We start from the raw sequence: 144,179 nt of genomic DNA, 5'->3' as shown, positions 1-144,179 counted from the left end.
ACTTAAAACTCGTGACTCTCTCTACTGCAGTTAGTCGGGCTTGATAAGGCGATTGCATAAAGTCAACACGGGCTTTACATTAAAGTCCAGTTAGCTCTCTAACATCTGCGATCCAATCTGTTCATACAGTCATAATAAACTTTAATAATACATTTGAATAATGCTCCATGTAGCTTTATACAATGGGTGGATCTAATCTTGGATGCAGATTGGTTAAAACCACGATCCAGCCAGTGTCTATTTAAGCAATAAATCATGTTGTTGAGTTTGCGTCCCTATTATCTTCCCTTCTCTGTGCACTTTTCTACTTTTTTTCGCATGGATTTAGTCACGCAAACTCCCTCCTTCTAATGCTTACACCAATCCTATGCTTTTAAATTCATAAGGAGTTTGCAAGCGCTCACTTAAGGCTCAGACACATCAATAGCGTTTGCTGGCCGAGAGTACTTAGCACCTCTGAACGTAATGTGCGAACCGAGTGCGCACCGATTTCACATGTCGAATCATGTCAGACATCTACAGCGGGTAGTCCCTTAAACCACAGTGCGCTGACAAACGCTAGGGCCACGTTTTGTGCGGTGTACGAGAAGGGTGGAGAATTGGGCATAGCCCTCATGTGCTCTCGCAGCCACCTCTACGCCCTGTACTGCAGGCTACAGCGATATTTCAACATAAGGGTTACACTACTGCATTGATTAAAATGGAATTATATTCCTATTGTAGTCCCATCCTACCCCACTGAGCTTTTGTTTACATACCAGTGAATATTGTAAATTGTCCAACAGTGGGGACAATAACCGATACTATGAATGGGGCTGATATATGGTTTGGACTGGAATGTGTGATTCAGTCTCATTTTCCTGTTGTGATATTTGAAGGCTACACAATACTTTTTTAGAAGAGAAGCCTTTCTATATAAGTTAATTTTCTCAAGACCACACAGTGTGCCTTTCAACTAATCTATTTTGTGGTTGTGTGAGTGCTTACTTTGACTTAAAGGTGCTGCATGGTCAGTCCGACGGCTGCATTGGCAGTGCAGCATTTAGTCAGGCCAAGCAGCGCAGATCTGTTGTGAAGGAAGTTGTCAAGGAAGTGAGTTTGTGTTTATACAAGGACCTCCCGTCCCCACCTACTGTCAACCAATTATGGCAATGAGGAGCTATATGGAGCCCTCTGCACTGCTACAAAATTTGAGAGGCACAAGGTTATGCGTTCAATTTGGCCTCTGCTTGCCCCCGGAGTCCCCGTAATTGCGTAACACCATCAATACAGCGCCTCCAAACACATTTTCAGATCAAGCATAAATTGTCTCTTAAGGCTAAAGGGTAAATTTGTGTCCTGATTGTCAACCCTTCTTCCAAAGTGTGCACTGTCATGGATTTTTACAACAATGGAAACTTTATAGTCAATGACTATACCAATCCAGTGTTTGTAAATCTATGGTGGGGAATAATCTGTATATTCGGCTAATAAAACTTGAAACTCATTCACCCTTCATTTGCCCGGAATAGCTGTGGCAATATTATTTAGTCTAGTTCAGTGTTATTCTTGGTCCTAATGGGCAACAGTGTATTAATTGTCATCCCTACCTGCACTATAACTACTCAAAACCATACTTGGGTAAATTTAGTGAATTAATGGTTGGAGCGTACAGTTATCTTGAACAATAAAAACGTAGGGCATTTGAATTGTGACTATTGCAATTGCCATGAATTGTACATTGAGGATCTGTTTTAAGTTTCCACACATGCTAACCGTTGCATAATTTGTACTCCTTTTTCACAGGTGGTTCCGGCTGATGACCCGTCTCCAAAGCTGAGAGAAAATGAGGAATATGACTTTGTTTACAATACTACCACTAATGTTTCGAACTGTACTGATGAGGAAGATGAGTCCGGACTTATCAATTGTTGCTATACTGTGTTCAGTCAAATTTACAGTGCCACTTTGTTACCAGAAACTAATCACATGTTCAAAAAGGTATTGTGCAAATAAACTCAGGAAATGAAAAGAAACGTCCCCTCGCTGTCAACTGCGTTTATTTTCAGCAGACTTAACACGTGTAAATATTTGTGTGAACATAACAAGATTCAACAACTGAGACATAAACGGAACAAGTTCCACAGACATGTGACTAACATAAATTGAATAATGTGTCCCTGAACAAAGGGGGGGCAAAATCAAAACTAACAGTCAGTATCTGGTGTGGCCACCAGCTGCATTAAGTACTGCAGTGCATGTCCTCCACGTGGACTGCACCAGATATACCAGTTCTTGCTGTGAGATGTTACCCCACTCTTCCACCAAGGCACCTGCAAGTTCCCGGACATTTCTGGGGGGAATGGCCTAGCCCTCACCCTCCGATCCAACAGGTCCGGGCTCTTCCCTGGCCATGGCAGAACACTGACATTACTGTCTTGCAGGAAATCACGCACAGAACGAGCAGTATGGCTGGTGGCATTGTCATGCTGGAGGGTCATGTCAGGATGAGCCTGCAGGAAGGGTACCACGAGGGAGGAGAATGTATTCCCTGTAACGCACAGCATTGAGATTTCCTGCAATGACAACAAGCTCAGTCCGATGATGCTGTGACACACCGCCCCAGACCATGACGGACCCTCCAACTCCAAATCGATCCCGCTCCATAGTACAGGCCTCGGTGTAATGCTTATTCCTTCAACGATAAACGCAAATCCAACCATGACCCCTGGTGAGACAAAACCATGACTCGTCAGTGAAGAGCACCTTTTGCCAGTCCTGTCTGGTCCAGCAACGGTGGGTTTGCGCCCATAGGCAACGTTGTTGCCGGTGATGTCTGATGAGGACCTGCCTTACAACAGGCCTACAAGCCCTCAATCCAGACTCTCTCAGCCTATTGCGAACAGTCTGAGCACTGATGGAGGGATTGTGCGTTTCTGGTGTAACTTGGGCAGTTGTTGTTGCCATCCTGTACCTGTCCCGTAGGTGTGATGTTCAGATGTACCAATCCTGTGCAGGTGTTGTTACATGTGGTCTGCCACTGCGAGGACGATCAGCTGTCCGTCCTGTCTCTCTGTAGCGCTCTTAGGTGTCTCGCAGTACGGACATTGCAATTTATTGCCCAGGCCACATCTGCAGTCCTCATGCCTCCTTGCAGCATGCCTAAGGCACGTTCACACAGATGAGCAGGGACCCTGGGCATCTTTCTTTTGGTGTTTTTCAGAGTCAGTAGAAAGGCCTCTTTAGTGTCCTAAGTTTTCATAACTGTGACCTTAATTGCCTGCCGTCTGTAAGCTGTTAGTGTCTTAACGACCGTTCCACAGGTGCATGTTCATTAATTGTTTATGGTTCATTGAACAAGCATGGGAAACAGTGTTTAGACCCTTTACAATGAAGATCTGTGAAGTTATTTGGATTTTTACGAATTATCTTTGAAAGACAGGGTCCTGAAAAGGGGACGTTTCTTTTTTTTGCTGAGTTTAGAATTACAAAACAGAAATGTGAATGCTCTTCAGTGAAGTTTTGCCCATCATATGTTAGATACCATTATCAAGGAAACCTAGTTAAACACTTTGTGTAAAGTGTAACATGTTTCTTGAACTCTAAGGACAAGAATAACTGTGACATGTAGGACAATGTCTCTATCACAGGTCACTAATAAAATAATCCTGCGACATGCGGCTGTGCATTATCATGCTGAAACATGAGGTGAGGGCAGGGGATAAATGGCACGACAATGAGTCTCAGGATCTTGTCACAGTATCTCTGTGCATTCAAATTCCATCGATAAAATGCAATTGTGTTCGTTGTCCGTATGCTTCCCCATACTACAACCCCACCGCCACCATGAGGCTCTCTGTTCACAACGTGGACAGCAAATCACTTGCCCACACAACGACATACACAGCGTCTGACATCTACCAGGTAGAGTTGAAACCAGGATTCATCTGTGAAGAGCACACTTCTCTAGCGTGCCAGTGGCCATCGAAGGTGAGCATTTGCCAACTGAAGTTGGTTATGATGCCGAACCGCAGTCAGGTCAAGACCCTGGTGAGGACGACAAGCACGCAGATGAGCTTCCCTGAGACGGTTTCTGACAGTTTGTGCAGAAATTCTTCAGTTGTGCAAACCCACAGTTTCATCAGCTGTCCAGGTAGCTTGTCTCAGACGATCCCGCAGGTTTAGAAGCCGGATGTGGAGGTCCTGGGCTGGCGCGGTTACACGTGGTCTGCATTTGTGAGTCCATTTGGATGTAATGCCAAATTCTCTAAAACGAAGTTGGAGGCGGCTTATGGTTGAGATATTAACATTAAATTATCTGGCAACAGCTCTGTGGACAGTCCTGCAGTCAGCATGACAGTTGTACGCTCCCTAAAAACTTGAGACATCTGTGTCATTGTGTTGTGTGACAAAACTTCACATTTTAGAGTGGCCTTTTACTGTCCCCAGCACCTGTGTAATGATCATGTTTGATATGCCACACCTGTCAGGTGGATGGATTATCTTGGCAAACGAGAAATGCTCACTAACAGGGTTGTAAACAAATTTGTTCAAAAGTTGAGAGAAATAAGCTTTTTGTGCATATGGAACATTTCTTGGATATTTTATTTCTGCTCATGAAACATTGGACCAACACTTTACATGTTGTGCTTATATTTGTGATCAGTGTATATGAATAAGGTGAAATATATTTCAGTCATGGTGTCAGAATTGACTGCTGTATTAAAGCAATTCAGAATTAATTGAATGTCTGATGTATTGTTGTCTCTACCTTCTTACCCTTTGTGTTGTTGTCTGTGCATAATAATGTTTTGTTCTGCTACCATGTTGTGGTGCTGCCATGTTGTGTTGCTGCCATGTTGTTGTCATGATGTGTTGCTACAATGCTGTATTGTCATGTGTTGCTGCCATGCTATGTTGTTGTCTTTAGGTCTCTCTTTAGCTTGTGTTGTGTTGTCTCTCTTGTCGTGATGTGAGTTTTGTCCTATATTTTTTGTAGGCCGTCATTGTAAATAAGAATTTGTTCTTAACTGACTTGCCTAGTTAAATAAAGGTTAAATAAAAAATTAAAAAATAAATAACCAGGCCAGCGCTGTGCAGCTCGTTAAAATAAACATGTTCTGTTGCAGATTCAAAGCCAGATTAACTCATTGCTGAATGTATCCATAATCATGAATGAGTAAGCATATTTATTTGACAAGAATCCACCTGGTCACCCATCAAACACCTTAACTCCAACAATTACATTGTTTTAAAGAAATCAAAATAGTAAACAAATTATACTTATGCCTTTTATACATAACATATAAATATCTGAATTTGAGTCAACATTAAACGATTTATTCACCAATGCCACAAACCTGGGACATCGAAGAGCCCCCTTATGAATGATTATTACTATCCAAGAGTGCACAGATTCTTCTGCTTTTCCATTTTAGGTATTAGACCAGCACTAATAACACAAACTGTAAAACAGCATATTGAGATTTTGGTGGGTGAGTTACAAATGGAAGAACTGAATGCGTAAGGTAGGTTTTATATAAAATACTAGGTCAACTCCAGCAGAATGAGAAACACTTAACAGACTCACAACAAGGATGCCCAGACTAAGTGCAGCTATATCAACAGCCGTCTTGTCAATGTAGGTCCATATTGCTGATGTCAATTGTGAGCACTGCATTTTCAGTCTGTACCGCAAAATATGACCGCATTATACAGGTGAAAAAAAGTTTTAAAAAAACAGTACACCACAACACATTTAAATGTGTTACTGGGTCTAGATGTCATCAAATCAGGAGAAGAACAAGTGAAAGGAAACAGCGGAGGGGAAATGGGTGAAGGTAGGGTGGGTTTATAGAGATAAGATGGAGAGTTCCAAAATGTCTGAAGTTGAGGGACCATGGGCCAAAAAAGGCATAGTGTGGAATAAGTGGTAGCTAGAGAGATGGTTTGCCATGGAACAAACATAAAATGGGGTGCTGGTGTTCTTCTGCACCCCTTTTAGGTCATTATCACAAATATCCAAACCCTGGCCAGTCATAGTCGAGGTCTCAGTTGCAGCATTCAACTCGGGGTCATAGTGTGTATGTGAATCCCAATATTAAAGTTGCACTGTGCAGAAAACACTCCGCCATTTTCTGGTTGCTAAAATTCTAATAGTTTGCCTAATTTCAGTTTATGTGACAAAACAAGCAGGTAGAATGTAGAAAATCATTGTACCATCTAAACCGCTTTGAAATATACTTTCCATAATCAAAAATATTGTATTTTCAGCTGTTTGAAGCTGGTGTACAAAACCAAAATGAAATGAGCAGAAATTAAACTCAAGAACAGGGAGCATAGGTATAACACGCATAAAACAGATCTACCCGCTTCTTAGACTTGCTTTCAATGATAATGAAATATCTATAACTAACATTTCTATGTGAATTTGGTTGGGTCGCCCAAAAAGTTACAGATTACAGCTTTAAAGAGGATGAGTGATCACAGCATTTCCACAAATTGAGCCATAGACAAGATGACGTCAGCATTGAGGACAGAACATTGTTGACAACCTGGTGTTTTAGACTATGTCTACTGTGTGTGAATGATGGAAGAATCTTAACCCAGCTGTAGGTCCATTTGAGTGTGTATGGTCACTTAGGCCTGCACATCAACCAGTACTAGGACCATTGGAGATTTGGGATGCTTGCTCAAAGCACTGCTTGAATGTCTTCGGGTCTGCCTCTATAAAAGGTCAAGTACAAAATGGAGGAAGTTCATCTGTGTCTTAGATTGAATTCAAAGTTGACAAATGATAAACTAAGCAATACGATGCAGAAAACTACTACACTTATGAAAGACTGTACCACACAAGCCAGTACAATAGCCTACACATAGAGAGAAACCTAAAAGGCACATTCAGTATCAACCAATACTACTCACTCCACAGACAGGGCAGGTGTGGACCAGTCCTGTCCCGTCTGCAGATTTCTGGTTCGCAGCTGCTTCTGTCTTCTTAGCATCTGCCTCCATGGCAACAGTCAACAAGTTCAACTTCAACTTGAGAGTGGAGAATGCATTATATCAATACTCCCCCCAGTTGTATCCAAAGTACAGAATAATGACTTATATGGGAGGCAGCTCCAGATCTGAATGACAGGAGTGTGTGTAAGCTTCTGTTCCAGGCCATACCAAATTTCAAATCATAGCCTATCTCCGTGATTTGGTATGTTGATTATTTAAGTCTGGTGTGAGAGCTGCGCTGGGACAAAACGCTTCACACACTCCTGCTCTTCAGGACTTCCTGCAATGACTGAAAAAGACCAAAGCAGGAGAATAGTGTTCCAGGTTGAAACAGCTGACCTAGTTGAGAGATGATAAGACTCAGGCACACCCATTGGTTCTGGAATAGAGAAGGTGCAAATAAGGTTTTCATTTTGGCATCAATAACATGACAGTAATTCTACCTTAAAAACAAATGTATGAATACCAATTAAATTCATGGTTAAACTTTTTTTCTGCCCATTTCTAAAAGCATTTGGAGATTGGCGTTTAGGTTTAACCTACGCACTAATGCCAGATAGCCTAAAATAATGAGATTTTTTTTTTAAACTCAGTGTAAGCTATAGATATAAATTGCACAAGAATGACACATGTATGGAGGTATTTTAAGGTATTGTTTTCTCTTTATTCAACCCGCCCCGTCATCCACCAGCCTTCCATTCACACAGTATTTCATGACCCTAAACCCGCCCACCCCGCAAATATAACCACGGGGACTGCTGGTTAAAAGTCAAACCGTGTATCACTAGGCGTCTGCCTCTCAGACCTTTGCAACATTTGTTTCAATTTTCAAATGCGATCTCCACTGGCCCACTACAGTATAATCTCGCGGAGGGATGAAATAGTAGCATATGAATACATTTTTCAAAAGAACGTTTTCATTCAATTGGTAACTCTGTTGTAGAGAAGCAATTGTGCCACGCCCTCTCATATCAAATTGCTTTAATGTATGCTTCATAATACACAGTTAACGTGAAATCGTTACCTGATATAGAATTCCAATAATAATATCAACATGAAAAGTATGTTTGGTTTTGTATCTACCAGACATCGTCATTCATAAAAACATTCGTTGTTGTTAAGGCTGAACATCCAAAGTGATGTTTAACGAAATACTCGAAATAACATGATGCTCAGTCATCTCACAGACATCCGGTGTATCAAAAGGTGCTCCAAGGTCTAAACTTGTCCAATACAAGACCCTTGTTTTCAGTTTCAGTTGCAATTTTGTGACGTGTGCACCAATGAATATGACCCATTCTCTAATCCACTGCAGTGTGTCCATCTCACCTGCTGGATGGGCCTCCTTCTCAGGACCTGTGCATTTATAGCAGGTGGCATTTCCAATACCTGCTCAGTTACTCACCTGAAAACAGAGAGGGAGAATATACTTACACAACCCTGACACCTACATACCACATCTGTGGTATGACAAATACCCTTTTTATACTACTGAGCTCAACAGTGTCATGGCCTGGTTATTTATTTATTTTTATTTAACCTTTATTTAACTTGGCAAGTCAGTTAAGAACAAATTCTTACTTACAATGACGGCTTACTAAAATGCAAAAGGCTTCCTGCGGGGACAAGGGCTGGGATAAAAATATAATAGATATAAATATAGGACAAAACACACATCACGACAAGAGAGACAACACTACATAATGAGAGACCTAAGACAATAACATAGCAAGGCAGCAACACATGACAACACAGCATGGTAGCAACACAACATGGTAGCAGCACAAAACATGGTACAAACATAATTGGGCACAGACAACAGCACAAAGGGCAAGAAGGTAGAGACAGCAATACATCACACAAAGCAGCCACAACTGTCAGTAAGAGTGTCCATGATGGAGCATTTCAATGAAGAGATTGAGATAAACTGTCCAGTTTGAGTGTTTGTTGCAGCGCGTTCCAGTCGCTAGCTGCAGCGAACTGAAAAGAGGAGCGACCCAGGAATGTGTGCTTCCTGGGTCGAAAATAGCCTTTTCTGGGTGTTTGGAGTCATACCTTGTGGGATTGGTGATAATCTGAGAAAGATTTAGGGAGTCCCATTGCTTTAGGATTTGGTCAGGTGGTTTAAGCATGTCCCAGTTTAGGTCACCTAGCTGGACAAATTCAGACTTAGTGTAAGGGGCCAGGAGAGCACTTAGGGCAGGTAGGGTACAGGCCTAGGGCAGGCTGATGGAGGATGATAGCACCCAGCAACAGTCAACTAAGACCTATTTGAAAGGTTAATGTTTAAAACTAGCAAATCAAATTGTTTGGGGACAGACTTGGTGGAGACAACTGAGCACTGAAGGTGATCCTTGATAAAGTTTACCACTCCCCAACCTTTGGAAGATCGGTCTTGCCGAAAAAGGTTATAACCAGAAAGGTTAACATCCGTATTCAAAACACTCTTCCTTAACCACGTCTCAGTAATGACCAACACATCTGGATTGGAGCTCTGAACCCACACTTTCAATTGATCCATTTTAGGTAATAAGCGTCTAGTGTTAATATGCAGAAAACCCAGGATTTTACGAGAGCAGAAATCAGTGAGACATAATTTGAAATCAGGTAAATATATATTGTTTGTCTTAAAGGGGCAGTGCTATATTTTGAGACTGGCTTGAATAAGCTAAGTACCCAATAGACAAAGAGTAGCATAATTTGTCTGATTCTCTGTAATAATGTTATGGGAATAATGATGCATTTTATTTTGTAAATCAAATCAAATTTATTTATATAGCCCTTCGTACATCAGCTGATATCTCAAAGTGCTGTACAGAAACCCAGCCTAAAACCCCAAACAGCAAGCAATGCAGGTGTAGAAGCACGGTGGCTAGGAAAAACTCCCTAGAAAGGCCAAAACCTAGGAAGAAACCTAGAGAGGAACCAGGCTATGTGGGGTGGCCAGTCCTCTTCTGGCTGTGCCGGGTGGAGATTATAACAGAACATGGCCAAGATGTTCAAATGTTCATAAATGACCAGCATGGTCAAATAATAATACATTTCAGGCAGAACAGTTGAAACTGGAGCAGCAGCACAGCCAGGTGGACTGGGGACAGCAAGGAGTCATCATGTCAGGTAGTCCTGAGGCATGGTCCTAGGGCTCAGGTCCTCCGAGAGAGAGAAAGAAAGAGAGAAAGAGAGAATTAGAGAGAGCATACTTAAATTCACACAGGACACCGGATAGGACAGGAGAGGTACTCCAGATATAACAAACTGACCCTAGCCCCCCGACACAAACTACTGCAGCATAAATACTGGAGGCTGAGACAGGAGGGGTCAGGAGACACTGTGGCCCCATCCGATGACACCCCCGGACAAGGCCAAACAGGAAGGACATAACCCCACCCACTTTGCCAAGCACAGCCCCCACACCACTAGAGGGATATCTTAAACCACCAACTTACCATCCTGAGACAAGGCCGAGTATAGCCCACAAAGATCTCCGCCATGGCACAACCCAAGGGGGAGGCACCAACCCAGACAGGAAGATCACATCAGTGACTCAACCCACTCAAGTGATGCACCCCTCCTAGGGACGGTATGAAAGAGCCCTAGTAAGCCAGTGACTCAGCCCCTGTAATAGGGTTAGAGGCAGAGAATCCCAGTGGAAAGAGGGGAACCGGCCAGGCAGAGACAGCAAGGGCGGTTCGTTGCTCCAGAGCCTTTCCGTTCACCTTCACACTCCTGGGCCAGACTACACTCAATCATATGACCCACTGAAGAGATGAGTCTTCATTCAGTAAAGACTTAAAGGTTGAGACCGAGTCTGCGTCTCTCACATGGGTAGGCAGACCATTCCATAAAAATGGAGCTCTATAGGAGAAAGCCCTGCCTCCAGCTGTTTGCTTAGAAATTCTAGGGACAATTAGGAAGCCTGCGTCTTGTGACCGTAGCGTACGTGTAGGTCTGTACGGCAGGACCAAATCAGAGAGATAGGTAGGAGCAAGCCCATGTAATGCTTTGTAGGTTAGCAGTAAAACCTTGAAATCAGCCCTTGCCTTGACAGGAAGCCAGTGTAGGGAGGCTAGCACTGGAGTAATATGATCAAATGTTTTGGTTCTAGTCAGGATTCTAAATTGGTTTCTTGCATCAAACAACACATTTTCCGTCACCTCCTTGTCTGGGACAAGTGGATAAACAGGTTAATGTCAAGCCCTGTGTGTTCTTTTTCCCAAAGACTCATGGAATGTAAGGCCTACACTGAACACCTGTTACACCCTGATCTGTTTCACCTGTCCTTGTGCTTGTCTCCACCCCTCTCCAGGTGTCACCCATCTTCCCTGTCATCCCCTGTATATTTATACCTTTGTTCTCTGTCCGTTTGTTGCCAGTTCGTCTTGTTCGTTCAAGCACCCAACGTTATTCCTGTCCCCTCCTATCATTTTCCCCAGCCTCTCTTTTGCTCCACCTCTGGATAACTGAACTCTGCCCATCCCTGACCCGGAGTCCGCCTGCCGTCCTGTGCCTTTGCCTTACCCTGGATCTTCGACCCCTGCCTGCCGTGACCTGTCTTGCCTGCCCCTGTTGCTACAATAAACATTGATATCTTGACAGTCTGCATCTGGGCCTTACCTTGATTCCTGATAACACCACACAATGGCTGCTATTGTAGCCTGAATGATAGAACAACTATTTCCATGTTAAAATATTATGGGATGCATTTTTTCCATTGTTTTTGATGGTAGGCCTATGTTATGATGAAATAGCCACAATAGCCTACTTGACCACTGTTAAAACTAACTTAAAGCAGGTACAGCCTCAGTGTTCACAGTAAACATACACCAGAAGTTGCACAGGATTTTCACAATGTTAGAGGGAACATTGGCTGTGACGTTGGCTGTGACACCCCCACTCCAACCCCCACCCTCTGTCAGTCATGTCCTACCACACGTGGGGGGGGCGGGTCATAGCCCTCCGAGGGTAGCAGTGCGAGGTCGCTGACTGTGTGCTCTGGCTTTCTGAGAAAAGCTGAATTGTTTTCAGGGGCAAAACATAAGCATCTCTTTGTGCTGTAAATACAGTGGGCAGAAGCTCCCGTTCAGATGAGCCTGGGCTACTGCCATACAAATAACCCCTCTCCCCAACACACACACACACGGGAGGGGTGGAACAAAACTCTGGGAGAGAAACTAAACTCGACAAACGCAAACGACTCAGAATATACCCGCTCAAAGAAAGAAAGAAAGAAAGTGTCACTTTGGAGAACCGGCGTTGTTGGGAGTGATGCAGTTGGCTGACCTTCAGAGGTCAATCTCTAACAGCAGAAAAAGCATTTTGCGCTGCCTGTTATGGACCCTTTATACCAGACCTGGTTTCCTATTTACAGTGCATTTGGAAAGTATTCAGACCCCTTGACTTTTTAGTTACGTTACAGCCTTATTCTAAAATGGATTAAATAACAATTATCTAAACACAATACCCGTTAATGACAAAGCAAACAGGTATTTAGAAATTATTGTTTAAAATAAAAAATCAGAAATGCCTAATTTACATATATTCAGACCCTTTGCTATGAGACTCGAAATTGAGCTCAGATGCATCCTGTTTACATTGATTATCCCTGAGATGTTTCTACAACTTGATTGGAGTCTATCTGTGGTAAATTAAATTGATTGGACATGATTTGGAAAGGCACACACATGTCTATATAAAGGTCTGACAGTTAACAGTGCATGTCAGATGAAAAACCAAGCCATGAGGTGGTCAAGGGAATTGTCTGAAGAGCAGAGACAGGATTATGTTGGGGCATAGATCTGAAGAATTGTACAAAAAAAAAACATTTCTGCAGCATTGAAGGTCTCCACGAACACAGTGGCCTCCATTAGAACTACCAAGAATCTTCCTAAAACTAAAACTGAGCAATCAGGGGAGCAGGACCTTGGTCAGGAAGGTGACCAAGAACCCAATGGTCACTCTGACAGAGCTACAGAGTTCCTTTGTGGAGATGGGAGAACCTCCTAGAAGGACAAACATCTCTGCAGCCCTCCACCAATCAGGCTTTTATGGTAGAGTGGCCAGACGGAAGCCACTGTTCAGTAAAAGGCACATAACAGCCCACTTGGAGTTTGCAAACAGGCACCTAAAGGACTCTGACCATGAAAAACAATTCTCTGGTCTGATTAAATCAAGATTTAAATCTTTGGCCTGAATGCCAAGTGTCACGTCTGGAGGAAACCTGGTACCATCCCTACGGCGAAGCATGGTGGTGGCAGAATCATGCTGTTGGGATGTTTTTCAGGGGCAGGGACTGGGAGACTAGTCAGGACGGAGGCAAAGATAAACGGAGCAAAATACAGATAGATCCTTGATGAAAACATACTCCAGGTTCACCTGGAAAAAGTAAAGGGGTCTGAATACTTTCCAAATGCACTGTATATCATTCACAAGTATTCTTGATTTAATCTCTACATATACTAAATAATATACAGTACCAGTCAAAAGTTTGGATGCACCTACTCATTCAGGGGTTTTTCTTCATTTTTACTATTTTCTACATTGTATAATAATATTGAAGACATCAAAACTATGAAATAACACATAAGGAATCATGTAGTAACCAAAATAAAGTGTTAAACAAATCAAAATATATTTTATATTCTTCAAAGTAGCCACCCTTTGCCTTGATGACAGCTTTGCGCACTCTTGGCATTCTCTCAACCAGCTTCACCTGGAATGCTTTTCCAACAGTCTTAAAAGGAGTTCCCACATATGCTGAACACTTGTTGGCTGCTTTTCCTTCACTCTGCGGTCCAATTTATCCCAAACCATCTCAATTGGATTGAGGTCGGGTGATTGTGGAGGCCAGGTCATCTGATGCAGCACTCCATCACTCTCCTTCTTGGAGAGAATAGCCCTTACACAGCCTGGGGGTGTGTTGGGTCATTGTCCTGTTCAAAAACAAATGATACTCCCACTAAGCGCAAACCTGATGGGATGGTGTATCGCTGCAGAATACTGTGGTAATCATGCTGGTTAAGAGTGCCTTGAATTCTACAGTGTCACCAGCAAAGCACCCCCACACCATCTCCACCATGCTTCACGGTGGGAACCACACATGCGGCGATAAATCCGTTCAACTACTCTGCATCTCACAAAGACACAGAGGTTGGAACCAAAAATCTCAAATTTGGGCTCATCAGACGAAAGGGCAGATTTCCACCAGTCTAATGTCCACTGCTCGTGTTTCTTGGCACTAGCAAGTCTCTTCTTATTATTTATGTCCTTTAGTAGTGGTTTCTTTGCAGCCATTCGACCATGAAGGCCTGACTCACGCAGTCTCCTCTAAACAGTTGAAGTTGAGATGTGTCTGTTACTTTAACTTTGTGAAGCATTTCTTTGGGCTGCAATCTGAGGTGCAGTTAACTCTCATGAACTTATTCTATGCAGCAGATGTAACTCTGGGTCTTCCTTTCCTGTGACGGTCCTCATGAGGCTAATTTCCTCATAGCACTTGATGGCTTTTGCGACTGCACTACTCAAAGTTCTTGAAATGTTCCACATTGACTGACCTTCATGTCTTAAAGTAATGGACTGTTGTTTCTCTTTGCTCCCGAGTGGTGCAGTGGTCTAAGGCACTGCATCTCAGTGCAAGAGGTGTCACTACAGTCCCTGGTTCTAATCTAGGCTCTATCACATCCGGCAGTGATTGGGAGTCCCATAGGGAGACGCACAATTGGCCCAGCGTCGTCTGGGTTTGGCCGTCATTGTAAATAGGAATTTGTTCTTAACCGACTTGCCTAGTTAAATGTTAAATAAATTATTTGAGCTGTTCATGCCATAGTATGGACTTGGCCTTTTACCAAATAGGGCTATCTTCTGTATACCACCCCTACCTTGTCACAACACAATTGATTGGCTCAAATGCATTAACGAAATTCGACAAATTTACTTTTAACAAGGCACACCTGCTAATTGAAATGAAGCTGGTTGAGAGAATGCCAAGAGTGTGCAAAGCTGTCATCAAGGCAAAGGGTGGCTACTTTGAAGAATCTCAAATATATTTTGATTTGTTTAACACTTTTTTTTTGGTTACTACATGATTCCATGTGTTATTTCATAGTTTTGATGCTTTCGCTAATATTCTACAATGTAGAAAAAATGTAAACCCTTGAATAAGTAGTTGTGTCCGAACTTTTGACTGGTACTGTACATGTGTGAAATGTGTTTTGATTTAGAATGGACCATAATCATGCACCTGTCTCGAAACAGGGGCAGCGGAAAAAGACACGTCATCTATGTACTTAAAGAGGGAACGGAGGATGCTTTTCGCGTGGTTCACTTTCATGCCAGTCAAGTAGGCTATACTCCTGTTGTAAAGAGAAGCAATGTGCTTAATATTAGGAAAGTAGAGAAATAAATATAGTAGGCCTAGCCTATAGAAAGCTAAAGGGGATCCTCTTTTTAATAGAGGCCATGAAGTGTTTGACTAGATTTACCATTTATGTAGGGGGTTTTATTTTACCTTTATTTAACCAGGTAGGCTAGTTGAGAACAAGTTCTCATTTGCAACTGCGACCTGGACAAGATAAAGCGTAGCAATTCGACACATACAACAACAGTTACACATGGAGTAAACAAAACGTAGTCAATAATACTGTAGAACAAAAGAAAACAAAACGTCTATATAAAGTAAGTATAAATGAGGTAAGTTAAGGGAGTTAAGGCAATAAATAGGCCATGGTGGTGAAGTAATTACAATACAGCAATTGAACACTGGAATGGTAGATGTGCAGAAGATGAATGTGCAAGTAGAGATACTGGGGTGCAAAGGAGCAAGATAAATAAATACATACTGTATGGGGATGAGGTAGGTAGATAGATGGGCTGTTTACAGATGGGCTATGTACAGGTGCAGTGATCTGTGAGCTGCTCTGACAGCTGGTACTTAAAGCTAGTGAGGGAGATCCGAGTCTCCAGCTTCAGAGATTTTTGCAGTTTGTTCCAGTCATTGGCAGCAGAGAACTGGAAGGAAAGACGAGCAAAGGAGGAAATGGCTTTGGGGGTGAACAGTGAGATATACCTGCTGGAGCGCGTGCTATGAGTGGGTGCTGCTATGGTGACCAGTGAGCGGAGATAAGGCAGGGCTTTACCTAGCAGAGACTTGTAGATAACCTGTAGCCAGTGGGTTTGGCGACGATATGAAGTGTTAATGTTAACCTTTATTTTACTAGGCAAGTCAGTTAAGAACAAATTCTTATTTTCAATGACTGCCTAGGAACAGTGGGTTAACTGCCTGTTCAGGGGCAGAACGACAGATGTGTACCTTGTCAGCTCGGGGATTCGAACTTGCAACCTTTCGGTTACTAATCCAACGCTCTAACCACTAGGCTACCCTGGCGCCCCATGGTGGGTAGTGTATGGGGCTTTGGTGACAAAACGGATGGCACTGTGATAGACCTTATCCAGTTTGTTGAGTAGAGTGTTGGAGGCTATTTTATAGATGACATCACCGAAGTCGAGGATCGGTAGGATGGTTCGTTTGGCAGGGTGCTTTGTTGCGATATAGGAAGCCGAATCTAGATTTAATTTTGGATTGGAGATGCTTACTGTGAGTCTGGAAGGATAGTTTAGTCTAACCAGACACCTTGGTATTTATAGTTGTACACATATTCTAAGTCAGAGCCGCCCAGAGTAGTGATGCTGGACGGGCGAGCGGGTAGTGATCGGTCTACGTAACAGCCATTAGCTGATGCCGAAAAATGTAATAATTTGCCTACTTCACCCATTATTTTCTTTTTACAAAAATTGTTGTGTGTAGTTCCAGTAGTTAGCTACCCTGCTGCATGGCAAAAAAAAACTATTAAAAAGTGTAGATTTTTAAATTCTGTGTTGGACAAAAGTCTCTTCGGATAAAAATGTCTGCTAATGGGACCAAATACAGGGTGTATCTAATATAATTGTAACTTACAGGAACATGTTGAGTAAGGAACAGGCTGGGAGGTTTATCATACAACCAGTGTTGTGTTCATTAGGGCTCACGACAGAAAACTGTTTAGAACTTTTCATCATGTAAAACTAAAATGTGCATTTCTTATAAAAACAAGTCCAGGTAGACCCTCCCTGTTTCACCTAGTTATTTTTCCATTTTATGTCTAATAAACATGACCTGAATGAAGTGGGAAATGATTACGTTCACAACGACCATAAATGACCAACGGAGCCTAGCAGAAAAAAACGACAAAAAGATTAACAGATCAACCATTTGAATAAAAAAAAAACATTGAGTAATTCCATTAATATATAAACAACATTGACACTGGTGTCCAATAAAAACAACATAGTACTCTGATATCAACTAATCAAATCTAAGTAATCTTCAACAATGACCAAGAATACATTTTTGTTCATCCAAAGGGATCAATCAATTTTTATTTCAAATCAAATGATAAATCAATACAACTACAGTAATTGTTCAAAAGGTACAAACCCACATTAAGAATCTTTATTGGAATACAGTGCTGTATCCACCTCAGTATTCATTCTAGAACAGGATGTATCAACAGGTCTTTCTCAACCACTACAAAGTTGAGTCCCATAGCCTGTTTGTGACAGAGACAGACCGTGGTTACATTTTGCAGCACCAACCATTGTCATGGACTCTCAGAGGGCGCTTACAACCTGAGTCGTGTTCATCAGAGCACGCAACAGAAAACATTTCAATACGTCATGCAATCTGTTCTCTTCCGTTTGGTGCCTAATGAGCATGACCTTGATGAAATGCATGCCGTTTGCTAAAGTGTCATGGACATGTCTTGAATGTGTGGCAGCTCGCAAGGATACAATAACATTTAAATGAAGTCCACCGAAAACATCTATCATATCAAAATTGTTACATGATCAAGGTCAATACAGTACCAACTCTGCTTGAATGCAATGACATAACCGTGCAATGTTGTGGAATAAAGCCCTGATAGTGCTGCTGTTTGTGAAAGTGCAATGGCCCCATAGTCTCATGTAGCAGTAAGATATGGGTCTTGTTCATTAGGGCACGCAATGAAAACAAAGTGTACCAAAAAAAAAACAAGTGTTTCCTATTGGACGAGATCAGGTAGTCCCTACCTGTTTAAGTCAGTTTTCTTACGTTTTGTGCCTAATAAACATGACCCCGATTTGATGTAATGTAGTGTGGAATGATTTGTCAGAACCTAAGTGAGTCAAAGGTACCTGTAAAAAAAAAAATCTCACACGCACACACTACCTGAAACATAGATGACAGTTCAGCAACCTCTATTTCCTGTGGCACACAATGGCTGCATGTAGAATGGGGACATGACTTTCGCAACTATCAATTCAAGTGTTTGCACAATCCTGCTGTGTGCGTCCGCGTGCGTTCATGTGCACATGTATCCTCACTTGGCAGATAGCAAACTTAACCCAGACAGTTTTCACATTATTGAGTGAGCTTTTAAGTTTATTTACAAACACACAGCCGAGAGTTGGTACGTTCATCAGCTTTCACCTGTGCATCGTTAATCTTGACGAGGAGGGGAACACGAAGGGAAACAGATTCACAAGGTTCCTGCTGCAACCTACACTGGAAAAGGGTACAATTATTTTGGCATCGATGCTTTGGTCACAAAATACCGACACATTATTTGTTTTAATTTTTTTTAGTAAGGCCCAGTTGCTACTGTCGCCCTGACCACATGTCCCAGAACAGGAAAAAGGTAGGTTTGTTGTAGTTCTGTCATCACACCTCCGACGTAGTCCCTTAAGAGGCACATATTTTCTTATAAATTATGTAACTGAGTGAGCAGGCTGGGGCAGAGGGGTGCCCCCCCCCCCACATCCCCTTCGCGGGATGTCCAGTCACCCTTTAGCGAGCATGTTCTACAGCACAGTTGCTGCAGCACTTTCCTCTGGCAAAGATTGTTCTTTTTTACAAGCACACAGAAACTGCCTTCCGCCCAAGACTCTTCATTTGCTTTCCACAGACCAGGAAGAAGAGATGGGGATGATGACACACAGAACCGTGGGATTGGTCAGGAGAGGGGTCAGGTGACAGATTTTGATCCATCAGAGATGTGATGATCATTGGCGGGGAAAGATTGCAGTCCAGCGGGAATGATTGGATCCATGTCAGAAAGTTAAAAAAAAAAAAAAAGACATTTTTGGGAAAAATAGAAAAAAACATTTCAATCAGTTTCAAACAGGGACAATTTCAAGTGATTTTTCATCAGAGATGTGACTTTGCACACAAAAAGTGGGTCGCCAGTCTGTTGTAACCTCAATTTAAAATAATGGACATTTAAACTTTTAGTGCGCTCAAAAACAAAGAGAGTCTTGAGTTGGTTACAAGCTGAAGTGGTTCATTACCAGATAGTCAATAAAACACTTTCTCTTGGTCTCAGTGGGTCATGGACAGACTGGGGATGACACTTTGAATACAAAATCAGAACATCTTAAGAAAGTTCTTGACCATCGAGATGCCACACATCCTGTTTTATCAAATACAGTACAAAAACACTTCCCATAAAAGCGGAAGGCAAAGAAATGGATTGGCCTTAACGCCGTTGCCCAGGCGTTCAGACGCAATAATGGCAAAAAATAGGGGCGGGGCTTTCTTTTCAACTCTAGGGTCACGACTCACAAACACCATGTCTCGCAGGCAAATGGGCCCTGTTAGGCTAGGGGTGAAAAGGTTAGCTGCGTCACCGGGATGGCAAAAACATTTTAAAACGTGCACAATTTAGACAAAATGTTTTTTTTTTTAAATAAATAAATAAAGAGATTGGGATAGATTAGGTATGAGTGAATACACGAGCAAAAGATACCGACAAAAAAAAAGGGCCTACTAAAAAGGGAGGAGAGAATATGGAAAAGAGCGATAAGGAGAGAATGTGACAGATGAGGGGGTGAGGGACAGATAGGAAGGAACCTAGATAAGAGGGGAGAGCTAAGAAAGTCTACGGAAGTCTAAGGAAGCTGCGACCTGCGCAGTGACCAGCCACCGCTAGAAGGAGCTCCTGAAATAAGAGAGTCTATGACATACATTAGAGGGGTTTCTAGTACTCACCATCTTTGCAGATGGTGCTGACCACACACACTCCTGCCTCTAGGTTATAGCCGTTCACACAGGTGCTGCAGTTCGTCTCGCCGGGCCCTGTGCAGGAGTAGCAGCTGTGGTCACACCTGGGGGAGGGGGGCTAGAGCTAAAGTTTGGGCAATAGAAGGCACACTTTCCACAAAGCCTGTGAGTAGAGGTAGAGGATTAAAGGAGGAAACAGACGGTTTAAGGGACCATAGATATAGGACAGATGTTTGAAAGATTATAGGCCGGTTTGAGTCAGTTAAAGATGCCAGGATAAACATGCCAGGTTTGTAGGGAGGTGGTGTCAAAAGAGAGGAGGAAGTGGAAGGTGTGGAATTTGTGCGCGTCAATCCGACTCACTTCCTGCAGGACTTGTTGACGTCGCCATTGTCCAAGGTCTGCTCGGCCATGTAGTATCCCACGCTGCAGGTGGACACACAGCGCCACTCCTCCATTAAGTAGCTCTCTGCACACTTGATACACGCCTCCATCCCCGTGCCTGCAGAGAGACGGTGAGCAGTGCAGAGACTTCACTTTGGGGAAAAAGATAGAAATTTACTTTGGGCAACTGAGTAGTAGTAGGCCCCATCTTTACTTTGTGAAAGGAGCGTCACCTGCACAGGTGGCACACACTTGGTGGCACGGCACGCAGGTCCTCCTGTGGCCATTATAGTAGGTCCCAGGGTCACAGGTCATCTGACATCTATTCCCCTGAAGACTGGAGAGAGCAATACACTGAATTACACAATCACACAACGCACCGCTCTAGCAACCAGTCTCTCTTTCTCCTACATTAGTCTGACATGAAAAAAATCAGACACTATACATAGTCCAGTTGTTTTTAAATCCCTCCTCTGGGACCCCCCCCACACATTTCAAAACATTTTGTTGTAGCCCTGAACTAACTCATCTGATTCGCCTTTTCAAGGGTTTGATGATTAGTTGACAAGTTGAATCAGGTGTGCTAGCTGTGGAATAGTTAAAATACTTGGAACGGCTAGAGAGAATTGTACAGAAAAGTCTGTTCAAGAACAGCAGGTTCTAAACCTCATTCTGAGAAGTTGCTGTGAGGACATGTTTCTGTGGTGCACTGAGCTGAAAAACAGCTGGACTGGGTTATATTAGTTCCATTTCCCAGAAAGGATTTGGGTTTCTGTCCTCCCTCTTTCCTGTGAATGGTGAAGAGGAGTGACTGTCTGTGGTCTTGCGGCATTCGGAAGGATTACTGCACACGTTTCCACCTCTGTCTCAGACAGCACTGAACACTAGCAGAAGCAACCCGAGTCAGGCTGGGTTCAAAGACCACAACGTTCTGAGAGGCTTCAAAGTGTTTTGCCCTCGATCTAACTGGAACGGTAATCAAGATGATCAAAAGCCACCAAAAACTCCACGAGACATGTCAAAATGGATCACTGGACTGTTTGGTGATTCGACTACTACTAGAAACCAGCAGCGAGGAAGGGGATGTTGGAAAGTGGGTTTGGCTTGGCGTACCTCATCCCTGGTTTGCATTCTGTGCAGATATTAGACGTGATGCACTTCTTGCAGATTTCGTTGCATCTCCTGCACATGTTGGAATCTGTAACATGAGAGAAGACAACGTCTAGTCACATAGGGACCAAAGAGGCATTGGGACCGTTAGGAGGATTGGTGTGGGGGTCAGAGGTGAGTGAGGGAGTTCAAATCTGGGCCTCAAAGTTTTCAGCTCTGCTGGTTTTCATACTTCCCCTCTGCTCTGGGGCTGGTTCAATCAATCAAATCAATCCACCGCTTACCAGGGAGAAAAGAAAACTGGAAGTTCTTCAGACTTCGAGGCCTATATTAGAATTGTGTGTGTGTGTGTGTGTGTGTGTGTGGAGACCTGGACTTGCCGTGGTCCAGATAGAAGCCGTCCACACAGCTGGCCACGCAGGTGTTGGAACCCTCGTTAAGGTGGAAGCCCGGCCTGCAGGTGGAGCACTGGTCGCTACGACTACCAACACATGTCTCACACAGAGAAGAACACTTCTTACAGCGCTTCTTGTCGTCGCGGAAAAACCCGGAGGGACACTCTGACACGCACGTCCTGCGGCGGAGAGAGGGAGGAGAGGAGAGAGAGGGAAGATACAGATGGAGGGAGGGGAGGACAGAGAGGAGAAATATGCGTCGTTATCATTGCGGTTATCGGCTTACGGGAACAGGCTGGAGAAAAGAAACTGAGTGCGAGGCTGGATTTTTGCACTCTGACCACTGTGATAAATCCTCAATCCACACGATTCCAGAATAACAACCCCTCTCCCCCTGGGGGAGCAGACAAAGTTCACGGCCTGAAGTTAAACACATCATATGTTTGTGCGCGTATCGGCTTATAGGGCTGGATTTGAGAGTCGAGTGTGTGCGTTGGGAGTGTGCGTTTCAGTACGGTGAACAGGTGCATTCTTTTAACGCACATCTGCAGAGATGACTCCATAAACCTCCTTTGCAGTCTTCGCTCTCACACGGTTAAAATTTTTTTTTTTTTTTTTAAAAGGTGAAACCATGTGCTCCAAAATTTCTCTCCCACGTTGGCTTACCCTCCCCCGCCAACCCCACCAGTTTGGCGAGGTCATCAAAGGGAAACATAGGGATATAATTATGAGCATTAAAACGACCCCACCCCCTCTGTTCCCAAACCCCCACTCCAGCACTCAGGGGTTGGAAGTAGTGGGAAAACACTGTGTTCTTAGGAGGGCTAATGATGGCATTTTACAGAACAAAACAGAGCAGCCAAGCCCTCACAGGCTGTCTTCCAGGTACCTGCAGGCTTCTTGTTTATTAGTGCACGGTGTTCGGCTGCTCGCAAAGACGACAACAGGTAATTACAGTGGACTTCAATCCCCACCTCCCACGATCACACCACTCAACCTCCCTCCTCCTCACACAGATATTAGTTTCACAAAACGTTGCGTTTACGGTGCGCCGTACTGAACACCACCCTCGTCACGACTGTTCTCACTGCGTGTCAATGATCGGGGTAAACCACCCACTTCAAAATCAGTGCAAATGAGTGAGAGAAGGGAGGTGAAACATTCGTAAAACTGCAGTCCGACCAATGACTATCGCCTAAATCATGAACATGTTATCCGATGTTGGTGAATTCAGAGGGCCCCACCAACAAAATGTTTTAAAGCTGTTTTTAAAAATGGGGACAAGAGTGGAAGTCCCTCCCCGTTTCAATCCGTTTTCTTCATTTGGTGTCTAATGAACATGACTGCAGGAGGAAGCCAGAACACGGACATGCTAACCTGGTGTTGTTCTTGAACTTGAGGAAGTAATGGAGGCAGTTGATGCACTGGTGAGGTCCGGGGCCTTCACAGCCATTCTCGTTGCACTCACTGTCACAGAGCCCTGGAAAAGAAGATTTGTTAAACAGAGCATTATGGGTACTGTAGTTTCTCATGTTACAAGGGTGGAGACTTTATGAATGAGACAAAAACAGACTAAAGGGAGGTGACTGGTATTCCATCCAGTGAGTGTGTAAGGTGTTCCTTGTTGTGCTGAAGGCAGGAGAATGTTATGTCTAACGAGCGCATAAAAGTTGGGGGCGTTTATGTTCTGTTGCCATGGCTGTGTGCTGTGGCTTATCAAACAGGCTAATGAGTATCAGCTGCCTCACTGTAACCTCAAATATGCTCACATTGGGCAGCAGGTAGCCTAGAGGTTAGAGTGTGGGGTCAGTAACCGAAAGGTTGTGTATCCCTAACTGCTCCAGAGTCGCCGTTGACGACAGCGGAGCCTGGCCGTGACCCCACTCTCCGGAGGTTTCTCCAATGCTTCCCACAGTTGTGTCAAGCTGGCTGGATGTCCTTTGGGGGGGGACCATTCTTGACACACACAACTGTTGAGCGTGAAAACCCAGCAGCATTGCAGTTCTTGACACAAACCGGTGGCACTTACTACCATACCCCCGTTCAAAGGCACTTCAATCTTTTGTCTTGCCCATTCACCCTCTGAACGGCACACATACACAATCCATGTGTCAATTGTCTCAAGGCTTAAACATCATTCTCTAACCTGTCGTCTCCTCCCCTTCATCTACACTGACTGAAGTGGATTTAACAAGTGACATCAATAAGGGATCATAGCTCTCACCTGGATTCACCTGGTCAGTCTAAGTCATGGAAAGAGCAGGTTTTGTACTCAGTGTATAAGCACCCACCAAATTATTATTATTATTTTACGAGAGAGGGAACCCACAGAGGTAAAGAGAGAGAACAGAGAAGAGGGAGCTAACAGAACGGGGTAGCAAGTGAAGGAGAGAACAGAGACAGAAAGAACAGATGGGTAGAAAGTAAAGGAGAGAACAGAGCGAGAGGTAGGGAGAAAACAGAAAAACGTACAGAGATCTGCAAAGGGAAGCGGCTCAAGGTAGTGCGAGAGATGAACAATAAAGAGGTAGCAAACAGAGAGTCAGAGAACAGACAGAGCGGTAGAGAGAACAGAGGTAGAGAGAATCAAATGTTTATTCTGCATAGGTTCATTTGGTGTAAGTGCCTGGCTCTGGATCCTTTTTCCTTCCCACTTAGTCTCTCCTCCGTTTGCTCCCCCCTTATCCTACTAAGTCTCCCTTATAACAGGATTCTGGTATTCTGTCCTCCATCTCTTTTTCCTTACAGTTCCTCCCTCCGCCATCTTCCCCACTCACCGTTGTACTCCTCAGTGAACTCTTCGTCTGCAGGGGGCTCGGCCGAGCGGGGCTTGTCGCTGCGCATGGCGGAGTACGGGTGCACAGAGGTGCCATAAAGCACCAGGGACCACTCCTTCAGCTTGCCTGGGGGGGTTGTGTCGGCCAGCACAGCAGACAGACGGACAAAGAGAGAGAGAAAGGACACATCAGTATACTGCGGTTATCTCGACTCTCCTAAAAAAACAATAGTGTTCTCCCCGCCCCTGTTCCGGTAAAAAGCTTAGGGATGGGGCTGGATAAATGTAACCACTCTCAAATTCTAAAGACAGAGCTATGGATGCAAGGCCTGACCATCCATGATATCAAAAATGATAGTTTTAACCATATAGTGTTTGTTTACATTTACATTGTTTACAAACATTGGAGGGATACAAGCTCATATTTGGGGTTCTGATGTGGTTCGACAGTTGAACTAAGCTCATGAGGCAATAATGTTATATTCTTCACATATCAATGGGCACATTTAATTAATTTCTAAGTCCAAAAATGAATGCAGCAACAGCAGATTGCCCCTTTTTTAAAGCATATTTTCCATTGGTACGGTCACTCCTTTAGACAGGGTGGCTTCCCTAGTCTACTGTACCTGGGACTTTCTGGCTGCGGAGCTGCGAGGGGGAGTCATGGATCTCCAGGATCCAGTCCCCAGACGCCTTCTCCCCCCAGCAGTGAGTGGTCATAAACTCCCAGTTCTTAAAACCCTCCATGGAGTGGTCAAACAACCTAGAGGAAAGCACACAGGGACCACACGGTTCGACCACATTCAGACAGCACACTGGAAAGACACAGAAGTAGAATGTTTCTTCCTTCCTGGTCCTGGGAAGCCACAGGAGCAGGCAGGCTTTTTAAAAATATTTCAGTCCAGTACCAACACACCTGGTTCAACTAATCAGCAGCTTAATGATTGGTCGAATCAGTTGTGTTAGTGCCAGGAAGAAACACTGGTGTGTAGAGTGCGAGAGGGAGCGGAATAGAACTGAAGGGGAGGTTCACCTGTTGGCGAGCAGCTGGGACTTGGTTCCCGAGGGCGACGTGAGGTTGATAGACAGGTCGCCACGGCGTGGGTGCGTGATGGTGATGCGTACGACCACATGCTCCAGGTAGATGACATGGTGGTTGAAGTTGTCGATGCAGCCGGTGGCCTTGTACACGGAGCGCACCAGGTGCTCTGGGCGGATCGTCCTGCAGGCAGAGGGAAGCAACCAATCAGACGCAGCGTCAGAGCAGTCACCCAATCAGAATCTAAATCTGACAAGATAGGAAGTGGAACCCACAGAGTAAACGAGCCCGGTGCTACCCAGCTATCATGGAGTATTGATTCATCTCAACACTGGGTTATTGAGCGCACACAATCATTTCAAATATTTACTTTCAGGAGGCTCTAGTCTAGTTAATATTACTTCATTTAATTGGTCTGATTTTAATAGAATTCACAGCTGGGTCTGCAGCATATGGGCCATTAAAGAACAGACAGCGGAGTTCAGATGACCAAGCCAGAGGATGGTAGTGGGGATGGGTGACACCCCATGTTTGCTGCTAAACACTACACCAGAATCCACGCTAGTGTGTGTGAGTAAATGTGTTGGGTTGTAGATCTGCATGCAAGCGTGCTTGGGGCAGTGGTGTACCGCAGTTTCAAGGGGGCCTGAGCAAGGTAACCTTCTACAATTCTACACTTATTGCCGAGAGACAAATGAACCGTTTTATAGCCAAATCTCTTGCTATTCTACACATTTTGCCATGACGCCGAGAGAAAATGTTGCCATTTTAAATCTAATTTCCTGTAATTCTACACAGATTGCCATGGGGCAGAGAGGGAGAGAAAAAACAGTTTTATAGCCAATCTCATGCTTTAAAACTATAATTGCGGGGGCATGAGGTACGCTAGTGGCTTGGGTGGGGGGGCTGGGAGGAGGAGACAAACCCAGATTACGACTTCCCTGGCGGGCTACAGATTCTACATGTTTTTTTTCTCCAATGCTCTAAGGAGGAGAAGGCCCAGACATTACCAAACGCAATGGAGGGGCCAGCCAAGGGGTGTCTCAGTGCAGAGACCTGTGGCTGGAAGATGACGACAGGAGAACAGCTCCAGAGCAAAAACAAACTGCACTGCCAAAAGCACCCTCCGTTCTTCCCGAAAAACCTGAGGGGCCACAGCCGGCGGTCCTCAACTCACATACTACACACACACACTCTCTATCTCAAACACACATAGCCAAAATGGGCTTCCCATAAGATTCTTATGGTCTGGCCAGCATGGGGCTGAGAGATAGGGAACTCGACTGGGGAACTAGCATGAGGCAGATTGGCTCTTTAATGTGTTCATCAGGAGCCCAATTAAACATCCAGCTGCAAAGGGAGAAAAAAAAAGCACAACAAAAAAACAAGCAGATCAAATTGTAAGGGAATGTAAGGATGATTGCAGGGTTTATTTAATTCAAAACATTTATTTAAAAAAATCCTTTTTTGTTACGACCAGCAAATTAAAGTTCTGAACCGGCTCAAACCAAGAAAAAGTACCGGTTTATACCGTTCCTTTCTGTTCCTTTTTAAACCTTAAAATCGTTTTTTACAAATTAAAAAAATTGCTCGACATTAAGTTCAATCAGTGCGGATAGAGCAGTTTGCTGTGGAGCGGGTAAGCGATTTAATCTGAATAGTAAAGTCGTTAAGAGAAAATAGTATTTTGCCATAACAGCATGGTTTAATCCTAATGAAAGACAAAAGCACACTGTGCTGCCAGTCAAAGTGCAAGGCGCAAGATGCAACTGATATTTTGAGGGTGAGGAGAGAGGCTGGAGGAAGCTTGCCTTGAAGCGCTGGTCATCTTGTTATGACATGCATTATCTGAATTAGGTCCACAGAATTATACATATGGAGGAGCGGCTTCTATAGAGGAACTTTGAATGTCTTTGAACTTCCGAGTTGGTTTAAAGTTGGACCAGAGCAAAGGTTCGCTGTGTGTGCTGAGCAGACCTAGAATTAAAAACACGTCTTACCTTTTTATAGTTAATAAATCCAACGTGAATCCCAAAAAATCCAACTATAGTATCCTTAACTAGCATTGAAAAAGTAAATCCACTCTTCTCTAATTAAACATCTCTCCCTAATTTCTGAATTACTCTTGTAACCTATGCTTCAGAGGGGAGGGGCAGGTAGCCTACACACTCACTGGCTAAGATTTCCAGCGAGCAGGCAGATGCTAGACTACGTTTCTGAGTGAGAGCTTTGCATAGGCTTTTTGTTGCAATTTTGTGTGATGTGACAAATTTTTTAAAAAGTCTAAACTTTTAAACAATCATTTTTTATTCTCTAAAAAAAAAGCATAAAATGACATGATTCACAATTCAGATATGGTCCCGCATATGACCGGTCGTTTTTAGAGGGCCTCTCCTCCATGTTCTCAGTTCATGTCCCACTCCTCATCAATGTGATGGTTCCTTGCAGTGATGTATGCCAGCATGTTCATAGATGTTAAACAACGGTTGTTAACGCCACATCCGGTGTTGGAGAGCTCTTGCTTTGTACTTGCAGAGCAATGAATCATTGTACAATTTCTCCATCAGGGCCGTCACGTTTTTTTGACATGGCATCTTGTAGTCTGGTTCTAGATATGCCATTAGGTAATTTAGGCATACATCCTCTACCATTGACAATGGCTGCATATCAACAGCAATCAGTAATCAGCGCCGTGATTCTCACCTAGTCCCTCATTACACTGCTGCCAGCAACTGGTTGGGTCTCAAGGTGCCTCCCTTTTAGCGTTGCACTTGTTCTGTCACTGTAGCTCACTTCCACCTCTCAAAGTTTGCATTTCACCACCTTCTCACTTAACTTAAAGTATTGCCATACAGGACGTTGCTGCTGTCGCTTCCCCGTCTCACTCTGCCATTTTTCCAACTGTTAACGACAATAATAATTTGAAAGATGCATATTGCCTCCTACTACCGCATTGTTGCATTAGTTCATTTTTATTTTTTTATCTTGATGATGATGGATGATCGGGAGTGGTTGGTAGTTTTGTGGTAACTGCACTGTGATTTTAATTGTAAAAATACTAATGTTTTCGGCTAGGGATTCTTTCAAATTAATTTAAACGTCACAGCCCTTAGTGTGTGTTCATGCATGCGTTTTGTATGCGCGTTCATGCATGTGTTTTAATACTTGGCTGGCTCCGCTCAGTGTGTAGGAAGAGCTTTCAGAAATCCCATACATGTGGGTGCATGAAGAGCTTTTGGACAGAAACACACACATGAACACAACCCTTGGTTGCTGTTAAATATAATGAATTTCTCAATAGCTCTGAACAGATTACATTTGATTGGTTGGTTGATTGGGTAAGGACAGGTTAACTAGGGAGGTGTTGGCTGTGTCGTACCTGATCTGGCGGTCGGCACTCTCCACACAGATGTGCTGGGCGGGGACCTGCTTCCATCGCTCCGCCTCCTTCACCATAGCCTCCGCGTCCATCAGGCCAAAGCCATACAGGTGGCTGACTGCAAGACACGCTTACCGTCAGTCAATCCACACAGCCAATCATAATTATTCAAAACCACATATCGCTTCAATACATTTCACAGAACCATATACATTTCTAGTGTCTGTAAGAAGGATCCGCCCCGAAAAGCACAAATGTGTTGCCTTAGTCTGCATAGTAAAAAAATAAAATCCCTGATCTAAACATCCTATCCCACCAAAAACAAAATCGAGACAGTTTACAAAAATGTATAACAACCTGAAATGTTTTCATGAGATAAGTATCCACTGCTTTTTTTATGACAGAGTTTGAGTCATTTGTCCCAGAGGAATGGATATATACTTCCGGCAAATATCATAGCCCTGATTCAGGATTCTAGAGAATTAAGTATTGACACAGAGGAGGAGTGGATACTTATCGTTTCAGAATTTTTTTCCCCCGCCTAATTTGAAACCAAAAAATGTGTTAAGTAATAATTGTGCAAGGGCGTGGATACTTTCTCAGACAATTTTTATTCATGCCTTAGAACAGTGGTCACTAACCTTGTCTGAGTCAAGATCACTGAGTCAAAATGCAAGCCAAGATCTACCGCTCAGAAATAAATATACACACAAATATATTTTTTTACATGACTTAAAAAACGTAAGCCTACGCAACATTAACCAATTAAAAACAGTTCTGTAGCAATGAGGTTTCGGATTGGCCAGCGGAAGTCCTATAGGTGCACTTGATTTGCTCTCTGGCCCTGCCGGGTAGGCAGAGTTCTACCTTCAGACACATGAAATGCTTAAAAATGGGAACACTTTGCCTTCCTGGTTCCAGGGCTGCTGAATCAACTGCACCTACCACCAACAGCACAAATCAAATAAAAACATAGGAACACAAGGCTTTATCATTGTTTTTTTTTGGTGATCGACTAGGAATGCCTTCACGATCGACCGGTTGGTGACCACCGCCTTAGAACAACCAATCAAAACAGCCTTCCAACCAAAGCAGTATCACAGCAAAACATCAGTCAGTTAACCCAATCCACACAGCCAATCAAATAGTATTTCCCCATCCCTCCCTCTTTTTAAACCTCCGCTCTCCATTTCCTCTGGGTGAACTCCCCACCTCCTCACTTCTCTCTCACTCGTTTTCCCAATCCTCTTTGAAACAGCCGCTTGGAGAAACTCCAGGACTGCAGTCTCAATCTCACACTCCACAAACACACACACACTTATGAAACGAAGTACTCCGCATGGAATCCCTGACAGGTAGTTGGCAGGCGGTGGGATGGTTTATGGTGAGTGACTGGGCTCAGAGTAAAGTGAAGGGTACGAAAGAGAGAGCGGAAAATGGGGTGAGTAGCTGAGGAAGGAGAGGAGGCGAGCAGTGTTAAGCACCGTTGTATCCAGCAGCGTTGGTCTTCCAGTCAGGGGCGTTGAGGTGGCCAGCTCGAGACGTCTTGACAATGATGTGCTGAACATCCCTCCACGACAACAGAGGACTGGAGGAGAAATCACAAAACACCACAGAAACATACAGGTAACCAACAATATGCACAGACTTAACATTGTGTGTGGGTGTGCGTGTAACGTCCATATGGTGCATGGGTGTTTGCGTGTAACAGAAAGAGAGCGGGAGAGTTAGGTATAGCAGATACAGTATGCCCATCCATCCACCTCCCTCCCAGCTCCAATCTCACGTGATAACCATTACAAGATGGCATCCATGTGTCCTTTGATGTAAAAATGGTGCTTTAAAAAAATATATATATACAAGTAGGTCACCAAGTTTCCTGGGAATCCCTTCATATGCTGTCCAGATGCTCCATTATTTTCTCCCGCTCTCATCTCTCCCTCATCCGCTGAGCACAGCATTTCGGAACATTCCGAGGCTGAAGGTTTTCCTAGACAAGAAACTACTCCGCAAGGATATAGAGTGGGGTCTGAAATTATTGACACCCTTGATAAAGATGAGCAAAAATGACTGTATAGAATAAATAATTCAAATACTACGGTATATTATAAAAGTTTAACATGTTTGGGAAATTATATTATACCAATACAATTGCTCAGAGAAAGATATTTTGTTTAACAAGTAATACAAAAAAATAATCTCAAAAAAGGTAGGGGTCAAAATTATTGACACCCCCTTCCGATACCTCACCTTGTGAAGATAAAGTCACTGGGCCTTTAACTAAAATATTTGATGAGTTGGAGAACACATTGGGATCTTAGACCATTCCTCCATACAGAATCCTTCCAGATTGTTGATATCCTTCGTCCATGCTTATGAACGGCCCTCACAACCGGCCGTAATTGGGAGTCCCACAGGGTGGAGCACAATTGGCCCAGCGTCGTCCGGGTTTGGCCGGTGTAGGCCGTCATTGTAAATGAGAATTTGTTCTCAACTGACTTGCCTAGTTAAATAAAGGTTACATTTTAAAAACCACAGGGTTTCAAGTCTGGAGACAGATGGCCACTGCAAAATGTTGATTTTGTGGCCAATTAACCATTTCTTTGTGGATTTTGATGTGTGTCTAGGGTTACTGCAGCCCTCATCCTCCACATACAACACCCGTTGTTCCAGTCACATTCTGTTAAAGGTCCCGAAAGCACACACATCCCTGGGTCGCTCCTCTTTTCAGTTCGCTGCAGCTAACGACTGAAACAAGCTGCAACAAACACTCAAACTGGACAGTTAATCTCAATCTCTTGATTCAAAGACTCAATCATGGACACTTTCACTGACAGTTGTGGCTGCTTTGTGTGACGTGTTGTTGTCTCTACCTTCTTGCCCTTTGTGCTGTTGTCTGTGCCCAGTTATGTTTGCACTGCTACCATGTGTTTTGTGCTGCTACCATGTTGTGTTGCTACCATGTTGTTGTCATGTTGGTTTGCTGTGTTGTAATGTGTTGCTGCCTTGCTATGTTGTTGTCTTAGGTCTCACTTTATGTAGTGTTGTCTCTTGTCGTGATGTGCGTTTTGTCATATATATATATTTTTTAATATTTTATTTTTTATCCCAGCCCTCGTCCCCGCAGGAGGCCTTTTGGTAGGCATTGTAAATAAGAATTTGTTCTTAATCGACTTGCCTAGTTAAATAATAATAATAAAGTTGCTGGAAGATCCAGTTGTGCTCAAGTTTCAGCCTCCTGGCAGAGGCAACCAGGTTTTTGGATAGAATGTCCTTATACTGCAGTTCATGAAAGTTCATGAGGCCGTTGACCTTAACTGCTCCAGGACCAGTGGAAACAAAATAGCCCCATAACATCAAAAATCCACCACCTTATTTTATAGTAGGTATGGGATTATTTTCTGTATTGGAATTGTCATTTTGATGCCAAACCCACCACTGGTGTGAGAAGCCAAAGAGCTCTATTTTTCATGTCATCTGACCAAAACAACAGTTCCAATCCAAGTGCCAATGCTGTGTCGCCAACTCCAGGCATTTACATTTATTTGTTGGGTGACATTAACTTTTTTTTTTTTCACCTTTATTTAACTAGGCAAGTCAGTTAAGAACAAATTCTTATTTTCAATAACGGCCTAGGAACAGTGGGTTAACTGCCTTGTTCAGGGGCAGAACGACATATATGTACCTTGTCAGCTCAGGGATTTGAACTTGCAACCTTTCAGTTACTAGTCTAACACTAACCACTAGGCTACGCTGCCGCCCCTGCCAATAAGGTGTCAATTTCAGACCCCACTGTATATACGCTCCCTTCCATATGTATTTTGACAGTAAAGCTAACATTTTAAATGTGGCTTTATATTCCAGCATTTTGGACTTGAGATCAATGTTTCATATGTGGCAGCAACAGTACAGAATGTATTGAGGATATTTTCATACATATCCTTTTTACCGTTTAGAAATGAAAGCAATTTATGCATCTAGTCCCCCCCCCTACTGAGTAGATAAATGTTTCTGAAAACTTCTAAATGATAAAAATCATGAATGAATCATGAATAATGGTGAGATGTCATTCAGAGGCTACAACAAAACACCATTACCAATAATAGGCGAGGTTAGCATTTTTTCTTTTTTTGGGGGGGGCGGGGGGGGGGAGGCATCCACATGAAAGTAGCAGTGTACAGAATGCTCTTACTTACAATAAAAGTGACTCCAACATGGCGCAAGACATTTTTCACCATTCAGTTTCCTATTGGGCAAAAACACAAACCGCAAATGCATCCAACGAGTTTGTATCATCACAAGCTTTTTGTGCAAGGAATATGGGACCAAATAATAAACTACTACACTAGGTGAATTTTTCCAAATACTGACTTCTTCAAAATGGCCAGACGAGACAAAGTACTTTCATTTCTAAAACGGCAAAAACAGATATGAAAATACCCTCAAATAAAAAAAAGTGACATTGTGTACTGCCTCCTAAGGAATTTATCATGGAATAGAGAAAAGCATCACGGCTAACCACTGCCATCAACCTCTTGAACAGTAGTGTTTCACTTCCCAGGAGTCATCCCTTCTCCTGCTCGCTGTCCAACACTCACTCGATTCACTAGGTTTTCCAAAAAGCTAATTGAGGTGAAAACCAGAACCAAAACCAGAAGCTGACGCATGGGCGTCAGTCACGGCATATCAATTCCGCAAGGACAAGAGACTAGAAACAGACTCACAGGTATGTCTTCTGAAGGGAAAAGCAAAGGTGTACCAACTCCAATTACCATCCGTGAAAACTCTGATTTATTGACAATTAAAACCAACCAATGTTCACCACTCCATCCATAATTCACATTCTATAAATGTTTCATTGTCATTAATGTTGTGCAATAACAAGGCCATCTAAAATCATTTGAACGCTGCCGGATAACTAACGCACACACACACACTGTTCCCACAGCTCGTTTGGTCCCCACAGATCCGACATCAAACCCTGCTGATGTCGGAGAGTCTCCTCTCATGTTCTGACTGAAGTGTAATTATGGTATAAACATACGGGTGTAATATGAGGCGGAGGGGGGAGATAAGCTGGCTTTCAAATGACAGAGCAGACCTGCTCTCAGCCCCTCTCGAAAATATGTTTATCAAAGTCGGCCAGCTCGCTTTCCTATACCAGATAACCGCTGATACCATCAGCAGCGCTCAAAGAGTTGTGGCCAATCTGATCCGCTTGACGAGTGTGTGTGTGTGCGGGTGAGTGAGTGGGAGAGCGAGAGGGTGGAGGGGGTGCAGCAGAGAAAGAAAGAGCGGGAAAAAACCGGGAGAGAATTGTGATAAGCAATGTGAGCAGTGGGATTGATTGACTGACTGGCTGGGTGAACTGAACTAACTGCAGTGCACAGGCAGAGTCGTGTGAATCCCTGAGTTAAGGTTAATGAGCTTACTTAGCCTCCAGTGCCAGTGCGATGATCCCAGCTGCCATAGGAGCAGACGCCGAGGTCCCTGTGTGGCTGTCTGTGCAGCGCTGCCGCAGATCTGTGGTGATCTACAGCGGGAGGGAGAAGAGGGGATGGAAAGAGAGGGGAGGCAGGGTTAAGTCCTGTGGATCAGGGGGAGATTGAGGCACACCTGAGACTGCACACATTCCAGCTTTGATACGCTGCCATGCTAGAGATGACACACACGCACTACCCTGCTGTTCCCGAAGGTAGCCAGGAAATAATTTCCCAGCCAGAGGACCACAGGGAGTGGAAAGCAGGGAAATATTTTTTTGCAGGTGCCTCCTGAGTGGCGCAGCGATCTAAGTGTGTTGCGGCGTCACTACAGCCTGGGGTGTCATTACCGGCCGTGACCGGGAGTCCCATTGGGTTATCGCAGAATTGGCCCAGCGTCGTACATGTTATTTGGTGGGGGGAGGGGGGCTTTACTTGGCTCGTCGAGCTCTAGGAACTCCTTGTGGCAGGCCAGGCACCTGCAGGCTGACTTCGGTCGTCAGTTGAACAGTGTTGATTCCGACACATTGGTGCAGCTGGCTTCTGGGTCATTTTTTATTTCACCTTTATTTAACCAGGTAGGCTAGTTGAGAACAAGTTCTCATTTGCAACTGCGACCTGGCCAAGATAAAGCAAAGCAATTCGACACATACAACAACACAGAGTTACACATGGAATAAACAAAACATAGTAAAATATACAGTAGAACAAAAGAAAACAAAGTGCAAATGAGGTAAGACAAGGGAGTGAGGGCAATAAATAGGTCATGGTGGCGAAGTAATTACAATATAGCAATTAAACACTGGAATGGTAGATGTGCAAGTAGAGATACCGGGGTGCAAAGGAGCAAGATAAATAAATAAATACAGTATGGGGGTGAGGTAGGTACAGATGGACTATGTACAGGTGCAGTGATCTGTGAGCTTGTCTAACAGCTGGTACTTAAAAGCTAGTGAGGGAGATATGGGTCTCCAGCTTCAGAGAATCTTGCTGTTTGTTCCAGTCATTGGCAGCAAAGAACTGGAAGGAAAGACGACCAAAGGAGGAATTAGCTTTGGGGGTGACCAGTGAGATATACCTGCTGGAGCGCGTGCTACGAGTGTGTGCTGCTATGGTGACCAGTGAGCTGAGATAAGGCGGGGCTTTACCTAGCAGAGACTTGTAGATAACCTGTAGCCAGTGGGTTTGGCAACGAGTATGAAGCAAGGGCCAACCAACGAGAGCGTACAGGCCACAATGGTGGGTAGTGTATGTCCATGTATTCTAAGTCAGAGCCATCCAGAGTAGTGATGCTGGACGGGCGAGCAGGTGCGGGCAGTGATCGGTTGAAAATCATGCATTTAGTTTTACTTGCATTTAAGAGCAGTTGGAGGCCACGGAAGGAGAGTTGTAGCATTGAAGCTCGTCTGGAGGTTAGTTAACACCGTGTCCAAAGAGGGGCCAGAAGTATACAGAATGGTGTCGTCTGCGTAGAGGTGTATCAGAGAATCACCAGCAGCAAGAGCAACATCATTGATGTATACAGAGAAGAGAGTTGGCCCGAGGATTGAACCCTGTGGCACCCCCATAGAGACTGCCAGAGGTCTGGACAATAGGCCGTCCGATTTGACACACTGAACTACGTCTGAGAAGTAGTTGGAAATCCAGGCGAGGCAGTCGTTTGAGAAACCAAGGCTGTCGAGTCTGCCAATAAGAATGTGGTGATTGACAGAGTCGAAAGCCTTGGCCAGGTCGATGAATACGGCTGGACAGGGGGGGCTTTACTTGGTCTATTATCGATGGCGGTTATGATATCATTTAGGACCTTGAGCGTGGCTGAGGTGCACCCATGACCAGCTCTGAAACCAGATTGCATAGCGGAGAAGGGACGGTGGGATTCAAAATGGTCGGTAATCTGTTAACTCTGCTTTCGAAGACCTTAGAAAGACAGGGTAGGATAGATATAGGTCTGTAGCAGTTTGGGTCTAGAGTGTCGCCCCCTTTGAAGAGGGGGATGACCGCGGCAGCTTTCCAATCTGAGAATCTCAGACGATACGAAAGAGGTTGAACAGGCTAGTAATAGGTGTTGCAACAATTTCGGCAGATCATTTTAGAAAGAGAGTCCAGATTGTCTAGCCCGGCTGATTTCTAGGGGTCCAGATTTTGCAGGTCTTTCAGAACAACAGCTATCTGGATTTGGATGAAGCAGAAATGGTGGGGACTTTGGCGGATTGCTGTGGAGGGTGCCGGGCAGTTGACCGGGGTAGGGGTAAGCCAGGTGGAAAGCATGGCCAGCCGTAGAGAAATGCTTATTGAAATTCTCAATTATAGTGGATTTATCGGTGGTGACAGTGTTTCCTAGCCTCAGAGCACTGAGCAGCTGGGAGGATGCTCTTATTCTCCATGGACCTTAGTGTCCCAGAACTTTTTTGAGTTAGTACTACAGGATGCAAATTTCTGTTTGAATAAGCTAGCCTTAGCTTTCCATACTGCCTGTGTATATTTGTTCCTAACTTCCCTGAAAAGTTGCATATCACGGGGGCTGTTCGATGCTAATACAGAACGCCACAGGATGTTTTTGTGCTGGTCAAGGGCAGATATAGTCCTTGGTTCACTCCAGACCTATCTATTCCTAGTTCAACATTTTTTGAATGGTGCATGCTTATTTAAGATGGTGAGGAAGGCACTTTTAAAGAATAGCCAAGCATCATCTACTGACAGGATGAGGTCAATGTCATTCCAGGATATCCCGGGCCAGGTCGATTAGAAAGGCCTGCTCTTAAAAATGTTTGAGGGAGCGTTTGACAGTGGTGGTCGTAGACCCATCACGGATGCAGGCAATGAGGCAGTGATCGCTGAGATCTTGATTGAAAACAACAGAGGTTTATTTGGAGGGCGAGTTCGTTAGGATGACATCTATGAGGGTGCCTGTGTTTACAGATTTGGAGTTGTACCTGGTAGGTTCATTGATAATTTGTGTGAGATGGAGGGCATCAAGCTTGGATTGTAGGATGACCGGGGTGTTAAGCATGTCCCAGTTTAGGTCACTTAGCAGCACGAGCTCAGAGGATAGATGGGGGGCAATCAATTCACATATGGTATCGAGAGCACAGCTGGGGGCAGAGGGAGGTCTATAGCAAGCGGCAACAGTGAGACTTGTTTCTGGAAAGGTGAATTTTTAGAAGTAGAAGCTCGAATTCTTTGGGTACAGAATTGTATAGTAATACACATATCAAGGGCGGGAGAGAGCTTAGCGTTTTGCACCAAATCCAGTCAGTCACAATAAAAGCCATCAAAGGGATCCCTTGCTGACCAACCGTCCGGTCACTTCAGAGCTGGAAGACCATCTATAGACGCCAACATATCCCGGTTGTTGGACTAAAGACACCAAAGGTAGAATGGGGGAACCAGCTTGTATCTGGGTCACAGTGATGGAGGGAGGCCTGATTGAGAAAGCTGGGTCCTGCTGGTAGAGGATCTGGGGCTGTATTCATTAAGCGTCTCAGAGTAGGAGTGCTGATCTAGGATCGATTTGCCTTTTAGATCATAATAAATAAGATGTATATGCACAGGGGGGACCTGATCCCAGATCTGCACTCCTACCCTGATATGCTTTACAAATACGGGCCCTGGAGTAGGACGTTGTGTGCATGACCATGCGTGTTGAGGTGCTGGTCATTATTCTGCGTGAGTCTGGAGGGCAGCGCTGGCCTGGCTGGTTCTTAGGGACTGCTCTCTCTCCCTCTTTCTCTGCTTGGTCTCTAGAACCTCTATTGGGAATGTGGCAAAACACTGCCAGACAAGCTGGGACAACAGTCACTGTCTGTCTGACTGTCTGCCCCAATGCCAGCGGTGGAGAGTAGGAGGGGGTTAGCCCAGGACACACAGCTTGACACAGACACACTGACCTCATTCACCCAGCCTTGGGTTCAAAAGCCATGTGCTTTAAAAACAACCATAGCTTGTTTGTCCACACAGGAATCAGTTACGTGTTCGTGTGCCATCTAGTCGGCCTAAATGACAAAGCAGAATTAGCACATTAGTGCTCTCTCTCGCTCTCACACACGTTACGTTAGTCCATCATATCCCATGACGACTTCCACTTCTGAGTTCACAGTGAAGTTTGTGGGTGACTGTCGAGTCCAATCCGAGATCCACAAACTTTATCGCAGGCAGGGCATGCGCAGTCCGTGTTGGCGAGGGCAGGTATGGTTATGTCTCCTGAGCTGTTTTGACTGTTTCTTTGTGCTCCTCTCCTCCTCTGAACACCACTCTGGCAGAGCTGCCGCCAGGTGGAACGGTGGGCAGCGGCATCCTCCAGGTCTGTGGGTTTGATGGTGCACTTCTTCAGCCGGTCCTTGTAGCGCTGCATCTGCCCCCCTACAGACTGCCGGCCGTACAGGATCTTCTGCAAACAAGCGCTCCACAAGACATTCTAATGACATGCCCAAGCCAGCAGTCGGTGTTTGAGTGACCGTGGCCTCCATACTTTTGCAGTTGGTCAAAAGCAGGTGATTCCCAGGATGCGCTGCAGGCATCTTATGTGGAATCGCTCGAGCCGCTTGTTGTGGCGACTAAGTGACTCAGACTTCACAGCTGTAAAGAAGAGTGGGGATGCAGACGGCTTGATAGACGGCGACTTGTGTGGAGGTGGAGATCCCCGTTTTGGAAGAACCTGCATCTGATTTTCCCGAAGGCAGCTGATGCTTAATCCTGTTCAGAATAGAGGTCGACACTGCAGTCCTCTGAGACGATGCTGCCCAGGTATTTGAATGACGGGACTATTGCCAGTGATTTGTGTTCACTGGAGAAGACAGGCATGGTGGGTGGAGAGCTAGCTCTGTCTTGGTGGTGTTGATACAATCCCATCCTGCTATAGACCCTCACAGCCGATACAAGGACAGACTGAAGGTCTTCCAGAGTGTGGGCCACAAGAGCTCTCTCTCACACACACACCTCTCAACTATCAGACAGTCGTAGTTCGCTCATCCCTCTGCTGCTGTATGTTGTGGTAAGAATGGAGGGTCAGTCTCACACACACACACACACACACACACACACACACACTTACTATCTTGCGGTCGTAGTTCTCGCCGCTACTGTAGGTGGTGGTTAGGGTGGAGGAGCACTCCTCCAGGTACCAGGGCTTGCGTCCGCTCTCGGCGGTGCTGGAGATGGAGATAGTGTAGATGCTGTTGGTGTAGCCGTCACAGGAGCAGTGGTCCCGGCTCCGCCCGCCATTCCCTGACGCCCACACAAAGATGGAGCCACGCCCCTTCCTTCCCTGGCAGGAAATCAAACCATTGTCAATTAGATCAGAGGCGGGATTTCCTGCCCGTGGGAACAACGGTTCTTCCGCCCATTGATGCTGTAATGGTAATAGCAGGTGCACGCAGCAGTGGCAGGGGAATGAGCACATTAATTACATTAGCCCAAATTACTTAATGGAGCAGCACTATCACACAGCTTCAGTAAACAGAGATATTTACATAGAAATACAATTACTTGAGCGGGCATCCCCAATCAAATAAAGTCAATGATGCCAAAATGCCAAAATTCTAGTTATATGGGTTTTTATTTGTGTATGATTGGCAGAGAAACTGGAGGGAGCCTACTGCTCTGTGAGCTCTGACTGTCACTCAAACACATCCACACACAGGAGGGAAGCACTTCAAAAAGGCCTCTGTCAGCCTGTGATAAGAGATAGAAGCCCCTCTGAGTGAGGAGAGAATCAGACAGGACGAAACGCTGACGGAAAACTGGGACCAACTTTGAAGGGAGGGAGGGAGGGAAAAAAGGAGAGAGTGAGAAAGAGAAGCTGTGCGAGAAAGGAGGGGAGAGATACAGAGGGAGTGTGACAGAGACAAAGAGAGCGAGAGAGTGAAAGAGCAGGTAGGGAGATGATGACTTATTGAAGCAAGAGGGAGACCGACAAAGACAGAACAAAAAAATAAAAAGACAACCAAAAAAACATTTACGAGAAAATTAGCTCAAGTTTCCAAAGAGAGCGTGGGGGCTGGGTCTGGGGGACCTGCACCCACTAACCTAACAACAGCAACACACACCTCTCCCTAACCGGTCAGTAATATCTCAAACATACGGGGGCTAACACATTTTCTCCACCCTTCCAACTGGTTACACAGTCTCCCCGCTCACTAGCCTGTCACATCCCCTTTTTCTGTAGGCCAACCTGCCACGGTGCTGCCACACACACACCTCCAACCATCTGTCATAATAGTCCAATAGACTCTGTAGCTTCCACGCACAACAAAGACATACACAGAGAATACAAAACATTAAGAACGCCTGCTCTTTCCATGACATAAACTGACCAGGTGAGTGCAACTATCTCTTTACATTTATTACATTTTAACAGACGCTCTTATCCAGAGCGATTTACAGGATCAATTAGGGTTTAAGTGCCTTGCTCAAGGGCACAGACAGATTTTTCCAGTCGGCTCTGGGATTCAAACCATCGACCTTTCGGTTATCGGCCCAACACTCTTAACCGCTAGGCTACCTGCCGCCCTTATTGATGTCACTTTGTTAAATCCATTTCAAATCAGTGTAGATGAGAGGGAGGAGAGAGTAAAGAAAGATTTTTGAGCCTCGAGACAATTGAAACATGGATTGTGTATGTGTGCCATTCAGAGGGTGACTGGGCTAGATACAAAATGTAAGTGCCTTTGAGCGGGGGTATGGTAGTAGGTGCCAGGCACACCGGTGAGTGTCAAGAACCGCTGGGTTTTTCCACGCTTCAACAGTTTCCCCGTGTATCAAGAATGGTCCCCCACCCAAAGGACATCCAGCCAACTTGACAACTATAAGAAAGCATTAGACTCAATATGGGCCAGCATCCCTGTGGAACGCTTTCGTCACCTTGTAGAGTCCCCGACGAATCGAAGCTGTTCTGAGGGCAAAGGGGGTGTTCCTAATGTTTTGAATACTCAGTGAACGTAACCCACCACCAAAATCTAACCATTGTTTGACTTTCTCTAGAATCAAAATGTAAGCAGCACGTCTGACTCAGCATGGAGGGGGCACTCTGACATCATCACAAGCCACCTTGTGAAGTCAACTCCCCTCCACTTAACCCCTGGGCTAAGCTCTTCCTTTGAGCCACCTCCACAAAACACTCATGAATATGGATACAGCACATGAATACGCTAATCAGACCAAGCGCTTTAATACAAATGTCGAGAAGTGCCCCCGAGGCATTGATTACATTCTGGCCGGCCGAGTTACAGCGTGCGTTTGTCCAAGTCAATGTGTATTCTTTGCACCAGTCTTCTTCTGAGAGCGAATTGGTGTTTTGATCGTGGGTATAAGTGTGTATACTTAATGTGCATGTCTACTGTGTGTGTGAGATGCACCATGCGGATGCCGTTCTCGAAGGCCTGCCTTGCCAGCGAGGCGGGGCCGTCCACGGTCTTGCCGTCGTCATCAGGACCCCAACTGGCGCTGTAGATGTCAATGTGCTGCGGCTGCAGACTCAGAGACTTGGCCTCCACCATGTCTGTCACATCCCCGTCCAGCATTCGCACCCCTGACACACACACACACAAATTTTTTTTTAAAAACAGTACATTTGGCGCACACAGTTTACATCACACACTCAACCACAGATACATAGCATAAACCCAATGCTCACCCCCTATCCGTGCATTGTAGGCAATTCCCACAGTGCAATGGGAGTTGTTAGCAGATGCAGCAACTTCCCCAGCACACCGTGTTCCATGCCTGGAGAGAGAGCAGGGACACTTTACTTTACGCACATAAACACAGAAACACATTTCCACACTCCCACAAGCGCACATTTATAAAACTCACACAAATATGTAAACAGATACACTGAGGAACGCACAAACAGTCGGGATAGCATCGGACACCCTGCACGTTCCCGGTAAAAGACGCATGGCTGGAGAACTAAGTGGAGTTAAACTTAGTTCAAACTACGGCCTGGAGGAACAGGCCTACTCATGGCCAGTAGCAGGGGCTGAGTCTTGTCCAGAAGGGCATGCAATGGAGAACGTATTATAGTCCCGTTTTCCTCAGTTTGGTGCGTAACGAACATGGCCCTGCTGTCAGAGGCAGCAGCAGCTGCACTGGGTTACATACAGCCCTCAAATATTTTCACAATGTGAACGAGACAAATGTTTTGCATGTCCCCGAGCCCTCAACAAACAAGGGTAACATTCCGCCACAGACTGTAAGCGACAATCGGCCAGGGTCAGTGACCAGAGCAAACAAACAAGAGTGTCTTTTAGGAGGAGGAAGAGGCAAACGCTCTCGCTCGGCACGACCAGCCCTCATGCCGAGAACATCTGGACCGAGCGGCCCAGAGTCGCCACTGACTGCTGTCATGGCAACCCCAGCATCTAACCCGAGGCAGACGCGCACACACCCTCGCTAGCTTATGGTTTCCACTGTACTGTATTCCATCACCTGGCTAGAACCTCCCTCCACAACACAGCTCTTCCCCTATAGCAGACAAATAGTAGGGAACATTCAAATCCTTCAGCTCCGTTAGGCATCCCACGGCTCCATGTTCTGCCTGTTGCCTGCGTCTCCTCTGCGTACGTGCGTGGAGTGTGTGCTCGTTTGTCGTCTGCTCTCAGCCCATCTCTGTTCCATGCCTGCTCCGCATCACTCTGAACCACACCGTCTGTAGGATGACTAAAGTTCACTGTGAATAACACACTGACTGGGTCAATCCTGAAGGTGATTCCTTGGTTCAGTGCACAGAAGTGGACTTCTACATTATAGCAGAAATTCTATCACATGGAAATGTTCGAACTCGGCAGCGGATACGTTCCTCACACAGGAAATAAGTGGAAAGAACAGCTTGTTCTCCTCTGGAAAAAAACACACACACAAAGGTAACACACCACACAGCGGATGCAAGTTTAGTGTCCGTTTACTTTGAACATCTGTGAAACTGCTGGTTTAAAAGAAAGGGATGGTAGAGTGAACTGTAACCAATCCATTCTGGTCTCTTTGGTTGGTCTGGATCAGAAGTGGTGAGTCCTCGTTCTTCAAATCAGTACCATGTCATAAAATAAACCTGGGGCAAATTGGAACTCCTACCACCACACGAGTGTACTCGCAAACGTATCGGAGAGGGACGTCTGGAGTGCATCAGCAGTTAGTGGGGAGCTTTCATAAAACCTCTCACAAAATGGTGTTCCCCTCTATGTTCGTATGATATCGGAGACTGGACAAGTTGGGACAGTGCAAAGATACAGAATCTGTCTGAAAAGCGTGTAGTGCGTAAGCTTTAGGTAGCAGGTACACACTAACGGCTGTGTTCCAGTATCCCCTCGAGCAGCATACTGCCTAGAATAAAGCAATGAGTTGGGCCATGCATTCGAAGCGGTATGCTAGTATGGACATTGGAACGTACCCATTATTGTGACAGACTTCTCAACAAACCCCATTCAGAGGGGGACAGAGAGAGAGAGGGAGTGAGCCATTGCAGGCCCTGATCTATCTAGAAAGCAGTGGGCTATTAAACCTCCTGTCTCTTTAAGAAAACAATCTACAACAGAGCACTGAGGGTTTGCCAAGGCATTTTGGCTAGAGGGTCCAAAAACACTCTGACAGCCAAACTGGCGCAGGACACAGGGCTCCCAGGCAGAGGAGAGTTCTCCACACACACACACACCATAAACACACCACTACAGAACTATACAGATAGCGAGTGCGCACGCACACACACACACACACACACAGTAGAGAGCGATGCTGTGACACGGTATCTTACTTGTTCTCGTTGCTGGCATCGTAACGGGGCATGGGGTCCATGTCATTCCCGTTGACATCATAACTGGCCTGATTGTCCTGGAAACAGAGGAAATACCTTCACCATCATGGTGTTCTTATGGCCGAGGAGCAGAAATCAGCCAATGGCTGAATATGCAAAACGCACACACCCCATTCCAACACCCCCCCATACACACACCATTCCAACCCCCCCCACACACACACACACAAGCCATTCCAAACCCCCCACACACACACCCCATTCCAAAACCCCCAGCGCATTCCAAACCCCATTCCAAAACACCCCCACACACATTCCAAAACCCCCAACACCCCGTTCCAAACCCCATTCCAACCCCCCGTTCCAAACCCCCACCCCATTCCAAAACACCCCCAACACCCAGTTCCAAACCCCCACCCCATTCCAAAACACCTCCACACCCATTCCAAACCCCCACACCAATTCCAAAACCCCCACACCAATTCCAAAACCCCAACACCAATTCCAAAACCCCACACCATTCCAAAACCCCCCCACACCATTCCAAAACCCCAAAAACCCCCACACACACCCCCATTCCAAAACCCCCACACACACTGAGTGTAAAAACATTAGGAACACCTTCACTACAAGGTGTCGAAAGCATTCCACAGGGATGCTGGCCCGTGTTGACGCCAAAGCTTCCCTCCATCAAGTTGAATGGATGTCCTTTGGGTGGTGGACCATTCTTGAAACACACTGGGAAATGTTGAGCGTGAAAACGCCAGCTGCGTTGCAGTTAACACGTCTTCTGAATGGCACACACACAGTCCATGACTCAATTGTCTCGAGGCTTAAAAATGATTCTTTAACAGGTCTCCTCCCTTTTGTCTACACTGATTTGGATTTAACAGTTGAAATCAATAACGGATCATAGCTGTCACCTGGAATCACCTGGTCTATGTCTGGGAAAGAGCAGGCGCTCCTAATGTTCTGTACACTCGCTGTACATGCACCCACAATCATACAGTACACACTCACGTAGTTCTGAATGAGGTCGGGGTGGTTCCTCTCTATGCCGTCATCCAGGATGGTGACCACCACGTCTTTCCCGGTGTAGCCCCTCTTCCACGCCCCCACTATGTTCATGTCTGACTGGCAGTTATGGATGTCATCGTTACAGTGCTGGAACACACACACACACGTCACTGGAATAGTGCTGAAACAAAACTAGCAACCCACTTATGTGGTCGTTATAATTCTAGAACAAACAAACACATCTGTGTTGTGGCAACAGTGTCTCCCCGTGCTGTTGTGCTGCTTGTTGCTAATTGGCTATCTGCCAAAAAATTTAACGTTTTACTAGATAGATTTACCAACGTCTAACTTTTCTCCTCGCTCTACTTTTTTCATTCAACCTTTTTCACCCCGGAAAGCTTTATCTGGACATGGTTCGTCAGAACCTCCACCAGCCGAAGCTAAGTAGTAACATTAACATGATGCCTTCCAATTGCAGTTGCTGTACTCATAATCTACAGGAGAAGGATCGCCTTACGGTGAGGATAGCCGTGTTGCAAGCACAGCTTCAAATGCAATCATTGAGCAAGGGTCATTTCAGTGTAGGAAAGGATGAAACCGCGTCTGTGGCACCAGTAAGTACAGATGGGATTTGTACTCTCGTACGGTCCCCGCAGCCGGACAATTTTCTCAAGGCTTCTGGAAAGAAATGCTGCCGAAATCTCAACCGGTGTCGCTCATTCAGCCGACAGAATCTTTCAACCGGCCTCTCCTCCACCTGTTATGGGGTCTGAGCTCCCGAAGCATTCCACTATTAGCTCTGACAAATTGAAAACCCTAGTCATTGGCGACTCCATTACCCACAATATTAGACTGAAAAAGAATCCTCCCTCGACGTAAAGGCCAATCTGAATATGGCGCTGCCTAAGGATAAAACTGGCGAGTATAGAGAGTATAGGGATATTGTTATCCATGTCGGCACCAACGATGTTAGGATGAAAGAATCAGAGGTCACCAAGCGCAACATAGCTTCAGCGTGTAAATTAGCTAGAAAGATGTGTCGGCACCGAGTAATTGTCTTTGGCTTCCTCCCAGTTAGGGGGAGTGATGAGCTCTACAGCAGAGTCTCAACTGGAATGCTGAGGAGTGACGGACTCCATCCTAGCTGGAGGGGTGCTCTTATCTATGACAAACTAGACAAGGCTCTAACTTCTCTGGAGCTCCACAATGAGATAGCCAGCCTGCCAGGTTAGTGGAGTCTGCCACTAGCACAGTCAGCTCAGCTATCCCCATTGAGACCGTGTCTGTGCCTCAATCTAGGTTGAGCAAAACAAAACAAGGCAGTGTTCCCCTTAGCAATCTCACTGTAATAAAGACCTCCTCCATTCCTGTCATCATTGAAAGAGATTTTGATATCTCATATCTTAAAATAGGGTTACTTAATGTTATATCCCTCACTTCCAAGGCAGTTATAGTCAATTAACTAATTACTGATCATAATCTTGATGTGATTGGCATGACTGAAACATGGCTCAAGAGTGACGAATTTACTGTGTTAAATGAAGTCTCTCCTCCTGGTTACACTAGTGACCATATCCCTGGTAAATCTCGCAAAGGCGGAGGTGTTGCTAACATTTACGACAGCAAATTTCAACTTAAAACAAAACATATTACTGCATTTATGTCTTTTGAGCTTCGAGTCATGAAATCTATGCAGCCAACTCAATCACTTTTTATAGATACTGTTTACAGGCCTCCTGGGCCATACACAGCGTTCCTCAATGAGTTCCCTGAATTCCTATCGGACCTTGTAGTCATGCGAGATCATTTTCACATTTTTAGTGACTAACATTCACATGGAAAAGTCCACAGACCCACTCTTAAAGGCTTTCGGAGCCATCATCGACTCAGTGGGGTTTGTCCAACATGTCTCCGGACCTATTCATTGCCATACCCTGGATCAAAAGACGTGCTATAAAATTCTCAGACAACCCAGAGATTCCCTTCCAGACTCCACCTACCCAAGGACGTTGGGGTAGACAAATCGGTTAACCACCTAACTGCATAATACCGTAGATGCAGTCGCAGCCCTAAAAAAAAAAAAAAACATTTTTCACAAGAAATTCTCTCTCTGGTACACAGAAAATACCCAAGCCCTGAAGCAAGCTTCCAGAAAATTGTAACGGAAATGACGCTCCACCAAACAGGAAGTCCTCCAACTAGCTTGGAAAGACAGGACCGTGCAGTATCGAAGAGCCCTCACTGCTGCTCTATCATCCTATTTTTCCAACCTAATTGAGGATAATAAGAACAATCCAACATTTATTTGTTATACTGTCCACATCTAACTAAAAAGCAGCATTAGACAAGAGAGGATGGGATTCACTTCAGCAGTAATACATTCATGAACCTCTTCAATGAAAAGTTAATGATCGTTAAAAAGCAAATTACGGACTCCTATTTGAATCTGCGTATTTCTCCAAAGCTCAGTGGTCCTGAGTCTGCACAGAACTGCCAGGACCTAGGATCAATGGAGACAAGTTATTTCATCCTGTATCTCTTGACACATACATGAAAACAGTCATGGCCTCTAAACTCTCAAGCTGCATACTGGACCCTATTCCAACTAAACTACTGAAAGAGCTGCTTCCTGTACTTGGCACTCCAATGTTGAACATAATAAATGGCTCCCTATCCAGCGGATGTGTACCAAACTCACTAAAAAATGGCAGTAATAAAGCCTCTCTTGAAAAAGCCACACCTTGACCCGAAGAAAATAATAAAAAAATACAATTTAAAAAAATAATGTATACGAAATGCTTCAGTCTGGTTTTAGACCCCATCATAGCACAGACTGCACACGTGAAGGTGGTAAATGACCTTTTAAATGGCGTCAGACAAAGGCTCTGCATTTGTCCTCATGCTCCTAGGCCGTAGTGACACCATCGACCACCATATTATTTTGCCGAGATTAGAAACCCCAATTGGACTACACGGACAAGTTCTTGCCTGGTTTAGATCTTATCTGTCAGAAAGATATCGGTTTGTCTCTGTGGATGTTTTGTCCTCTGACAAATCAATTGTAAGTTTTGGCTTTCCTCTAGGTTCTGTTTTAGGACCACCATTGTTTTCACTATATATATATATATATATATACTACCTCTTGGTGATGTCATTCGGAAACATAATGTCAACTTTCACTGCTATGCGGATGATACACATGTACATTTCGATGGAACATGGTGAAGCCCCAAAATGGCCTACCCTGGAAGCCTGTGTTTCAGACATAAGGAAGTGGATGGTCGCAAATGTTTTACTTTTAAACTCAGACAAAACAAAGATGCTAATTCTAGGTCCCAAGAAACAAAGAGAACTGCTGTTGAATCTGACAATCTTGATGGTTGTACAGTAGTCTCAAATAAAACTGAAGGACCTTGGCGTTACTCTGGACCCTGATTTCTCTTTTGACGAACATATCAATAATATATCAAGGACAGCTTTTTTCCATCTTCGTTACCTTGCAAAAATCAGCAACCTTTTGTCCAAAAATGATGCATTTAAGCTAATCCATGCCCTTTTCACTTCTAGATGAGACTACTGCAATGGTCTACTCTCCAGCTAAAGCACTAAATAAACTTCAGTTAGTGCTAAACATGGCTGCTAGAATCCTGACTAGAACCAAACAATTTGATCATATTACTCCAGTGCTAGCCTCCCTACACTGGCTTCCTGTTAAGAGTAGGGCTGATTTCTAGGTTTGACTGCTAATCTACAAAGCACTACATGGGCTTGCTCCTACCCATCGCTCCGATTTGGTCCTGCCATACATACCTACACATACGCTATGTTCACAAGACGCAGGCCTCCTTATTGTCCCTAGAATTTCTACGCAAACAGCTGGAGGCAGGGCTTTCTCCTATAGAGCTAATTTTTTATGGAAAGGTCTGCCTACCCACGAAAGAGATAAATGTCGAGACAGAGTCTAAGTATTTACTGAAGACTTGTCTCTCAGTAGGTCCTATGATTGAGTGTAGCCTGTCCCAGGGATGCGAAGGTGAACGGCAAGGCACTGGAGCAACGAATCGCCCTTGCCTTCTCTGCCTGGCCGGCTCCCCTCTCTCCACTGGGATTCTCTGCCTCTAACCCTATTAAGGTGCTGTCACTGCTCTTCCATTCTGTCCCTAGGAAGGGTGCGTCACTTGAGTGGGTTGAGTCACAGACGTGATCTTCCTGTCCAGTTTTGCGATCCCTCGGGCTCGTGCGGTGGAGGAGACCTAGATAGCCTCGTCTCAGGGTAGTAAGTTGATGATATTCCTCTAGTGCTGTGGGGGCTGTGCTTTGGCAAAGTGGGTGGGGTTATTTCCTGCCTGATTGATACCCCCAGACAGGACCATCGGACGGGGCCACAGTGTCCCCCGACCCACCCATTTCAGCCTCCAGTATCTGTGCTGCAATAGTCTATGTGCCGGGGGTCTAGGGTCAGTCTGTCTTATCTGGTGTCCTGTGTGAATTTAAGAATGGTCCCTCTAATTCTCTCTCTCCCTCCACTCCCGGGGGACCTGAGCCCTAGGATCATGCCTCAGGACTACCTGGCCTGATGACTCCTGGCTGTCCCCAGTCCACCTGGTTGTGCTGCTGCTCCAGTTTAAACTGTTTTGCTTGCGGCTATGCAACCCTGACCTGTTCACCGGGCGTGCTACCTTGTCCCGGACCTTTCTCTACTACACCTGCTGTCTCGAATTCTGAATGCTCGGCTATGAAAAGCCAACTGACATTTACTTCTGAGGTACTGACCTGTTGCACCCTCTACAAACACTGTGATTATTATTATCTGACCCTGCTGGTCATCTATGAACGTTTGAAAATCTTGAAGAACAATCTGGCCATGTACTCATATAATCTCCACCCGGCACAGCCAGAAGAGGACTCAGAGCCTGGTTCCCCTCTAGGTTTCTGCATTGCTTGCTGAGTTTCTGTATGGCACTTTGTGACCCCTGCTGATGTAAACAGGGCCTTATAAATACATTTGATTGGTTGATTGATTCCATAGACATAGGTCCTGTTCGAATCCTTTGAAAATGCAACTTTCCCTCCTTCGTTCTTTGAAGAAATTATTGATCTGACATTTTTTGGACTGGTGAAAGCTATGAACTGGAAGTCTTGCTTTAACCTGTCCAATCATGCTAGATCAGTTATCAGTCCAAGGAGGAAAGGAATGGAAGAATTTTAACCGTTTTTAAATAGGTCCAGAGATGGATGGAGAAAGTCAGTTGTAGACTAAAGTCCAGGTGAACAAACGTCAGACATGAGAAGTGGAAGCTCTAAAGTCAAAGTACTGGCATTATCTTTGCCAAGTTAACCATTGACAGAACCCAGAAGAAGAGAAAAAGACCGGAGTGCTGACCAACTGCACAAAACGTAGGGGAGCCATGATTTGTACGTGAATGTGACTAGCAGCCACGAGTGAGGTATTCTGTCTGTGTAGAGCTGCATAGCTTGTGCAGTCTAGACGGAGCCATCTCACACTGCTGTATGCATTTAAATCCTCTCGGTGTCATTAGAAAAGGTGTGAGAAGATGTCTAGACATTAGCCACGCTACACCCTTAGCCGCACTACACCCAAGATTCACTCACACACAGCCTGTGGAGCCTCCATTAAGTGGGTCAGGGTGGTGGTGAGTCCGGTGACACTTGACCCTGAGCCCTGGGGTTTGGTCTGATCTGCATACTCACGATGTACCACATACTGTTCCACTTGGCGTCGTTGAAGAAGATGGACTGGGCGGGGCTAGTCTGGGCGGGGCTGGAGAGAGGGCGAGGGGCCGCCTTGTAATCCCTCTTGATCCGCCTCTTCACCACCTGCTGCTGAATCCACTCCACCTAAAGGAGGGCATACCATTGGACAGTGAGTAAAAACAATATCAAACAACAAATCGCTGAACAGGAACACAAAGGGATTACGGGCAAGCATGTTTTGAGTGGACAATGGGAGATGGAGAAATACACCAACAAAGTAAAACACTGGCAGACAAACAAGTGTGCACACACACATCACAGATCACATCAAATCTCTCAAACCTAGTGGATTTATTTCACAGAATTCCTTGGCTCATCTCAGAAGTTTGGGAGCATTGGGTAGGATTTTTTTTCTATTTCTAGAAGACAATGGACAAGGAAATCTCAAACCTGGCCAGATTAGAGCCCTATACTTGATATGCAGCTACATAACTGACTACTGCATCTCACCTTTGCACAAGGGTAGTGAAGTAGACACTCATATCAGAGGGAAAAATCTGTCAGTCTCTTCAGAGAGCGGAGGGGAGAAAAGAGAGCGGAGGGGAAAAACAAAATAAAAATGGAGAAAAGAGAACAATGGGGTAGACCAAGAAAAACACAGGCAGAAAGATAGAGGAGGGGGGGTGGAGGACACCTAGGATGTAGTTGTGAAGTCTAAAAAGGAAAGAAACAAAAAAAATACAAGTGTAAGAGTGATGGCGGGGCGATCAGACTGGTGCGAAGACAAGACAGCAGGCACAAGTCTCCGCTCATTTTACTCTGTCATTAACATCAGGTTCAAAGTAACTGTTTCCACACCTCACTGAGCTCAGAACAGCAGAGCCATCAGTGTGTGTGTGTCTGTCTCTCCGTCTGCCTGCCTACGTCCGTGCATGACGAGCGGTAAGCCTTATGCAACGGTCCTCAGACAGTCACCTGGACAGGAGGTCTGACCCCAGCAGCCAGTCATCCATTAGCTCCGCCACTGACTTGAGAGTGCACTAAGAGGGAGAGGAACCGGATCTGAACTCTCTCTCTTCCTTCAGATGGTGAACTGGACTGGGGGCTTTTGAAATACGACTGCTTCTGCTTTGCCCCTTAAGGGTTTGCAGGTGGCTCTCTATCGCAGTCTCTGCCTCTCTCACTGACTGGGTCAGTAACCAAGGGCAACCAGGATCCAAAAGGGCCAGCCGTACAGCAGGAGTGCCAGTTGAAGTCAGAGGTTTGTAATGCATACTTCCTTTGTTTCTCACTTCCTTGAAGGGATCACTGATCTGACAGGAACGTATAGGTAGAAGTGATGAGGTCCTTGCCTATCCAAATCTGTTATAAATCATTGATTGCTTTGAGGAAGTCTCGTATTTCTCAGTTGTTAGAGCATGGCACGTGCAATGCCAGGGTTGTGGGTTCGAAAATGCATCCACTCACTACTGTAAGTCACTTTGGATAAGAGCGTCTGCTAAATAAAAGCAGATATTATATATACACAGTGCCTTGCGAAAGTATTCGGCCCCCTTGAACTTTGCGACCTTTTGCCACATTTCAGGCTTCAAACATAAAGATATAAAACTGTATTTTTTTGTGAAGAATCAACAACAAGTGGGACACAATCATGAAGTGGAACGGCATTTATTGGATATTTCAAACTTTTTTTAACAAATCAAAAACTGAAAAATTGGGCGTGCAAAATTATTCAGCCCCTTTACTTTCAGTGCAGCAAACTCTCTCCAGAAGTTCAGTGAGGATCTCTGAATGATCCAATGTTGACCTAAATGACTAATGATGATAAATACAATCCACCTGTGTGTAATCAAGTCTCCGTATCAATGCACCTGCACTGTGATAGTCTCAGAGGTCCGTTAAAAGCGCAAAGAGCATCATGAAGAACAAGGAACACACCAGGCAGGTCCGAGATACTGTTGTGAAGAAGTTTAAAGCTGGATTTGGATACAAAAGATTTCCCAAGCTTTAAACATCCCAAGGAGCACTGTGCAAGCGATAATATTGAAATGGAAGGAGTATCAGACCACTGCAAATCTACCAAGACCTGGCCGTCCATCTAAACTTTCAGCTCATACAAGGAGAAGACTGATCAGAGATGCAGCCAAGAGGCCCATGATCACTCTGGATGAACTGCAGAGATCTACAGCTGAGGTGGGAGACTCTGTCCATAGGACAACAATCAGTCGTATAATGCACAAATCTGGCCTTTATGGAAGAGTGGCAAGAAGAAAGCCATTTCTTAAAGATATCAATAAAAAGTGTCGTTTAAAGTTTGCCACAAGCCACCTGGCAGACACACCAAACATGTGGAAGAAGGTGCTCTGGTCAGATTAAACCAAAATTGAACTTTTTGGCAACAATGCAAAACGTTATGTTTGGCGTAAAAGCAACACAGCTCATCACCCTGAACACACCATCTCCACTGTCAAACATGGTGGTGGCAGCATCATGGTTTGGGCCTGCTTTTCTTCAGCAGGGACAGGGAAGATGGTTAAAATTGATGGGAAGATGGATGGAGCCAAATACAGGACCATTCTGGAAGAAAACCTGATGGAGTCTGCAAAAGACCTGAGACTGGGACGGAGATTTGTCTTCCAACAAGACAATGATCCAAAACATAAAGCAAAATCTACAATGGAATGGTTCAAAAATAAACATATCCAGGTGTTAGAATGGCCAAGTCAAAGTCCAGACCTGAATCCAATCGAGAATCTGTGGAAAGAACTGAAAACTGCTGTTCACAAATGCTCTCCATCCAACCTCACTGAGCTCGAGCTGTTTTGCAAGGAGGAATGGGAAAAAAATTTCAGTCTCTCGATGTGCAAAACTGATAGAGACATACCCCAAGCGACTTACAGCTGTAATCGCAGCAAAAGGTGGCGCTACAAAGTATTAACTTAAGGGGGCTGAATAATTTTGCACGCCCAATTTTTCAGTTTTTGATTTGTTAAAAAAGTTTGAAATATCCAATAAATGTCGTTCCACTTCATGATTGTGTCCCACTTGTTGTTGATTCTTCACAAAAAAATACAGTTTTATATCTTTATGTTTGAAGCCTGAAATGTGGCAAAAGGTCGCAAAGTTCAAGGGGGCCGAATACTTTCGCAAGGCACTGTATATTTTTTTCAATGGGGTAAAAGGTCCCCAGGGTGAGGTCACACTCAAGGACCTCTTCTCCAAGCCACGGAGACATGTGTGCCAACAGGTAGACCGCACAACGCACACACAAACAAGGCGTGCCTGCTACACCCATCGGACTCTCACACAAACACACAGAGATGACTGGCATTACACAACTAAGCAGAACAATGTGATTAGTTAAATAACCGACTACACAGACAGAGTCCAGAGCACCCGTGATAGAGTCCTGCCCAAAATGAGACTGGCATCAGAATGATAGGACACTGATCCCTGAACATACAGACTCCCAGCTCAGACTACAGGGCCAGCTGACATCATTTACACATCTCCTTCCTGTCAACCCCTCACACAGAAGAGAAACCAGAGGAATAAGACAGGCAAAGAGAACATCTCTCCCTCTCCCTCCCTCCCTGACGCCTGTCAATGCCAAACTGCCTCCTGCCCCGAGGGGAGTATTGTGGAATATGTTCAAAACGGCCAATGTTTCAAGCGAGTATAATACATCTCACGTTGATGACAACTATGCTCAGTGGCACTATGGTTGGTCGACTTTTTTGTAGCTCGGTGTGCTGAGCTACAATTGTGCCCTGGACTGTACGCATCATCAGGGCAAGACCACCGGCGGTGTTCTGAGACTCATCAATAATGCAGGCGGGTGTCGATGACCCGTCTGGGGGGGCCACGAACACTGAGGCGGCGACGGTGACAGGCTTACCTTGGGCTCCATCGAGATGAAGCTGTGGCCACCGCGACTGGACAGCGTCGACCTTTTGATTGTCCTGCTGTGAAAGAAGTGATAGTGGTCCTTCAGGTCGCCAATCTGCCGAGGAAAACACAAGCTATCAGCCTACAGTGAACACACTGGTTGCATCCGAACTGGTGTGAATTAGGTTGTAATTTCAGATGCATTCACGGGTTATGTACCAAGAAGACATCAGGAGGTGGCATCATGAATGTAAATGAGACAGAAATATAAAACATTTATTTATTTGTCCCTTAAGTAAAAAAAAACGGCAACCGAGTTTGACGGGGAACACAAACCTCCTAAACAAGACAGGCAGAGACTAAGTCTGTGTTTTTACTGATCATTTTGTTTAGGAATTATTAAGTGATTAAAAACACGTCACTATTACCAAATCCAAAAATCTGTAACAGAATGTGGCCAATTCAATTGCAGTCAATGTGAAATCATAGTCAGTAGAGAACAGTAAAGTATCGTTAAATACAGCACAGTAGAGTTCAGTACAGTAGAGTAGAGTATGATGTAATATACTCTACTGGACTGTGCTGTCCAAACATGTGAAACATAGACGTCTACAATTGGTACAGATTTGGTCCGGTCTGGACCAAACAAATTTGGTCTTGCTTGGGGGCGGAGCTTGATAGAATATAGCCAACTGCAATGGAGGATGTTTTGTGTACCTCTTCAGACACATCACCATGAAGAGAATGACATTCATATGCATTTCTGTTTAATGCAGATCAAGGATCCATGATGCAATTCTGTTACCAGGTGTTGATCCACTTCGCTTACTGTAGTTCAATACCCCAAAATTGATTTTTCAAACTCAAGGTATCATTGCTGACACCCCATTCTTTCTGCAGACATCTTTAAAACTTAATTTTGTAGTAGATATTTAACAAAGTATTTTGGAAAACGTGGTCTCATAAAATACAGAGGGAGATTTTTACTGTCATTCTGTTTCCGAACTTGACATCGGCACTGTTCCTAATGTAAATGTGTTTTAGTAAAATGCTCTGTGGCAATTGTTAAAAGTAGACTTCTGCATATACATAGAATATACCAAACATTGAGAACACCTTCCTAATATTGAGTTATACCAACACTTTTGCCCTCAGAACAGCCTCAAATCGTCAGGGCATGGACTCTACAAGGTGTTGAAAGCATTCCACAGGGATGCTAGCCGATATTGAGTCCAATGCTTCCCACAGTTGAGTCAAGTTGGCTGGATGTCCTTTGGGTGGTGGACCACTCGATACACACAGCAGCGTTGCAGTTCTTTACACAAACCGATGCGCCTGGCACCTACTACCATACCCTGTACAAAGGCACTTCAATATTTTGTTTTGCCCAACACACTCAATGGCACACAAATACAATCCATGTCTCAAATGGCTCAAGGTTTAAAAATCCTTCTTTAACGTGTCTCCGCCCCTTCATCTACACTGATTGAAGTGGATTTAACAGGTCACATCATTAAGGGATCATAGCTTTCACCTGGATTCACCTGGTCAGCCCATGTCATGGAAAGAGCAGTGTAGTCGTATGGTTTGTTAAACAATGATTTTTGCCTGGCATACATTTGAAAGTGAAAACAAAAAAAAAGGTTACCTTTTACAAAGTGTTACAGTGGAATCTCTCATAGACCCAGAGGTCAGGCTTTGACCGCGTCAGTGTCAGAACGTCGAAGACACAAGGCAACAGCAGGTAGCATACAGTGCATCCGGAAAGTAGTCAGACCGCTTGACTTTCTCCACATTGTTACATTAAAGCCTTATTCTAAAATGGATTCAATTGTTTATTTTTCCCTCATCGACCTACACACAATATCCCATAATGACAAAGCAAAAACTGTTTATCATTTTTTTGTCAAATTCAAATAAAAATACCTGTACCCATTGCAATTCTCGTAAAGGAGAGGGGGGTGGGTAAATTGCCACTATATAACTAGGGAGAAAGGGTGGTGGGGGTTTGAGAGCTGGATGACCCTGCTGGTCTACTATACTCCTTTTCAGCCTGTCAGAATACATAGTATGGCTTTCATCGTGGATAGAGCACACGCCGACGCTGACCAGCTGGTAAGTGTCTTCACTGACATTTTCAACCTATCCCTGACCCAGTCTGTAATATCATTATGTTTCAAGCAGACCACCATAGTCCCTGTGCCCAACGCCAAGGCGACCTGTATAAATTACTATCGCCCCGTAGCACATCTGTAACCATGAAATGCTTTGAAAGGCTGGTCATGGCTCACAACAACAGCATCATCCCAGACACCCTGGACCCACCCCGATTCGCATACGACCACTCAGGGGTGCTTGCTTATTCCTCTCCTGTACTCCCTGTCCACCCACGACTGCACGGCCGTGCACGACTCCAACAGCCTCGTTAAGTTCGCAGATGACACAACAGTGGTAGGCCTGATCACTGATGACACAGCCTATAGGGAGGTCAGAGACCTGGCAGAGTGGTGCCAGGACAACAACCTCTCCGTCAACGTCAGCAAGACAAAGGAGCTGATGGTGGACTACAGGAAACGGAGAGCAGAGCACGCCCCCATTCACATGGACGGGGCTGTAGTGGAGCGAGTTGAGAGCTTCCAGTTCCTCAGGGTCTAAGGATCTATCATGGTCTAAAACACACCAACAGAGTGGTGAAGGCGCGGCAACACCTTTTCTCCCTCGGGGGGCTGAAAAGGCTTGGCATGGGCCCTCAGATCCTGAAATTTCTACAGCTGCACCATCGAGAGCATCGTGACTGGCTTGGTATGGCAACTGCTTGGCATCCGACCGCAAGGCACTACAGTGGGTAGTGCGTACAGCCGGGCTCTCTGCCACCCAGGAACTCTATACCAGGCGATGTACTGATGATAAGGTTTACTATCCGTCAGTTTTATTCCTAGTTATATTTACATACACAACATGACCATAAGTATACGGACACATGCTCGTTGAACATGTCATTCCAAAAACATGGGCATTAATATGGAGTAGGTTCCTCCCCTTACTGCTATAACAGCCTCCACTCTTCTGGGAAGGCTTTCTACTAGATGTTGGAACATTGCTGCTGGGACTTGCTTCCATTCAGCCACAAGAGCATTAGTGAGATCGGGCACTGATGTTGGGCGATTAGGCCAGGCTCGCAGTCAGCGTTCCAATTCATCCCAAAGGTGTTCGATGGGGTTGAGGTCAGGGCTCTTTGCAGACCAGTCAAGTTCTTTCACACCAATCTCACCATCCATTTCAGTATGGACCTTGCTTTGTGCACGGGGCATTGTCATGCTGAAACAGGAAAGAGCATTCCCCAAACTGTTGCCACAAAGTTGGAAGCACAGAATAATCTAGAATGTATTGTATGCTGTAGCCTTAATATTTCCCTTCACTGGAACTAAGTGGCCTAGCCCAAACCAGACCCAGAGCATTATTCCTCCTCCACCAACCTTTACAGTTGCCCCTATGCATTGGGGCAGGTAGAGTTCTCCAGACATCCGCCAAACCCAGATTCGTCCATCAGACTGCCAGATGATGAAGTGTTGATTCATCACTCCAGAGAACACGTTTCCACCGCTCCAGAGTCCAATGGCGGCGAGCTTTACACCACTCCAGCTGATGCTTGGCATTGTGCATGGTGATGTTAGGCTTGTGTGCGGCTGCTTGGCCATGGAAACCCATTTCATGAAGCTCCCGACAAACAGTTATTGCTCTGACGTTGCTTCCATAGTGTTGCAACTTGAGGACAGACACGGTTGGACAGGAGGCATCCTATGACAGTGCCACGTTGAAAGTCACTGAGCTCTTCAGTATGGACCATTCTACTGCCAATGATTGTTTATGGAGTGTGTTAGATTTTGTGTGCTAGATTTTATACACCTATCAGCAACGGGTTTGGCTGAAATAGCAGAATACACTCATTTGAAGGACTGTCCACATACTTTTGGTCATGTAGTATATCTACCTATCTCGTATCCCTGCACATCAACTCACTACGGGTACCTAGTGTATAGCGAAGTTATCGTTACTCATTGCGTATCTATTACGAAGCGTTTAACATTTTCTTGTTTATCCCGATTTTCTTTCTCTCTGCATTGTTGGGAAGGGCCATAAGCATTTCACTGCTAGTCCACACATGTTGTTTACGAAGCATGTGACGAATACAATTCCAAACATTTGATTTGAAATGTGATTTTATCAGGCAGACCCTTATTACTTTGAACCATGAAATACTCGGCAGTAACTGTTGCGTGTGGGGGCACCTGTTATTCCACCGCTGTGGAGCCTAATGACTACACTCCCCCTTCATTCAGTCATTGTCTGTCCCGGTTGTGATAGGCTGATCCCCGCCACACACAACCACAACCAGAACCACACACACACCAGATACTATCCGGGGTTCAAGTTTCAATCAAGGCACATAAGAATGAAGGTAGCGCGTTCGGGCTGGCCCTGTGGGAGGACTCTCCACTGTGTCCCCGGGCCCGGTGGCTAACCTTGACAATTGAACTTCAATCCGAGTGACGAAACACCACGGTTCAATATCAATATCAAAATACGTTTTATTTATCAAACAAAAACACTAGTGCAGGATTTGATTTTGAAAGTCATTTTGAAAGTTATTTGAAAAATATATACAACTTTTTGAGAAGAACCACAACATACCTGTCCCATATTCTTATAACCATATTTGCCCGCTATCCGATCAGCGATGTCGTGTCCCCCGTTTATCCGTACAGCCCAATTGTTGGTGTAAATCCGAGCTTTGCACGGGACAGACGTAAAACCGAGCAAGAGCGCCAGGATACACATCAAGACTATTCTCAAAGCGGCGTTCCAAACCATCTTCCACTACTTCCCCCCCCCCCCCCCAGAGCCTCCGGTGTGTCCTCCTTCCGACTAGGCAAACAACCAAACTTCTCTTCTCGCCGCAGGCAGTGCAAGCAAGATTATCGTATAACTGTTCGCTCCACATAGACTACACGCAAGGAAAGAAAAAAACGGAAACCGAAAATGCCTCAAAAGCCCGTTAGACGGTCCTGTTCTGTTTTCTCCGCGTGCATGGAGAGTTCGAAGTTTGCGTATTTCTCCGTAGCAGCATTGAGGATAATATGGCTGAATCTATGGTCTGAATACAGTGCTCTGGGTTAATTCCTTTCACCCAGAACTCGGATGTTGGTTCTCATTCTCCCTTTACAGTGGCGAAAAAAACGAGCGACACTCTGAAGTGTAAGAACGGCTAATGCTGCGTTCGTAACCAAGTGGGAGATGGAAATGTACCAATTGAATTCGTAAAAAACCAGTTGGATACTTTCATGTGTTTTGAACTCGTTGAGAAACGCCGATGGGCTATGGCCAAGAAACTGCGTCAACTATGAACTAAAAGTACAACTATCATGCTTATATTTTTAAACTATATAACACATTATATAGTTAAAAAAAAAACATATTAATAGATTGCTTTGTATAAATAATGTTTTGTTACGTTTAACTGCCGAAAATGCTGTTATCGAGGTCATTTCCTTAGTAGGTGAGGTCAGCATGTGTGGGAGAAGTCTGAGCTCAGGGATGATAGACGAGTTTCCCCACTAGTAATTACCAATTGGAAGGCCGTTCAAATGAACGTATTCGAGTCATATGTTGTAAATCCCACTTTCCACTTGGTTACAATGCAGCAAAACCCTTGGTGCTGCCAGAGCTCTGCTGGGTCTTAAAGGCACACCCAATTAGATCTCAAGATGGTCTATCAGATACTGTATCTATGACCGTTTGAATAGGCCCTCTAAAGGCTATTGTTATTTGCTAAATGCTTGAAATGTCAGAATATTGCAGGCGGGGTTAGTGTGATTTGGAACAATGTGACAGACTTTGTTACTTTGTAGGCCTAACTATTTAAATTGTTACAAATGATTTCTGCGCACAAAATAGGGAAAACAACATTTTACACACTGGGCTGGGATTATTAGGCCTATAGCTTAAAAGACAAGATAGAAATGGTGAAAATCCCCAGTGTAGATTGTTATCTTGAATATCCCAAGCAAGTAAAATTATTGCTGCCACCTCTCTCATCAGTGTTCCGCTTCGTTAAAGATGTTGCACAGTAGACTACAATCCACCAACATTTGTCACGGTAGTAGGCTAATGGTGTCATTATTGAGGTTGGCGTTATTTGTCGGCCAATTTGAGGCCTACTGATTGCTAGGTTTTTTGTTTTCGTAGCAGTGGCTTGGAGTAACTCTGCAGCAAGCCAGGGACAGTGCACACAGAAAATCTGTGTTCCGCCTCAAACACAAGTAGCAAATCAGCATAATTGCTCTAATTGCGGCCAATTTCTTGGTGAATGGACCCCGCTGTCAAATCTAACAACAAGCGGGGGACAAGAATATCTCACGGTCCTCCAAAATGAGATGAAAGGAACCAAAAACACCCCATGACCACGAGCATTCAGTGCAGAGACGGACTTGTAATCTAAAGCATTGAAAGGAGAAAAAACAAGCAATGATTTGAGAACGAAATCAACTACCCAGCTCACGACCCCCCCCCCATTCTCTGTGCGGCCTCACTGCTGTGGGGCCAAATCCAGCCCCCTATTTGGGAATGAACTGTGTGAACCCCACAAAACATCTTTGTCGACAGCATCTGAGAGAGCAGTAGCGAGTGACAACAAACATTGGCATTCCTGCGTACATTCCTGCTCGAGTTCATTGAAATGTTCAAGGTCGAGCCTACGTCCACCATTGAGACGCCACTATTAGCCTATTTTGAACCATCGTGTGACAGTACTAGTTGAGCTGGATAGACACATGAATTATGAGGCAAGAGAGTTATAACAGCCTATATAACCTAAATATATTATCTTCACATAAGGGGGGCTTGGGGGTCTTTAGTTGGGGCCCATTATTGGGCTTTCCCTGTCGGGAATAGGCCTCCACCTGTACAATTTTGAAGATTTTTTAAAAAGTGCCACCTCAAAAATACAAAGGCGGGTGAGGGCCAATCGTATTGCTATGCAGGGGCTATCTATTGCACCACAGATCAAACATTGGTCCTCCTACTACAGCGGCACACAGGGCCAGAGTGAGTCATTCCTGAGAGGCAGTAGCCTCGTACTACCATGACGACCTTGCAAGCTTACGTTCTGTTTCGCTACACAGAGTCAGTGATTGATTGGTGACGTAAAACGAGAGTGCAGCAGTGAGGCTGGTACTGGATCAGACTAGAGAAGCAGAGTCCTGCTGGAAACCAGAAGCATGAGTTAATTACCAAGTGGCCAAGATTATACACATTCATAATGACTGAGACAAATCACGGATGGAGATAGCGTTTTAATAGAAAGGACTATTAAAACGGTCCGTCTCGCGCTACCTCTCTCTCTCTATCCGGACCTTTCTTTCTTCTTTCCTCTTGCTTGCACTCTCCTTCCCCACTCTCTCTCTCTGGGTTGGCTTCCAGAAAGCGAGATTTGACTTTGACCTCTGACCCAAGAGCTGTGTAGACTTCTGTAGTTGAGCACAATGGCACCAGCCACTCACCCTCCCTCGTCCTGTCTCGGAATACGTAGCTCTACATTGCGGGCCACAAGATTCTTCTTTGTTTTGTTGCCCCACTGTATATATATAATATATACAGTGGGGCAAAAATGTATTTAGTCAGCCACCAATTGTGCAAGTTCTCCCACTTAAAAAGTTGAGAGGCCTGTAATTTTCATCATAGGTACACTTCAACTATGACAGACAAAATTAGAAGAAAAAAATCCAGAAAATCACATTGTGGGATTTTTAATTAATTAATTTGCAAATTATGGTGGAAAATAAGTATTTGGTCACCTACAAACAAGCAAGATTTCTGGCTCTCACAGACCTGTAACTTCTTCTTTAAGAAGCTCCTCTGTCCTCCACTCGTTACCTGTATTAATGGCACCTGTTTGAACTTGTTATCAGTATAAAAGACACCTGTCCACAACCTCAAACAGTCACACTCCAAACTCCACTATGGCCAAGACCAAAGAGCTGTCAAAGGACACCAGAAACAAAATTGTAGACCTGCACCAGGCTGGGAAGACTGAATCTGCAATAGGTAAGCAGCTTGGTTTGAATAAATCAACTGTGGGAGCAATTATTAGGAAATGGAAGACATACAAGACCACTGATAATCTCCCTCGATTTGGGGCTCCACGCAAGATCTCACCCCGTGGGGTCAAAATGATCACAAGAACGGTGAGCAAAAATCCCAGAACCACACGGGGGGACCTAGTGAATGACTTGCAGAGAGCTGGGACCAAAGTAACAAAGCCTACCATCAGTAACACACTACGCCGCCAGGGACTCAAATCCTGCAGTGCCAGACGTGTCCCCCTGCTTAAGCCAGTACATGTCCAGGCCCGTCTGAAGTTTGCTAGAGAGCATTTGTATGATCCAGAAGAAGATTGGGAGAATGTCATATGGTCAGATGAAACCAAAATAGAAAATGTTGGTAAAAACTCAACTCGTCATGTTTGGAGGACAAAGAATGCTGAGTTGCATCCAAAGAACACCATACATACTGTGAAGCATGGGGGTGGAAACATGCTTTGGGGCTGTTTTTCTGCAAAGGGGACCAGGACGACTGATCCGTGTAAAGGAAAGAATGAATGGGGCCATGTATCGTGAGATTTTGAGTGAAAACCTCCTTCCATCAGCAAGTGCATTGAAGATGAAACATGGCTGGGTCTTTCAGCATGATAATGATCCCAAACACACCGCCCGGGCAACGAAGGAGTGGCTTCGTAAGAAGCATTTCAAGGTCCTGGAGTGGCCTAGCCAGTCTCCAGATCTCAACCCCATAGAAAATCTTTGGAGGGAGTTGAAAGTCCATGTTGCCCAGCAACAGCCCCAAAACATCACTGCTCTAGAGGAGATCTGCATGGAGGAATGGGCCAAAATACCAGCAACAGTGTGTGAAAATCTTGTGAAGACTTACAGAAAACGTTTGACCTCTGTCATTGCCAACAAAGGGTATGTAACGAAGTATTGAGATAAACTTTTGTTATTGACCAAATACTTATTTTCCACCATAATTTGCAAATAAATTCATTAAAAATCCCACAATGTGATTTTTCTGGATTTTCTTTCTCATTTTGTCTGTCATAGTTGAAGTGTCCATATGATGAAAATTACAGGCCTCTCTCATCTTTTTAAGTGGGAGAACTTGCACAATTGGTGGCTGACTAAATACTTTTTTGCCCCACTGTATATATGGATACATACAGTACTACTACTTTCTATCATGTAGTTTAGAGAACAGTGTCTGCACCTAATTAGGGTACTTGTATTTGGTAAGACAATAGTATGGGTCATTCCACGAAATAAGTGTCTTTTGCGTCCTTTTAATACTTAAAATTCTATATTTGTGCACAATTTCTACTTAAGAGTCTATTATATTCAATGAGGTGCCCTTATTATAGACCACATGGGCTGCGTTTACACAGGCAGCCTAATTCAGATATTCTTTTCACTAATTGGTCTTTTGACCAATCATATCAGCTCTGAAAAATATCTGATGTGAAAAGATCTGATTAGTCAAAAGCCTAATTAGTGTAAAAACATCTGAATTGGGCTGCCTGTGTAAACACAGTCATGGAGAATTCAATAAATCAGTTTTTTAAAGCCCTAGTTATTTCGTTGCTTTGACAAAGTCAGTTCTGAAGATTATTTATTTCATGTGATTAGTGACTCATTTAAAGACAAAATCTGACAGTGTTAAGCGAACTGAACTCTTGTTTTAATGTTTTTAATATATATATTTTATACTCTGCTCAAAAAAATAAAGGCAACTCTTAAACATCACAATGTAACTAAGTCAATCACACTTCTGTGAAATCAAACTGTCCACTTAGGAAGCAACACTGATTGACAATACATTTCACATGCTGTTGTGCAAATGGAATAGACAACAGGTGGAAATTATAGGCAATTAGCAAGACACCCCCAATAAAGGAGTGGTTCTGCAGGTGGTGACCACAGACCATTTCTCAGTTCCTATGCTTCCTGGCTGATGTTTTGGTCACTTTTGAATGCTGGCGGTGCTTTCACTCTAGTGGTAGCATGAGACAGAGTCTACAACCCACACAAGTGGCTCAGGTAGTGCAGCTCATCCAGGATGGCACATCAATGAGAGCAGTGGCAAGAAGGTTTGCTGTGTCTGTCAGCGTAGTGTCCAGAGCATGGAGGCGCTACCAGGAGACAGGCCAGTACATCAGGAGACGTGGAGGAGGCCGTAGGAGGGCAACAACCCAGCAGCAGGACAGCTACCTCCGCCTTTGTGCAAGGAGGAGCAGGAGGAGCACTGCCAGAGCCCTGCAAAATGACATCCAGAAGGCCACAATGTGCATGTGTCTGCTTAAACGGTCAGAAACAGACTCCATGAGGGTGGTATGAGGGCCCGACGTCCACAGGTGGGGGTTGTGCTTAAAGCCCAACACAGTGCAGGACGTTTGGCATTTGCCAGAGAACACCAAGATTGGCAAATTTGCCACTGGCGCCCTGTGCTCTTCACAGATGAAAGCAGGTTCACACTGAGCACATGTGACAGACTTGACAGAGTCTGGAGACGCCATGGAGAACGTTCTGCTGCCTGCAACATCCTCCAGCATGACCGGTTTGGCGGTGGGTCAGTCATGGTGTGGGGTGGCATTTCTTTGGGGGGTCGCACAGCCCTCCATGTGCTCGCCAGAGGTAGCCTGACTGCCATTAGGTACCGAGATGAGATCCTCAGACCCCTTGTGAGACCGTATGCTGGTGTGGTTGGCCCTGGGTTCCTCCTAATGCAAGACAATGCTAGACCTCATGTGGCTGGAGTGTGTCAGCAGTTCCTGCAAGAGGAAGGCATTGATGCTATGGACTGGCCCGCCCGTTCCCCAGACCTGAATCCAATTGAGCACATCTGGGACATCATATCTCGCTCCATCCACCAACGCCATGTTGCACCACAGACTGTTCAGGAGTTGGCGGATTCTTTAGTCCAGGTCTGGGAGGAGATCCCTCAGGAGACCATCCGCCACCTCATCAGGAGCATGCCCAGGCATTGTAGCGAGGTCATACAGGCACGTGGAGGCCACACACACTACTGAGCCTCATTTTGACTTGTTTTAAGGACATTACATCAAAGTTGGATCAGCCTGTAGTGTGGTTTTCCACTTTAATTTTGAGTGTGACCCAAAATCCAGACCTCCCATGGGTTGATATCTAGGATGTGTTATTTTAGTGTTCCCTTTATTTTTTTGAGCAGTGTATATATATTCAATGTTTATTCAAAAATAAACATTGAACATCTAATAGTCCAATCAGTGTAAAAGCAGGTGAGCTGGTTGTACTCATTGGCCATTTTCTGGTGGAGAACTGATCAAGCATAACACATCATCCCTGTTACCCATAGATAGACAGGCTAGAAATGTTCCCCCTCCGTTGCACACATACAGTGCATTCGGAATGTATTCAGACCCCTTGACTTTTTCCACAGTTTGTTACGTTACAGCCTTATTCGAAAATGGATGAAATTGTTTTTATCCATTTTCTCTGAATGTCTTTGAGTGGCCCAGCCAGAGCCCGGACTTGAACCCAATCAACTGTGCAGCGACGCTCCCTATCCAACCTGACAGAGCTTGAGAGGATCTGCAGAGAAGAATGATAGAAACTCCCCAAATACAGGTGTGCCAAGCATGTAGCATCATACTCAAGAAGACGAGGCTGTAATTGCTGTCAAAGGTGCTTCAACAAAGTACTGAGTAAAGGGTCTGAATACTTATGTAAATAAAGGCATCTGTTTTTTATTTTTAATAAATTAGCAAAACATTTCTAAAAATCTGTTTTCACTTTGTCATTATGGGGTATTGTGTGTAGATTGATGAAAAAAAGTATTCATTTTAGAATAAGGCTGAAACGTAACAAAATGTGGAAAAAGTCCAGGGGTCTGAATACTTTCCAAATGCACTGTAAGTATCCATTTCCTTTGTCACAAAGGGATTTATAGCTGATTTAAGATGAAATCATCAATCCTGTCACTATCCTTGTTATCTGTAATCTTTGGGACGTCCCTACCCCACTGAAGTTGAAATGTAAAATGGTTAAGGTAAGGGTTAGTGTTAGGTAAGGGTTATGATTAGGGGTTAGGGTTTAGGGTGGCGGCGTCCCAGAGATCCCTGATAGCATCAACCACTCTGTTAGAGTGCCTGTAACTTTATTTGGCACTTCAAAAATATATAAATTCAACATCTTGAGAAGGGAAAACATGTTTTTCATTAAGTTGATGACAATGTTAAAATTGGGTGAAATTAACTTCTGTTCCACATCTCAAAAGGCACCGGATTGGTGGAATGACCCATATACATTCCATAAGACATTGAGTTATATTCAATGGATATATCCAACAGCAGGAAAGGTTAAGTGGTTATAAGATGTTACCTCAAAAGGTAATGATACTGTATCTTATAGAAGCTCAGCTTTATCTTTATAATGAGTACAACAGATTAGCAGTAGCATTAGAATCAGCATGTTTAATGTTCCAATTTTGTTGAGCAATTTTAAGTTGACTATGGTGAATATCAGGTGGAAACTCCCTCTAGTCATAACAATAATTACACCATTCTAATGCTTTATGACTAGAAGGGTTCAAGTGCACATTTTATTATAAGCGTACAGAATCAGGATCTGGCCTAAAACAGGCACCTAATTGAAGTCCTAATTCCAAGACCACTTTGCGCCCTCCAGTGGAAAACAACCACATTACAGAGAAGGTATTTTTGGTATTCTGGGGTAGGATTCTGCTGTTAAAAGCCCATGAAGTGTACCACCTGTGTATTCTCATCATGAGTGATGCTCCATAGACCTGTGTGTTCTTCTCTCTCTCATGCCGAGCTGCCATATGGCATGGGAACAAACCACTAGCTGGAAACTACAGTAAGCCTGAATTCAGAAATATTTACACCCTTGACTTTTTCCACATTTTGCTCCAGCCTGAATTTAAAATGGAATTTAAAAAAATTGTCACTGGTCCACACACACACTACCCCATAATGTCAAAGTGGAATTGTTAAAAAATAATAAATAAATTAAATGACAAATTAAATACAAATGAAAAGCTGAAATGACTTGAGTCTATACGTATTCAACCCCTTTGTTATGGCAAGCCTAAATAAATTCAGAAGTAAACATTTGCTTAACAAGTAAGGATGTAGAATAAGTTGCATGGACTCACCGTGTGCAATAAGTGTTGAACATGATTTCTGAATGACTACCTCATCTCTGTAACCTACATATACAATTCTCTGTTAGGTTCCTCAGCCAAGTAGTGAATTTCAAACAGATTCAACCACAAAGACCAGGGAGGTTTTCCAATGCCTCAAAAAGAAGGGCAGTTCTTACACTTTGGATGGGATATCAATACACCCAGTCACACATAGATACAGGCATCCTTCATAACTCAGTTGCCGGAGAGGAAGGAAACCGCTCAGGGATTTCACGATGAGGCCAATGGTGACTTTAAAACAGTTACAGAGTTCAACGGCTGTGATATGAGAAAACTGAGGATAGATCAACAACATTTTTAAAAAAGGAAGCTTGCACAAAAGTGTGTGTACACACACACACACACACACACACACACACACTGCAAAAAAAAGTGCCAAAGCCATTCACTTTCTGTCCTGAATACAAAGTGTTATGTTTGGGGCAAATCAAATACATCACATTACCGAGTACCACTCTCCATATTTTCAAGCATAGTGGTGGCTGCATCAAATCAAATTTTATTGGTTGCATACACATATTTAGCAGATGTTATTGGTCGCATACACATATTTAGCAGATGTTATTGCTGGTGTGGCGAAATACTGTCGCTCCAACAGTGCAGTAATATCTAATAATACATACAAATCTAAAAGTAAAATAATTAAAATGAAGAAAAATATAAATATTAGGACAAGCAATGTCAGAGTCCGGAGTACATACAGTTGAAGTTTACATAAACTAGTTTTAATGACTTCAACCTAAGTGTTTCAACCACTCCACACATTTCTTGTTAACAAACTATAGTTTTGGCAAGTCGGTTAGGACATCTACTTTGTGCATGACACAAGTGATTTTTTCCAACAATTGTTTACAGACAGATTATTTCACATATAATTCACTGTATCACAATTTCAGTGGGTCAGAAGTTTACATAAACTAAATTGACTGTGCCTATAAGCAGTTTGGAAATTTCCAGAATGTTATGGCTTTAGAAGCTTCTGATAGGCTAATTGACATCATTATAGTCAATTGGAGGTGTACCTGTGGAAGTATTTCAAGGCCTACCTTCAAACTCAGTGCCTCTTCACTTGACATCATGGGAAAATCTAAAGAAATCAGCCAAGACCAAAGAAAAAACAATTGCAGGCCTCCACAAGTCTGGTTCATCCTTGGGAGCAATTTCCAAAAGCCTGAAGGTACCATGTTCATCTGTACAAACAATAGTATGCAAGTATAAACACCATGGGACCACGCAGCCGTCATAAAGCTCAGGGAGGAGACGCGTTCTGTCTCCTAGAGATGAACGTACTTTGGTGCAAAAAGTGCAAATCAATCCCAGAGCAACAGCAAAGGACCTTGTGAAGATGCTGGAGGAAACAGGTAAAAAGTATCCATATCCATGGATGGCCGCTCAGCAAGGAAGAAGCCACTGCTCCAAAACCGCCATAAAAAAGCCAAACGCCTGAAGGTACCATGTTCTAAAAGAACATGTCTGAGGTCTTGGCTGATTTCTTTTGATTTTCCCGTGATTTCAAGCAAAGAGGCACTGAGTTTGAAGGTAGGCCTTAAAATACATCCACAGGTACACCTCCAATTGACTCAAATGATGTCAATTAGCCTAATCAGAAACTTCTAAAGTAATAACAATTTTCTGGAATTTTCCAAGCTGTTTAAAGACAGTCAACTTAGTGTATGTAAACTTCTGACCCACTGGAATTGTGATACAGTGAATTATATGTGAAATAAATCTGTCTATAAACAATTGTTGGAACAATCACTTGTGTCATGCACAAAGTAGATGTCCTAACAGACTTGCAAAAACTATAGTTTGTTAATTAACAAGAAATTTGTGGAGTGGTTGAAAAATGAGTTTTAATGTCTACACAGTGCATTTGGAAAGTGTTCACTCCCCTTGACTCTTTCCACATTATGTTACAGCCTTATTCTAAAATGGATAAAATTATTTTGTCATCAATCTACACACCATACCCCATAATGACAAAGCAAAATCTGTTTCTTAACAGAAATAATCTTATTTACATAAGTATTCAGACTTGAAATTGAGCTCAGGTGCATCTGGTTTCCATTGATCATTCTTGAGATGTTTCTACAACTTGGGAGTCCACCTGTGGTAAATTCAATTGATTTGACATGACTTAGAAAAGAACACACCTATCTATATAGAAGGTCCCACACTTGAGAGTGCATGTCAGAGCAAAAACCAAGCCATGAGGTCGAAGGAATTGTCCGTAGAGCTCTGAGACAGGATTGTGTCGAGGCACAGATCTGGGGAAGGGTACCAAAACATTTCTGCAGCATTGAAGTTCCAAGAACAGTGTCTTCCATCATTCTTAAATGGAAGAAGTTTGGAACCACCAAGACTCTTCCTAGAGCTGGTCGCCAGGCCAAACTGAGTAATCGGGGGAGACGGGCCTTGGTCAGGGAGGTGACCAAGAACCCGAAGGTCACTCTGACAGAGCTCCAGAGTTCCTCTGTGGAGATTGGGCAATCTTCCAGAAGGACAACCATCTCTGCAGCACTCCACCAAACAGGCCTTTATGGTATAGTGGCCAGACTGAAGCCACTCCTCAGTAAAAAGCACGACTTGGAGCTTGTCAAATGTACCTAAAGTCCTCTCAGACCATGACAAACAAGATTCTCTGGTCTGATGAACCCAAGATTGAACTCTTTGGCCTGAATGCGAAGCATCACGTCTGGAGTAAACCTGGCACCCTCCCTACGGTGAAACATGGTGGTGGCAGCATCATGAGGCTGTGGGTATGTTTTTCAGCGGCAGGGACTGCGAGACTAGTTTAGATCAAAGGAAAGATGAGCAAAGCACAGAGAGATCCATTATGAAAATCTGCTCCAGAGCGCTCAGGACCTCAGGCTGGGGAGAAGGTTCACCTTCCAACAGGAGAACGACCCTAAGCACACAGCCAAGACAATGCAGAAGTGGCTACAGGACGGAGCCCTGACCTGAACACGCAGCACCGGAGAGACCTGAAAATAGCTGCGCAGTGACGATCCCCATCCAACCTGACTGAGCTTGAGAGGATCTGCAGAGAATGGGAGAAACTCCCTGAATACAGGTGTGCCAAGCATGTAGCGTCATACCCAAGAAGACTGTAATCGTTGCCAAGGGGCTTCAACAAAATTCTGAGTAAAGGGTCTGTCTGAACACTTATGTAAATGTGATGTTTAAGTTATTTTATTTTATACATTTGCAAACATAACTAAATGTTTTATTTTATTTGTCATTGTGGGGTATTGTGTGTAGATTAATGAAGACATTTAAAAAAAATAATTTTAGAATAAGGCTGTAATTTACAATGTGGAAAAAGTCAAGTGGTCTGAAACAGTGCATTCTGAAAGTGATGTATATATATGAGATGTATAGACATTGTGGACAGTATGTTATTGGTATGCTTATAATCGCTAAGGACTAGGGAGTTAAGACAAAAGAAAATGGAATGGAGCAAAGCACAGACAAAATTCTAGAGGAAAACCTGGTTCAGTCTGCTTTACACCAGACACTTAGATGAATTCACCTTTCAGCAGGACATAACCATAAACAAGGCCAAATCTACACCCGAATTGCTTATCAAGACAGTGAATGTTCCTGAGTGGCCAAGTTACAGTCTCGATTTAAATCTACTTAAAATTCTAATGTCAAGACCTGAAAATGGTTGTGTAGTAATGACTAATATCCAATTTGACATCGCTTGAAGGATTTTAAAAAGAAAAATGGGAAAATGTTGCACAATCCAGGTGTGTAAAGCTCTTAGCGACTTACCCAGAAAGACTCAGCCGTAATCACTGCCAAAGATGCTTCTACCACGGATTGACTCGGGGGTGTGAAATACTTAAGTAAATTATATTTCGCTGTATTTCATTTACAATACATTTTCATTTATTGTTTTCATTATGGGATAGTGTGTAGATGGCTGAGAATGTAATATTTAATCAATTTTGAATTCATGCTGTACCAAAATGTGTAATAAATCAAGGGGCATGAATATTTTGAAGGCATTATAGGCATATGCTTACACACAATGTATCACAGCCTAAAAGCTAACGTAGTTTGTAAAGTACAAACCTACATTACTGGCATTATGTATAATATAAACATAGCAGCCAACGTTAAAGCAGCAATTGTTAAGATTAAGGTTGCGTACGCAGTTGACCGTTCTTTCTACACTGATTAAAAATAATAATAAAAACATGTGAAGTGCTGGTCCCATGTTTCATGAGCTGAAATAAAAGATCCCAGAAATGTTCCATACGCACAAAAAGCTGCTCTCTCTCATGTGTTTACATCCGTTAGCGAGCATTTCAACCTTTGCCAAGATAATCCATCCACCTACCTGACAGGTGTGGCATGTCAAGAAGCTGATTAAACAGCATTATCATTACACAGGTGCACCTTGTGTTGGGTACAATAAAAAGGCCACTAAAATGTGTCTTTGTGTCACACCACAGATGTCTCAAATTGAGGGAGGGTGCAATTGTCATGCGGACTGCAGGAATGCTCAGAGTTTTGCTTGACAATTTAAAATGTTAATTTCTCCACCATAACCCACCAACTTCGTTTTAGATAGTTTTGCAGTACATCCAACCAGTCTACAACCGCAGACCACATGTAACCATGCCAGCCCAGGACCTCCACATCCGGCTTCTTCACCTGCTGGATCGTCTGTGACCAGCCACCCAGACAGCTGATGAAACTGAGTAGTATTTGTCTAATATTACTATAATTTCTTTACCTTTTATTTAACTAGGCAAGTCAGTTAATAAATTCTTATTGACAATGACGGCCTACCGGGGAACAGTGGGTTAACTGCCTTGTTCAGGGGCAGAACAACAGATTTTTTTTTACCTCGTCAGCTCGGGGATTCGATCCAGCAACCTTTCGGTGTACTAGCCCAATGTTCTAACCACTAGGCTACCCAAAGGCCCTTTTGTGGAGAAAAATTCTGATTGGGGAGCCAGGCCTAGCCAGTGGGTGGGCTTATGCCCTCTCAGGCGAGGGGCACAGTTGCACCCCTGCCCAGTATGTGAAATCCATAGATTAGAGCCCAATTAATGTATTTAAAATTGACTGATTTCCTTCTATGGACTCTATAAAATGGTTGAAATTGCTGAGTTGATATTATTTTGCGATTAGAGATGCAGCTGTAAAGGGTACAACTTGAGCATCTCCAGAGATCTTGCTAGGGTTTCTGAGGATTAGAGTATTGTGCATGTTAAGCCAATGTGAAATTAAATGGCTGCCAAGTTAGCGGTGCGCTCACTAGTGTCCGCCCTTCTGCAAGTGACATCTTTGCTGGTTTAGTGGTATGGACGATGCTTGAGTAAGGTGTCGTGGTATATCTGGTAAATTCGAGCTCTGGTTAAAAAAAAGGGACAACACGACACACACACACACACATTTATGACAACATCCAAGACCAGCCTGCCTTGACAATAGACAAAGAACCTTACAAAGAACTTCTGCGCAAGACAAAGTTACAGCGCAGAACTTTTATTTAGAGGTAAACGATGGTTAAAATTACATTAAAATATAAAATTTGAATGGGCAAGTCTTTGAGGGGGATCGATGCTGGGAGGGCACAGAGGCGCCCCCCTCCCCAGAGCCCCCCCCACCAGAAACAGAAAACAGGGAAGAGATCTACAGCTACAAAATTGAAATGGAGTTTTAAAAGAGCGTCAAAATAAGTGGGATTAGCTGGGTCACTCAGATGTGTATAAAAAAGGAGACAAATGCAGTTTGTTAATGTGAAAACCCTCCATCTGAGATGTCCTCATTTCATCAGTGGTAAAGCTCTTTCCATTTCTCTATAGGAGTTCAGATTTTGCTGTAACGTCTTCCTGCAGTTTTGAAAAAGTGAACAAAAACGTCCTTCAAAAATAAAAATGCAGCCACCACATTTCTTGTTCTACTATTACATATACAGTATATATATTTATATATATAAATACATACATAAATATCTTACATGTACAACCAATTTGAAAAAGGGAAAAGAAAGAAAATGTAAGGACTTTTGGGGGTGAGGGAAGTTGGAGAAGGAGGGTTATGTTTGGGCAGTGTGTTTAGCTTCACACACAGAGCCTTAAGGATGTGTAGGACAGACTCCCCTAGGTGCCACCACAGTGCCCTTCAGTTGGCCCAGTAAGGGCTGCCATAGCTGGACTTGTTGCCCTGGCTCTTCTGCTGCATGCTGCTGGACTGGTTGCGCTGACCCGGACCACCCTGCAGGGGGGGGGGGCACAAATATGTGGGGCATGTGATGTCATCATGTAACAATAAAGCTCCACTCCACATTCAATTCTAAATGCCTACTGCTTGCTAAATCAATTTTACAACTATAAAAATAGTGCTCTTTGCAAGGACAAGGATTATCTTGACTTTCAAGAATGCCTGAATTGTGTCGACCTTGCTTTTCTGGTTGGCTGGATGCAAGTTTCACCACCCAATTATTTAAAGACTAGTCTACAGGAGTGCTAGTTGAGCCATGGAGGCGTGGTACCAGGACCAGGCTCCCCAGGAGACCATGCATATGGTGTTCATTAACAGCAAGTGGAGAATACAAGTCTACGGTGTTACCTGTCCATCTTGGGCGAGGTGATGGTGCAGCATCTGGGAGTGGGGCTGCTGGTGGGCAGGCAGGATGTGGAGGAAGGGGGCTGGGGCGTAACCGGGGGCACCGCCGGGGTTCAGGGGGCCTGTGCCTCCCAGGGCAGACGGCAGGCTGAAGGGAGGGGGGGTTCCCGTGTGGAAGCCCTGCTTATCAAAAGCCTGGGGGGGCAGAAGACCATTATATTATGTCATGACTGAGTATAATCCTGAACCTATCCTTATGATTCAATTCTGTGGTACTGAGGGTTGTGTGCTCGTCGATCAGACAGCTTTGCCATTAACCACAATTAATCCAACCAGCCGTTTAAATTGAAGTCTATTCGTTATTCTCAGACATGACTTCGCTGAAACGCCCAACAGCAACAACTGAACACCAGGTGTGGACTGACTCACCTGTGTCTTGCTGTACATTGAAGCACCCATTTCAGGCACCCCTCCACTGCTGCCCGAGCCGGACAAACCTGGAGCTGTGAGCGAGAGGACACATCAAACATGTCAGTTTGACCCTGTGAGGTGGCATGGCGCCAGTAGGCAATGTTCAACATTTCTAGTGAGGGGGTTCACCATTTCAAGAGTTAGTAGTGAGTGAGGTAGTATTTCTTAGTAGTGAGGAAGGTGTTTCAGAACAGTAGTAGTAAATCACGGCAGGTAACAGTGAAGGAGGCGGGGGGGTGCGTCCTGGGGCAGCCGAGTTCATTGAGTGTACCTTTCCCTGGGCCGCTGCCAGCTGATTTGGCCTGTGACTGGGCAGAGCCTCCGTACCCTCCCTTACTGTACTCCCCCGCGTGGCCCTGAGACAGGTCGTCAAAAGCTGAGAGAGGAATGGAAGAGGACCAGGAGGACCGAGTGAAGTGGAGGGGGGAGAGTAAAAAATAAATAAATAAATAAAAAAGACAGCAGAGGAGGAAGGGGGAGAAAAACCGAGAGAGAGAAGCAATAAGGTAACTGGCTAGAATAGCATGTGAACAGCGACTATATCCGGCAGAGAGGGGGGCGGGGGGGACGGCATGCTCGCTAAGCAAGATCTCCCTCTCAGCCACGCACACAACAGACACACGGTCTGATTTCAGGTCATCCTCTCACACATACCTGTTCCATATGTGTGCTGGCCGTAGCTGGGCTGATGCTGTTGGTGGTACTGGCTGGAGGGGTTCCCCAGGCCCATGTTGGGCTGCTTGGCCGAGGCCGGAGGCACAAAGACGGTGGGGCCGTACTGGAAGGCGTTGGGCACCCCGGGCATGCCAGCGTAGTAGGGCAGGCCGGTGTAGCCGTAGCCCGGAGGCAGAGGGGGGTTGAGGAAGGCCTGGTTCTGGTTCTGCTGGCCCTGGCCTTGGCTCTGAGCTTGGGGGGGCTGCGAGGATGGGCCCTGTGAAAGGCTGGTGGGGGGAGCCGGGGATGACGAATCCCCTCGGCCAAACTTGGTCGCTTCACCTAAACAAGAGAGAGAAGAGATGGTGATCGATATGAAAAAAAGGCAAATGCATAGGAGGGAATGAGAGACAAAATGGGTTTATGTTCCTGGGAATTTATCTATAATTATTTTTTATTTTTATGTTTAGTATTATTTTGAACTTTTACTTTATTTGAAAGCTAATCGAGTACGGAATACAAAAATCTAGTTTTCTAAACCGAAAACATTAAAAACTAGCCTTCGTATCCAATCAACTAGCTAAATGTTTGGATTCGAATACTAGCCACTTCTCTTATCTCCTGGATAGAAGGCTGGACCAAAGACTAAGAAATGGCAGCAACTTTCCTCCACTACAAGGATTCCTCAGAAGTTTTAGATTTTTTATTATTTTATAAACAACCCTGTGCAAGTAGCTCAACAGCCAGATCTTCCGGAAAACATGCAGACCGCAAAGACAACGAGATGGCAGGAAACTGATCAGCAAATTAAAATTCTAGTGTGTGCACTCGCAATGCGAGCAGTACAAGCACAACGGAGTTGGACAATACATTTTATTTGCCAGTTCTGCAGGCTATTGACGTCACCCACTCCAGTCCATACAGAGCACAGCGGACCAACCAAAATGCAATGACTCCATTTCCAACCAACGCCTCAACACGTTTTACTCTACAATACATAAAACAAGTCTCCTCTTCTGTATGAGTACATGACAATGATATGATTTGCCTCACTGAAAGAATGTAGCAGCTCCACCTGGATACAAATGCATTGAAAAAAAGTGCACAGACATATTTTAAACCCACAGATTGCTGCTCGTTCAGGCTATTGAGTGCCTTGGTTTTAAAATGTAAACAACCAAAATCCTATTCTTGTTTACTGCCTCCCCAAGACAAGCACCTCCTACCTCGGTTTTCTTAACTATAAGCAAAAATATAAAACGCAACATGCAACAATTTCAAAGATTTTACCGAGTTAGTTCATAGAAGGAAATCAGTCAATTGAAATAAATTCATTAGGCTCTAATCTATGGATTGCACAGCCATGGGTGGACATACTTGGAAGCTAAGCCCACCAACTGAGAATCCAAGCCCAGCCAATCAAAAGTCTTTATTACAGACAGAAATACTCCTCAGCACCCCTCAGATGATCCTGCAGGCAAAGAAGCTGGATGTGGAGGTCCTGGGCTGGCGTGGTTACACACGGTCTGCGGTTGTGAGGCCGGAGATGGTGCGGTTTGCACAACGCATCACAGGGGGCAAACTACCTGGCCTCCAAGACACCTGCAGCACCCGATGTCACAGGAAGGCCAAAAAGATGATCAAGGACAACAACCACCCGAGCCACGGCCTGTTCACTCCACTACCATCCAGAAGGCGAGGTCAGTACAGGTGCATCAAAACAGCTTCTATCTCAAAGTCATCAGACTGTTAAACAGCCATCACTAGCACAGAGAGGCTGCTGCCTACATAGACTTGACCACTTTAATAAATGGAACACTAGTCACTTTAACATTATTAAAGTGGCATTGTTTAAAGTATCTTACATTACTCATCTCATATGTATATACTGTACCTTATACCATCTATTGCACCTTGCCTATGCCGCTGGGCCATCTCTCTCACACACACACAATCCCTTCCCTCCACAGGCACACACACAACAGGGTAGCCTAGTGGTTAGAGCGTTGGACGAGTAACCGAAAGGTTGCAAGTTCGAATCCCCGAGCTGACAATTTAACCCACTGTTCCTAGGCCGTCATTGAAAATAAGACTTTGTTCTTAACGGACATGCCTAGTTAAAAAAAATATATATATATATATATATATATATATATAAAGAGATGGATTAAGTAATATATATATATATATATATATTACTTAATCCATCTCTTTAGATGTGTGTAGTTGTTGGGAATTGTTAAGATATTACTGCACTGTCAGAACTAGAAGCATTTCGCTACACTCGCATTAACATCTGTTAACCATGTGTTTATGATCAATAAGATTTGATTTGATTAGTTGATGTACTGACATTCTCTAAAATAGCGGAGGCGGCTTATGGTAGAGAAATGAACATTCAAATTCTCTGGAAAACAGCTCTGTTGGACAATCCTGTCGTCAGCATGCAAATTGCACACTCCCTCACAACTTGAGACATCTGTGGCATTGTGTTGTGTGACAAAACTATGCACATTTTAGAGAGGCCTTAATAAAAAAATGTATAGCCTCCAGCACCTGTGTAACGATCATGCTGTTTAATCAACTTCTTGATACGCCACACCTGTCAGGTGGATGGATTATCATGACAAAGGATAAATGCTCACTAACAGGAATGTATGTGTGCACAAACAAATGCGTGCACAATGAGCAAAATAAGCTGCGTGTATGTAAGGAAATTTCAGCTCATGAAACATTGGCCCAACACTTGTTGCACATTGCATTTGTATTTTTGTTCAATAGATTAACCTCTATGCCACACCCTCGCCAACACTCATTTGGAAGACTAACATCCACGTTGACTCACACAAGTGCTCTGTGGCTGCTGACTTTACTTGCTGGACTGGCTGAACTTTGTGCAACAGGTAAATGCTCCCACCCACAACCGTGGACAACACACAAAACGGACCTTATTATCACTGGCGATGTCACTGACTTGGCTGTCATCGAGCGAGGCGTCTCTGACCGCAAGGTTGGCGACACACTGACCGCTCCAACTCCTCTCCACCAACTAAAGTGCACCATTAAATTCCGCGACCTGAGGAAACTTAACCCATTCCTCTTTCAGGAACACATCCAGCCCACTTTTGAGTCTGACTGTAGTGAGCGGGCCCTTGAAGACATGGTCAATCTGTATAACAGCACTCTCACTTATACCCAGAACATCCTTGTGAAGTACACAGTTCCCCCCCAACTGAAAATCCCAGATCCCAATCGCAGATCTATTGTCTGGGGCTAAGTAAACCTCACCTTTCCTGTAATAACATCATGACCATCATATTAGGGAAAGAGGATCATTTTGTACATGTACTGCGAGTTTAACCAATCCCTTGGTTAGGGCATCCCCAGGATCATTTTTATGTAGGACTGAGCAGCTCAGTTCTGGTGACTTTTTAAAAATGTTTAATAAAAGGGACATTCTACTCCAAAAATGAAAATAAATTAATGCCGACACCACCTAAAATATAATTTCCACCTCTAGAAATGTGCCCAATAACATGTAAAACTTGTTAATTCAATGTAACATATTGGACCGTGTGCACATAGCCTATGCGTGATCTATAATATCAAATGTGCTATGAGCAATAAGCATTATCACCTGTAGCCCAACTGATGAAGCATCATGGCTATAAAATGTACATAGGCTGAAGCATGGGGTTCGTCCATCTGCATTTACCCCATTGGACACTACATCCTGATTGTTATTATAAACATAAATCATTATTCACTTTAAAATATATATATTTTTTGTTTATATTGTTTTTATGCAACGCTGCTCTCAAAACTGTTTTCCCGTGATCCCATTAAGAATGGTTGTGCATTGGACAGACTTGACCACTTGTCCAATGGCCCTCGCAAGGAATATTTAGCTTGGATAGAACACACAAGCCGACTAGGTAAATAGGTCAAATATTCTACTATGGGGTTGTCTGATTTTGTTTTAATAACATTACATTGCAAAAACAGTCGCACTGGAAAGTGCCACCCTGAGCGATAAAGCACAGGCTTTGAATGACTTCGCCAGCCGCTACAGGAGGGTACACACCGCTGTCTGAGGTGAGCGCATTATAACATTTAACTCCCATCTTAACATCGGACGGTCATTAACCAATCACGCGTGTCAGTTCAGTGCACATTCATTTGGGAACATATTCATTTCGTAGAACAGACACGCTTCTGGCTATTAGGCTAAGTCACCTCCAAACCAGCCTTCTGCGACCTTGCCTCTCGCTTATGGAACGCTCTCCCTGACCATGCACCTCCATCATTGGGAACTTAAATAAATACCGGCCATAAAAGCCACTTCTACAGACTATTTTTCACAGTCCTAGTCCCAGTGTACTCAGCACCCACCCCACTACTGCCATTTTAACTGCCTTCATTCTAAACACATGTTATTTTTATTGTCTAACGTTTTTCCCCCACAGTAGAGTTGAGATAACTCACGAAAAGCGATATACAAATTAAATGTATTCTTAAATAGGAAGTATGAATCATTCCATCGAGGGATGGGGCTGAGTCAGCCATTTGTTCAATTCATTAGTCAGAGGAGATGGGAGATTCAGTCATTGAGGTGGTCCACATATTAAGATTCAGCTATGTGCTTGTAACCATCATCATCTCCATATTATGGTGAACACACAAGAAATGGTTCTGGCCCCAGAGATTCGTGCATTTGTAAACGAGTGTGCATCAAGCGTTACCTGAGTATGGATTGTTGGCCAGCCCATCTCTGCCAGGCATCGTTGCCGTTGTACCAGGGAATGTGACTCCATAGTAGTCCTACAGAGGGATGGAGAAACACACCAGCTTAAACGAGAGACAGAAGGAGAGAAAACTAACATCACCAAATAAATCAGATTCCACACAGGAGATGGGAGATTGTCATTGAAGTGGTCCACATATTAGGATTCAGCTATGTGCTTGTAACAACCATCATCATCTCCATATTAAGATGGGCACAACAGACAACATTAATCATTAACATTTATTTATGCCTGGTCTATTAAAACTACATCTAAACCAGAGACCATACGAGAGTCCATCTGGGCAAACAGAAATGTGTGCTGCATTGCTCTTCATCGACACAAGGGATGTTCCATGTGTGAAAGGTCACTCACCATAGGCAGACGAGACTGAAGCATCTGCAGGTCCTCATAGCCATAGATCTGCTTTAGAACAGGACAAAGACCAAATGAAAACAGGTCCGTTGATACATCTCAACTGAAATAGTCAACCACAACTCGCTAAGCAAGAACCAATGGCGGACTAGAGTAAAAGACTTGAGCGAAATGGATGGGAATTCATGGAAACAAAAAAAAAACAGCGCAAGGGCGCACAAGAGGAAAAAGAGGGGTAGCGTAGTTACCGGGTATGCAGGAAGCAGGCCTCCAGGGCCCATAATGTACTGATTGGCCAACAGAGGGGGCACTCCTTGGGCCAGGTTAGGGGGGGGTTTGCCTGTGGAACATCAGAATGAGAGAGGAAGAAGAGTCAAAAATTACACTGGTCACAACGGTCAAATAAGCAGAGGGAGTAGGACAGGGTCTCCCCAAACTCTGTCCCCGGGATCCCAAAGGGTGCCCGGTTAGTTTTTTATCTAACACCACACAGCCAATTCAAATGATCAACACTTGATTAGTTGGTTATTATAATCAGCTGTGTAGTGCTAGGGCAAAAAACTAAATGTGCACCCCTTGGGGTTCCGGGGACAGAGTTTGGGAAACCCTGGAGGGGAACCATTAAGTGACCGTAACAAACCTATGTGTGACGGCAGGGTTCTTCTGGACTCACCCGAGGTGGTGGTCAGCAGAGGTTGGGCGGTGCGCCCGGCGGGTGAGAGGGCGGCGTTGCCAGTCAGACCAAGTCCTCCGGGGCCGTGCATCATGCCATTGGAGCTGCTAACAGTGGCGTTGATCGAAGGGCTTGAGGAGGAGAAGGCATGGAGACTGCTGTTCTCCTCACTGGTCATCTGTATTATAGGGTGGGGGAAGAATTAGCCTGACAGAAGCTTAGCTTTAAAATCGGTCGCCCTTTTCCTCTCCAGCGTCTGTGCTTATTTAAGATCAGTCCCTCGGCGATCAACAACCATAGACACACACCGTCTAGGAAGTGTTTTACGTTAGCCCAAGAAGAAGAGGTGGTGCTTACCGTGAGGGAGGAGCTAGTGGAGAGGGCAGATCCTGACGAGTATGTACTGGTCACATGACTGGAGAGAGAGCAGCAGAGAAAACGGGTAATGTTAACCCAATGAGTCCCACCGTAAAGCAAGTGCATTTGACCTCTAAACCCCTTTAAACCCGCTAGAATCCCCCCCAAAAAATTTAAGCTAGAGATATATATTTTTGCATTTGATTCGTCTCAATCCACCGCATCCGCTGACGTAGCACTGTGGCAGAGCTAGAGCGGTGTTTGACTACAAAATCTGTAGTGTCCGAACGGTTTGGTCTACAAACTTATGACCCCCCTCTATGTAAAGACGATTCTCACGAACACGTGTTCTTCGTTTTGCTCTACGACCCACACAAGCGTCTTGGGACTCGTCTAAGTCGGTACAGCCGACCTGCCAACTTGTCTGTAGCGTCCGAACAGTTTGGGCTGCACACTAATATGACCACTCTGTGGAAAGGTGACTCACGAACATGTTGGTACCCACAGGCCTCATCTGAAGGTCCCCCGGTACCAGTTTAAAAAACATATGAATTGAAGTATAATGGAGACTGTTTAGTGCCATGTGTATGTGACCAATAAAATTAGATTTTGATTTGAAATATATTTTGATTTGTTCAACACATTTTTGGTTACTACATGATTCCATATTTTTTATTTCATAGTTTGTCTTCACTATTATTCTATAATGTAGAAAATAGTAAAAATAAAGAAAACCCATTGAATGAGTAAGTGTTCTAAAACTTTTGATGTGTAGTATATACACACGTTTCCTTTTCTCTCAAATCTCATACAGACACTGTAAAGGGTGGGCGACTCTGTTCCATGTCGTGAATCTTATTCAATGAGTTTGTATGAGCTAATAGCAGTAAGGCCAAACAAAAATATTAATCAAATATAAATATATATCTATTTTTAATACTTCTAGATTTCTTAATTAAAAATCAAGTAGTTAAATTATTCTTGGTGTGACCTTTTTAAAGCAATTCCATATACCTTGGTAGGCTTAGACTGCAGCGAGTTAAACATTGTGTGTTTGGATTTGTCCATTTCTTCTGCAGCCGTAGACACCATTAGTTTGTGTGATTAACACTAGAGCACTGTTTGAGACAATGGTGGACCCCGGAGGGGCCCGGGTCTTAAATTATTATTTTTTAAAGGCTGTTATGTCCAAATGGTTTGAGCTCAAAACCGAGACTCAAACATGCTTTGCCCGACGACCCTCACAAGCTATAAGAGTCATTAGAAGGTAAGGACTTCTTCTAGACATATCACAGGAAATCCCAGGCCAGTGTTCATAACACTGTAATAAGCTCACAGTTGCTGTCACAACCAAACAGCTGTCACTGATTAGTTGGATATTCATTTCCCAGCAAACAATCTGTACTTACAGCATTCATAAATTCATTTTTATCAGGTTGGTTTGTTGGATCTTATTTTTCCCAATTGACATTAGTCAATAAATCTCACGAAAGCCACTGTTTATGTCAAATTGTGTGGTCTACTTGTAGCCCTGGTTGTCCTGAAAATAAAATGGTAAAACACTTCATTGTGAGGGTAAATATAAGGGCTGGACATGCAGATAAATGAAAGGACAATGTTTCCTGGGGTCTCAGGACTGAGAGGGTTAAAAAGGGTTGAACCAACCGATAACAAGGACTTCAATTCTACCGAGTCAACACGGGAGATTCAGTCATTGAGGTAGTCCATATATTAAGATTCAGCTATGTACTTGTAAATATTATCATGAGAATGACTAGGGGGGTGAGTTATGGGCTTACCTGCTGAGGGATGGCAGGGGGCGGAGTGGGAGGGCATGGGGGCCGGGGAGGGAACATGGTGGCCACTTTCACTGCTCATGGGGGGCGACTCTGACTTTTGGGTATGAGAGGCCAATGTCGTTGCTGAGAAAGAAGAGGAGAGAAACCGACAGATAAGGAAGCACGCTGGACTCGTTTTTTTGTCTTAAAACATGAACTAAGAAAACCTTTTTCCTTCAAAAGGGTTTCTGTTTTTGTCAACCACAAATTCTCATGGGTACTTACAGTCCTGTGGGCCCTGTGTCCTCATGCCACAATAGCCATTCTGTGAAAGAAGACATTGACACTCAGAGGACCATCTGATTTCACTAACAATGATACGTCCTGTATCAGTGGCCACAAGCCTTTTGAAAGGGTGTTCTTGGGCATATCGTGCTGTTACATTAAAGCTCTAGTAATCTTAAAACCACGCTTAGAGTCTTGAAAATGTCCATTGACCATAGGAGATTCAGTCATAGAGGTATTCCACATAATAATCAGATATGTGCTTGTAACCATCATTATCTCCAGGTTTACGAGTGACAAGTCGGAGACCGTGTCTATAGTGTGGGTTACTCACGGTGAGGGGGGCGGAGGGGGAGTCTTTGCTCTGGGAGTAGCCCAGGTGCGAGGGCAAGCTCCGCGGAGGGCCACTGTCCACTCTGCTACACGAGGGGTTGGAGGAGGGCGGAGCGGCGCTGGGGAGACCCAGGGAGGGGGAAGGCGTGGCACTGGGCAAGCCCAGAGACGGGGAAGGGAAACTGGGGTCCGACACAGGAGGCATGGATGGCAAGCTGCCCAGGGGCTCACTGCAACAGAGGGAAGAGCTAGTGTGATACAAGTTCACCTTGGCCTCTACGCTCACACAACAGCGAGACTAATTAGGCTAATTATTTTGTATTTATTTGAAACACACCTGACAGGTCCAGGTTTTGAGAACAAGCTAATCTGGGGTTGAGGTACAGCTGTGGAGGCTGGCTCCCTGGCAGACTCGGCCTGTTGGCCCATGTCAGTTACACTGGGCTCCGAGCCAAAGTCCAGAGCCCCAAACTGCACGTTGAGACCAGACACGTCTGCCGAGCCTGGCATCTCCACTGCAGACGAGGGGATCTGAGGAGAGAAAGCGAGAGACATAAAGAGGGTGAGGGACATTTACACATGAAACCGCATCAATGTACATACGCTATTCACAGTGTGATTAATGAGCACACTGACATTTCAGGCCCAATGTGTAAGAGCATGCAAAGTTACTCACTACTTGTGTTTGTTTCTCTATTTATAAACATCTACTCCTTGTATGTACCCTCTGAGTGAGCAGGCAGCCTCTATTCCCACACACACACGTTTCCTAACCTTGGAGGGAGGTGGTACTCTGCGTCTTTGGGTCTTGATCTGCCTCTGTGGGGGTTCAGCCATGGGGGCCTGGTGGTCGAGAGCCAGCTTGACCCCGGGGGAAGGCCCGTCTCTGGGAGGCGGGGGCCCGGCGTCGTAGTGGCCATGGCCTGGGGGAGTGGGGACTGAGGGGGGAAGAGACAGAGGCTCTGCCTGGGGCAGAGAGCTCTGCTGGGCCTGCTGCTGCCGCTGGGCCAGTTTGCTGAGGACAGGGGATGGTTCCGGCTGCATCTTCAGATCCACTGGAGAAGACCGAGAGAAACCGACAGAAGGGTTTATGGTGGTATTGGGAGTACAGTAAATACATGCATGAAAAACTTATGCCAGTATGGCTGCTGGTCCGAAATTGCCTCCCTTCTCCTTCAATGTTTGCGCCACCACAACTACACTGCTTACAGACTCATCAGATCTGGGGTTAGGACCCAGGGGATTGGACTAAGAAATGAATAGGGCCCGGATATGTGCGGCAGCTTTTAGAACAGAACTCTGACTTAAGGTTCTTGGTGTACCCTGATGCTTCTCCTCCCCACTGTGTCACTGGGGGGGGGGAGAGGTAGAAAGAGAAGTTGAACAGAGTGATAATGTACTGGGGGGAAAAATGCAATTTGAGGACAGAAGGAGATTATGTCAGCGGTAATCCACATTAAGTTTCAGCTATGTGCTTGTAACCACCATCTCCTATTCGACAAGCCGATAGACAGACAACGACGTACCCACACTTGAAACTTGATTTCCGTGTGACAGTACCTGCGTGTGTCTTAAGTTGAGAGGTTGGAACTGGGCCATGCTCCACTCTTGGGGCCTTGAATTCGCTGGCGGAAATGGGCGAGGGGACTTCAACTGCAGGTGGACCGGATTCTTTGGCGACACTGGCGTTGCCCGCTGTGACCAGCTGCTGATTGGGCCGCGGGGCGAGCCGGGGCCCGTTGAGCTGCTCTGGTATCCTGACCTCATCCGGGGGTGGCTTGGGCCCACTCAGAGTCCCAAAACCAGAGCCCAGGACTGAGGACTGTTGTGGGGGGAGAGAGTTGATAATGTGAGTCTGAAAGCATTTCCAGGCGTCTAAATTCACTTGAGAGCATAATACTAGTGTCTATGTATAAGAATATGAATGCGTGTAACCATGTTATGGGCATGCGTTTGGCTGGCTGCCTCACCAGGGCGGCGGGGGCGTAGCTGTTGGCGGCGGCACTGGCGTAGCTGTGTGTGGCGGTGCGAGTGCCATTGTGATGAGAGTTGGTGAATACCAGGCTCTGACCCCCGAGGCCCTCGGCGGCGGGGGGCTCCATGCCACCTAGCTCAGCCTCCATGCCGCCCGTCTTGGGCAGCAGCAAGCCTAAGTCCACACTACAGAGGGGGGGATAAAACAACCAGCAGTTTACAATGGGACACTGAATGCAAAGTGTTGTGTTGTACCCAGATACTGCTTTGTCACGATTAGATATCACTTCAATTTACTTATAATGCGTCTCATTTATATCTCAATGAGAAGTTGAGCAGAGTGAGAATGTAATGGAAAAATAATGTACTTATAGGACAGAAGGAGATTCAGAGATTGAGGTAGTCTACATATTATGATTCAGCTATGTGCTTGTAACCATCATCATCTCCATCATTTGTAAGGCCGGTACAGAGAAACGCATACCAACCCCAGCCAATGTACTTTTTTGTTTGTATGGTGAGAATTCGTGCTAGCAGGGAGAGCCAGAGGTACTCAAGTATTTCATTGGCTGTAAAGTGCGCTTTACTGTGGTGAGCATTTGATTGGAGCCCTTACTTGTGTCCAGGCGTGAGGTGGTTTGCAGAGGCAGTGAACACTTTGGTCTCAGACAGCTGTTGATAAAAACAGAAACATCAGGAAGAGAACCTTTGTTGTGTGTGTCTGTGTATCCACTGCAATATAAAGCCAAAAGTGGCAAACACTTACATCCTCATTCCAGTCTTCCGCAGCCCAGTCTTCTAAGGTGCCTCGCCATGTTCCTCCTACATGGGTAGGGGACAGTAGGGGTACATAAGTTAGACACGCCTTCATGCCTGGCCTACTCTGGCTAACAGAGCTCAATCAGCACAATAAAATCTGGGTTGTGTTCAATAGGGCACCTCCTAAAGAAAACGCATCACAACGGAAAACAAAAAAAAGTGTTTCTTATTGGACAAATGTAGGTAGTCCCTTCCTGTGTTCTTCCCGAATGAACACAGCCCTTGTTGTTAACTACTACACTTTAAAGCTCTAAAACATGTAACTTGTAACAACTTGTAAAGGAGTGGGCCTTCATTTCACACCTCAGGGAAACCCAGTTGGCCATCTAAAAATCAACTGGCGTGCCAGAAAGGTCTCACCTGTTCCATCGTCGATCCCCTCAGTTTCCCAGGTTTCCTGGCGAGACGCGCCCGAGTTGGCATTGTAGTCAGCAGGGTTGAAGAGTCTGGAGGCGAAGAGGGGTTGTGTAGGGGTTCGTCTGTGTGTTATCATTAAGTCGACATTATTCAGCAATGCTACGTTACAGTGAAACAGCCACCCACTAAAGACCTCCTGGATGCCGGGCTGAATAGACATGAACAGCGGGAGACAAACGGGTGGGCTCTCCTGTATAGGTTTTTTCCAACTCACCCCATCCCCTGAGAGGAGAACCGGCTCCCACCAGCTGCTCTTCCTCTGCCGCGACCCCCCGACCCTAAGGACACACACAGACACACGTCTGACCTCTGCTGCAAGACACACAAACCTCTGTCTAATAACCACACGTGAAGTATGCGAGTAAAAAAAAACAAAAAAAACTGACATACGTTTTCCACCCACGTCTGATATGTTGCTTCAAAAACACACAAGCATAGGTTAGAGGGGGGCATGTTAATAACCGGCGACTTCTACGTCTATACCGGTAAAGAATTTTGAACAGACTAAAAGCCTAACGTTACTTGCTTATCAGAAATCAGTGTTTAGACTTTAGCTTGACAACAGCGACACAATTTGACAGGCTTTAGATCAGTATACGAGAGCGGGCTTAGCCTAGACAGCCGAAGTTAAAACGTATGACGAAACACATCTAGAGACAGCAACTGCCGTCATAGGCACCCCTGACCCCACCCTCACAGTATGCAAGTCTGTCTTTGACTGTCCCAACCAAAACACCCCCCTCTCCCTAGCAGCTGCAGGACACAGTACATTTCACACGTTGTATGGCACTTGTGGTAATAGCTTGGCGACACAAATAGACACATTGCCAACTAAAATTCTACACCCACCCTACTAGACGTACAAAATGCCCACATCACATGCCATGTTGGGGAGACAAGGGCCCCGTAGAGTAGAGCGTGGGTTTTGCAAAACTAAGATCAGGGAGGGTTATTGTGGAGGCTATTGTAGCATACAGGCATAGTAGTGGAATCTTTTTGTGTGGCACACAGGACTCTACATTGGGAACATTTTGGTAGTATATGCGCATAAATATTTTGCTGTGTGAGCTATTTTTATTTTTTATTATTCTGGGCCTTTTTATATAAAAAGACCCAGAATAATAAAAAATAAAAAAAAAGTGTTATAATAACCTGGCTTCGCTGTAGTATCCTAAAGAAAGGTGCCGGTCTTGGTTGCACCATTGCCACAATGAAAACAGATTTTTTTCCTAGCCCAAGATATGTCCCAAATAACCAACTCTACATATTTCCTCTTTCCATCACACATTGGCGGGCCACATTTTTCAATCCATATCGCGGGCAATTCTAAAACTAGGTCGACTCGCGAGCTGCTAATCATTTGTTTACACGTTGTTCAGTTCTCTAGCTACTTAACAATCTGGTAACTTGACCAGTATATTCTAACATTTGAGGGCACAGAAATAAAGGAAAAAGAGATATCTTCTTCAGGAGATCAATGACCATAGCAGTGAATGAGGCAGACTGATCTCTTGCATGTTGTCAAACCTTATTCTAATTTTTTTTATAGAGTGTGTACAATTTTCAAAGTAAGGCATGGATACAAACTAGTGAGGGTGCACAAAGGTGCCATTTTTCGCACCGAAACAATGCTAGAACTGCAAGAAATGTGCCTATTTTCAGAGTGAGGTCATCACAAGCCCAGCGTTTCACTAATAATGAGATACTAGGCCAATTGTCACGATACCAAGCACATCGTGATACCACAGGGTTCCCATTGCATCGAAGCTAGAGAACGTGGCTACATTATTTTCTTAGTACCAGTAACACTCACCTCTACCAGCAACGCCTCTACCCCTGCGACCACGGTCTGCCCCTCTATCTCCAGGACCCATTTCAAACACATTCTCCTCTGACCGCACTGAAAGGTAAGGGGGGGGGGACACACACCAAAAACAAATGACATTTGTCAACATACTCGCAAAACAAAGAGGCGATTTAACAGTTTCCAGAACATTAAGAACACCTCGTTCCATGAGAGACTAGCTGAACGCTGTGCTCCTTTATTGAGGAAACCTATTAAATCCACTTCAGAAATCAGTGTATATGAACGGAGGAGACGGGTTAAAGACTCATGTTTTAACCTTGAGACAATGGATTGTGTATGTGTGCCATTCAGAGGATGAATGGGCAAGACAAAAGACTTAAGTACCTTTGAAAGGGGGATGGTAGGTGTCCCTAGGGCTGTGGCGGTCATGAAAATGGACTGCCTGTCTCACAGTAATTGACCTTTAATAAACAAACACGTTTAGCTAAATCCATACACCTAGTGCCTAGGCTGAGGTCTAGTTCATTTATAGCAGACAAGATATGCTTATAATTCCCATTATATTATATGATTTTAGTTATATGAATACAAGTGAACATATAGCTGAATAAAATAGAAGGGATATTTCTCAAATGATTGCCATGGGAGTGTGCACATTGAGCGGCTATTACATGTGATGTAAAAAGTGACTTGAAACAGGTCTTAAACACTTCATTTAGAATTATTTAACAACCTTAGTGATAAAGCGTAGAATGTCTTGGAATTCAAAATATGGGCAGCATGATGCAATTTGATGATTTGAAAAAAAAAAGTCCAAGGCATTCGCTCGGTTTCTGGCCTAGACTGCACCCGCAGCCCGTCTCATTCCCAAGTGAGAATATTCTCACCCATCAGACTAGTCGCAATTTAATATTGTCTTTACAGATTATACTAATAAATGGAAAACAATCACACATTATTAACAGGCCATTATCAGGGCATGGCATTCGTATGCACCAACTTGGTAATAGCATATAGGATGCCTGTCCGGCATTGCCAGTAGGCTACTCCGGATGTAAAGTGAATCATTGCGCATTAGGAGTTGAGAAATAAATATATTACGACTGGAAAGCTGAGATCCTCCTTTTAAGACGCCGTCAAAACTTGTCGCACGCGATTCCGTACAGCAATGTTGCGCAACGACTGGACTTGAAGTAAAATAAGTGTTTGTCTATGCATCAACCAGCTGTTTGAGGAGCTGCCTCTGTGCGATGGACCTATTAATCTCAAACTCTATGCCAGGGCTCTCCGACCCTGTTCCTGGAGAGCTACCCTCCTGAAGGTTCACTACAACCTCAGATGTTTATAATCTGATTCAGTTTAGTCCAAATGGCTACCGTTGCGTTTGGCTTATAGTATGAAACAAGATTGACGTAAAAAATTGGATTGCTACTTTAATGCGGCAGATTTTGGGTTCTAGCAAATAAAATTGTTTGCGGCATTTCTAAACCCTCATTCCACCACCCCTCCCCTGATTAGTCGGACAACAATACTTCCACTTACAGCTATTTTATTCACATCTACAGCACATGCATAATGATTGCCTGATTTCCTCTTTCTGCAAGTGCTGGATTTTCACCCACAGCGGCCAATCCACCATTCAGTGTGATCTTAACTCCAACCCTCCGGTGTCCACAGTATACCATTTTGCAATACATCCCTCCGAGGGTCTTGAACCTTCCCAGTTGTAATTTTGTATTGAGCATACACCTCCATACACTTGGTGACACGTGACAATTTTACCGTTTACAATGTCTTCATACATATTATACCCATTTTTTCTAAGAAAATGTGTTTTACCCCCTCAGTACATTTGAGTTTAATCATATTACTTGCTGAAATATTTGATCCGCCTTACCTGGAAGATGAAGTTGCAGCCAACTCTGTAAGGCTTCATTTACACTAGCTGTTCCCATAGACTTAGTCATTGAGCCAACAACTATCTACTTAAAAGTGCATCTCGGCAGAAATATCTACAGTACCCGTCAAAAGTTTGGACACCTACTCATTCAAGGGTTTCTATTTTTACTATTAGCAAGTTGGTTAGGCTACTCAGCGCCATTCCTTTACAGAGCACAGTGGTTACCGTGACTCAACGATTACGTTGAATTTGACCACATTCGCGACTCTTGACCGACGTTGTGGCGGTAATATGGTCACTAACAGCCCGGCTCTCACCTTCTCGGCTACGGCTGGTTCCACGGCCCCTCCTGTTGGGACCCCCGCGGCCCCGGCTTGCCTCGCGATCCCTCTTCTCTCGGTTGTCCTTCGTCTCAGAGGGTCCTCCCTCCTTCCCGGGGCCTCGCGCCTTTTTCCCAACTGTCTCCCAGGAGGTCTGAATGACAAAGAGACCTTATTGCAAACATAACACTCAAACCTGAATAAGCAAACATGAGAAATAGGTTGTAGATTTTGGTTATGAGAATACTTTGAGAGCGCAAACTTGGGACTGACTAATAAAGTAGTTAAAGAGTCTACCTGCAATTGGAAATAATTTTTGTAGGTAAGTTAATGATGTATAGTTCAACTATCATACTCTATAAAAACCCAAAATACAAGCTAGTTTAACGTCATAGTTTGTAAACAATGTAATTGTGATCAAACACTGTTTAGCAGGGCACTCCAAACCTGTCTTTGGAGAGCAACCCTCACGCAGGTTTTCGATCCAACTTTAAGTTGTAACTAACGTGATTCAACCAGCTAATTATTAGAATCAGGTAGGCTAGATTAGGGTTGCAGCAAAGACCTACAGGACAGTAGCTCTCCAAGTGCAGGGTTGGAGAGAGCTGTTCTATAAAGGCTGAAAACATTATTTAAACTATCATTTGGATCTCATGTATGGTCAGTACTAGCATCCATAACAGTCTCTAAATTTGAGAGTGGTTACACTTCTCCAGCCCCATCACTCAGCCGTTTACCAAAACAGTAGCAGGGCGTTTGCTTTGTGGAAGCTTGAACTGCAGATTGCCCCTTTAATTAGAGTTAGTGTCACTGGATGTGAATTCATGTGTCAGAGCATGGATGCATGGGAGCGCCTGCGGTGAACCTCACCGTGTCAGAGGTGCTTTCCAGCAGGAAATTGATGGCTCTGTTGACATCCTCGTTGCAGTCATGGAGGGCCACCATACACTCATCTTGGGTCTTCCCAGTCACCTCAATCAGCTGTGGGAATACACACATATGATCAGCACTTGGCGACAGGTAATGTAGCGGTTAAGAGCATTTGGCCAGTAACCAAAAGGTCGCTGCTTCAAATCCCTGAGCCAGCAAGGTGGACAAATCTGCCGTTCTGCCCTTGAGCAAGGAAGTTAATCCCCCAACAACTTCTCCCCAGGTGTAGAGGACAGTGATTAAAGACGGGTTGAGGCTAAACACGGAAGACACATTTCGGTTGAATTCATTCAGTTGTGCAACTGACTAGATACCCCCTTTCCCCAAGTAGACAACTTGATTACATTTAAACTGCCATTTAATAATTATTTACAAATGTTTCCATTGAAACTACGGGAAATGAGCATCCAAGTGGCGCAGCAGTTTAAGGCACTGCATCGCAGCCGGGATTTCCTAGTCACGTCGCACTCCAGCGACTCCTTGTGGCTGACCTCGGGCGCCTGCGGGCTGACCTCGGGCGCCTGCGGGCTGACCTCGGGCGCCTGCGGGCTGACCTCGGGCGCCTGCGGGCTGACCTCGGGCGCCAGTTGGATTGTTTTTCCTCCAACACATCGGTGCGGCTGGCTTCCAGGTTAAGCGAACAGTGTTTCAAGGAGCAGTGCGGCTTAGCAGGGTCGTGTTTCGGAGGGCACATGACTCTTGACATTTTCCTCTCCTGAGTCCGTAGGGGAATTGCAGCGATGGGACAAGTCCGACTTCCAATTAGATATGACGAAATTGGGGAGGCAAAAGGGGTAAAAGTACAAAAGAGGAAAATGAATAAAATCCCCCTTGAATTCACAACGTAGCTGTCGGCAACGGGTTGGGTCTAACGGCGAGTTCCTTTCCAATGATTAAACATTGCACATGTACTACCATTACTGTATCCCAACTCCACCTCCAAAAGTTGCCATTTCCTTCTCAAAGTATTGCCATACAGGACTTCGCTGCTATCGCTTGCCTTTCTCTGACACACTTTTCTAACCGTTAACGGCACTGACAGTGGAGGAGACTCCTGGCGTGGACTCCATTTCTGAGTGTCAACATTCGATTCTGCTAGGAATCGACTCCTAAGATCGTGTTTTTGGGACAGACCAATTAGTTGCTGTACTTCCAGATACACAAACAAACACTTGCATCTTTCATAGCAAATTAGACGGGGATGGAGTAAGAGGGGCACAGTATAGGCAGGCCGGCCACCAGGCAGAGAGCAAGAACCGTGCACTAGGCTCATCTATCGGCTATAGCCGTATCTCTCAATTTCTTGGCTTGCAACTTCAGTAAAGCAGGGCCTAATCAATGAATAGGGTAGGATATTCTAGCCTCAACAAACCGAAGACTGAACAAACTCGCATCATTAGCTAAAAGAGCGTGGGCTGTAATCATCAGTTTGGAACTAAAACGAGAGTTTCAATTGGACAAAGTGAGGTAGGTCTCGGCCGTTTAGTTTGCTTACTTCGTGATACAGAATGGGAGTAATGAATGCAACCCAGGCGAGCCAGCCCGAGGGAAAGAGGGGGCACCACGGGCTGTCTTGGTAATATGCATCTGGGAATGCCTTGCAAATTCACCAAAGTATCCTGAAGTTCACCTCTTCTGGTTTTATTTCAAATTAAAACATTGCGCAGGCCTTTATCGTGTAGTTAGACTAACCAAGAAAATAATATATTTTGTGATAACTGTACTGTTGATTTTCATTTTGTTAGGGATTCTTAACTTTAAGGATCCAAATTTCATTTAAATGTTCACTGCCCTAATCGGCACATGTGCACATAAAACAACTCAGCAGTGTCGACAAACGCACTCACAAATACAAAGAAGACACAAACAGACATGTGTGGGATGAGTGTGCATTGGTACTGTACTTAAAATCATAGACTGCTATACAAATGCCATGTTCACAACATCTTTCACACACTGTCCTCACCTGTTTGACCTTATCCTCAAAGTCGGCATCATTTTTGTCGTAGATCATCTGGGCAAGCCGAATCTGTTCCGCTGTGGCCTGCATTAAAAAAAAAAGAGTAGTTACACCCAGGTGACCTCCATTTGTTGTGTGTGTGTGATAAGACTAAAAGGCGATAGGCACATTTGAAATATGTACTTGTGATGGCAGGAATAACATGAGAAAAGATCATGCGACCCCTGGGTATGGTATAACAAAGGCTTGGTGGGACATTAAGTCAAGTTGGCCAAGATATGAGTATATGTAGCTCTCGAAAAACATTATCTATACGTAGGGTTTTCAGCGGTTATATTCACCCACGGCTGGCTCCATGTGAACTACAATTCTTATGCTGTGTCTTAACGTTTAGAAACGGCAATAATAAATCGTTTTCAAAATGGTTTGAAACATATGCCGATATGGCCTTTATCTTTCATGTCAGCTAAAAATAATCTTTCAAGTGAAAAGATGCACTTATGGTACCAGTAACATAGTAGAAAGGGGGGCATAACTGATTTGACGAAGTGCAGGCAGACATACCAGAACACTTAGAAAAAACTATTTATCTGCACACTGCAGAGCTCCCAATGCAAGGGGTTAATCAAATAACATTAAAAAATTCCATTGCATCAGAGCTATAAGCAGCTACATTTTCTTAGTACCAGTAGCAGTCACCTCTGCCAGCAACCAAAAGTACACTGTACAGTGTTGCTACTCTGAAATTGTGTATGAAACTCACCTGTATCTGTTTTTGTGGCTGTGTGGTTTGTGTGGTGGTGGGCAGCGCTCTGTCTCGAGTTCCTCGAGCTGGATTGCTGACCACTGAAGTCATCATATACAGTATATACAAAACAATGTATGTACAAAATAGAAAAATCTGAAACAGATCAACAGAGGGGGGAGGCTGTCAGTCAGATGGACATCATAATCATTTCAACCTCACAGGACTACTTGTACAGAGTCTTGCTTTTGTCGTCAACTTTGCCTGTGCCATGTAAGACTATAACCCTGTCCATCGCCCCTCATGTTTAAATTTAGACGTGGGGGGCTGTTCTGGTGTCAACTTACATGTCTCACGCACACATTCAAAAACATTCTCACAAACGCAGATGTAATGGTCAAACAAGCACCACTCATACACCTGGCTACAATCAATTTGATTGAATTAAATGGCAGCTATAAGTTCTGGCAATTTATAAATAGTTTTGTTGCTCTGTTGACAGTGGCGAATTTGGATTTGAAGCTAGCGTTCAACATTATAGCAAGGCATTCAAACCACAGAGCCTAGTCCAAATCATGGGCAGCCATTTGGGATTGATCAAAAAAGTTCAGGCGTGCCAATGGTTCATGACATGTGCCCGTGAAGTTACTAAAAACTACTAACGTTTGCCAGCTAGCTAAATTAGGCATCGCTATTAACGGAATGCCAAGCGGATATATGGCCTAGCTAGCAGCCAACTAATTTACAAATGAAGTGTGATTCTGATAATCTAACGATAGTGCGTAGCTGGTTTGCTAGCTCTCGTCTAGCTAACAAAGCAGCTGCCATATTTGTTGTGACAGCTGTGTTCTCTAATCGGGGTGGGTACACAAATGAACAAACCGGATTCGGTTAGCTAAATAGCTAAGCGTCCTTGTAATCGAGAAAAAAATAGATTTGTTAGCTAGGTTCGCTAGCTATTTCCAGAAATAAGAGCATCCCAAAATTAGATTGGTTGAGCGCTTTATTATTTTGATGATTCACAGTAAAGACGATGACTTAACGTTGGCTTGCTTGCTAACGACGCGTTAACGTAGCTAGTTATAACGTTAACATTGCCAATCTATTCTTTGTTCACATGTCTTAAAGTAAGCTTGAGCAAAGACCAAACTGTCTGCCTCGCTCTAATCGTTAAATAGATAACATTAGCTAGCTAAAATGTTTACTAAATTACTGTAACTATAGTAGCTAACCTCATGATTAAGCCCATAACGCCCGTTTGATAGCTAGCTAAGTATGCTACCGCAGATAACTTGGTTTGCAGTCACTGTCAGAGACCAAAATAAACAATGTTGGACGGAGCTCTTTGTGTAAACGGCTAATATTAGCCAGTTAGCTAGTACCCCTAGCTAATGATTTATGATAATGGTCGCTCTTTGAGGAACAGTCGCCCATACACTGTACTCCACACACGTGGACTAATAACATTACATTAAAGAATAACATGTAACTAGCAACGTTATATCTACAAATTGTATACAATACTACAATGTAACCCGCTAGAAGGAAGTGTGGACATAGCTAGGTAGCTAGCTATTTGACCCGTGAGTTATCTGGCTAGCATGCTAGTTAGCATACATTTTTAGCATTTGAAAACGATAGCACAATGTGGAGACGCTAGAGCTAACTTAGCACTGTAGTGGCTAAGCTAACTGGCAACGTGAAATGATGGCTCGGTCTATGTATTTTCGGAGTATCACTACAGTAAAGTGGATCCACCGTATTTTTTCGTTTTGTTTATGATTATCATAACAAACCTTTTTCTTTCTTTACCTGCTAACACGCTTCACTCAGCCAGCAGCAGATGCCGTCACGTGACACACCGCGCCGTCGTTCAACCCCGAATAACCGAACCAGCCACTCATAACAGGTCTAGCAGATCAGGTTGTTTTACGCACTCTGCTGGTGTACGTGCTCGCTCCCACCACCTTGGAACGCGCTGTTGATAAGTCAGTGGTTGGTTGGCCTCATTGGCATTTGATATGGATGGCTCTTGTTGGTATTATGCCACCTGCAAGCTACTTATGACGGCTCAAGGGAATCATCTTCTGTTCATCCTTATCTACCAAAATGTCTAAAGAAAGGGAAGGTATTACAGTCTAGAATGTAGATATAGAGCAAAAAAAAATAGAATGTGATTCAACTATTTTGTGAGCTCAAACCCCAAATGGTAGTTACCAATCAAGAGACAGATGGTACAAAGTAATTTTATTTCAACCCCACTATCTTCTCTGGACACAAGCGAAGCAGTACATTTTAGATAAAACATTTAGTCATTTAGCAGGTGCTCTTACCCAGAGCGACTTACAATCAGTGCATTCAACTAAGGTAGACCACACATGTGTATAACAATAATTGAAAGAAAAATCTAAATAGCCGCTATATGCAAAATCAGGGGCTCGGATGGTCTTTACTGAGCGGCGGCTGCAATAGAGAGGCAGGCGAGGGGGCATCCCGATGAGCCTTTGTCAACGAGGAAATAGACCGCCAATGCCCTCTGTCCTATTGTTGAAGTTATTATGTGACTTGTTAAGCACATTTTCACTCCAAAACTTATTTAGCCTTGCCATAACAAAGGGGTTGAATACTTATTGCCTCAAGACATTTCAGGTTTTCATTTTTCATTCATTTGTAAACATTTTTAAAAAAAACTTAATTCCACTTTGACATTATGGGGTATTGTTGTTACGCCAGGGACAACACAATCTAAATTTTATCCATTTTAAATTCAGGCTGTAACACAACAGAATGTGGAAAAAGCAAAGGGGTATGAAGACACTGTACATACCCCAACCAGATGCCATGGATTACAGGCAAGGCGTCAATACAGGACCAAGATTTAATTCTACTACGCCGGCTCTGAAGTTCTACAGATGTGGCAGTACTTGCAAACTATCATGGATTACAAAGTGAAACCCAGCCGAGCTGCCCAGTTACACAAGCCTACCAGATGAGCTAAATACCTTCTATGCTAGCTTTGAGGCAAGCAACACTGAACCATGCATGAGAGCACCAGCTGTTCCAGACGAATGTGTGATCTCGCTCTCCATAGCCGATGTGAGTAAGACCATTAAACAGGATAACATTCGCAAGGCCGCGGGGCCAGACAGAATACCAGGACATGTACTTAGATCATACACTGACCAGCTGGCAAGTGTCTTCACTGATATTTTCAACCTATCCCTGACCCGGTCTGCAAACCCAACTTTTTCAAGCCGACCACCATAGTCCCTGTGCCCAATAACGCCAAGGTTACCTGCCTAAATCCCTTGCCCCGTAGCATTCACCTTTATAGCCATGAAATGCTTTGAAAGGTTGGTCAAATCAAATCAAACTTTATTTGCCACATGCTCTGAATACAACAAGTGTAGACTTTAACGTGAAATGCATACTTACAAGCCCTTAACCAACAGTGCAGTTCAAAAATAAGAAAATATTTACAACACCATCATCCCAGACACCCTGGACCCACTCCAATTCGCATACCGCCCCAACAGATCCACAGATGACGCAGTCTCTATTACACTCCACACTGGCCTCACCCACCTGGACAAAAGGAATAACTTTGTAAGAATGCTGATTATTGACTATAGCTCAGCATTTAACACCATAGTCCCTTCCAAGCTCATCACCAAGCTCAGGACCCTGGTACTGAAGATCTCCCACTGCAACTGGATCCTGGACTTCCTGACGGGACACCCCCTGGCGGTGAGGGTAGGCAACAACACATCTGCCATGCTTACCATCAACACGAAGCCCCTCAGGGGTGTGTGCTTAGTCCTCTCCTGTACTCCCTGTTCACCCATGACTGTGTGGCCACGCACAACTCCAACATCATCAAGTTTGCTGACCGCAAGATGGGAGGTAGGTCTGATCACCGTCGACAATGAGGCAGTCTTTAAGGGAGGAGGTCAGAGACCTGGCATTGTGGTGCCAGGACAACAACGTCACACTCAACGTCAGCAAGATAAAAGAGCTGATTGTGGACTACAGGAAATGGAGGGTCGAACAGGTCGAGAGCTTCAGGTTCCTCAGTGTCAACATCACTAAAGAACTATCATAGTCCACACACATTAACACAGTCATGAAGAGGGCATGGCAATGCCTCTTCCCCCTCAGGAGGCTGAAAAGATTTGTCAAGGGCCTTCAGATCCTCAAAAGGTTCTAAAGCTGGCCCATTGAGAGAATCTTGACTAGCTGCATCACCTCTTGTTACATAAAATGCAAGGAACTGGATTGTGTTTACAGCATGAGTGGTCTCAAGTACAGTACCAGTCAAACGTTTGGACACACCTAGTCATTCAAGGGTTTTTCTTTATTTTTACTATTTCTACATTGTAGAATAATAGTGAAGACATCAAAACTATGAAATAACAAATGGAATCATGTAGTAACCAAAATAGTGTGGGAACTACACATGCTGAAATAATCTGTTCACCTTCTCTGGGTCTCAAATTTGGACTCATCAGACTAAAGGACAGATTTCCACCGGTCTAATGTCCATTGTTCGTGTTTCTTGGCTCAAGAAAGTCTCTTCTTATTATTGGTGTCCTTTAGTAGTGGTTTCTTTGCAGCAATTCGACCACGAAGGCCTGATTCACACAGTCTCCTCTGAAGGGTTGATGTTGAGATGTGTCCAGTTACTTGAACTCTGTGAAGCATTTATTTGGGCTGCAATTGCTGAGGCTGGTAACTTTAATGAACTTATCCTCTGCAGCAGAGGTAACTCTGGGTCTTCCTTTCGTGTGGCAGTCCTCATGAGAGCCAGTTTCATCATTGCACTTTATGGTTTTTGCGACTGCACTTGGGGAAACTTTCAAAGTTCTTGAAATGTTCCAGATTAACTGACCTTCATGTCTGAAATGAATGATGGACTGTTGTTTCTCTTTGCTTATTTGAGCTGTTCTTGCCATAATATGGACTTGGTCTTTACCAAATAGGGCAATATTCTGTGTACCACCCCTACCTTGTCACAACACAACTGATTGACTCAAACGCATTAAGAAGGAAAGAAATTCCACAAATGAACTTTTAACAACTGCACACCTGTTAATTGAATGCATTCCAGGTGACTACCTCATGAAGCTGGTTGAGAGAATGCCAAGAATGTGCAAAGATGTCATGAAGGCAAAGGGCTACTTTGAAGAATCCTCAAATATAACATATATTTTTTATTTGTTTGGTCCATATGTTTTATTTCATAGTTTTGATGTCTTCACTATTATTCTACAATGTAGAAAATAGTCAAAATAAAGAAAAACATTTGAATGAGTAGGTGTGTCCAAACTTATGACTGTTACTATAGATGCGCTTGTTTTGAGATCGAAGCGAGAGCTTCATGTAGCCAAGTGTGCACATTCTGTTCATGTCCTTTGCTAGTTAGTGAGTTATTAGCCCAGTTATAGATAATTTTAGTCAGCAATAGGGGAGTGATAATTTTTTTCTCCTAGAGGGGCAGTGTTGCATTTTGAGACATGCTTGAACAAACTAAGTAGCCAATAGGCAGAGGATAGCATCATTTGTCTGATTCTCTGTAATAATGGCATAGAAATAATAATACATTTTATTTTGTAAAGTGGTTTCTTGCATCAAACAACACAATAACATTTCCAATGAACTCCTTGCCTGAAGGACAGGTGGATAACAGTTTAATGTCAAGCCCTGCATATTTTCTTCAAAGGTTTCATGGAATTTAGGCCTACATTGAACACCACACATTGGCTGCTACTGTAGGCTGAATGAGAACAGCTATTTCCCATTAAAATGTTATGGTATGCCATTGCTTTTGATTGTAGGTCACTCTGGTATGCCTACATTATGATCAAGTAGCCTACATGGCCACTGTTCAAACTGTAACATAAAGTGGGTACAGCCTCAGTGTTCACAGTAAACGCATGCTGGAAGTTGCACAGAATTTTCACAATGTTAAAGTTTGCTCTCAGTAGACTTGAAATTCGCTGTGCCAAAAAAAATTAGAGGGAACATTGGTGGTAAGTATGGCATCACTGGGGTACATCCTTGGGGCCGAGATACCTTCCATCCAGGACCTCTATACCAGGCGTTGTCAGAGAAAGGCCCAAAATATTGTCAGACTCCAGCCACCCAAGCCATAGACGGTTCACGGTTCTGCTACCGCACAGCAAGCAGTATTAGCGCATTAAGTCTAGAACCAACAGAACCCTGAACAGCTTCTACCCACAAGCCATAAGATTGCTAAACAAGACTGCTAAATAGCTAATAAAATGGCTCCCCCGGACTACCTGCATTGATCCTTTTATGCACAAACACTGGACACTCACACATACTTACACTGACACCACAACACACTACATACGCCCACACACACATAACATGCGCACACATACATACTGACACCACACACACTTTCACACTCAACATATACTCTACGGTCTATTATCTATCCTGTTGACTAGTTCACTTTACCCATACCTATAAGTACATAGCTATCTCATTTACCTCATACCCCTGCACATCAACTCAGTACTGGTACTCCCTGTATATAGCCGTGCTATTTTTACTCAAGATTTTTGTTATTCACTCTGTATTTATGCCTTGTGTCATATCAATTTTATATATTTATATTAACTCTGCATTGTTGGAAAAGGACATGTAAGTAAACATTTCACTTTTAGTCTACACCGGTTGTTTTACGAAACATGTGACTTTTCTTTTTGAGTGAATTGTGCAATACATTTTCTACTCTGAAAACTAGGATTTTCACACACAGTACCTCTATCTGCTGGCAAGACAGATGAACAACTGGCAGACATCTTCTTTGCGCCATGCATTTCAAAGACCAACCACAGAGGACAGGCCTACCACATAAAAAAAGTGATTTTTCTTCCATGTATATTTAATCTCTCGTGGATAGACTACCTAAACTACCAAAGTACAACATTATAATGATTCCATAACTTTTTATGGTTAGTTACTCATAGCAAAATTCTTGAAATGACAGAGGTTGGGAATCTCCATAGAGATAGAGGGCTCATCTTTGTATCTGTGCCATTATAGGTCTGTGACAGCATGGGCAGCACCATTGAGGCGATCTCCATTTTGATGTAGCACATTTTCTTCTTCACAATTGGCTGATCCCTCCTGATTACCAGGGTTGGACATGACTCCAACAGGGTCACCAGGAGGCATTCGACAATGAAGTTGGAAGTCCCACCCAGTTGACTACATTATAATGGTGGAAGCCCTCAATGGTGCTGTCCATGCTAATATGGCCTTTTGGCCACTAGAGGACTCTATCATTCTCTATGGGAATCTCATTATTTGTGATACAGGCTAAAGTAGTACAGTTCCTTAATCACGAAGGTACTGGCTATAAGTGTTTGTTCCTGTAGGCTACTGTTTAAAAAAATAAAGCTCACTCCACACAAGTTCACTCCACACCCACACAAATTATTTGCCTGGTGTAACTTAAGGTACGTCAGACAGGTTTGGGGTCAATTCAGCTTTCAATTCAGAAACAGAACTGAATTGAAATTCACTCCATGAATTGAAAATGACTAATAGTTTTCAACAAGGATTTTTCAGTTGGGTGAGGTAGGGCTGTAGCAGAGATCTCAGGCTCCGAATGCACACAGCCTTCTGCTCCATGATCTCATCCAGTTTATGAACGTAACTCCCTAAAGTCCTGAAGAATAGAGAGGGACCGGTGAGACAGACAGGGAAGGAAGTTGGATCAACAAATGGTAGACAGTCATGGAGAGCACTACTCTCAAACCAAGTGTCCCATTCAGCAACAATAATAGTAATTGCAATGAATCTAATGAATTCAATCCATGATTTACGAGCTAGTATATTTAATACTTGTATATACAAGGTGCTGAGTTCTCACCACGTCAGACTGTTGGCACAGCAATGTCCCCTCTCTACGACACATAGACTCTATCTGCTTCAACTGCTCCCAATGGGTCTGGACAACACACCACCTGACGAACACAGAAGGGAGAAATGGAGAGAAAGAGAGAGATAGAGAGAGAAGGAAAGAGGAAGAGATGGCAAGGGATAGAGCCAGGATGAGTAAGGAACCATAAACTTACACATTGTTCATGATACATAACAGATAGACTTGAACTTACTGGGCATGCTCCAGGGCTTCCCGAGTAGAGAAGGAGAGGGTGGCTGGGGGTCCAACGTGCTTTAACAAACCGTTTGGAACGTCTGGACTGCTTGAACCGCTGAGACGGCATGGAGTGTGGCGATTAGGAGGACTGTTTGAACTGGGCGACTGAGATTGGTCCTGCAAAATGTTAAATTGCACGGGGTTGTTCATTTGTTGGAGAATTTGTACACTAGGGATGGAGGAGTTGGTTGTATCCTGAAATGTGTGTTTAGTCGCGATGGGAGGCTTATGTGTATGCTGTGGTACATTGGTGGAAGGCAGAGGGTGTGATGTTTGTGTGTTGGGCCGGACTGGGCCTTGGGAGCACTTGGTTGTGTGTGTATTGGATACAGTGAGGTTGTGTGGTGAGTGGAAGTGTGGAGAAGGGCCAGGGGGACAGGTAGAGTCAGGAGCCTAGGACCTCCCTCCCTAACTGGGCTGGGGTTTTCAGGATTCCTCTTTGGTCTTGGACAGACACCAAGGAGACCACAGGGGCAGATGGTTTGGTCATAGCTGGACAGAACAGACAACACAAGAGAATTAGAGCAACATTTGACAATTTCTTCTTTTTAAATTTTTTTTACACGCAATCCCCTAACAAAACCGCAATTCTCACAAATGAACAATGTCAATTAGAAGATGGCAATTATTTACAGAGATATTAAGTAAACAATGCGGGGGGGAAAAATCATTGCACACGCTTGTGTATGTGACTCACCCATTCTCCAGAGAGGAGCAGCGTCCATCTTGGATCTCCTCTGATCCATGTGGCCTTCACCACTCTTCCCATCTATCACTAGAGTGGGTACTAGAGACTGGCCACTGTCCGCCACCCCTTTTCCCTTTCCACCTTCCCTAGGCAGGAGGGAGGGGGAGTAGGTGCTGTGTGGTACCTGCTGGCAGAGGAAGGAGTCTGTGGCTGCCAGCCTGTCTACTTGAAGCAAGGAAAGTGAGAGGGGGTCCATGGTGCATCTAGATGAATCGCCCGAGGACTCACAGTGTGGTGGTGAAGAAGGGGGCATTTGAGCCACAACTCCAGAATTATTTTGGCTCTCAGGGGGAAGCCTTGTGGTGCCAACCGCTGCTCCCCTCCCCGTCTGCACAAAGGACAGAAGGGGATTGGCAGGGTCTATAAGACGTAGCAGCTCAGCACCTGGTAGTGCGGTCCTCTTTCTGGGGCTTAGTGGTATTCCCTGCTGGCAACGGCAAATGGGGACATTTTGGAAGTGTAGGCACATGCTACTGGAGCTCTGGTTGATGTGCTTGGACTCCAGGGACAGGTCGTTGAGCTTGGCTGGGGGCGGGGGTGGAGAGAGGGGCCTCTCGGCCGGAGCGTGGTGGCTGCAGTGTCGGTAAAAGCTGTCGTTGTCACTGTTGCTGTCTGTGGAGCTGCGGGTGAAGTCATTAACGGCAACCTCTCCTTCCTCCTCTGTGCTCCATTCAGCCACCAGCAGCATGTCCTCTTCTCCTCCCTCCTTGTGTTCCCCTGCCCACCCCCTCCTCTCAAATGCCCCACGGAGGCTAGATGTTAACCGTTCCTCCTCCCCAAGACGCAACACAGCCCCTGTCCACCTGCCACCCTCTTCTGACTCGACCACTCGACACTCTGGCCATGCCCATCTCCCTCTCCTCTCCTCCTCCTTGGGTGACCCCCATTCGTCCCCACTCCCTCTCTCCACTCCTCCTCCTCCTGTCCCTCTGTCATCCAGCCTGCTGATGGTAGACAGCACTGATCCAACCCCGGGGACGAGACACTTGAGGATGTGCTCTCCACTACCATCATTATCTCCTTCATTATCATCATCATTATCGCCATTGTGGCAGTGGCTCTGAGACGTGTTGTTAGAGAGGTGACTCTGTACCCTCCCCTTTGCCTCCACTGTGACCCCTGCAGTCCCTTCCCCCCGGAGCGGGAGGTGATCTCCCCCAGCCCCAGCAGTGGCCCTGTACCCAGCCAGCAGCTCCTCCACACCGCGGCAGACAGATGGAGAGGCAGGCAGAGGCTGCTGGAGCCACTGCATCTGCTGCAGCTGCTGGTGGTATCTTCTCAAATGCCTCTCTCTTTCCTTCTCGCTCTCCAGCTCCCTTGGCGTCTCAGTTTCTCTCTCCCTTTCCCATTCTGTACTAGTCCTTCTATCTCTCTCCCTGACCTCTCCCAACTCTCTCTGTTCCTCAGCCGTCTTCTCTCTCTCCCTCTCCCCCACAATTCGGTCCTGCTCTATCCATCTCCTGCCCTCTCCCTCTCCTTTACTCGTAGTAGTCCTCTGCCTCTCTGCTCCTCTGAGGCAGGAAGCAGCAGCTGCCCTCTTACCTATGGCCATCTGGCTTGTAGTGGCTCTTTCTTCTCTGGGTATTTCCCAAAGGGTTGTCCTCCCCTCTCCCATTCGCTGTCTCGTCACCCAAGCCACCCCATGGTCCTGTTCCGTGTTGGAATCATCTGTCTTCTCACGTTCCTTTCTGTGCCCTTTCTTTTCCACCTCCCTCTCTCCCACTCCCTCCCTCCTCCTGCGCCTCCAAAGCCCCCGGCCCAGTGAGCCCCTCACCGGTGTGGTGTGCTCCAAACAGAGGTCTTCTCTCCCCCTCCCAAAGCCCTCCCCCGCCCCCTGGCCCTTTGGTGTGGAGCAGAGCAGAGCTCCCCCTGGGGCTAACCTCCTAGCAGGGGTGCCAGTCACATTTGGGGCCTCCCTATGTCCCCCCAACTTCACCCCTTTTGGGGGACTTTTCCCCCTGCTGGCACTAGTACCAATGCTGCTAGTCTGATCATGTTCCGGGGATGGGGACGGGGTGACTGTGGGCCGTCTTCTCCCCCCTCCCCCCCTCAGCTCCTTCACCCTGTAGAGCCAATGGGACATGATATATCACAGGCCAATGTCACTGACCAATTAAACAATGACGTCAAAACTGTTGAGTCGGAGTCTGTGCTCTCATATGACCTACGTAATACGCAACACTCACCGGTCAGCGTATCTCAGCGTATTGAGTGTGTGTTTGGTTGCTAGGTGACCGGGGGAAACGTTTGCAATCATACATGTCTTTGAATCACCAACAAAGGAGTCCTTCAAAACCTATACAGACAACAAGGTAAACAGAGTATGAACAAAGTGGTACTGACCCACATTCTATCATTCCCTGTGGACAACACAGTTGAATCCCAAACCTGGTGTGGAGTTGCTCAGATGTGTTGTTGAGAGTTGAACCTGTGAACGTTTGCAATGTGTGTGTGAGATTCTTTACCTGTGTGAGCTTGCTCTGTCTGAACGGTGTGTGTGACTGCTCTTGGTCCAGAGAACGGATACATTCTTTCAGCTGAAACAAATAGGCTACATGTTAACAGCAATCCCGTTTTATGTGTGTGTGAAAATGAACAATAAAGTATTGTATTGTATCCTGTTGTGTGTGTGTTGCGCTCACTGCCAGTAGACTCTGGTTGATCTCTGCCCCCTCCATGCGACTCAGTCTGTCTGGGTCTCTGGAGTCTGCTGCTCTCTCACTCCCAGCCAGATCCACAAATGACATCCTACACAACACAGTGTGGGACACATCTGGTCCGATTACTTTTAATTTAATGTCACATAAACTATGTTACAAAGCTACTGAATTGCGCAGGCACGCACGCACGCACGCGCACACACACACACACACACATTGTGTACTGTAGCTAATCATACATAAAATAACACATTCAATCTCAGGTATATTGCTGAATATGTGTTATATTTGAGATTATAAACTGTGTCTGCAAACTCCATATACCTGGTTGATCATTTTCTATATATCACTCTCAAAACAAAAATATGGAAATGAGTTTTGCTACCTGGAACTAATTTGGCGACTTTGTCCTATAAGTTATTATAACGTGACACTGACCTGCCAGTGGCCCGATGGCCAGAGTCTCTGAGCTGTATCTGGAGCAGAGCGTGGGAGCGGGACGACACAGGGTTGACTCCACTTACCCCCTGGGTGCGCTCCCCTGTACCCCACAAGATCACCTGGAGGGCGGAGAGAGGAGAAGGTGGGGAGGATGAATGAGGAGGGGTGGAGGCAGGAGAAGCGATGAAAGGAGGATGGAATGAAGAAGGGAAATAAATCAAAACAGCAAGACAGGGAGGTATAACAGACGAGAATAGGAAGCATGAGAAGAGAGGAATACAAGTCTCACCTCTAGCAATGAGTTGACAGACTCCACTGTGACCTCTCTTAGCCCTGCTATCTGAACCACTTGGTGCCCATCCTCCCTTGCAAACAAGCTGCATAGAGAAGACACAGATATCATTATAAAGAGACCAATCAGAGGTTTACTGGTTCACTTATTTCCTGAGTGGTTCATTGAGTGGTTCACTGAGTAGTTCACTGGTTCCGTGGTTCGTTGAGTGGTTCACTGAGTGGTTGTGGTTCAACTGGTTCACTGGCTCAATGTTATTATGAAGGAACCAATCAGAGAGCATGGTTATGACCATGTCATTGTGAAGGGACTAGAGGTCGATCGATTAATCGGCATGGCTGATTAATTAGGTCCGATTTCAATTTTTCATAACAATCGGTAATCTGCATTTTTGGACGCCGATTATGGCCGATTACATTGCACTCCATGAGGAGACTGCATGGCAGGCTGACCACCTGTTACGCGAGTGTAGCAAGGAGCGAAGGTAAGTTGCTAGCTAGCATTAAACTTATCGTATAAAAAACAATCAATCTTCACATAATCAATAGTTAACTACACATGGTTGATGATATTAGGTTAACTAGCTTGTCCTGCGTTGCATATAATCAATGTGGTGCCTGTTAATTTATCATCGAATCACAGCCTACTTCGCCAATGTCACGACTTCTACCGAAGTCGGCTCCTCTCCTTGTTCGGTCGGTGTTCTGCGGTCGACGTCACCGGTCTTCTAGCCATCATCGATCTATTTTTCATGTTCCATTTGTTTTGTCTGTTTTTTTCAACCTAATTGGGATCAGGTTGAAAAATCATAATCGGTTGACCTCGAGAATGGACCAATCAGAGAGCAGGGTTATGTTCAGTGATGCATCATAATTCCTATAATAACTACAACCTAAAACTTCTTAACTGGGAATATTGAAGAACTGGGAATATTCAACCACCAGCTTTTCATATGTTCTCATGTTCTGAGCAAGGAACTTAAACATTAGCTTTTTTAAATGGCACATATTCTACTTTTACTTTCTTCTCCAACCCTGTGTTTTTGCATTATTTAAACCAAATTGAGCATGTTTCATTATTTATTTGAGACTTAATAGATTTTATTTATGTATTATATGAAGTTAAAATAAGTGTTCATTGTTCATTCAGTATTGTTGTAATTGTCATTATTACATATATATATGATAAAAATGGTCTTCCAATAATTGGGATAAGGTTGAAAAATCATAATTGGTCGACCTCGAGAATGGACCAATCAGAGAGCAGGGTTATGTTCAGTGATGTAGTCAATTTACTAAACCTCAAGTGCGAGTCGAGTCCCAAGCCTCTAGTGTTCGAGTCAGAGTCCAAGTTAGAGTGTTACATTATGAAATATTTTCTGAAAACAAAGTCACAACTACTGGTCGAGATAAGTCAGTCCTGAACTTGAGTACATACACAATCACACACGCACCGTTTTCTACGGTCCAACAAGTCGTAGAGCTGGCCACAGTAGATCTCAAAGAAGCTGACATTGACATAGACGTGGGATGTGACTGCAGAGTTGCCACAGTCCTGGGTGGAGTGCAGCTGGGTAAATATGTCCCTGGCAGCCAGAGCGTATAGCCCCTGTCTCTGAGGAGGACAACCCAGCATGGTGTGTGTCTTCCCTGCTCCCGTCTGGCCGTATGCAAAACAAGTGGCCTTGCCTCTGCCAACGTACATACAGACAGAACTAGGTCACACAATATCCCATTACAAATCAAATCTAATTTTATGTGTCACATGCTTCGTAAACAACAGGTGTAGACTAACAGTGAAATTCTTACTTACGGGGCCCTTCCCAACAACGTAGAGAGAAAAAGATAGAGAAATAGTCGAAGAAACAGAAAAATAGACAAATAACAACACAATCAGTCCTGAGTCGATGCGCAGGGGTACGAGTTAATTTAGAAAGATATGTACAGTTGAAGTCTGAAGTTTACATACACCTCAGCCAAATACATTTAATCTCAGTTTTCACAATTCCTGACATTTAGTCCTAGTAAAAATTCCCTGTCTTAGGTCAGTTAGGATCACCACATTATTTTAAGAATTTCAAATGTCAGAATAATAGTAGAGAAAATGATTTATTTCAGCTTTTATTTCTTTCATCACTTTCCCAGTGGGTCAGAAGTTTACATACACTCCATTAGTATTTGGCAGCATTGCCTTTAAATTGTTTAACTTGAGTCAAACGTTACGGGCAGCCTTCCACAAGCTTCCTACAATAAGTTTGGTGAATTTTGGCCTATTCCTCCTGACAGAGCTGGTGTAATGGAGTCAGGTTTGTAGGCCTCCTTGCTTGTACCTGTTTTAACATTTTCTATAGGATTGAGTATAGGGCTTTGTGATGGCCACTCCAATTCCTTGACTTTGTTGTCCTTTTGCCATTTTGCCACAACTTTGGAAGTATGCTTGGGGTCATTGTCCATTTGGAAGACCCATTTGCGACCAAGCTTTAATTTCCTGACTGATGTCTTGAGATGTTGCTTCAATATATCCACATCATTTTCCTGCCTCATGATGCCATCTATTTTGTGAAGTGCACCAGTCCCACCTGCAGCAAAGCACCCCCACAACATGATGCTACCACCCCTGTGCTTCACTGTTGGGATGGTGTTCTTCGGCTTGCAAGCATCCCCCTTTTACCTCCAAACATAACAATGGTCATTATGGCCAAACAGTTCTATTTTTCAGACCAGAAGACATTCCTCCAAAAAGTACGATCTTTGTCCCCAAAACGTCTGTCTTTTTTTAAAATGGTGGTTTTGGAGCAGTGGCTTTTTCCTAGCTGAACGGCCTTTCAGGTTATGTCGATATAGGACTCGTTTTACTGTGGATATAGATACTTTGTACCTGTTTCCTCCAGCATCTTCACAAGGTCCTTTGCTGTTGTTCTGGGATTGATTTGCACTTTTCGCACCAAAGTACATTCATCTCTAGGAGACAGAACGTGTCTCCTTCCTGAGTGCTATGATGGCTGCGTGGTGTTTATACTTGTGTACTATTGTTTGTACAGATGAACAGGGTACCTTCAGGCATTTGTAAATTGCTCCCAAGGATGAACCAGACTTGTGGAGGTCTACAATTTCTTTTGTGAGGTCTTGGCTGATTTCTTTTGATTTTCCCATGATGTCAAAGCAAAGAGGCACTGAGTTTGAAGGTAGGCCTTGATATACATCCACAGGTACACCTCCAATTGACTCAAATTATGTAAATTAGACTATCAGAAGCTTCTAAAGCCATGACATAATTTTCTGGAATTTTGCAAGCTGTTTAAAGACACAGTCAACTTAGTGTATGTAAACCTCTGACCAACTGGAATGGAGATACAGTAAATTATAAGTGAAATAATCTGTCTGTATTGTCGGAAAAAATACTTGTGTCATGCACACAGTAGATGTCCTAACCGACTTGCTATAGTCGGTTAGGACAACTACTTTTGCTATAACAAAACTATAGTTCGTTAAAAAGAACAACAACCAACAACTTCCGACTTCAACTGTACACGTAGGTCAGAATAAAGGGACTAGGCAACGGGATAGATAATAAACAGTAACCTCACCGTATGTGATGAGTCAAAAGAGTTTATTGCAAAAAGGGTCAGTGCAGATATTACAGGTAGATATTGCTTAACTATTTAACTAACTATTAGCAGTCTTATAGCCTGGGGGTAGAAGCTGTTCAGGGTCCTGTTGGTTCCAGACTTGGTCATAGGTACTACTTGCCGTGTGGTAGCAGAGAAAACAGTCTGTGACTTGGATGGCTGAAGTCTTTGACAATTTTTAGGGCCTTCCTCTAACACCGCCTGGTATAGAGTTGCTGGATGGCAGGGAGCTCGGCCCCAGTGGTGTACTCAGGGTTCTTACAGACAGTGGCAAGTCATATTCAAGGACCATTCATTTTGTATTAGTTCATATTATGCAACTGTTTCTAGCCGCCAACAGATGGCAGTATATCGCCACAATCTCATGAAAGAAAAATATTTATTTACTACATACATAGGCGGTAAGTCAGTACTGATGATTTTGTCATTTGAATAGCAGAGTTTGGGGACATGCTACTGGTGAACACACATTTCCTATTCACATTACTACACAACTCCAGCTTAATGACTGGGTAGGCTGTGTGAGGGAAATGGAACGGCCACCAGAAAGGGCATGAGCACGGCTGCCGCTTGATAAGGCGGAATATAGCCGGCGCCCTGTGAATGAAAAGCTCTGGATGTTGTTGCAGAGAAAAAGTAACCTAGTGTAGAACTGGCGCCAGTGCAGGATGCAGCGTTGTGTCTTTCCCCCTTCATGTGGCTCTTCAGGGCCGATTCACCCAGTCTGACGCATTTATTTGCACCTTACATGGTGTGGGTTGGTTGGGTCCAGTGATGTAGTGGTAAAAAAAGGTGAGTAAACTTTTAGCAAAAATATAAAATGCAACATGTAAGGTGTTGGTCCCATGTTTCATGAGCTGAAATAAAAGAGCCCATAAGTGTTCCATATGCACAAAAGCCAGGTTTGAATCTACATTTTCCCGGCAGTTTATCGATGGGATGTTTGGCGGCGCCTAATCAGTCAGTTCTGTACCTACCTGGCTAAGTGGCAGTGAGGGTGGAATGAGCGAGCTCGCCTGGCAACCACAGCACGAAACACGTGAGGCAATAAAACTCAGCAGTCTGCATGGAAATTAATTTGCAAGACCAATACATTATCTGTTCTCCTCTCATTTTAACTCAAGTACTTTTCAAGTACCAACCTGAGAAAATGTCTGCTTTTTAAGGTATTCCAGTACTTGAATTTCAGAGTGCCAAATTCAAGTACATTAAGAACATCAAGCAATTTGTGAAAACCCTGTGTCCTGGGCGTACGCACTACCCTCTGTAGCGCCTTCCGTTCAGATGCCAAGCAGTTGCCGTACCAAGTGGTGATGCAGCCAGTCAAGATGCAGCCAGTCAAGATCTTTTCTGCCTCCTGAGGGGGAATAGGCGTTGCCATGCCCTCTTCACGACTGTGTTAATGTGTATGGACCATGCTAGTTCTTTAGTGATGTGGGCACTGAGGAACTTGAAGCTCTCGACCTGTTTGACCTGTTTGAGCGCAACTGTTTTAGGGTACATTACGGTAAACAACACCTAGTTGCTCCTCTGCAGCTAGATCATTGTGTTACAGCAGGGGTTTTACACACGCGGGGAATATGGCTAACACCGACAGACCTTCCTTATTGGAGTCCCTCCCCGTTTTCTTTTGTTTAGAACCCAATGAACACAACACAAGGTTCCTTACCCGTTGAGGACATGCTGTATCAGCGGAAAGGCTGTTTTCAGGTACACATCCACATTGGAGCTCTCTTCCCCAAACACCTCATCATAATTAAACCTGTGCTGTGGAGGGGACCAGAGAAGAGTACAGAAACACACACAGATCAACACTGTGTTACAAGGAACAGGGGGCCTGAAGCTATATGAATTATATTTATGTACCTTAACTTGGGTTGCAAAGGGTAGGAAACTTTACAGGAACTTTACGGAAATTTTCCATGGGAAGTTAAGCCCTGGAATTTAGGGAATTTAGTTTAAATTCACCAAAAAAAGTTAGCTTATAACAGTTTAGGATAGACATAAGGCAATTCTAGGTCTTGTGGCATATTTGAATAAACTATCCCCAATTCAATGGAATTGCAACCCTCTGCATGCACAGTGCATTCTTCCATCACATGTGCAGTGCTCTCTTCCATCACATATACAGCTGATTCTCAAGATCTTTCTCACTAATGAGATGCTATTGTGCCCACACTACTACACTGTCTGAGCCAAGGACTACATGCTTTCTGGTAAGTTTTGATTAAAAATCTGGGTGGGGTGAATATATTTTATTTGACATACATGATTTTTTGTTAACTAGTAAATAGTAGCCTACAGTAAAGTGTGTTTAAATCATTACTAACTTGTTAACAATTTCTGCTAGTTAGTTTTTTCTACCATGTGGGTTTTAGCTTGCTTGAGCCTGCTAACTGAGGAGTGTTAATTCACCTGTTTCCATACGTGTTTCATTTTAACACATGTATCTTACAAAGGAGTTGTTTAATCTAACTGCTTAACTATTTATCTGTACATGGAATTGTATTTGTTTTTTTAAACATATTTTTTTCTAACCTTTACAGGAAAATGCCACGGGCACTATCTGATGTGTGGAGAGATTTCACTCTAGCTGATGTAGAAGGGAAAGCTGTGTACATTTGCAAATACTGTGCCAAATCGTATGTGAAGAATGCAACAAAGAATTATCTGGCCAAGTGCATATGGTTCCCTCAGCGCTCACAACAAGCAACCTCTGACAAAATTCCCTCTACTTCTATTTGAGGTGAAAATGATGAATCAGACACCTTATCGATGGCAACAACTCACGGTCCTCCTGGAATCAGAAGTTTTTTTTGACTCAATGGAAGAACGTAGTCAGAGAGATGCTGATGAATGTTTTGCTCGAGCTGTTTATGCAACTGGTTCACCTCTGATGCTCACAGGCCATGTGTATTGGAAGAGATTTCTGAATGTTCTATTCTACAAGAGCACAGACACAAGGGACAACAGACACACCAGTCTCTACATTGCAGATGAGCTGAAGGCAGTCATCAATGACCTTGGACCACAGAAGGTATTTGCGCTGGTGACAGACAATGCTGCGAACATGAAGGCTGCTTGGTCTAAAGTGGAGGAGTCCTACCCTTACATCACACCCATTGGCTGTGCTGCTCATGCATTGAATCTACTCCTCAAAGATATCATGGCACTGAAAACAATGGAAACACTCTACAAGAGAGCCAAGGAAATGGTTAGGTATGTGAAGGGTCATCAAGTTATAGCAGCAATCTACCTCACCAAGCAAAGTGAGACGAATAAGAGCACCACATTGAAGCTGCCCAGCAACACACGTTGGGGTGGTATTGTCATCATGTTTGACAGTCTCCTGGAGGGGAAGGAGTCTCTCCAAGAAATGGCCATATCACAGTCTGCCGATATGGACAGCCCCATCAAGAGGATCCTCCTGGATGATGTATTTTGGGAGAGAGTGGTAAGCAGCCTGAAACTCCTGAAACCTATAGCAATAGCCATTGCACTGATTGAGCGAGACAATGCCATCCTGTCTGATATTCAGACTCTGCTTGCAGATGTAAGAGAAGAAATCCGTACTGCCCTGCCCACTTCACTGTTGCTCCAAGCAGAGGAAACTGCAGTTCTGAAATACATCAAAAAGCCTGAAGACTTCTGCCTGAAGCCCATACACGCCGCAGCGTACATGTTGGACCCCAAGTATGCTGGCAAGAGCATCCTGTCTGGTGCAGAGATCAACAAGGCCTATGGTGTCACCACTACCGTGTCTCGCCACCTTGGCCTGGATGAGGGCAAGGTTCTTGGCAAGTCTGGCGAAGTACACTTCCAAGCAAGGGCTTTGGGATGGAGATGCAATATGGCAGTCGTGCCAACAAATCTCATCAGCCACCTGGTTGAAGGGACTTTGTGGATCTGAGGCTCTTTCCCCTGTTGCCTCCATCATCCTCCAAATCCCAACATCAGCCGCCTCCGAGCTCAACTGGTGCTTGTTTGGGAACACTCACACCAAAGCACACAACTGGCTGACCAATACAAGGGTTGGAAAATTGGTGGCATTCCGGGCAAATTTGAGGCTTTTTTTTGACAACGAGCCATCCTAAACAAGGTTGAGGCCTCAGAGTCTGATGTTCAAGAGGTGGACATTGAGGAGGTCCAGGGAGAAGACATGAAAGCCTGAGACGAAGACAACCAAATGCTTTAGTTTCTAGAATATCATTTTACAGATTTATGTTGCAAATGTTTTTGGGAGATGCAATGGATCATTGGGGATCATTCAATATTCCCTTTCTTTTGTTGTTCAGTGAAATCATCCCATGTGAAAAGTCAACAAATTTAATTAAAGTTAAATTCGTAACTACATTTTTTTTTTATGTCTACTGGAAGGATTTAATCATTTGCAATTACGTCTACTTATGATAAGGTAAAAGGTTTATGTTTCTGTTTCCATATGATATGGTAAATATATCCAATGCAAAATACATCTACATTTAAATGGTATTCATATTAATTTGCATATATTTCCGTTAATTCCCATATATTCCAGTTAATTCCCATATATTCCCACAGAAAGTTTCCACCTCTGAATATTCCCCAAAATGTGCAACCCTAGCCTTGTACACAGTACATCCAAACATGCAGATATAGGATCTTAATTTGATCACTCTTTTGTTGCTGAGAATTTTCCTGCATGGCAGGAAATGCAAGCTTGTAGTGTATTTGCGTTTTAAAAAGGCTTCTAAAAAGTTTGTAATTTCTGAAATTCAGACTTGACTTACCCTAACGAAAAATGTATCAATGTAAATGAACTATTATCCACATAATAATTCACATTTCCTGTTGTTGCCAGATAATTTTTCTGCAGTAGCAAACTGGCCCAAATTTAAGATCCTACATCTGTATAATATACAAACATACATAATGTCTCCTTTATTGTACCTATATACTGTATATTCACGGTCTGTACTGTATACATTGCTATATTCAAGTCTTGCTAGACTCTGTCCTCTGTGACTGTGTGATGTAGCCTCTGAGTGTACTGTACATTAGAGTTCTGCTACCCAACCCGATCCCGACAGGCCCCGACATTATACATCGGGTTACGGCCACGTAGGGCCTGTTTCTTCATCAATAACCAGGGTACGGGTAGGGCTCGGTATTACTAAATTGATCAATAAAATGTTGAAGATGAGCCATTTGCGCGTGCTCTGCTGCGCAGTACAGTCATATCTGACTAAGATCATAACGTGGCGTCAGAAGTGCTTCGACCTTGTCAAATTTAAGACTGGAGAGATTATTTCGCCAAAATTATAATTCTCATTGAGTTTTGTCGGAGTTTAGAGTGACCAAAAGTAGCTAACAGCTCTCTCATGTCTCTTCATTGAACAGAGCAGCCCAAGCGGAGCCGTTGCTATGGATACTCACAGAGTCAGAGCACCATGAGCAGAGCGCATGCAGAGTGTGCTGCACGCAGGGAGCGAGTGAGAAAGAGGAGCAGCTAATGGATTTACTAACAGGGGAAGTTATTTCTGGTTTCGGGCAGGGCCTTAAATTTAGCAGAAGCAATCGGGCCTGGGTAGGGTAGGGCCTGAGCGTCACCAGCATGGGTAGAAGCTTGACTTTAAATTCATGCCTGTGCAGGGCTCTACTGGACCTGGTACCTACTTGGAGTATGTACTGGGTCAGGTCCACTGCCTCTTTGCTCTCATGGACCACCACAGAATCTCCATCATGGGCTGTGACCACGTCTGCCTCCCCTCTCCTGTTCTCAGCATTGGTCAGGGGCCTCTTCCTCACACACACACTGATCCTCTGCTCACCTGCCTCCCTACAACACACACACACAAGCACAAATTACAGGTATTTTGAACAACAGTATAATTAATAAGAGAGAGTTACCTTTTCCAGCTAACCAAGTGTGAGGGGCAGTTATTTGTAGAATGAAAAGAAGTAGGAAAACAGATGAAAGGAGAGACAGCAGCAGACCAGAGACGACCAGCCTAGTGACCCATACACTATCAACAACAGCATTATACACAATTGAAACATAATACAACTTACTTTCTGGTTGACACCGGGCTACTCAGGGTCAGACCATAGTTGCAGCCAATAGTTCTCCTCGATGTGTACATGTATGTGGGTTCATCCGTCCTCCTGGATGTCCCATCCGTCCTCCTGGATGTCCCATCCGCCTCCCGGCGCACCTCAGGTCTTGGCCCGCTGCCGATGGTCGTCCCCTCCTTGTAAATGCAGACGCCCTGACGCTGGGTCACTTTGCTGTTGCTCCTGTGCACTGTGGTCCGTCTGACAGTCTGCTTGTGAGGACAGCTACGCATCGGCGTCCCACTGATCTGGGTTTTGTGTATGGGTGACCCTCTGCTGAGGTCGCAGCGTGGTTGGGGTTTAACCCCTGTGTTCGGGCTCGGGAAGGGGTGGACACCAGCCCCCCTGTGACTGTCATAGTCACTGAGCCATCCGCGTTTGGGCTCGCTCAACCTACCATCACCATCAAAATCTAGCTGCCTGCATGCGGGGACTTTGCTGCCCGAAGTGAAAGTCTTTCTTGTCATCACAACTCTATCGTCATCGTGGCCCCCATGGTCCTCCTCTTCCTCTTCCTCCAGAGACTTGACCAGCTGTACCAGATGGAACAGCCGGGCACGGTCCCCCATGCTGTGGACCCCCACGCTCGAGTAGTCGCCCATGGTGAGCAAAGACAGGTGTCCAGCACGTCTCAGTCCCATGGCGGTAAAACAAGGGTAGTGACGCTGAAGCCCGACCTCGCGCAGGCACTCGTACAGGCATGATGTCATCGCCTCAACTGGTTCCTTCTCACCTCTGGCATGTGTGCGCAATCCCTGTGAGGGAACGAGCGGTGGTCATTCCATTTGGTTAATGTTGGAGCGCGCTGTCCCCAAGGCGGCACAACCAAATAGACCTTCAGTAGCCTTGTCTACAAATGTATAAACTGGTGGAGAACTCCCTTGCTTACACCTTGCCTTCCTCCATGCTTTTTGTTGATGAATGATAGCCTACTCTTGTGGCTGGGTGTGCTGCATGCTTTGGTGCTGAAACGTGACACTGCTGACGGTGGCACTATGTCACACATTGCAGTGTAGCAAATATGATAAATATAGATGAGCCAACAGAACAACAGCTGTCATAGCTTTACAGTTATGTTGACAGCTGCAGTATTCTGGCAGTTGTGAAAGACCATGTCATGAAAACTCTTGAATTTGGAATAGGAATTCACTGGGATATTGTTGAGGACCCAGGGGAGGAAAATGCTGTAAACATTTAAATAATAATTTTGTCTCTCACCTCACCTGGCTGTAGTTTTTCAAAGCAAGGTGAGGTGCCAAGCAAGTAGGTTAGTCCAAAAGTGCCCACATCACTCACCAATGTTCGAACTTCGAAGTTAGTCTCCTCTTCGGGAAGATTAACTGACCAAACGAGCTCTCTGTCTCGTGTATCAACGCTAAGAATCTAACATACCGGTATGCACTACATTTTTAAACAGTGGAAATCTCCTTCCCACTGTTTCCATACACAAAAAGCATCTCCATAACGACGGTTTGAGTTAGCGCATTTCTTCCCGCTGTAAACTTAGACCAATGAGCATTCTGCTGCTGCATGTGCATTAAATTGAGAAAGGCAGAAAGGGCAGAATTAGTTTGCTTTGTGCGCCGGCTGCTGGCGAATCGGAATATTCCATTTACGCACGGCGCGCTGCACTCACATGGCTCCTTGCGTTTTGTCTGCTGATCATTAGCTGTGGGCCAAAAGCTATGCGATAGTTAACTTTATTCTTTTTTTGTAGGGAAGACTAAGTTGCTTTCAAAAACATCTAAAAACAGAGCCCTTTTGCCGTGACATTGTGTATCGCAATGCCGTGACCCGGATTCGAACCGGGGTTGCTGCGGCCACAACGCAGAGTACTAACCACTATACGATCACGGCGAGCTACCAGGGCTTGCCCCTAGACGGGAGAAATTGGGATTTGTAGTGACGTTGATAATAAACTGGCTTATTGTTGAGTTGTGTAGCGTATTTTTAATTTTATGTTTACCTTTATTTTCCTAGGCAAGTCAATTAAAAACAAATTCTTGTTTACAATGATGGCCTACCAAAAGGCAAAATAACTCCTGCGGGGACGGGGGCTGGGATTATAAATACAAATATTTTTTAAATAAATGACATATAAATATAGGACAAAACACACATCACGACAAGAGAGACAACACAACACTACATAAAGAGAGATCTAAGAAAACAACATAGCAAGGCAGCAACACATGACAACACAGCATGGTAGCAACACAACATGACAACAACATGGTAGCAGCACAAAACATGGTACATTATTGGGCCCAGACAACAGCACAAAGGGCAGGAAGGTAGAGACAACAAAAAAAACATCACGCAAAGCAGCCACAACTGTCTGTAAGAGTGTCCATGATTGAGTCTTTGAATGAAGAGATTGAGATAAAACTCCAGTTTGAGTGTTTGTTGCGGCTCGTTCCAGTCGCTAGCTGCAGCGAACTGAAAAGAGGAGCGACCCAGGGATGTGTGCTTTGGGGACCTTTAACAGAATGTGACTGGCATAACGGGTGTTGTATGTGGAGGATGAGGGCTGCAGTAGATCTCTCAGATAGGGGGGAGTGAGGCCTAAGAGGGTTTTATGAATAAGCATCAAGCAGTGGGTCTTGCGGCAGGTATACAGAGATGACCCGTTTACAGAGTATAGAGTGCAGTGATGTGTCCTGTAAGGAGCATTGGTGGCAAATCTGATGGCCGAATGGTAAAGAACATCTAGCCGCTCGAGAGCACCCTTACCTGCTGATCTATAAATTATGTCTCCGTAATCTAGCATGGGTAGGATGGTCATCCGAATCAGGGTTAGTTTGGCAGCTGGGGTGAAAGAGGAGCGATTATGATAGAGGAACCCAAGTCTAGATTTAACCTTAGCCTACAGATTTGATATTTGCTGAGAAGGACAATGTACCGTCTAGCCATACTCCCAAGTACTTGTATGAGGTGACAACCTCAAACTCTAAACCCTCAGAGGTTGTAATCACAATGTTGGGGGGAGGGTCATTCTTATCAAACCACATTACTTTTATTTTGGAGGTGTTCAGGGACAGGGACATACAGGGAACCACTGCTCCTGCCATCTTAAATTATGTCACCGAGTAGGCTGATACCCCTTTAATGGACCCAAGGGCCATAGGTAAGGCTGTACATTGCAATATGAATGTCAATACGCACAATGGGGTGATATCTGACAGTTAGAGTTCCATAATATGATGAACTACCATGCTAATATTTGTGTAAACTCTTCAGAATCGTAATCTGTGGGTGTCATCGAGTAGCCTCATACCCCAATTTATGGATCCGAGATCCATATACAGGAGCTAAGGGTGTATAGTGCATAGAAGTATAACCCCCAATGCAATTCTAATACATAATCTAATACATAATCAGTGCGATTTCAACATTTTAAATGATTGTCTTTCGTTGCATTTATATAACAACATTCCGACCTTGTTGAGCATTATCTAGTCCAAATATGTCACGATTCCACTCTTTTTGTATCCGTTTGAATCACTTTCATTTTATTTTGAAGAGGAAAGGCAAATTCCACTATTGTGGCTAATCCTTGTTGTGGCTAGCTTCGGAGGGGTGAGAGGCTGTCAGGTGAGGAAGTGTCTGTGGATGGTGGCTGGAAGAGCGCGCTTGTTTGAAAAGGAAAAGCTCGGTAAACTACTAACAAAGATTAACATCAAGACGAAGCAGCTGCTTTACAAGGCCTGAGTGATCCACGACAAAGCGATCGGCATTCGAGGGGTTCGACTTCAAACGAGGGAGTGAAATAGAATCCAACGTATTATATTGTGGTAGGCGGTTTTAGCAACAGCTGTGCAGGACTGTGGTCGACATTAATGATATGCAGATATCCTGATGGTGTGGGTGGGGATGAAAGTGAAAAGAAAAAATAATGGCCCTGCTATAAACGCTGCTAACAGCAGTGGCACTTCTAGTGTTGAGAACGTGAAGTGAAAAACAATGTAGTAATGTGTCAAGTTGTACTCGTGTTTGATGCGACCACGGGGGTCTGTCTCATATAAACCCTAAGATTCTGAAAATGAAAACTCCCAATGGGAAGAAAACCACAAGTCATTTCAATGAGCTTCGGCTAAACTGAGGGGGGATTTCTGGGGTTCCACTGTCTATGTCCATAGGTTTATTTCAAAGAAAATGTAGAGGGGGGCATAATGGTTGAATCCAAAAGTCTGTTCAGTATGAAAGAAATCCTGTCAGTACTATTAATGTTTGAGAAGGATTTATGTAAGAAAGTACAGATGGGCTTCCTGGTTTTCATTGTTAAGAGAGTTTGTCCCACCTCCATTAAGGTGTCTTAAATGCCAATGAATGGGACATGTAGTGGCTCTGTGCAAAGGAAAGGAAGGATGTGCCAAGGGGGGAGGGGCACATGATTCTGGTGAATGTGGGAACAATGTCAAGGTTTAACTGTTGTAATTGGGGTGGGAACAGAGTGCCACATTTGATGGATGCCAGCTACAGAAAAAGGCTAGAGAGGCCCAAAGATATAAAATCACTCATAATGACTCTTATGCAGACGCTGCAAGGCAGATTGATGGAACTATTAGGCAGAATGATGGAGACAATAGGGCCTCTCCTGGAATAAGTGGACCTACTGTAGGAAATGTTGCTTATGTTGGTCCAGACACGGATACTAGACCTGTTCAGAAATCTTGTTCTCACATATTGACGCCTAATAATAATACTAATGATGGAATGTCTCAGTATGATGATAATTAAGTTATGGTTTTTGTTATCCTTCAGTGGAATGACAGAAGCCTTATTGCTAACGGTCAGGAGTTTTAAGAAATATGTCATTGATTTAGAGATCAACCCTGATGTGATATGTTTTCAAGAAACATGGCTTAGACCACATCTTGATTGTATTATTCCTGGTTATTGATCAATCAGATCTGATAGATTGGACAGGGTGGTGAGTGTGCTAAGGGAAGGTCTTGAATATCATAATATAACTGTCTCATATGAATGAGTGGTGGTGGGAATCTACAGTGCAGGTAGTAATATTAAGTTACAACATTTTCACAACCCTAGTCATCAACTATCTGTAGCAATATTTGATGAAATATCAGGAGAATTGGGCTCTAGAGAGATATGGTATGGCAACTTTAATACACATAGTAGTTCATGGGGAAGCACACATACAGATGCTGATAGTACTATTGTGGAAGATATGATGGAAACCAGCATTAGTATGTCTTAACGATGGATGTGGTACAAGAGTCGATGTTGTTAGAGGGGTTACATCCTGCCTGGACCTCTCACTGGCTTCTAACTCATGCATCTTTGTGTGAATGTAATGTAATGAATGATTCGACTGTTGGACGTGATCATTTCCTGATTTCATTCACTTTGATGTTACTATTCCAGATAGAGTATCATTCAGAAGATGGTGCTTTTCATAAAGCAGACTGGGAAAAGTTTGGTGATCATTGCCTCAAAGTCTGTTGGAGTGCTGCGTGTGCTGCGAATTTATATGTGCCAGTGAGTGAAGTGGGTGGAAAAAAAGGAAGGTGGTTCCTTGGTGGACTGAAGAGTGCGCTGTAGCTATTTGAGAAAGAAATAGGGCTTACAGAGTGTTGCATAGCAATATGACTCCTGAGAATCTACTTGATTTCCAAAGGAAGAGGGCTTTAGTACGTAGGGTCGTTAAAGTCTGTCAAGAGAAATGCATGGAGACAGTTCTGCTCTACAATAGGCAGGGGTACTGAGCTGGGGGATGTATAGTCTATGTTGAAGAAGATAACTGAAATAAGCAAGTTCATATTTTGACTCAAATTCCAGGTTTTGATCCAAAAATTGCTGAAACTGATAAAGAAAAATCTGACTTGTTGGGGAAGACATTTGTTAGGGTACATAGTGGGGTTACTTTGAGATTTTAAATGCTCATGTTAATGTGTATAAGAAAAAGGATACTTTTGACTCTTCTTTGGATGCTGTTTTTCACCGTAGATGAGATGCGTTCAACCTTAATAAGCTGTGTGTCACGCCCTGACAGTAGAGATCTTTTTATTCACTATGTTTGGTTGGTCAGGGTGTGACTCGGCTGGGAAACTCTATGTTCTTTGTTTCTATGTTTTGGCCGGGTAGGGTTCTCAATCAGGGACAGCTGTCTATCGTTGTCTCGGATTGGGAATCATACTTAGGCATTCCCCCCCTTTTTTATTTGTGGGTAGTTGTCTTTGTTTGATGCAGGTATAGCCTGCATAGGTTTTGGCCTTATTTAATCCCTCTTTCAAAGTTAAAATAGGATCCATTTTTATCTGATGCCTATGGAGTCCTATTTTGTTCAACATTACGATTAACAGTGGGTTTTCAAATGTAGGTAGGGGTGTTGGGGCTTCCCTATGCTAAGAATGGAGCTATTTGGAAGAGGGGAAGGAATGTCTTGTGATCAAATCTATTCAACAAGCTATAGTGGATGTTGAAAGATGGTTGATTGACTGGGGTTTAAATTGTCAATGGCGAAGTCTTGTTGTTCTCGAAGAAGAAAGTTGCTGATAATATACAGTTGTTTCTGTATGGACAGTCTATGGGGAGGGTTTCTAAGTATAAATATTTTGGTCCATGGTTCAATGAGCGATATACAGTTGAAGTCGAAAGTTTACATACAGTTAGGTTGGGGTCATTAACTTCGTTTTTCAACCACTTCACAAATTTCTTGTTAGCAAAAAAATAGTTTTGGCAAGTCGGTTAGGACATCTACTTTGTGCACGACACAAGTAATTTTTCCAACAATTGTTTACAGACAGATTAATTAACTGCATCACAATTTCAGTGGGTCAGAAGTTTACATACACTAAGTTGACTGTGCCTTTAAACAGCTTGTAAAATTCCAGAAAATTATGTCATGGCTTTGGAAGCTTCTGTTAGACTAATCATTTGAGTCAATTGGAGGTGTAACTGTGGATGTATTTCAAGGCTTACCTTCAAACTCAGTGCCTCTTTGCTTGACATCATGGGAAAATCAAAAGAAATCAGCAAAGAACCCGGAAAAGAAATTGTAGACCTCCACAAGTCTGGTTAATCTTGGGAGCAATTTCCAAATGCCTGAAGGTACCACGTTCATCTGTACAAACAATAGTATGCAAGTATAAACACCATGGGACCACGCAGCCGTCATACCGCTCAGGAAGGAGACGCGTTCTGTCTCCTAGAGATGAACGTACTTTGGTACGAAAAGTGCAAATCAATCCCAGAACAACAGCAAAGGACCTTGTGAAGATGCTGGAGGAAACAGGTACAAAGTATCTATATCCACAGTAAAACGAGTCCTATATCGACATAACCTGAAAGGCCGCTCAGCAAGGAAGAAGCCACTGCTCCAAAACCGCCATTAAAAAAAGCCAGACTACGGTTTGCAACTGCACATAGGGACAAAGATCATACTTTTTGGAGAAATGTCCTCTGGTCTGACGATACAAAAACATAACTATTTGGCCATAATGACCATTGTTATGTTAGGAGGGAAAAGGGGGAGGCTTGCAAGCCAAAGAACACCATCCCAACAGTGAAGCCCTGGGGTGGCAGCATCATGTTGTGGGGGTGCTGTGCTGCATGAGGGACTGGTGCACTTCACAAAATAGATGGCATCATGAGGAGGGAAATTATGTGGATATATTGAAGCAACATTTCAAGACATCAGTCAGGAAGTTAAAGCTTGGTCGCAAATGGGTCTTCCAAATGGACAATGACCCAAAGCACACTTCCAAAGTTGTGGAAAAATGGCTAAAGGACAACAAAGTCAAGGTATTGGAGTGGCCATCACAAAGCCCTGACCTCAATCCTATAGAAAATATGTGGGCAGAACTGAAAAAGCGTGTGCGAGCAATGAGGCCTACAAACCGGACTCAATTACACCAGCTCTGTCAGGAGGAACGGGCCAAATTTCACCCATCTTTTTGTGGGAAGCTTGCGGAAGGCTACCCGAAATGTTTGACCCAAGTTAAACAATTTAAAGGCAATGCTACCAAATACTAATTGAGTGTATGTAAACTTCTGACCCACTGGGAATGTGATGAAGGAAATAAAAGATGAAATAAATCATTCTATCTGCTGTTATTCTGGCATTTCACATTCTTAAAATAAAGTGGTGATCCTACCTGACCTAAGACATGGGATTTTTACTAGGATTAAATGTCAGGAATTGTGAAAAACTGAGTTTAAATGTATTTGCCTAAGGTGTATGTAAACTTCCGACTTCAACTGTACATGGACAGATTATGTCATAAATGTTGAAACCAGGTGTAAGAAGGTGTTGAATCTTATGTGCTCGGTCTCTGGTTATGAATGGGTGCTAATAGACAATCGTTGATGAACTATATTTTGGTTGGACAGTTGGAAAGCTTGCTGATGAGTGGTTTGAGGGAGTTGGAGGTTGGCCCTTCTGTGGTGATAGGGGATTTTCCTCCATGGTTACTCCCAGGTCCGGTTCTTGATCTAACTTTGGTAGAGAAAATGAAAGATTGGTCAGAAGTCAGTGATATTTTGGAAAACTGGTTGACAATTACATTGGTAAAAGTATTTATGCTTTTTTACTGTTTTTCATAGATGGATCCAAGGACCCAGATAGTGGGTGCAGAGGAGCAGGCGTTTGTGTTCCTGAATTTGATGTGCAGATATGTAGAAGACTAGATGAACTGTCAGTATACTCAGTTGAACTGTTGGCAATAGTAGTTGCCCTCCAGTGGGTGAAGGACATACAACCTGTTATAATTATAGTATGCTCAGATTCTCTGTCTGTATGGAATAGTTTATAATCTGGTAAATCTAATAGGAGTGACCTACTATTGGAGGTATTCATGTAATTATGGAGAATTGAGAGAATGGGTGTAGTAGTGATATTCTGCTGGGTCCCAGCACATTCGGGTGTGGAAGGGAATGACATTGTAGACCAGTTAGGCAAAAGAGCTTTGAAACGAGATATAATTGATATTAATGTTCCACTGGGTAGAGGTGAGGCCAAATGTAAGATCAGAGCCTTTATATGCCCTCCAAAGAAAGGTTGGTGGACCAAGATTCAAAGTTCAGACTAGGAAGGAAGAGGTGGTGTTTGCTCGATTGCGCTAAGAACATTGTACATTGAACTCGCCATTACATCTGGTTGGCGAGCATGTTAATGGTTTGTGTCTGGAGTGTATGGTCAATGAAATGGTGGAGCATGTGTTGTTATATTGTTGTAAGTATGTTAGAGAGGGAAAGATTGAAGTGTAGGGTCATTGAGGTTGGGGAGGTTTGGAAGGGATTTGGGGGATGGGGGAGGGTCTATTAGAAGTTAGTATGGCTCTTTTTTATTTTCTCAGAAGTACTGAGTTAGGTAGGGGGATTTAGAAATGTTGTAAACTGTGATTGACCACACACTTTCAGCACAGTAAGGAGATGATTTGTTAAAGAAGAATGGTAGCAGAGTGAGCTGTATGCCGGATCGCAGACTGGAGGAGAAATGGAAGTGAAAGTGGGCGAAATATCGGTGGTGGTAGGTCAAATCAAATCCAATCAAATTTTATTTGTCACATACACATGGTTAGCAGATGTTAATGCGAGTGTAGCGAAATGCTTGTGCTTCTAGTTCCGACAATGCAGTAATAACCAACAAGTAATCTAGCTAACAATTCCAAAACTACTACCTTATAGACACAAGTGTAAGGGGATAAAGAATATGTACATAAAGATATATGAATGAGTGATGGTACAGAGCGGCATAGGCAAGATACAGTAGATGGTATTAAGTACAGTATATACATATGAGATGAGTATGTAAACAAAGTGGCATAGTTAAAGTGGCTAGTGATACATGTATTACATAAAGATGCAGTAGATGATATAGAGTACAGTATATACGTATACATATGAGATGAATAATGTAGGGTATGTAAACATTATATTAGGTAGCATTGTTTAAAGTGGCTAGTGATATATTTTACATCATTTCCCATCAATTCCCATTATTAAAGTGGCTGGAGTTGAGTCAGTGTGTTGGCAGCAGCCACTCAATGTTAGTGGTGGCTGTTTAACAGTCTGATGGCCTTGAGATAGAAGCTGTTTTTCAGTCTCTCGGTCCCAGCTTAGATGCACCTTTACTGACCTTGCCTTCTGGATGTTAGCGGGGTGAACAGGCAGTTGCTCGGGTGGTTGTTGTCCTTGATGATCTTTATGGCCTTCCTGTGACATCGGGTGGTGTAGGTGTCCTGGAGGGCAGGTAGTTTGCCCCCGGTGATGCGTTGTGCAGACCTCACTACCCTCTGGAGAGCCTTACGGTTGTTGGCGGAGCAGTTGCCGTACCAGGCGTTGATACAGCCCGACAGGATGCTCTCGATTGTGCATCTGTAGAAGTTTGTGAGTGCTTTTGGTGACAAGCCAAATTTCTTCAGCCTCCTGAGGTTGAAGAGGCGCTGCTGCGCCTTCTTCACGATGCTGTCTGTGTGGGTGGACCAATTCAGTTTGTCTGTGATGTGTACGCCGAGGAACTTAAAACTTACTACCCTCTCCACTACTGTTCCATCAATGTGGATAGGGGGGGTGTTCCCTCTGCTGTTTCCTGAAGTCCACAATCATCTTAGTTTTGTTGACGTTGAGTGTGAGGTTATTTTCCTGACACCACACTCCGAGGGCCCTCACCTCCTCCCTGTAGGCCGTCTCGTCGTTGTTGGTAATCAAGCCTACCACTGTTGTGTCGTCCGCAAACTTGATGATTGAGTTGGAGGCGTGCGTGGCCACGCAGTCGTGGGTGAACAGGGAGTACAGGAGAGGGCTCAGAACGCACCCTTGTGGGGCCCCAGTGTTGAGGATCAGCGGGGTGGAGATGTTGTTGCCTACCCTCACCACCTGGGGGCGGCCCAGGTGGTCCAGTACCCAGCTGCACAGGGCGGGGTCGAGACCCAGGGTCTCGAGCTTGATGACGAGCTTGGAGGGCACTATGGTGTTAAATGCCGAGCTGTAGTCGATGAACAGCATTCTCACATAGGTATTCCTCTTGTCCAGATGGGTTAGGTGTGGTGAAGTTGTCGGAGCTCGATGCTTGCACCGAGGGTCAGGATAAAGATGACTCTGTGACCGTAGGCGTGACATTTTTTGAAAAAGTGGACCCCTTTTGGCTGATCCATTTGTGGTTTCAGGGTGGCTGAAAACAGAGTTCAGTTCCGTGGAATCGGTGACCAGGAGGTGGTCTTGTGATAATTGTTTGTGTTCCTACTGGTCAGAGGTAGCAGGCGCACCGTGTTAAATGAATGGGGACAAGAGAGGTGAATTGTTTTGTTGTCACGGAAAGGGTGCCATTGAGAGGAGTGATTACTGGGGTAGGGGTAAATGTGAAAGTTGACCAACTGAAAGGGAAGATTCCCAGTGTTTGTGATACTTGTCATTTGGTGCGACGCAGACAGAGGGGCGAAACAGAAGAGTTGTTGTCTGGCCTTTTGAGTTTTGATGTTGAGTCTTTGCCCGACAAAGTGATGTTAGATATACGCTATCCCTTACGAGATGTTGTGCCAAAAGCATTACGTTGTTACAGGTGTCAAGCGTATGGGCATGTGGCAGCAGTGTGTAGGAGGGAGGTGTGAGCTGTACAAAGGAATGTGTAGCATTGGGGAAAGTAGTGGTATGCGTTAATTGTAGGGGTGCCCATGGGGTTGGGGATCAGAAATGTCCTGTGCGAGAGAGGCAGATTGAGGTTTCCAGGGTTAGAGTAGAGCAGAAGTTGTCCTATGCTGAGGCAGTTCAGAAAGTAGGGGGGATCCTGAGAGGAGTGGTGTGAGTAACAAGTGATACAGTATATGTTTCAGTAAGATTAGATTTTTTGCATTTATAGCAATGGTTATCAACTGTACTGCAGGGGTGGAACATAAATCACAGACAATTGAGGTTGTGGTGGCAGCTGCAGAGAGGTATTTGAGAGTTACAGGGTGTGATAAGTGTTCTGAGGTAGGACTACATATATTTAAATAGTGGAGTAGGGTGGTGGGTTTTTAGTGACTGTAGGGTCTTTATTTTTGTATTCTTATTTTTTTTAAAGCAAAATAAGGAAGTTATACTCCAGTCTAGTAGGTGACGGTAATGCAACATTTTATTGGACGCCAACCGCCCTTAAACCTCATCGAAGAAGAAGAAGTGGCTAGCTTCACACAGGTATGGCGCGAGACAGCAAGTGCACTGGAATCTGTTGAAAGCAAACTGCGAAGTGAGAAACGAGAGAGAGAAAATGAAGTTCCTACACACGTGGATTAATTTATATCACTGTAGTTATTTTAAAGCGATTCTGCTTGTCGGGCGGCTTTAAAACTAAATCATAAACGTTCGTTGAGTTTGACTCTAGTGGAGAAGCTTGCTATGCTCGCGCACACAAACAAATGACGGAGAACAACCCGCTGAACGTGCTGAGACGGTGCACACCTATCGACGGAGAACGGACGAATGACATGGGAAACATTTTAGAAACACCCTTTGTCGTCTAATTTATTATTACACAAGTTAAACTGGTTGGAGATCAAAGACGCTAGCAAGCTATATTTTGAACGTTTCGATAGATCATTTGTAAACGGCACCCCCCTCTCATCCAGGATAAAACCATAACATATATGATCAGATTGAGGAATGTGCGGCGTTAAAAACATTTGACACGTCATTAAACCGTATAGGAGTATTTTAGTCTCTACCAAAAGCAGCTTCCTCATTATCTACAGAACTGTCAACAGAGCTAGCAGCAGTTTGTCGCTTTGTTTACCTCGCTACTGTAGCTAGCTAGCTAACGTTTTGAGAGCAGGCTGCACAGTTGGATGGATAACGTTAGCTAACCTAGCTACCAACTAAACGTGGTGCCACCACTGGTGGGTAATGCTTGCAGCCCCTCTGTATGACAACCAGCTGTTGGTTGTTGGGACGAGCAATTTGAATTGGTCCTGATTTATTTGACTGGCTGTTAGGAAAGCTTCCAAAGAGCGAGTGCCAACGGGGTCGTCCGGTTTTCAGCCAGTCTTCATTGCCACTGGGGTCACCATGGCACAGCAGCAGATGCCAAGCTCTCAGAAGGCACTAATGCTTGAACTGAAGTCTCTCCAAGAGGAACCAGTGGAGGGTTTCCGCATCACACCAGTAGAAGAGTCTGACTTGTACAACTGGGAGGTGGCCATATTTGGACCCCCCAACACACTTTATGAGGGAGGATACTTCAAGGTGAGGGAGAATTTCTTCTGCAATACACCTGATCTGGGACCTATTGCTAACTAGTCTAAAGTATTAATAAAATAACAATAATCCAAACAGTAGCGTTACTTATAGTATATACAAACACACTTTTTTGTTATATGTAGGCAATCCCTGTACCTCTGCCTAGAGAGCAGTGTTTCCCAAACTTGGCATACCGCTTGTTGCCTTTCCAAAGTTTTTTTGACCATATAAATAAACATTGCAATATTTTACGTTACAACTGAGTCTTAAGCTGTCACCCAGGAAGAACTTGCCACAACCCTCCAGTGGGTGTCAATATGCGACACACTATTTGTGAAAAGCCAAAGTATTCCTTCCCGCACACATCACTGACTTTCATTTCACAGGCACACATGAAGTTTCCAGTTGACTACCCCTACTCTCCACCTACTTTCCGTTTCCTCACAAAGATGTGGCACCCCAACATATATGAGGTGATGTATACCACATTGTATGTTTGTCTTGATTTTATGTGATTTATGGGTAATTGTTGGTCTTTCTGTGGAGAGTAACTTGCTGTTTGTCTACAGAATGGGGAAGTGTGTATCTCCATCCTTCACCCCCCTGTTGACGACCCACAGAGTGGAGAGCTACCCTCTGAGAGATGGAACCCCACCCAGAATGTCAGGTAAAATACTCTGTATGAATACATTCCGAATGCACTGTAAATGCTTCAAAATGAACAAAAGGTGATGTTAGCTGATGAGTTTCTCATAGAACAAAAACGTATAAGATCTCCTAAGCCTACCACAGACTCTATTTTTGTAATTTATCCAAAAACCCTTGACAAACCCAATTTCCCCATAGGCTTTGGCCAACAAGCCATGGTGGAGTTGGCCTCCGTTAGTGCCTTTTAAAAATACACCATTTGATTTTTATTTAACCAGGCAAGTCAGTTTAGAACAATTTCTTATTTACAATGACGGCCTATTCCGGTCAAATCCGGATGACGCTGAGCCAATTGTGCCCTGCCCTATGGGACTCTCAAATGTGGCCGGATGTGAGAGAGCCTGGATTCGAACCAGGTACTATAGTAATGCCTCTTGCAATGAGATGCAGTGCCTTAGACCGCTGCGCCACTCAGGAGCCCATTACTATTGCTCTCTATACAGTGCATTCGGAAAGTATTCAGAGCCCTTGACTTTTTCACGTTTACAGCCTTATTCTAAAATTGTCCTCATCAATCTACACACAATACCCCATAATGACAAAGCGAAAACAGGTTGCAAATTGATTAAAAATACAAAACAGAAATATCTTATTTACTTAAGTTTTCAGACCTTTTGCTATGAGACTTGAAATTGAGCTCAGGAGAATCCTGTTTCCATTGATCATCCTTGAAATGTTTCAATAACTTGGAGTCCTCCGGTGGTAAATTCAATTGATTGGACATGATTTGGAAAGGCACATACCTGTCTATAAAATGGTCGACAGTGTATGTCAGAGCAAAATCCAAGCCATGAGGTCAAAGGAAGTGTCTGTAGTGCTCCGAGATCGGATTGTGTCAAGGCACAGATCTGGGAAAGGGTACCAAAAAAATATCTGCAGCATTGAAGGTCAAAGAACCGTGGCCTCCATCATTCTTAAATCACGATTCAATCGTTACTCCTATAGGGAACCTGGTACCATCCCTATGGTGGTGGCAGCATCAAGCTGTGTGATGTTTTTCAGTTGCAGGGACTGGGAGACTAGTCCGGATCGAGGAAAAGATGAACAGAGCAAAGTACAGATCTTTGATGAAAACATGCTCCAGAGCGCTTAGGACCTCAGACTGGTGTTAAGGTTCACCTTCCAGCAGGACAACAACCCTAAGCACACAGCCAAGACAGTGCAGGAGTGGCTTTGGGACAAGTCTCTGAATGTCCTTGAGAAGCTGTGCAGCGACGCTCCCCATCCAACCTGACAGAGCTTGAGAGGATCTGCCGAGAAGAATGAGAGAAATATAGTTGTGCCAAGCTTGTAGCGTCATACCCGAGAAGACTTGAGGCTGCCAAAGTTGCCTCAAAGTACTGCGTGAAGTGTCTTAATACTTATGTAAATGTAATATTTCAGTTTATTTTTAAAACTTTTGCAAACATTTCTAAACCTGTTTTTGCTTTGTCATTATGGGGCATTGTGTGTAGATTGATGAGGGGGGGGACTATTTAATCAATTTTAGAATGAGGTTGTAACAAAGTGGAAAAAGTCAATGGGTCTGTATACTTTCCAAATGCACCGTATACCTAAAAGTTGAAGAATGGTGCGCAACATTTCAGGAGAATGTCTCTCAGTACGTACTGTTGTAAAACCTAGCTAAATGTTTAATCAACTGAACGTACCCCTGACATGCCTAGTGAACACGGCCCAGATGTACTCACCTGTGACCTTACCTGTGTACTGTTTGTATATGAATATGTCTATTCAGGACCATCCTACTGAGTGTGATCTCTCTGCTGAACGAGCCCAACACCTTCTCCCCGGCCAATGTCGATGCCTCTGTTATGTTCCGCAAGTGGAGAGACAGCAAGGGCAAGGACAAAGAGTATGCTGAGATCATCAGGTACCTAAAATTCTCTCTTTTAACACGCAATGAAAAACAGCAATATACTCCTTCACACACACATGACTAAACATGGAAATTCAGTGCAGTCAATCACTTCATTTTCTACCTGGAATCTTACTCTTTCTCTCAGGAAGCAGGTAGTGTCCACTAAAGTGGAGGCGGAGCGGGATGGGGTGAAGGTCCCTACCACGCTGGCGGAGTACTGCATCCAGACCAAAGTGCCTTCCCACGACAGCAGCTCGGACTTGCTTTACGACGACCTCTACGATGATGACATTGAGGAGGATGACGAGGAAGACGAAGATGATGCAGAAGCTGGGTGCCAGATGGCCGGAGAGGAGGGGAACTGCTTAATTGACGAGGAAGACTCGGGCAACGAAGAGTCATGACCTTCCTCCTCTCGCTTTTTATCCCGCTCCTCCCCACACCCTTCCTACCAGTGACTGCTGCAGCCTCCTCCTATCCTTACTTTCTGATTCCCTACCACGTGCGCACACACACACTCTTGCTCGATCCATCCCATTTTTGACGGCTTCCCATAGCACTTAGCATGCCCATATTCTATTAAGGCGCTCTACACCTGAAGCAGGGATTTTTAACAGCTTTATGGGGGTCAGATTTAATGGTTTTATTATGGCATTTCTCTTATTCAGCCATTTGAGGGGTCAGTTTTAAACAGTTCAACATAATCACATGCTTTATAATGACACCAATCTGGCTTGTATGCTGTCTACCAGTGTTGCCAACAATTTTTTTGTGAGAATTCCTATTGGCTGCTTGATTTGTCGCCAGGTGATGTTTTGCTGTTACCATGACATTTTCTCCCCTTCTCCCGCTGCACACCCCCTCCCCTTATGCTTCTGTACCTGTGTGTGCGGTGTTGCTGTGAATTATTTTGCATAGGCAGCTTTTCTCACTTTTGTTTGTGGAATTATTTAGTGGGAAAAGTCACTAAAGGGTATCAAAACTCATCTCCAAGGCAGCCTGAAAAGTAGCTTAATTTGTCGCTAGGCACTTTGACAAATAAAAGTTGCTGTGGGGGTCTGAAAACTGACTGAATATAGCGACTTTAAGTTGGCAACACTGGTTTCTACCCCTCCCAGGGTTAAAATACACTCTCAAACTAGTTCTAATTCCGTTGTGTTAAACCAAATTGTATTCAAACGTAAAACCACAATTTAAATTAACTCTAATTTGTTCTTAAGCTGTGGAACAGGGTGGTAAGATGCACTCAACTAACATACCCCTCTCTTACTCTCGCACATCAGTTAAATTAATAAACAAAAAACCTACTCTTTCTGTATTGCCCTGGCATGGATCTGAACACCAAAAGGACAATTTTTGCTTGGTTCCTCATGTTTCTCTGAGTCATCCACTCAATCAAAGATCGCTAGCAGATAGGAAGGGTTGGGCACTGACTCCCAACATGCATCTCTTTGAGTGGATTCATCTCAACATGCATATTTTCAACCAGAGACCGTAGAGAAGCAATCTCTGCTCCAACTTCTGAGGTGAAATGCACCTGAAACTGATAAAGGGTTTCTGAGACTGATAAACTGATAGTCTCACGCCTGATGTCACTTAAACTCTTGTGCTCTCAAACAAAGATGCTTCCAAATATTGGTACGGTACCAGCGATGGATAATTTCCATGGGGACTGGGCTGGCGACATGGCGTTGTTTCCTTGGTGACTGATTTGTAACAACCCATTCTTTCTATGCCTATGGGGGACTTGAACACCAGGGGTGAATGAGACAAGTGGACCCCCTCCACACCACAGAGCATTGGATCCAACAAACTGCTCTGCACAGAAAACAGCACTGAGAGAGGCAACACTGCTGTTTCAAGTAGAGACAATTTGTTCTGTTAGAATTTCGTGTAGTCAGTAATCTCCTGTTCAAGGTTTGATGAAAACATCTCTCTTTACCCAGAAACACAGACAATGAATGCTGGATCACCATGGGAAGTGTTGGCCATTCCATAACACTTTGTTACAGCTGAAGTTTGGGGTGTGTCACCTTCCTCTACTAAGGGTGTGTATAAGCAACAGACCTGGGTTCACATACTATTTGAAATCATTTTAAATGTCCCAAAAGTGCAAACCCAGACTGTTGAAAGCAAACTATTTGATTTCGAATAGTATTTGAATGCAGGTCTGATGAGCCAGACATTGAGATTACAAATGCTTGGGTATAATGGAGTGAACTGAAAGCCACTTAATGTCTTTGATTTTTCATTTGAGTTTGGTAGTCCTCAAGTGGTTCCAAAGTAAATGTGATTCATGATGTTTTTGTTGCCAAAGAGATCTCCTCCCAGTGCCAGTCACAGGCCCTTGACCACAGATGGGTAATCATTACAAAGAAAAGCATTCCGTTTGGGGACACGTAGAGCGCTTCATAACCATTATGATCATTTATTAGATATCTCAATTATGTTTAATTTTAATTTAAGTTCAATAATCGCTTAGAGACTTTGGGCTTGATTCAATCAAATATTTATGCAGTAGTATGTAGGCCTAAACATAGTGGGTAAACAAAGATATTGTGTAAACATTGCTAAGGCAGGGTGGCTTGGATCCGGCCCTTGGTGTCTTTCAGCTAATGTTACGTGTTTGTTTTTCGGAGTGGAAAATTCACCTTGTTTTTCATGGTCTAACTGAACTTACGTCATGAACGTTGACTGAAGATAAAATAAGCTTTCTTTTGTGAATCAAAGGCTTTATATTTGGGTTGTTTGTTGCACAAAGTCAAATAAATACAGAGAGCACTGGAAATTGTCAAAGCTATTTCAAAGTGAGAATTATTTTCGCCATTAAAAACATCCACTTGTTAGATATTTGTTTCAATGAAAAAGAAAACACATTCAAATGAAATGCCCCCCCCCCCAAAAAAAAGTTTGCTGATAAAAATCGGTGGGGTGAATGAGAGAGAGTCTGAAGATGGAAGTAGGGCAATCGAGTCTCAATCGCAGGTGTCTGTAGCATTGAGCCCCTCCCACTACTGATCTCCCTGTGTAGCACAGGAGGCTACTGAGGGGAGGACGGCTCATAATCATGGCGGGAATGGAATGGTATCTAACACATGGAAACCATTAGTTTGATGTGTTCGATACCATTCCATTTATTCCGTTCCAGCCATAACAATGAGCCGGTCCTCCACAATGAAGGTGCCAGCAGCTTCCTGTGGAGTGAGGTGAGGCTCTCAACCTTCTAGCGTCTGTCCTTTTTCTTTGCAGCCACATGGGCCTGAAAATAGATAGTTACAGAGTTAAGAGCCATTAATGCTGGATATTCCTGTATCAACAGGTTCAACTGTATAACAGTGCAACAACAGGCTTCTTATTTTTTCCTCGCAGGGCTCTCCAGAGTGATGAAAAGCTTCCCTTCCTCTGCTTTGCTGCAGATGCGATGCTGAGGCGATCACCGGGAGAGAAAACGTCTGCGAGGGCTCCAGGCTGGTAGCATCAACTACACAGAACAAAAATATAAACGCAACATGCAACAATTTGAAAAGATTTGACTGAGTTACAGTTCATATAAGGAAATCAGTCAATTGAAATTCAGTAGGCCCGTAATCTATAGATTTCACATGACTGGGAATACAGATATGCATCTGTTGGTCACAGATACCTTTTTTAAAAAAGGTAAGGGCGTGGATCAGAAAAACAGTATCTGGTGTGACAAGTATTTGCCTCATGAAGATCAGCACATGTCCTTCGCATAGACTTGATCAGGCTGTTGATTGTGGCCTGTGGAATGTTGTCCAATTCTTCAATGGCTGTGCGAAGTTGCTGGACATTGACGGGAACTGGAATATGCTGTCATACACGTCGACCCAGAGCATCCCAAACATGCTCAATGGGTGACATGTCTGATGAGTATGCAGGCTTGGAAGAACTAGGACATTTTGAGCTTCCTGGAATTGTGTCCAGATCCTTCTGACATGGGTCTGTGCACTATCAAACTGAAACATGAAGTGATGGCAGCGGATGAATGGCACGACAACGGGTCTCAGGATCTTGTCACGTTATCTCTGTGGATTCAAATTACCATTGATAAAATGCAATTGTGTTTGTTGTCCGTAGCTTATGTGTCCGCCCATTCCATAACCCCACCACCAGGCACTATGTTCACAACATTGACATCAGCAAACCACTTGCCCACGCGACACCATACACGCTGTCTGCCATCTGCCTGGTACAGTTGAAACCAGGATTCATTCGTGAAGAGCACACTTCTCCAGTATGACGTTGGCCATCGAACATGAGAATTTGCCCACTGAATTCGGTTACGATGCTGAACTGCAGTCAGGTCAAGAAACCTGGTGAGGATGACGAGCACGCAGATCGCTTCCTTGAGACGCTTTCTGACAGTTTGTGCAGAAATTCTTCTGTTGTGCAAATCCACAGTTTCACCAGCTGTCCGGGAGAGTCATCTAAGACCATCCCACAGGTGAAGAAGCCGAATGTGGAGGTCATAGGCTGGCATGGTTACACGTGGTCTACGGTTGTGAGGCCGGTTGGACGTACTCCCAAATTCTCTAAAATGACGTTGTAGGCGGCTTATGGTAGAGAAATTAACATAAAATTCTCTGGCAACAGCTCTGGTGGACATTCCTGCAGCCAGCATACCAATTGCACGCTCCCTCAACTTGAGGCATCTGTGGAATTGTGTTGTATGACTAAACTACACCTTTTAGAGTGGCCTTTTATTGTCCCCAGCACAAGGTGCACTTGTGTAGTGATCATGCTGTTTAATCAGCTTCTTGATATGCCACACCTTTCAGGTGTGTCAGGTGGATGGCTTATCTTGTCAAAGGTTTTTAGAAATTTGAGATAAGAAAATATTTATTAAATAAACTAAAGTACAGTGCCTTCGGAAAGTATTCAGACCCCTTGACTTTTTCCACACTTTGTTATGTTACAGCCTTATTTTAAAATGTATTAAATAAATAAAAAATCCTCAGCAATCTACGCACAATAACCCATAATGACAATGCGAAAACAGGGTTTTAGAAATGGCTTATTTACATAAGTATTCATAGCTTTTGCTATGAGACCTGAAATTGAGCTCAGGTGCATCCTGTTTCCATTGATCATCCTTTAGCTGTTTCTACAACTTGATTGGAGTCCACCTGTGGTAAATTCAATTAATTGGATGTGATTTGGGCGGCAGGTAGCCTAGTGGTTAGAGCGTTGGACTAGTAACCGAAAGGTTGCAATATCGAATCTCAGAGCTGACAAGGTAAAAATCTGTCGTTCTGTCCCTGAACAAGGCAGGTAACCCACTGTTCATAGGCCGTCATTGAAAATAAGAATTTGTTCTTAACTGACTTGCCTAGTCAAATAAAGGTAAAATAAATAAAACATGGAAAGGTACACACCTGTCTATATAAGGTCCCACAGTTGACAGTGCATGTCAGAGCAAAAACCAAGCTATGAGGTCGAAGGAAGTGTCCGTTGACCACCGAGACAGGATTGTGTCGATGCATAGATCTGGGGAAGGGCACCAAAATATTTTTGCAGAATTGAATGTCCCCAAGAACACAGTGACCTCCATCATTCTTAAATGGCAGAAGTTTGGAACCACCAAGACTCTTCCTAGAGCTGGCCAAACTGAGCAATCGGAATAGATGGGCTTTGGTCAGGGAGGTGACCAAGAACTCGATGGTCACACTGACATAGCTCTAGAGTTCCTCTGTGGTGATGGGGGAACCTTCCAAAAGGACAACCATCTCTGCAGCACTCCACCAATATGGATTTTATGGTAGTGGCCAGACAGAAGCCACTCCTCAGTAAAAGGCACATGACAGCCCGCTTGGAGTTTGCCAAAAGGCACCTAAAGACTCTCAGACCATGAGAAACAAGATTCTCCGGTCTGATGAAACCTAGATTGAACTATTTGGCCTGAATGCCAAGCGTCACGCATATAGGAAACCTGGCATCATCCCTATGGTGAAGCATGGTGGTGGTAGCATCATGCTGTGGGGATGTTTTTCAGTGGCAGGGACTGGGAGACTAGATCGAGGGAAAGATAAACGGAGAAAAGTACAGATCCTTGATGAAAACATGCTCCAGAGTGCTTAGGGCCTCAGACTGGGATTAAGGTTCACATTCCAACAGGACAACGACCCTAAGAACACAGCCAAGACAATGCAGGGGTGGCTTTGAGACAAGTCTATGAATGTCCTTGAGAAGCTTACAAAAAATTATACAAAATAAAAAATGGGAAAATGGTGAGTGCATCTGTATTCATCCCCTTTGCTATGAAGCCCATAATAAGATCTGGTAACCAATTACCTTCGGTGGTCACATAATTAGTTAAATAAAGTTCACCTGTGTGCTATCTAAGTGTCATATGATCGGTCATATGATCTCAGTATATATACACCTGTTCTGAAAGACCCCAGAGTCTGCAACACCACTAAGCAAGGGGCACCACCAAGCAAGCGGTACCATGAAGACCAAGGAGCTCTCCAAACAGGTCAGGGACAAAGTTGTGGAGAAGTACAGATCAGGATTGGGTTATAAAAAAATATCTGAAACTTTTAACATCCAACAGAGCACCATTAAATCATTTTTTTTATGGAAAGAATATTGCACCACAATAAACCTGCCAAGAGAGGGACGCCCACAAACACTCACAGACCAGGCAAGGAGGGCAGTTCACAGAGATAACCCTGAAGGAGCTGCCAAGCTCCACAGTGGAGATTGGTGTATCTGTCCATAGGACCACTTTAAGCTGTACACTCCAGAGAGCTGGGCTTTATGGAAGAGTGGCCAGAAAAAAGCCATTGCGTAAAGAAAATAAATAAGCAAACATGTTTGGTGTTTGCCAAAAGGCATGTGGGAGACTCCCCAAACATATGGAAGAATGTACTCTGGTCAGATGAGACTAAAATTTAGCTTTTGGCAATCAAGGAAAACGCTATGTCTGGTGCAAACCCAACACCTCATCACCCCAAGGACAACATCCCCACAGTGAAGCTTGGAGGTGGCAGCATCATGCAGTTGGGATGTTTTTCATCGGCAGGGACTGGGAAACTGGTCAGAATTGAAAGAATAATGGATGGTGCTAAATACAGGGAAAGTCTTGAGGGAAACCTGTTTATCTTCCAGAGATTTGAGATTGGGATGGAGGTTCACCTTCAAGCAGGACAATGACCCTAAGCATACTGCTGAAGCAACACTCGAGTGGTTTAAGGGGAAACATTTAAATGTATTGGAATGGACTAGTCAAAACCCAGACCTCAATCCAATTGAGAATTTGTGGTATGACTTCAAGATTGCTGTACACCAGCAGAACCCATCCAACTTGAAGGAGCTGGAATCCCAGTGGGTAGATATGCCAAGCTAATAGAGACATACCCCAAGATACTTGCAGCTGTAATTGCTGCAAAAGGTGGATCTGCAAAGTATTGACTTTTTTGGGGGGTGAATAGTTATGCACGCTCAAGTTTTCAGTTTTTTTGTCTTATTTCTTGTTTGTTTCACAGAAGAAGAAAAACATTTGCATCTTCAAAGTGGTGGGCGTGTTGTGTAAATCAAATGATACAAACACCCCGAACAATCTCTTTTAATTCCAGGTTATAAGGCAACAAAATAGGAAATATTAATGACCTAATGAGACTCTTAAGGGATTGTTCTCTAAAGTTGTGGGGAACATGTGTTGTTAGCTGGGATGACAGCCCACAGAAATGTATGGATTTAGGCGCACAGCAGACACCTGTTGCACAACTTCTACCCACCTTTCTGAACTTTATTTGCCACAAACCTAGACATATACAGTGGGGCAAAAAAGTATTTAGTCAGCCACCAATTGTGCATGTTCTCCCACTTATGACAGACAAAATGAGAAAAAAAATCCAGAAAATCACATTGTAGGATTTTTAATGAATTTATTTGCAAATTATGGTGGACAATAAGTATTTGGTCAATAACAAAAGTTTATCTCAATACCCTTTGTTGGCAATGACAGAGGTCAAACGTTTTCTGTAAGTCTTCACAAGGTTTTCACACACTGTTGCTGGTATTTTGGCCCATTCCTCTATGCAGATCTCCTCTTGAGCAGTTATGTTTTGGGGCTGTTGCTGGGCAACACGGACTTTCAACTCCCTCCAAAGATTTTCTATGGGGTTGAGACCTGCAGACTTGTTAGGCCACTCCAGGACATTGAAATGCTTCTTACGAAGCCACTCCTTCGTTGCCCGGGCGGTGTGTTTGGGATCATTATCATGCTGAAAGACCCAGCCACGTTTCATCTTCAATGCCCTTGCTGATGGAAGGAGGTTTTCACTCAAAATCTCACGATACATGGCCCCATTCATTCTTTCCTTTACACGGATCAGTCGTCCTGGTCCCTTTGCAGAAAAACAGCCTCAAAGCATGATGTTTCCACCCCCATGCTTCACAGTAGGTATGGTGTTCTTTGGATGCAACTCAGCATTCTTTGTCCTCCAAACACGACGAGTTGAGTTTTTACCAAAAAGTTATATTTTGGTTTCATCTGACCATATGACATTCTCCCAATCTTCTTCTGGATCATCCAAATGCTCTCTAGCAAACTTCAGACGGGCCTGGACATGTACTGGCTTAAGCAGGGGGACACGTCTGGCACTGCAGGATTTGAGTCCCTGGCGGCATAATGTGTTACTGATGGTAGGCTTTGTTACTTTGGTCCCAGCTCTCTGCAGGTCATTCACTAGGTTGTTCTGGGATTTTTGCTCACCGTTCTTTGTGATCATTTTGACCCCACGAGGTGAGATCTTGCGTGGAGCCCCAGATCGAGGGAGATTATCAGTGGTCTTGTATGTCTTCCATCTCCTAATAATTGCTCCCACAGTTGATTTCTTCCAACCAAGCTGCCTACCTATTGCAGATTCAGTCTTCCCAGCCTGGTGCAGGTCTACAATTTTGTTTCTGGTGTCCTTTGACAGCTCTTCGGTCTTGGCCATAGTGGAGTTTGGAGTGTGACTGTTTGAGGTTGTGGACAGGTGTCTTTTATACTGATAACAAGTTCAAACAGGTGCCATTAATACAGGTAATGAGTGGAGGACAGAGGAGCCTCTTAAAGAAGAAGTTCCAGGTCTGTGAGAGCCAGAAATCTTGCTTGTTTGTAGGTGACCAAACACTTATTTTCCACCATAATTTGCCCCCCAAAAATTCTCATTTTGTCTGTCATAGTTGAAGTGTGCCTATGATGAAAATTACAGGCCTCTCATCTTTTTAAGTGGGTGAACTTGCACAATTTGTGGCTGACTAAATACTTTTTTGCCCCACTGTATGTTTAGTTTAGATTTTGTCCGGTCTGGACCAGCCTTGATTTCAAAACCACAGAGGTCGTCTGGACCGGCCTATATTTGGCCCAAACATATAGACGTCTAGAATTGATTCAGATTTAGTCCGGTCCAGATCAGACCAAATCTAAACCAATCATAGACGTCTATGTTTTACAAGTTTGGACAGCACAGTATAGCAAGGTATACAGTACAGTAGAGCACAGCAGAGTACAGTACAGTAAAGAAAAGTATAGTACACTACAGTAGAGTACAGTAATGAAAAGTATAGTACAGTACACTACAGTAGAGTACAGTAAAGAAAAGTATAGTATAGTATAGTACACTACAGTAGGGTACAGTAAAGAAAAGTATAGTACAGTACACTACAGTAGGGTACAGTAAAGAAAAGTATAGTACAGTACACTACAGTAGGGTACAGTAAAGAAAAGTATAGTACAGTGCACTACAGAGTACAGTAAAGAAAAGTATAGTACAGTGCACTACAGAGTACAGTAAAGAAAAGTATAGTACAGTGCACTACAGAGTACAGTAAAGAAAAGTATACTACAGTGCACTACAGTAGAGTACAGTAAAGAAAAGTATAGTGTACTGTATTGTACCCTACTTTACTAAGGTCTTCACCGGTCTACCCGAACCCGAATACCCGAGACCTGACCCGGGTCCCGAGTGTGTCCGGGTCTAAAATTCAAACTTCTCTCTCGGGTCTGGGTTGGGTCCAGTTTGGTTGTCATCAGCCAACTGGACCCGAGAAGACCCCTACTACGTAACTGTAATGTACTCTATGCTGCTGAACTAAACTATACTCTACTAAATTAAACTACTGTAATTTATTAAAATAAAAATGTATTAAAACTGAAGTAAACTATACTGTACTCTACTGTACTTTACTCTAGCGAATTAAACTGTCCTGTGCCGTACTGTACTCTACTGGGCTCTTCTGTACTATACTCTGCCATGGTGTAGTCTGATGTTAAAAACTTGTGAAATAGAGCCTAGACGTCTATGATTCTTTTAGTTTTGGATCTGGTCCACACCGAACAAATGTGTACTTATTTGGGGGCAGAGCTCATTCGAATAATACCCAGTATGCTTTTGCAAGGGTTTGTTTTTACATTTACATTTTGATCATTCAGCAGACACTCTTATCTTACAGTCAGTGCATTCAACTAAGGTAGTGTCGTGGAAACCAAGTGAGAGACTTAGTCATTTCTTCAAACAATCAATCTTTATTATAAGATTTGCAAATCTGGAGCTGGTTATCAATCCACTCAACAACAGTGCAGAGTTACGAGCCCATCAAACACGATTCTGGTCTCAGCCTATATAGGGACATACAACCTCTGTCTACGTGGCAGTTTAGCAGGTGTGTGAGATCATAGCACACAAACAAGTGATAATGCCAGTGTTATTACTCATTTCTGCTGATAGAATTGTCATTGCTGCTCAAGCTAGCCTCTGTTCTATTAATATCTACACAGCTGTGCCCTTGAAAGATAGGAAAAGAATAGGATTGACCAAAAAAACAGGTCACTCTCAGAGGCTCTTTTGTCATTGGCCACGTGACAGTTACTCAGAAACAAGAGAGGAAAAACACTGGCTTCTTCTTACATGAGA

General features: G+C 44.2%; 4 protein-coding genes and 2 non-coding genes across 14 annotated transcripts; 1 reads left to right on the top strand and 5 right to left on the bottom strand.

Moving 5' to 3' along the window:
* Window positions 1-17,362: 17,362 nt before the first annotated feature.
* On the bottom strand, window positions 17,363-60,275 carry LOC112263262 (proprotein convertase subtilisin/kexin type 5b). The gene is made up of 21 exons (XM_024439339.2): window positions 59,671-60,275; window positions 54,989-55,093; window positions 51,088-51,234; window positions 45,379-45,522; window positions 44,359-44,435; window positions 42,247-42,335; window positions 41,969-42,141; window positions 39,667-39,879; window positions 34,569-34,669; window positions 30,621-30,724; window positions 29,137-29,254; window positions 25,752-25,940; window positions 25,345-25,481; window positions 24,720-24,845; window positions 23,320-23,422; window positions 21,928-22,121; window positions 21,551-21,635; window positions 20,671-20,774; window positions 20,417-20,555; window positions 20,042-20,157; window positions 17,363-18,949 (listed from the first exon to the last, which is right to left on the bottom strand). Exons 1-21 carry the CDS (start codon window positions 59,848-59,850, stop codon window positions 18,756-18,758), a joined length of 2,838 nt encoding a protein of 945 aa, XP_024295107.2. The 5' UTR covers window positions 59,851-60,275; the 3' UTR covers window positions 17,363-18,755.
* Window positions 60,276-73,775: 13,500 nt separating this feature from the next.
* LOC112263261 (ubiquitin-associated protein 2-like) lies at window positions 73,776-97,405 on the bottom strand. Of its 8 annotated transcripts, none has more exons than XM_042330626.1 (19): window positions 97,269-97,405; window positions 95,475-95,612; window positions 94,718-94,795; window positions 92,692-92,802; window positions 91,819-91,975; window positions 89,608-89,694; window positions 88,009-88,072; window positions 87,738-87,856; window positions 87,325-87,380; window positions 87,175-87,230; window positions 86,555-86,744; window positions 86,145-86,406; window positions 85,359-85,639; window positions 84,922-85,115; window positions 84,586-84,814; window positions 84,252-84,291; window positions 83,988-84,110; window positions 82,189-82,246; window positions 81,853-82,009 (listed from the first exon to the last, which is right to left on the bottom strand). In XM_042330626.1, the coding sequence occupies exons 2-18, from the start codon at window positions 95,568-95,570 to the stop codon at window positions 82,239-82,241; spliced, it is 2,151 nt and encodes a 716-aa protein (XP_042186560.1). In that variant the 5' UTR covers window positions 95,571-95,612; window positions 97,269-97,405; the 3' UTR covers window positions 81,853-82,009; window positions 82,189-82,238. The 8 variants fall into 8 exon arrangements, with proteins under 8 accessions (XP_042186563.1, XP_042186564.1, XP_042186565.1 ...); XM_042330628.1 differs by having other exon boundaries at window positions 87,738-87,823; XM_042330627.1 differs by having other exon boundaries at window positions 97,253-97,352.
* Window positions 84,463-84,538, bottom strand: LOC112264276. The gene has a single exon (XR_002955620.1). It is a non-coding gene; the product is annotated as a small nucleolar RNA SNORD121A (small nucleolar RNA).
* Window positions 97,406-103,033: 5,628 nt separating the features above from the next.
* LOC112263260 (kinesin-like protein KIF24) lies at window positions 103,034-118,493 on the bottom strand. 2 transcript variants are annotated; one of them, XM_024439336.2, is made up of 13 exons: window positions 117,471-118,491; window positions 117,075-117,237; window positions 113,089-113,186; window positions 109,245-109,481; window positions 107,789-107,876; window positions 107,497-107,618; window positions 107,041-107,146; window positions 106,864-106,935; window positions 106,585-106,694; window positions 104,348-106,461; window positions 103,607-104,142; window positions 103,363-103,456; window positions 103,034-103,158 (listed from the first exon to the last, which is right to left on the bottom strand). In XM_024439336.2, the coding sequence occupies exons 1-11, from the start codon at window positions 118,220-118,222 to the stop codon at window positions 104,036-104,038; spliced, it is 3,969 nt and encodes a 1,322-aa protein (XP_024295104.1). In that variant the 5' UTR covers window positions 118,223-118,491; the 3' UTR covers window positions 103,034-103,158; window positions 103,363-103,456; window positions 103,607-104,035. The 2 variants fall into 2 exon arrangements, with proteins under 2 accessions (XP_024295104.1, XP_024295106.1); XM_024439338.2 differs by lacking the exon at window positions 109,245-109,481 and having other exon boundaries at window positions 117,471-118,493.
* Window positions 118,494-119,297: 804 nt separating this feature from the next.
* On the bottom strand, window positions 119,298-119,369 carry trnah-gug. The gene has a single exon. It is a non-coding gene; the product is annotated as a tRNA-His (tRNA).
* A 10,130-nt stretch (window positions 119,370-129,499) lies between these two features.
* Window positions 129,500-136,100, top strand: LOC112263259 (ubiquitin-conjugating enzyme E2 R2). Its single transcript, XM_024439335.2, has 5 exons — window positions 129,500-130,694; window positions 131,075-131,161; window positions 131,258-131,355; window positions 133,132-133,266; window positions 133,400-136,100. Exons 1-5 carry the CDS (start codon window positions 130,518-130,520, stop codon window positions 133,656-133,658), a joined length of 756 nt encoding a protein of 251 aa, XP_024295103.1. The 5' UTR covers window positions 129,500-130,517; the 3' UTR covers window positions 133,659-136,100.
* The last annotated feature ends 8,079 nt before the right edge of the window (window positions 136,101-144,179 follow it).

The sequence above is a fragment of the Oncorhynchus tshawytscha genome, linkage group LG12 (assembly GCF_018296145.1).
Source record: "Oncorhynchus tshawytscha isolate Ot180627B linkage group LG12, Otsh_v2.0, whole genome shotgun sequence".
Lineage (NCBI taxonomy): Eukaryota > Metazoa > Chordata > Actinopteri > Salmoniformes > Salmonidae > Oncorhynchus > Oncorhynchus tshawytscha.
The sequence above is the reverse complement of the archived record's forward strand: the minus strand, read 5'-3'. Positions and strand labels throughout refer to the sequence as shown.

What these genes read in the sequence shown, in the direction of transcription:
- LOC112263261 (XM_042330626.1), bottom strand. Translation starts at nt 95,570, where the DNA reads ATGATGACTTCAGTGGTCAGCAATCCAGCTCGAGGAACTCGAGACAGA. An exon ending in TGGAAAGCACCTCTGACACG is followed by an intron (nt 91,976 to 92,691) that starts GTGAGGTTCACC and finishes TTTGTCATTCAG; the next exon opens with ACCTCCTGGGAGACAGTTGG. An exon ending in AACCAGCCGTAGCCGAGAAG is followed by an intron (nt 89,695 to 91,818) that starts GTGAGAGCCGGG and finishes CTTACCTTTCAG; the next exon opens with TGCGGTCAGAGGAGAATGTG.
- LOC112263259 (XM_024439335.2), top strand. Translation starts at nt 130,518, where the DNA reads ATGGCACAGCAGCAGATGCCAAGCTCTCAGAAGGCACTAATGCTTGAA. An exon ending in AACCCCACCCAGAATGTCAG is followed by an intron (nt 131,356 to 133,131) that starts GTAAAATACTCT and finishes ATGTCTATTCAG; the next exon opens with GACCATCCTACTGAGTGTGA. An exon ending in GAGTATGCTGAGATCATCAG is followed by an intron (nt 133,267 to 133,399) that starts GTACCTAAAATT and finishes TCTTTCTCTCAG; the next exon opens with GAAGCAGGTAGTGTCCACTA.
- LOC112263260 (XM_024439336.2), bottom strand. Translation starts at nt 118,222, where the DNA reads ATGACATCATGCCTGTACGAGTGCCTGCGCGAGGTCGGGCTTCAGCGT. An exon ending in ATACAGCATGTCCTCAACGG is followed by an intron (nt 109,482 to 113,088) that starts GTAAGGAACCTT and finishes GTACGTTGGCAG; the next exon opens with AGGCAAGGCCACTTGTTTTG. An exon ending in TTGTTGGACCGTAGAAAACG is followed by an intron (nt 107,877 to 109,244) that starts GTGCGTGTGTGA and finishes TTCTCTATGCAG; the next exon opens with CTTGTTTGCAAGGGAGGATG.
- LOC112263262 (XM_024439339.2), bottom strand. Translation starts at nt 59,850, where the DNA reads ATGGTTTGGAACGCCGCTTTGAGAATAGTCTTGATGTGTATCCTGGCG. An exon ending in TCGAGAACGGCATCCGCATG is followed by an intron (nt 39,880 to 41,968) that starts GTGCATCTCACA and finishes ATTTCCTGCCAG; the next exon opens with GGAAGGAAGGGGCGTGGCTC. An exon ending in CAACGCTGCTGGATACAACG is followed by an intron (nt 29,255 to 30,620) that starts GTGCTTAACACT and finishes CGTGTCTTGCAG; the next exon opens with TCAGCCACCTGTATGGCTTT.